At 38.2% G+C, this 109683-nt stretch overlaps 1 protein-coding gene and 1 long non-coding RNA gene across 4 annotated transcripts; one reads left to right on the plus strand and one right to left on the minus strand.

The window, feature by feature from the left end:
* Positions 1 to 29523: 29523 nt before the first annotated feature.
* On the minus strand, positions 29524 to 37193 carry LOC136566774 (uncharacterized). The gene is made up of 3 exons (XR_010785078.1): positions 37117 to 37193; positions 36399 to 36490; positions 29524 to 29863 (listed from the first exon to the last, which is right to left on the minus strand). It is a non-coding gene; the product is annotated as an uncharacterized lncRNA (long non-coding RNA).
* Positions 37194 to 45167: 7974 nt separating this feature from the next.
* On the plus strand, positions 45168 to 93604 carry ITGB8 (integrin subunit beta 8). Of its 3 annotated transcripts, none has more exons than XM_066554255.1 (15): positions 45168 to 45343; positions 60182 to 60267; positions 62840 to 63014; positions 65534 to 65780; positions 67553 to 67718; positions 70478 to 70636; positions 75417 to 75512; positions 75606 to 75695; positions 78278 to 78412; positions 81275 to 81680; positions 82756 to 82981; positions 84536 to 84639; positions 85722 to 85885; positions 93126 to 93251; positions 93490 to 93604. In XM_066554255.1, exons 1-15 carry the CDS (start codon positions 45214 to 45216, stop codon positions 93574 to 93576), a joined length of 2397 nt encoding a protein of 798 aa, XP_066410352.1. In that variant the 5' UTR covers positions 45168 to 45213; the 3' UTR covers positions 93577 to 93604. The 3 variants fall into 3 exon arrangements, with proteins under 3 accessions (XP_066410352.1, XP_066410362.1, XP_066410371.1); XM_066554274.1 differs by lacking the exon at positions 45168 to 45343 and adding an exon at positions 45778 to 45796; XM_066554265.1 differs by lacking the exons at positions 93126 to 93251; positions 93490 to 93604 and adding an exon at positions 85979 to 91601.
* Positions 93605 to 109683: the final 16079 nt, after the last annotated feature.

Raw genomic sequence — 109683 nt, forward strand, 5'->3', positions numbered from 1 at the left:
TCAGAGCAAAGTCTCTCAGAAAGAGATCTAGATTCCTAGGCCTTAGGAATGCTAAATAATATGCGGACAGTTAATAAGTGCTTTCATGGGTTTAATTAACTGCACTGGTTGTACGTGCATACTGTACGCGCAGCCAAAACCAAAAGCAGATGCTGACAGGCTCACCTGGGAATTTTATTTTTCCTTTTTTTGTTTGCTAAGTTTTACCCACTTCTCAGATACATTTATGTCATTGAAATCAGTAGAATTTAGGGAGAAATCTTCTGGAACAGAAGAGGGACGAATAAGGATAATTCCAAGACGGAAAGTCTGGAAGATGGGAGGACATGTATTAGGCAAGCCCTGGATGAAATCTTGATGTGGTGGGTCAGTCCATCTGAGCCCAGAAAAAGTACAGGAGTAGCAGTAGAGCTGGTCTCCAGCAGCTGCTAACTCCAGGGCAAAAGCAGCACCACAGGATACCTCGCTTTGGAAGTGGGTGAATGCCACCAAGCCACATCATTTAGCTTTTGCAATCTTACTGGTAATGGTGGCAGGATGCTGGAGTGTTTGGGAGCATTAAAAATCACATGATGGCTTGAAGTAGCACAACATGCATGGGAAGTGGCAGCCATGTCTTTGCTTCTTGTCTGATTACAGTATGTCCTTTCTCCTTCACTGATTTAGTATTTAAATTACTACATATTTTGATGGCTGAACCTAGCAATGACTGTAGGGTCAAAGGGCACACTTAAGTTCTGTGTGTAAACATATTTTATTTGCTTGCAGCAGATGGAACAGCTGGGGCAGAACTTAGCATATGCTCTTGGACCTGCAACTGTTTGCTGCAGCTCTCAGCCAAAGCATGGGAAACACCAAGGCCTCACTTTACCCTGTTTCATTCTGATCACATTCATTTCAGTTGTTCCTAAAGCTCATGAGAAAACAAATACAAACTCCATACAAACTCCTTGCCCATCGAGACATTAGAAGAGGGGCAACATTAACCATAGGCTACATGGCAGTAGCCTCTATAATTATTTCCAACACAAATTAGCTGTGGTCACTGCACTATGATTTATGGTTGCATCTGGGAGAGGAGAAAAAGGTTCAATGTCAGGACATTCTGGGTATAAAGAATCCACTCAGACACGGTCAAATATATCATTCTTCCCCTGTCCCTTCCCACAAATGGTAGAAAAACTTCCTTGGCAGAAAATATTCAGGCCAACGATATTTACACATCAAGATCAGCTTGGACATTCTTCCCAGTAAAATAACAATTAATAACCAAGAGAAGCATGGGGGTGAAAACTGGTCCTCTGACAGGACTATGCTAAAAAATGTTTAATAATATAGTAACGCTGGCGAAAGCAATTCAGGCTGTTTTTAGTGATTCCAGGGCTCTGAGTATATTCCATACCAGCAAAAGCACTCCTGCCAGTTCTGTATCACATTAGGCTCTTGCCAGTATCAAACACTGCCAAAACTCACATTCTTAAGAGATAAGACTTACACTAACACACGTATCTAAAACAAAGCAAGCTTTACAAAATCTATTGAATACTCCACCCAGGCAGGCAAACCCACTTTTCCTGATAAATAGTGAACCAAAGGAATCAGAGAGATTTTACCTGGTTTCTGAAGGGTGGGATACAGTTCTGGACAATATTGAAGATCAGAAAAACAGCTCTCAAAGTATGTTGTATCCCCAGCAGGCTGTATCTCAGACTTTAGTCAAGGTGAATATTTGCTTTATAAAAATCTGTGGCATCACACTTTAATGAATACACAGAACTTCTGGTAAGAATACCATAGTATGGGAAGCTACAGCCAAAGCACAAGTGTGTACTGAAACTGCTGAAGGAAGCAGCAGGCCAAACTGAAACAACACTGTCCAACAACAAAATTTGTAATAAAGTTGCTATATTGAGCAGCAAAAGCTATATCTGTGCTTACTATATCTTCTTGCAGTCTGGAAAAAAAAAAAAGTTTAATCATTTGTCCACAGAAATCTGGACCAAGAACTGAAATGTGGGTTTGTTTTTTGTGGGGGATTTGGGTTTTGTTTGTTGGTGTTGGGTTTGGTGGGGTTTTTTTGGAGGGGGGACTTTGTTTGTTAAATTTAGTTGGTTTTTTTTTCTAAAAAAGAGCTCTCAGCTCTACAGAAAACAGAATTGGTCTGGTTTTCAACGTATCAAGGAAACTACTTATATCAACTTATACCAATAGCTCGAGGAAAACCATTGTTTTCCTCTAGTATTTATCTCAATGAAGGAATGAGTATACCATGTCTTAATGCTGATGGAACATGAAATTTTATTAAAAGGAGAATATATTTTTTTATAACAAAAACTTCAGAGAGGATCATTCAATCAACGATAAATTAGCTGGCAAACAAGACTGAAGAATATCACAGCAGGAACATTCCTGAATGGTGAGCATATGGTTGCCAAAAGGGACTTGGAGGAAGAGCTCTGAGAGTGGTAGAGAAAGATTTCTTTCTCTCTTGAAATAACAAGTGGGTTGGAACTTGTGCCCCAGGGAAAGATTCACAAGATATCTTTTGTACCATGAAAACATTTGTTTCCTCTCTGTAACTAAAGCTGTTTAGTTTGGCTGGTTGCTAGATTACTTTATGCAAAGTGTGTTCATTAAACAAAGTATTTTTTTTGTTTATACCATTTTCATTCTGTCACTAGCAAACCTCTCTCCCACAGCGAAATCTGCAGCACTTTACAGAGAAGGTTCACTTAATCCATTTTTACAGAGAAAAGGTACAAAGAGACCTCAAAAGAAGGCAAACAAGTTTGGCTTGAGCTTACAATCCTCCCACTTCAGTCAGTAAAACAAAGGTGAAGACCCTCATGGCCCAAGCAGTGCTTTGTGGAGACCAGTCCTGAAATTCTTGAAGTGATGCCTCCAGATCCAAAGCAGAAGCAGCAGCAGAGAGCAGGGCCACAGGGCACTTCCTCCTGTAGCATCAGACTGGGCAGAACAATAACATCTTTCAGGTTGGGAAAACCGTCTTTCAGTCCTAGTTCATCATTAAATCCCACTTCACTTATATTACACGTCACCAAGGAAAATATTCCATGTGAGAGGAAATAAAAATCTGCAGGCAAAAGAAAGGGTCAGGGCCAAAAATGTAATGTCTTAAACATCAATGAACAGTGAGGAATTAAAATAGTGTTCTATCTCAGATTTTCTTGTATTATATTTCTAGAAAATATGACCACACTGTACTGAGCTACACTTGGGTAGAATATAACTGATTACTAGAGAAGGAGAAAATAAGACTTTTCTTGTTAGTTTTAGCCTGATTTTCTCAGGAAACAGGGTCTACATGATCATGCCATTTCTATATAAGGCTCTAATTCATCCTCACCAGTAGTTTGTGAATTCATGAGCCAGTTCAGCCTAATGCAGGCACAGAAATCTCAGACTGGATAGAACACTAGGTTCCATGAAAAAGAAAGCTGAGGATATCTGTGGAGGAAAGGTTTTTCTATTATTAGACCTCAGAGACTCACAGAAAATTACAAATGAAAGAGGGACTCAAATCAAATCACAAAATCCAGAGAAGGTTTCCTTTTTTAACAGGAAAAAATCCAGTTCAAAACAGAAATTCAAAAGAAATTTGAATCCTAAAGCTGCTCTTCCTCATAGGAACACAGAGACATACAGAGCCAGAATCTGATCTCATTGCAGATCCCTAGCAGCTCTGCTGAATTAAGTAGTAGGTGGCTCTCTTTGACCGTGTGCATTGTCAACATGGACCTGTTTTTCAGCAATGACTGTGTTAAGAACTTGAAAATCTGGCCATGGGTGCCTCACTCCGGGAGTCAGGAGATACCAGACTCCCTTGAAAGACAAGGCTTTGTTTAGGTGCCTGTATGGAAAGCAGCCGCTTCTAAAGATCAGATTTAAGACGTCAGGGTAAGACCTGAAATATGCATTGTAGCACCATTAAAAGCTTAAAACTGATTTTCTTCATGTTAGATAGGGGTTGAAAACGGATGTAAATATTAAGAGTTTCATATTCTTTATGCCATTTAAAGCTGAATTAAGTACTTACTAGCTTGGGTTTCTCCTTTTTGCTTCAGCTTAATAAAAATACAGTTTTGGAAAGGCTCAAAGGCATTAAATTTTTTGGGTTATACCTTCTTATAAACTTATTGGTCTTGCCAATTATTTGCTAAATATCTATCAATTGCATCATAATTATAATTGTACATGAAAATCAACTATTCATCTATTTAAAACAGATTTTTATCTCCACAGATATAGGAGCTAATAAGCCTTGAAACAAATTCATGTTTTCTTCATTGTAAAGTGAGTTTGGTTTTGGGTTTTATTTCTCCATCTGAGAACCTTTAATCAGTTCAGTAGAAAACATTTCTCCTAAGTTTAAGGATGCTTTAGCCTGTATTAATAATAAACCCAAATGCAATGGTTTCTATGAAATGTGGTTTAAAGAGCAGAATAGGAAGCCAGCGGAGAAGTTGTGAGTGAAGCTAAAAGCTGATTTCTCGTCCCTTCTCACAATTACCTGGCCTCCTTAATTCAACAGCATGGTGCTGCTCACTGTGACATATCCTTGAAATGTGATCTGTTGGAATAAGCCAGATGACTGCCTATATCTGCAATGACTGAAACAATACTCGCAGATTACAACATTTTTGACCTCTCATATCCGGTACTTTTGTGTCTAATACCTTAAGTATTCATTAGTCATATTTACTGTGTGGTATGGTAGATAAGGTAGTGCAAAGGTTACCTTTCCAATGTTGTGTACAACTAGAAATAGGAGTGAAGCTTTCAATAATGTTCGTAGTATAAAAAAATTTTATCTTTACAACTCTCATAGAATTGTATGAGATACCAGACTGATCACGTTTTATTCATCAATTACTTACACGTCATTTTTGAAGATTAAAAAGGTACTGGGTTTGGTTGTATTCTCCTTAGATAATGTGATTCTATTTATTTTTATAGTGTCTCTAATCAGTGAAGTTCTACTAGGCCTTTGTCACATATTTTTGATACAGGATTGTGCATCTGAGCTCTTATGTTTTGTGCATTCACTTCCTGGAAAAAAGCACTCTGTTTCTCACCATCAGGTACATTAAGCAAAACAAAACTTTTTATAACAATGCCAAGGAAAAAAACCCCACTGCAGATAAAGAAACTGTTGAGCTATGTATTCACTCGGGTGCTCAGTCAGGTTTTTGAGTCAGCAAAACATCTAATCTTGTTGTTGTTGATGATGCATAGTTAACCATGTATTTTGGTGTTTTGTTCTTTAGGAACAGTATTATCATACTTACATTGCATATGTATGTTTTTTTATGAGCCAGAATCTAACCTCTGGAGTATGAGTCTCTCAGCTTCACAAAGCAACCAGTGCTACACCATCCTGATGATTCTGTCACCTTTTAATAACTGAAATGCCATTTTCAAAAAGCTCTAAAAACACCCACCTGACCTGAAAAGACTTCTCGCGCAACTGGAACTTTTCTCCTTTAATAAGGAATTTCTCATGCACTATGAGTATATCACAGTTACTCCTAACTCAGTGACCCAACTCCTCTCAGAAAAGGCCTGGCTTTGTCATCCTTGTGACTTAAAAGCAGGACTGGCTTTAATTCCCAAATTACCTCATAAGGCTAATCTGAAGCTCATGTAAAGGCCCAGAGATGGTCTTTAATGTTGCCTACCAAAAGGGAAGATCATTTCTGGCTTCCTTAGGAGTAATAGGGCAGGAACCCAAGAGTATTTCAGCTGAAAAATATCTCTGAGACCTGGCCAGCTCTGGGAAGAGCTGCTGCTACCTGTGTGCCCATGGTACTTAAAAGAGATCCTCTTATTCAGTAATAACTCCAGTTGCCTCTGATTACCATAATGACTGTAATTAGTGCCTACACCACCAGAGCAGTGTGTGCTGGTCCAGCAGCCCTCCACCCACAGCTGGCAGCCCCAGCCATTTCCTGCAGCCCACGAGGCGATGGCTGCTGAGCACTCCCTACCTGTACTGACACTTTTTGCACGGAGGCTGCTAATATGGCAGTAATGGCAATGCAAGAAGACAATATTCTGACTTCATCTTCCAGTAACATCGTATTTCTCCTTGTTTCTCTTCTCAGGCTCTCAAAGGTTCTGACTAAAAATTATTTTCCAGCTTAGAGAAAGCCTACAAGGTGCAATAAACAGTAGGATTTAAGTACAGCATATGCTGAAAATTAAAAAAAAATGTAATAATGCCAGATCTGCTGGCAATCAAGGCAACTGCTGAAGTGAAGGGAATAATTCCAGTTTGCTTTTTCTGAGGATCTGATCCCTACTGAAGCTGATAAACAAAGAACATCACTTCAGTACACTGGGTGCCTATTAACTGAAAAATGTGGAAAGAGAAGCATGTTTGATTTAGAGATCTTTATGGGACCTGTTCTGGAAGGCAGGTCTCTGCAAATCACTGAATATTTTGAGCACTGACTAGCTCAAGGGAGTGCTCACTCAAAAATCTTGCAAGGTTCGTTCCTCATGCCTTCATTTTGAATGCAATGATTTATCTTTGTTGACACCTACAGGAGCAGATAAGATCAAATAATCAACTGCTTTAAACTTCTTTAAATGACAGGGGTGGTTTCAGTAAACATTTTCCATCAAAATAATAAAACCAATGCTTAACCTGGCATCTTCCAGGGTCACACACCGTTCTTTTTGCTTTTTAAATGAAATACAGTGAGGAAGCCATGATTATGCAGAGGAAATGCATAATCATTAGACAACCTTTGAGTTTCGATCAGCAGCAGTGCCGCTTTGTGGCTGGAAGCTCAGGTAGGAACAGGGAATAAAAAGGGCTGTAAAACTACCTCAAAATGGTAAGAAAAAATAACAGTTGCATTTCAGTAAATGCATGCACCAAAGTTAATCAGTCTAAGATCGTTTGGAGTCACTGGATCACAGAGGATCTATGATGATTCCCTTTGCATGCATTTTTTGCTGAAGGTGAACTTCAAAGACATACATAAATTGGACAGTGATGCTGCCATGCTTCAGCAAAACTTACATACTATAGTAAAGCAGATGCAAAAACATGTAAGAAATGCTCATAAATACTTGCACATGTAAAACCAAACAGTTTGGCTTTTATATTACTAACTACTCATTTTACTTGGTTAGTTTACTGGCATTTTGGACTTAATTTCTAAATATAAAAATTTTTTTTTGGAATAGGGGATTATTATCTCACTTTATTAATAGTGGACAAGTTTAATCATAGCAAAATACTGTTCACATATTAATCTTTTAAATATGAGGGAAAAGAACAAATAACAAAACTGAAAAAAGGTTCAGAGACTAGTCTTCCTGATGAGTGTCTTGAAATGGATTCTTCAACAACATCTGCAAGCTGTAAGTGATAATTTTTTTCCTCTCATAAACATGTAAAATCACATGCAAGTTCAGTCATGACTGTTAAATTGTGGATCAAAGACACAGTTCGTTATGATGAAGAGAGTATTTAAATACGCCCACAAAGAGCGTTCATTACCAGTGCCACCAGGCCCGTTGTTACTGCCTTTGCTGCTTTTGAATACAGACACTGTAGCTGTTTGGTTGAAGAAATATACATATTTCTGATCTGACATTAACAATCTTGCTGTGAGCTCACACTGTCTTGCAACAGGTACAGCCTGTCAAGCCTCACACATGGAGAGGTCAAGGCTTGTGGGTGAATCCAGGCTCCTGTTCCTTGGTAGCCTGGGCACATCTCCTGCACTGGCCATGCATTACCTTCACTCTGGTTCCTTTACCAATGTTTATTTGCTGACCAGCTGCACATAGAGCATTTAATTGCAGAATAGCAGAGCATGCTGGACTGCCTCTTGTGACATGACTTCATCCAGGACTCATGTCTCTGGTCAAAAGAATGCTGCATGATACCAGCCCCTTCAACTCAGGCCTCAATCTCACTTCCCCCTTTCCATGATCCAGAACCTTCTTCACTCACTGAATCAGACAAATCGTGACAGGAAAAATGCTAAGAAAGTTATAAAATCTGACAATCAAAGCTACATTTAAAGCCATTCATCCAAAGCACATCTGCATGCATGTTTCTATTAAGTTCATATGAATGACCAGATCTTCTGTAATTGGTGCCTCTTTTATTCAAAGTTTGACTGACTGCTGGACATTGGGAAATGCAGTTATGAGCCAAGGAAAAATGTCATGAAGTACTTTGATGAATTTGAGTGTCTAGTTTTGTCAGACACACTTTCCTTGGAACTTTCTTCTTCCTTGGCATCTCAGGCACTTCCAAAAATTCCTAACTTGACAACTTTTTAGTGGATTTGCCCTTGACAAATCATTCCTGCCAAAATGTCTGTGGCAGTTCAGAAATTACACCCTTCACAGATTTTTATCCTTGCTTCTTTGCCAAAGATCCTGTGGCTGGAGCTCTTGTAGTATAATGTATCAAGTGAGTGCTCCTCATTGCATACATAATCTGAAATTGTACTTTGAAAAACCTCTTACTGCAGGCTCATTCAGCCATTTGAATTACAAGGTGCTAAGCTTTGCTTGATATCTTACTTTTAGATTTCAGGAGTGGAGACAAAAGAGATTTTTCTTCTTTTGCTGCCACTTGCATTGGAAAGATCTACCATCTTAGGAATTTTTCCATATATCTAACTATGAAAGAAGGTGATTTTTAAAGCTCACAACACTTTGCAATCAGTTCAAACAATCATTTTAAATTCTTTCTTTGCATGAGTTCAAGTTTTCCTTTTGCAACTTGTTCTAGTCAGCTCAGAAATTAAAACCATTTCTTCTTCACACATATGCTATCCTTTTGGTCAAATTCCTTATATCATCATCATGACTTTTTTTTTTTGCCTGCAAAATAACATCTTCTTTGTGTAATTTGAATTAAACTTTATAGTTTTCTAAACCTCCACAGGGTTGTCACATAAAATAATGGTATTATTACTCTCTGAAGCTATGCCAAATTCCAAGCATGGGCATTACAAGGAGCAAACAGTCTTTGCTGTCTCCATTTTGCTTCCTATGCCACCAAGGCCTCAGTAGTACTGGAATCTTTACAGAAGTTTCCATGACAAGCGATGAGTCTCAGGGCTGGATAAAGTACTGGAATTTTATCACTACAACTTCTCTACACTGAGTAATCTTGAAGACTCCATATGAACTTGTCATTATCCATTTGTGCTCCAATAAAGTCAGTTGCTTTTTCTTGGGAAAGTTTGCTCTGTCATCTACCATAACTGGATATCATTTACAAGAAACCATTGCAAGATCTTAAGATCCATGATTTCTGTTGTCTAATTTTGAGTAACTGGAACTGTACATTTGTTTCTACCTTCTTCCAGTTGTTGTAGAGTACCAAGATCACATCTGCTTGCAAAAAGCAGTTGAAACAAGTTTACTCAGCCTCTGAGAGACAGGCATGTCTTCAGGTTATTCAATACACTGACCTTGCGATGAAAATCTTTGTCTTACAAGATTATTACCACTTAGAATTTTGCTACAATTTGCCCTTTTCATTCTTTCTTCACTGAATACTGAAAACTTATCAAGTCTCTAGTATTCCTAGTGGTTGTTTGAAAATTAAGAGCTTTGGTGCCTCAAACTTTTTTTCTGGTTAGGGAACCCTTGTCAAGTAAGTGTATTTAATCAGAAGCTATTTTCAACTAAAAGCTGCATGACCACAGAGATGGCACACATGGTCACAGACTTTGAAATAAAAACCCTGAAGATATTGAAATTACAGTGAGCAGAGCAAGGGTTTCATTTCTCTGAGCTGCATGGAAGAAAAGGCTTTAGTGATCTCTGATTAAATGTTTCAACTCTCTTCCTGGGATCAAGTACTATTTTTATTTGTTTCAGGTGCTGATAAGTACAGGCCATTACTGCACCAAGAAAAAAAGGTTTACATTTGGTTAGAAATAGAATTCCTTTTTTTAATTAAAGCACTTAAAATACATTCTATTTTAAATATATTTCATTTTATCTTCAGGAAAACATATTTTCTCATTATTTCGTTCCATCTCTACTTATTACACTTCTAAAAATATACAGACCTCCTGATAAATGAAACTGTCTAGCTGAACTTGGATTTTTTTTGTTGGCTGTTGTTTACAGAGTAATCTGAAATTCAGCAGAATGTAGAAGGAAAAGTCAGAAAGTTAGGCTTGTACTTGAGGGGGAAAAAAACCCAAAACAGTTAAATACATTTACAGTAAACCTTTTTTGTTTAAAAAAAAAGTTCCTTGAACTTCATAAAAAATTCCTCTATTTAAAAATATTTCCAAGACAAATAAGGTAATTAAGCAGACATTTTGACTAAAAATTTTGATCCCTTCTTCTATTTAGGACTCATACTAAAATCACAACAGTTTAGGAAAGTGGTGCAGATTTTTCATAGCCTAACCTCACCACAAGATCAACTCTTGAAAAATGCCTCATACAAAGTTTCCAAATGACATCAGCCAAACTTTCAATAAGTACCAGCCTGGCTGTAAATGCCACTTTACTTTATGATGGATTTTTGAAAAGTAAAAAACCATGAAAAGAGCTATGTCCAATTAAAAAAAAAAAAACCCCAAAAACCCACACACCAAAAAAAAAAACAAACCAAGGCCCCTTTACTGTTTATTTACTTTTGGACATATCCTGCCGTATGTTTCGGCTTCATTTTTATGACAAGCAGCAATATTACCATAAGTGAAATATCTTTGTAGCTCTAAACATCAGTGAAACATTAATGAATCAGAGATAGAAGTGACATAAAAATATGCTGTCAAATCATAATTTCAAAAGATTTTTTGTTTAAAACTTTGCTAGACATAAACACTAGTTAATGTATTAGAGGACTAAGAAAAATATTTCCATTAAATAAACAGAAATTAACTATCCTTACTGATAGTCTTATTAATTTACCCTTTGAGCATAAAGATTTGAAGTTATATATATAACTTGTAAAGTTTTCATTTATTGATATGTGCACTTACATGCTTTTCTGCTGTCATATTTAAGAAAAAAATGTTTTAAATTCAACTTCTACAGTAACACATTATTTTGAAAAATGGACTCTCTTCTATAACAGATATCACATGGAAAAGTGAAGAAAAAATGTGATGAAGTGCTTTTTATCTGCACCATATTATGTTCAGATGATTTGAATCAAGAGATTTCTGAATGTGATTTGTATATAAACATTTGAAACCAGAGTGAACAGACAATTTGAAAACAAATAATACTCTAACATCTTTTGCAAACATTTCCACTGACAAAACACCCATGAGTCATTTTTAAAGCTTTGCAAAAAAAAAAAAGGTGCTGTAGCAGGGCTCTATTCCACACGCACATACAGAAATGCTTGGAAACTCACATTAATTTGATAGTGGAATAATTCTATTCCAGAACATGCTCTTTTGCCAACTTCCCCCTTTTTTTTTCCTATGGAAACAGCACAGCTTTCCCCATGAAATACAAGGCTGGAAACACAGTGTACTCAATCACCAGAAAAGCATGTACATTTTCACAGAGCCTCCTTGTAACACGATAATGCAATTAGAAATAACAGTATATTTTTCTTATATTGATATTTCAGTCAGTGAGTTTATATTTTAAATGAAAATTTTATGCTTGTTATTATATGCAAAACACATACTCTTAAAGAAGAAAACAGAAGTAAAAAAGAAGTTTATAAAGAATATTCTAACAAATTTGGAATTTCCAAAACCTCATAAAGCTTTGATTTTGTTTTATTTTGGTTTTTTGTAAAGTAAAAACCTAATCAATCTATCTCTGGCTCACATATTCCAAGGTATTTCTAGACACAAGATTAAGCAGGCAGATGTAAATCAGGCATGTTTGTGCCTTCCAGAGTTTGCTCCAGGATCTTTTTAGGAGTGCAGCAGAGAGATGCTGCATGCTACAATTGCTTGCAGGTGATGACCTCCAGAGCACCCAGCAGTCCTGGCACCCTGCCACCTGTGATAAATCCTAAAATTTGCTACACAGGTCTGTACTACTGAGATTCTATCAGAAATAGCACCAACAGACAAGAAAGAGTCCAGAGAAGTGAGGAAAGTATTCTATCAAAATATTTGCCTGGCATTTCTGCAGGACCCTCCACAGAGCTGTAAGATAGGCCTGGGGCAGGTCCATCCAACTGTAATCTGTTTCAGAGAAATTACGTGGAATGCTTTATCTAGGAGGGCAAAACAGATACCTCAACAGTTCATTCTGACTTTATGATCCATGAAAAATTAAGGATCCCATAAACTTCAGAAAAGTATTTGAGACAAAAATATGGCCAAGCCTATGAAGAAAATTTATAGAGCCAAGACCAGTTTAATATACTACAGCAACAGAGAGCAGGCCAGGGATGGTTTGTAGCACTGTGCTAACACAGCTGAAATGTTTGAGAGAAAGGGATGAAAGAATTTTTAATGGAAAGAAAGATGTAAAAAGGCTTCTTAGGGGCATGTGATAACTGAGTGAGATGCATCAAGAAAAGACTTGTTACAGAGACTACTCTTGATAACACAATTTTAATTTTTCATGCAATGATTATTAATAATGCAGCCTTTTTTTTTTTCTCCTATTTAAAAAAGACCTGAAAACCCATTTTAAATCCCATTGGGCTTCAGACAACAGTACACAGCCCTAACAAATACTTGAAGGCTGATTTTTTTGCACCAGTATTGTGCTGAACATAATTTACCACTACATCCCATACATATCATTCCTTACCAAACAGGGTGAACACATAGCAGGCACATAGGAAGGTTTTTCATGGAAGTCATGATATTGCCATGGACAATGAAGTGTGGTCCAGAGGCTTGTGACTGAAGTAACCTCACCAGCTTCAGGAGACAAGGATGACAAGGGCTGAGGCTACATTGCCATGATACCCTCTTCCCGAGAAATGAAGATGATCCGTGGGTTTTGCTAATGATGTCACCCAATTATCCAAGGGAGATGTTGTAGGATGTCTTTAAGTTAGCAGAGTTTATGCATCCTTTTGCTTCTTTTCCACTCATTGTCTTTGATGTTCAGACTGCACATGTTGTCTTAATGGAAAAAGAAAACCTTTTTTCTTGTTCCAGGGCAGCTCTTCTGTGTTTCCTTTTCTTAATACTGACTGAAGATAAAACTCAAGGGTTCACACTTGATCACTGCCAGATACCCTACAAAAAGCTGCAAGTGTCATTTCAGAAATCCCACAAATACTTGAGGGTTGGTTACCTGTTCTGCATCTGCTGTCTTGTGTAATAATAATTATACTACAGAAGAAAACACAGAGAAGAGGAAGGGCATAAGGACACTTTTGGGGTTTCCTGAAATGTTCCTCACTGGAGGACGTGTAACAGGGCCTTAAGGGAATTTGAGACCTATTAATCCCAAGGGTCATTAAGATTGGAAAAGAAAGTGCCTCCTGGAACAGAGGCAAAAATTCTTTGGAATCACATAACTGTAAACCAAAACCAACTTAGCCACAGTGTCTCCTAAATTCTGAGCCCTTGATTTTGGAACACAAATTTTGAATGAAGCAGAGAATGGCACAGCAGTGAGCACAAAAACCACCTCTCCGTGGTCATAATTAGGTAGAGGCAAGAGAATTTTACTATGTTATGGTCCAAGCCTCTGTGGGATGTGAATTGTAGCACCATTTCCTTGTACTAAAGACCCTTGAGAAGAAATTATCAATTTCAGGGTACAAGTAAATGCTCAGGAAAATAGTTAAGGTGGCTTTAATGCATGTTTAGTTCATGGATATTTCGTCTATCTCCGCCAATCTGGGTTGAATAGAGCTTTCTAGAGCAGCACAGGACAAGTGACAGTTATCAATCCTCAAGGCACCCATGGAAACTCAGCAGGGGTCCATTTTCCTAGAGTCACTGAAATTTTCAATTTTCTTTATTTTCTCTTCAATTGCATATCATTTCATTGTAGCCCCATACCAGAGTGTTTGAAAGTCCTCCTTTCCGTTTCCAAAATTTCAATGGGAGAAATTTAGACAAGCTTTGGTCCATGCCCCTGCACTTCATGATATCCCATTCCTTTTGATGGATTTCACATTGGTGAAGATTTTTTTTTTCAGTATCAATGCCATGTCGCTTCACCCCAAAGTTCTGGTTTCCGCATTGATGTTTTCCCCTGCTTTGGCAACAACATTGCACAATCATGCGAAACAGAAGCGAAGGACATGCAACCATCAGGAATGGAGATACCATCAAAGGAAATGCAATTACAGGAAAAAAAAAGGAAGTTTGGGAAATTTAGTGACTACAAGCAAATGGACAGGGATTACATCAGGTGCAGTGCAAAGGACCAAAAGAGGCCAAAACTAACTTCACAGATGTTGCAAAAGCAGGGGAAAAATCAAGGAGGAAGACACAATTTGGAGGGGAAGATATGAGGGACATGGCATGGATACTTCAAAAAAAAAAAAAACCAAAAGAAAAATCTTAGATGATATGAAAGCCATGAAAAAGCATGGCATACCATCAAGTGCAGGGACATACACCAAAGCTTGCCCAATTGACCCCCATTGAAATCACAAGATTTCATTTCCCTTCCCAAAAGGAAGTTTGTTGCCATTTGTATGGGGATCACTTTGGTAAGCTTTGGTGTATGTCCCTGCACTTGATGGCATGCCATGCTTTTTGATGGCTTTCACTTTGGTCAAGTTTTTTTTGGTTGGCTGTTTGTTTCAGTATCCATAGCATATCTCTCATATCTTCCCAAAGTTGTGTCTTCCTCGATTTTTTATCCTGCTTTCGTAGCATCTCTGAGGTTAGTTTTGACTTGTATTTCAGCAGTCAGTAGGGATGGATATTGGTCATTGGTGGCTACAGCTACTTTTCTGAGATCTGTGTGTTTAAATACTTGTGAAATTATACAGAACAGCAATGCTTAGCAGTGTCTCTCATCATTAATTGCATTTAAACAAAAAAAGAAAGTTTTTTAAATTTAAAAATAAATGTTCCATTGTGGTTTGTGGGGTCAATTTTTAATTCCGAAATAGGAATTATTGGTCTTGGGAGCTGATAGTAGCAAGTTAGATATAGAATTAAAATTTTCTGGTTTTAGTATGAATAACCCTTGGAAATTTTTCCACTTACAGAAAAATTTTTCCACTTTTGGTCTTCTGCAATTTTTCATCCTGCTATCTCCTTTTTTTCCAGAGGTCTCAGTGCCAAAATAGCTTCAGTTGCTAGCTGGATCTGCTAAAGATTTTGAAGTCACATCGCTCACTGAAGTATATTACTGTTTTGCTTCTGCATTGCTCTCTTTGCAGTGGATAAAAGTAGACCATGGATAAAAGTAGTGTTGCCTTAAACCCACTTTGATTAAAATTCATACTTTTTTTCTAGTCCTCACCTAATGAAGTAAAACACAAGAGGGTTTTCAAAAAGAAATTAAATTCCAGGTTACTTTTGCCATTGGAGTGCAAAACAATGCAGAGTGGCTTTACCTTGGAGAGAAGTTTTTGCTTCTCAGGCTCACCAGCATACAAAGAAAGAGCAGCTGTTCCCAGTCACGTGTCTGGCTACTCAGACTGCAACACTGGGCAAGAAAAGTGCATTACAGTCAAGAGAATACATATTAGTGCTAGCTTGCAGTCATGGTGTCTGTCAATGCAGTGTACAATTCACAGTCTGTCCCTCCAAAAGAGAGGCCAGATACAAAATGAAAGTGAAAGTGATCCCAGTCATTTTTACACTGCAGTGCACATTGTTTCTTGTGCAATTTTTAACCCTAGAAACAGTAAAACCCAAGAGGCTACAGATTCTCTGCATAGTAAACTTCTTGCTTTGGCATGTGATCAGTATATCAGCACCTCATACACAAAATGGACTGACCTTCTGAAGAGTTCATAAGATTATTGTAAAAATTCTCCTAGTTTTGTGTCTAGACTTTTGCATCTGCAAAACCTTGAATTCAGCATTTCTGTTTACTGTTTCCTATGCTTAATTTGAATTTAAGAAAGAAAAAATGCAGTCAGTTTTTCTTTGTCGGTAATAGAGTCAAACCCATACAATGAAAAACAGTGTGTATAGACCCCAGGAAGCTTTGGGATGGGGATGTTTTGAAAAATTGATCCTTTATCAAGTGACATCTCCAATTCTCATAAAGGGGTAGAAAAAAACTGGGTAAAGATTTCTCAGTTCATTTGAAGAAAAATGTGCAATTCAAATACATGAGTGACAACCTACAATAAAGAATGCTTGAACAGTGATTGTGCCCTACAGCATGCATTTATTTCGCAGAATAAAAAGCACTCGTACATTTCTAAGTACCAGTATGTAGGTGAACAGTCCTGCAACATACTATGTACTTTCAATTCTCAACAGAAGTAGTGAAAAATGAATGAAGGTTCAAACCTTTATACATCCAACATCTTTCTTTCAAAAGGATATGAATCCTTTTCCTTTTTTTCTTTTCCCTAAAGGTATTTCAGCAAGTTCTTCTAGCAGTACATTACTTAGCCTATTATTCATTGTGTGGAGCCCACTAGCCTGGAACCTGAAATCTTATTTTGCTCCAGATTTCCAGTATGACCTTGAAGTCAGATTCTTTTTAATTTTTTTTTCTTTTTTAAAAAACTAAAACTTTTTGAATGCCAGGCCCTATTCTTGCTTCTCTATCTTCAGTACTGTTTTTTGGCACATAAAGTAGAGATAAAAAAGGCTATTCCACCTTAAAAAATCATAACAAAAAAATTTTAATAATTAGTGTAGTCAGATATTGAAGAGCTTTTTAAATAAGGCTGTTAATGAAGCATTATAGATGTTGTCTGCATATTTGTTCTTGCTGGGAAAAATGGTGAAATTATACAAACTATAATTACAGACTTGTCAGTCTCTGTCTTTGAAAGCAAGACACTGCCAGTAAATTAAGATACTTATAATTTAATATATGATAACCACTAAAAAACTACTTTTAATTGTCATGACAAGCCTCTTTAATCAGAAAATTTTGAGATATTTTAAATACAATATAGGTCATTGTAAATGGAAGATTGAAACTATGTGTGCAGACATAAAAGAGATCATATAGCTCCCTGTTATCATCATCCCAACAGAACAAAGTATTTTCTACCAGACAGGCTATGAAAAACAGACATTTCACATGTATGCAACTGGAATTGATTTTCCTCTGGAAACACTACATATATGGAAAAGTAAAAACTATGCACAGACTTTCACATACTTACACGTGAAGATAGAAAAGTACACATAGGTATGTGTATCCACTTTAAACAGATTAAGAATAGCTAAGAAAAAAAAACCCCAAAAACAAGATTTAAAAATGACAGGAGAATTAAAATGATGTAATTTCAAAGTTCGGGAAAAATGAGGTATGGCTTATTAGTTTGAGGGTTTGCATTTGACATTAATGACTCTGTAATAGAGATAACATCAGTAGTTCTCTGTGCCTTGGAGAAGATTGCCTAGGATAAAATAATTATGGAATTCACAGTTTGTGGCAGCCTTTTCTCATTTTTGTATAGCAAAAAATTTAGAATGCGTTTAGAGCCTACATAGTGAAAGAACAGGGCCATACACATGCACAAACATATGACATATGTATGTATGTAATATTTAGCAAGTGGAAGATGTGGTGCAATTGATCCCCAATTTCATAGATGCGATCCATAATGCAGATAATTGACTGCCCTAAAACCCCACACCAAATGATAAAATAAGGAATCCCTGAAGGGTAAAAATCAGGATTTCTGATTCTTGAACAACATGCATTCTCTTACATATTAACAAAGCACTTCAGCATCTCACCAGCATCATACAAGAAAACAAAATTCTGCTGTACCTCTCAGATTGTCAACCCTTTAATTGGGGATAGTGGTTTTAAGTCTCTGATACAGCAAACTCTGATTTTTTAACAAACAGGATTTATATATTTCATAAGTCTGGTTTCATAAACTGCAACCTGTAATAACAGACATGGATTTTTTGAACAGCCACAGGTGAGAAATAAGAACATCCAGAACAATCAACAGAATAAAACTAGTAGTATAATGACCTATTAAGATATGAAAATTCAGATGATATCAGCTTCATGATTAATCGTTAGAGTTTAAAATACATACTCATTTATGAAGAGTAATATCCCTTTATTCTGAACTATATCTCCAATAAAGAAAACAAAACAGTATTTATATTTAGACTGTAAGGAGTATTTCTTCCAATGTAGCAAATGAACTTCCTTTAATGTGTTTGGATATAGAAAATAGATATCAAAAAATCTTGCTTAAATTTAGCACTCCTGAAAGATTTTTCCAGGGATGCAAACTACTATGGAAGGGTACAAAGCAGAAGGAAGTAGGGCAGCAAAATTAATCAAGAAAAGACACCATGACGATTTCTTTGGGAACATGGGAATACTAAAGCTATAGAAGATGCAGAGAAAACAGAACCTGTAGTGGGAGGAAGAATGTAAAAGACATTTCAGTTGTTTCTCAATGGGAAAAATAAGAGGAAGGATGAAAGCCATCAAAATGAAGATAAATTCAGGGGCTAGGGAGAAGCCACCTCAGACTCAACTTTTCTAGATACTTGACATCTTGTTTCGTATTTGATGCTTTCTTACTGTCTCATATTTTCCATTAATTAAAATTTTAGTTCATGTCAGACTACACCTTTTTCATCTGTTGACTCAAAGGAGACATCCGTTTATTTCTGATTTCAACCTTTCTAACCTTTCAGCCTCTCTAACCAGAAGAAATATGTTAATTATGTGAAACTCAAAATATTGAAAAGGTCAAGAAACCTACAGAAGAGGGAGATGTAAGTTATATGTCTTGAGACAAATGCGTACACATGTCAATCTTTTGGCATTCACTCCAATGCCAAGCTTACTTTAGCTTCTTCAGGCATGCACTTCACAGATTTCCATGTCATCCTTCACCTCAGTTCTACAGCTCTTTTCTGGTCATTGCTACTTGCAGCTTCCTTTGCACCAGCTGGACTTTTCAGCCTCTTTTTAGGCTATGCAGCAGGCTGTGCAATAAGGAAGGAATCACAACATGAAGATGCTGGAGACAATGTGAAACCTAGAAATGTTCCTCTGCCAGTGGGTCAGCAGAAAAGATGTCCCCAGTGTAGGAAAGTAGAGATGGAGATGAAGGCACCCATCTATCACCCAGGATGTGGCTTGGCAGGTCTGCCCCACTGTGTAAGTGCCAAGAGCTTCTCTTCTGGATCAGTTTTAAGTCAGATGGGGAGTGCCACCTGCTGGGAGACCTTCTAAAACTGAGTCATGGGTTTAAGATCAAGATAATTGTAACAGGAATTTATATGAGCAAAAACTCAGCAAGGCCTAAAATTAAAGAATTGACTAACCAGAGTCAGTGAGAAGGACAAAATGGTCTTAAGTAGCTCCCCCCCTACAGTTTCATGGCCAGCTTGCTGTCGCTTTTAGTAATCCTCTTCTTGCACGCTGGTCAAAAATCTGTAGGGCTTGCCCTCCTTTAGGTGCAATGAAGCCTTTCAAAAAGACAGCATACAGACCCTACCTGCCTGCTTACTCTCTCATAGATCTTAGGGTTTGGCTCCAAGGTGTGATACCATTGTCTTTTTAAATAAAGAAAAAAGAAATGTTCATCAGCTCTTGATGAGGTGTTATACTTATGTATGCCAAAGTCAATAACAAAATGTTCTGTGCCCTCCTAGAGATCTTGAGGGAATTTTCCACAGTTCACTCAGTATAACAGTGAACAATCAATGCATGAGATGGATCAAAATCTTCTGAGCAGTGTGTTTTGTGTACACAAACCACTCGCTCATCCTGACTTCAAGATTCTTAAAGTGGGGAGACTTACAGCACAGGCCAAGAAAGGCAGAATTCTGTCTTGGCCGGGCACATCAGAAAAGACTAATTTTATAAATTGCTATAAGTTTTTCTTTCTATTTAGTCTCTTAAATATACCTCAGAAAGCTGGCCTAAGGAAGTTTTAGAAATAATTCAATGTCTAGAAAGTGTTGCAAGTGGCGTACAGAAGATGAATTTCTGTTATTTGCCCTGTTATGGGAGGTACTCTGAACTAAGGTGAAGGTATAAAATGTGGCAGTCTATAACCAGATGCAGGCAGCTGTGAGACATCAGGTACAGCATAACCTCTACCTAAGAATAACTACGATTTCCAAACAAAAACATTATGCTTGATTATTTGATGACGTTCACGTTACACATGAAACCTCAATTGTTATCTGCTCATATTTGGGGGTAAAAGTCAAACCAAAATGTCAAAAAATACTAATACTGAAAAGAAAAATGGAAAACTGCAGATGGATCAGAATTAAAAGTGTGGTAAAATCCCAGAAGGTTCATGCCTGATGATAGATTTCAATAGGCTAGTGAAGCACAGCAAGGTCTGCAGTGAGTGCCCTGGCTGGCTTCAGAATCAGAAAGGAGGCTGCCCAGAAAAAGTCAGTCAGGGACTGACTAGCCAAAAAATCCATGTTGGAAATGGGGAGGTTATCACTTAATTAAATTAACAGTGCCACCATTTCACAATCTGATTGCCTCCTGACAAGAAAAAATGGTCTAAAACATGGCAAAGTACTCCTTGGAGAGCTGAGTGGAGTTAATTAATCAACTTCTGTCTGAAGCACAGGATTCAGCAGCAAATGTGACTGCAGCATAGGGTCAAGCAACAGCAAAATCACACATGCTAGCATTAGTTTAGGTTTTTAAGATGATGGTCAATGATCATACATCAGAAAGATTTTGGTTCTGTGGCCAAATAAAAAGGAGACTATCCTGCTGAGAGGATTTCAAAGGAACTACCTACAAAATGATGGAGTGTAATGGGGGAACCAGGCTGTTCATAACAATATGGTGTGTTGGGATGAGAGACAATGGGCATAAAATGAAAAAGTCCAGACTAGATAGAAGGAAAAGCTTTCAGCAGCTGAAACAGGTTGCCTGATTGTGAGGAGGGTGTGCTGCATCCATCCTTTGTTTTCACAGTAAAGCCCAGAAAAGCCTGGTCTGCCCTTATAGCTAATGCGAGCAGGAAGTTGAACTAGATGCTTCCAAAAGTTTCTTTCCATCAGAATTTTGTGTGAGTCTAACATCATATTGTACAGTGAAAGCAAATATGTGAAAAAAATACTTAGACTCTAAGTAATCTACATGAGAAGACAAATGCTTTAAAAATTGATTGGCAGAAGAAGAATTAGATGTTATGATGAGAAAAACAAAAAGAACACAGTAAAATTTCATTATATAAGGATTATACAAGCATCCAAATACCTCCGCTCATGTGTCAAGATCACACAAGAATTGAAATGCTTCAGCTGACAAGCAATGATTGTGAATTGCATTATTAGTTTAAGTGTTAGTGGTCAGGATAAATAGAACAATAAATTGCAAAATTGCCACAATAGGAATATGCTAAATAATCTGCAATGTCAAGTTAATCATTGAACTAGATGATGATTAAGCAAGTCACAAAGTACATGTCAGATTGGTGGCTAGCAAGGAGGGCAAAAGAATTAGTATTGCACAGAATGAAAATGAGATTTCTTAGGAGACTTCTGCATAAAAGGGCAGATATGCAGAGAAATTCTAATCATGGTCTAGGGAACTCCTTTCACAGAACAGCTATGTGAAATGAAAGTTTGCATAATGGCCAAAAAAACCCCAAATTAAAAAAGGTTAAAGAAATCACAGGAAAGAACTGAAATTATAGTCAACTTGAAAGTGATGAACGAGATCTGCTGGCTGCAACACTAGAATTATACACTTAATTATATACTTAAGTTAATGTACCTGTATAGCACCTGAGAAAAGAAAATAAGATGCAATAAAAGTCTCATTAAAAATAATAGTCAGGGACATAAATTAAGCCAGAATTTCACCTCAGGTTTTGTTCAAAAATGTTGATAATCTTGAGATGCAGTCTAGGACATCAATTTTTATTTTTTTTTTGAGTATTCCTGCTCTTGCTGTTGTGCTAATAAATGCTACGGGGATATGTAGCTCTAGTCTGAATACAACAGATGATGATGCAAAGGAAAAAGACCAAAGAAAACACAGATATGAAGATGCTCGTTTTACCTGCAAATATGAATATTCTAAAAGAGTCCCATTGACATGGTACAGTGACACATTTTCTTGCATTTAACCTCCAGCTCATGAATTTTAATAATAATAATAATTAATTTTCAGCTTGTCCATCTCCACTGAACTTTCCTTTTTTTCTTTCATTTTGTTTTCCTATCATTATTTTCTAGTAATTTTTAAGGTAACATTTATTATGCTTTAAGTGTCACAAATCAAAATGAAATTTTGAAAGTTGCTTTCTGCTTGAAATGGGAGTCTAGGAACTATAATTTCTTAAAATGCAAAACATTTCAAGGGCTGAGCTCATGGTTTTGAAGACAGCTAGGTTGTCTGGTGGATATTTGGGCAGAGTTCCCAGGGACTCTAAGCTTTCACATGCTGAATTGCACTGTCCTGGAAGGATAGAGATCTTGGTAGTCAGGAAGCAGCAAGTATCTAAAGGGCCAGTTGATGAAAACTCTGGGATCCTGATGCCTAGATCAGCAGCCAAAGTCTAAAACCTGCTTTCTGAAAAAGCCAAACAAGTGTCTACAAAGATCAACATTCCCCAGGATATTTCCATTTTCAGCAGGTTAGTTTTCTTTGACAGAAAAACTGCACACCAGAAAATATCCAGCTGTCATTCTCACCTTATTTTCATTTCTGCACAGTGGGCCTGTACACAGAAAATACATCATTTTACCATGTCTTCTGCTTCCAGCTTCACAGATTGTACATCAGCCTCTGCTCAATGCCAAATCTGCATTTACCTAGGCAGTCTGGAAGCCTATTTTACTGAAGCATACATGAACCCTTCTGAATTCTGCAATAGATGCTCTGGGTTTTGTGCTAATACAAATTTTTCCTTGTCATAACATTGGGAAGCAGGCATTCTGTTACCACACCGACATCTTGCTCTTCCCAAGACATTCTTTGGGCAGGACATCAACAGTTCATGCTGTATATCACAGCAAAGGATGTCATACCCAGTGGTGCTTGAGGGCAGCTTTGCACGGTTTGAAATGAAAGACAAATAAAGGCCAACAATACCCTCCTCCCCCCTGCCAAATAAAACAGCAGCTTAAGAACTAGAGAAGAGCTGTTCAATTTTCTTGTGTGGTTACAGTATGTTTGTTCCTTAACGGTAATGAGCTTGCTCTTGGAACAGAGAGGTTATGGTCTCATATTAAAGAACTGTGGTTTTCCCCTTAATTCAGGAAAAAAAATAAAAATAAATAAATAAATAAAAATTATTGATGTCAAAGTTTTGGGATGGTACTGAACCTGGTTGATAAAGAAACCATAATATTTCAAACTTAAAACCTAAGAGATACAAGATGGAAAGGTTATAAATGAGGTAGATACAGAACAGAAAAGCTGAGTGCAAAAATGGGAGAGACTTCTGGGGAAATACAAGAATTCTAACACTAGGCCGCTGCCTTAAAATAATTGTATGGCCTCAAATATTTTACAGTGGGGCTTTTTTTTTTTAATTAATGTTCCCATGCAAGTCAAAGTGCAGAAAATAATCTGTGATTTGTTTTTATTTGGTTAAAGGATCCTGTGTTGTTTTTATCACTCCAACAAAAGCTCAGCCTTAAAGAAAAGTCATATCACATAACTTTTTCAGTTTTTTCATTATAAGCTCAACTCCTTGGGGCTCTGCAGACAGAGAATAAAAATACATTGATTTCATGATTCCTTAGGTAACAAAAATGTGCCATAGTCATTTCAGAGCTTCAGCACTTGCATCTAGACAATAGAGAGCATCTGTATTTGCCTTTTTATAATATTTGAACATCTAAACTAATCAAATTTCAACAACTTGAAGAGTAGAAGGTCCCCTATGGGATTTATTTTTATGGTAAAAGCATGGTCCAGTTACATTTTTCACTTTTTTTATTTGCCTACATTTTTCTTTGCCTACATTTTTCTTTGCTGATTTTTATCCAATTCCATTATTCCAAGATGAACCAAATTTGCTTGTAGTTCACCTTTAAGTGACTTTTAAACTATTAAACCCCAAAATTATATACATCATTTGGATTTTCCCAGCAAAAAACTGAACATCTGCACAAACCATATTTTCCTTTAGAGTACTATATGGATTACCCTAAACCAATATTTGATGTCCTATTTTGATGGAAATATCTAGACAAGCATTAACATCACTAGATGTCACTAAACCGTCATTTCCTTTGCAAAGATTCCACATAATTATTTTCCATTTGGTAAGACATTCATATTTCAGTAGTTTAGCTTTTATCTCCAGATCTGACTTTGTCTCCTATCACGGCTTTGCTTGTCACCTACGTCATGTGTAAACCTTTGTGCCCTACGCTTCAGTTTTGGGGAGCTTTTCTGGTCATTGTGCATAACTGTGTGTGGGGGCAGGTAAAGCCTTCTTGTGGGTTTGGTTTTATTAAGTGCTCGGTTTTCACATACTCCAAGTAACACCAGAACTTTCATTTGTGCTACATTAATGTACTTCTTTTTAAACTAAAATACTAAAAATTTTCTCCCTGTTGAGAATATGTAAAGAGACTATTCACATCTAGATTTCTGGGAAACTTGTTTTATGTTTCATATGTACCAAACTACATATTCTGCTGAAGCTTTTTAGAGCAAGCAGAAAATGAATTTGCAAGAGCAGAAGGGCAGCCATCCCTACGGTTCTTATGTCCTACTTTTCACCAGTTGAACAGCATTGCCTCTTACCTGCCCATAACTGGAATTCCAGGAATCAGCAATCTTGTTCCACGTTGTCAATACCCAAATAACTCAGTCTCATGCCATGCACAACCACTACCAAAAAATTGGCATGTGCCAGAACACACAGTGGTGCCACAGCTTATTTAGAAACAATCATCTGGGTTTGTGTCTTGCTAGCTGACACTGGAAGTGCATTTGCTCAGAATGCAGACGCTCAGCTTGTCCAAGTATAGTCATTTTAACGCACTGCCTCTGCCTGAAGAATACATTGCTTCTAAGCCTCACCACCAGCCTCTGATTTGTTGCCAGTGTGGAGCACACTTTCTTCACTTGATGGGGTTTTAATATATCTGTGACTCTTATTAGTTCCCAGAGGTTATATTTTGCCACGTATCTTTTTGATCCATGTTTTTCCTGCCTGTTGGTGGCACATAATGCCTCTTTCAATAAAAACCAAAACTTTCAAACTAATCCTTTTTTATTTGATTAAAGGATCCTGTGTTGTTGTTATCACTCCAACAAAAGCTCAGTCTTAAAGAAAAATCATATCACTTAACTTTTTCAGTATTTTCATTATAAGCTCGACTCATTAGCATTTTGCTTTCCTGTTTAAGCTTTTAGTTTCACCTTAGTTACAGATACTTGGATACCCTTGAGACTTCACCAGAACTTCTGACAATTCCTCCTCCATTTTCAAGATCCAGACTATTTCTGTCCCACACATAAATTAGCCTGGTTCAGACAGCACTGGGAACACTTGCATATCTTGGAAATTAGGTTTCCCCTCTAAAGAACTTCCATGGGCACCCATAAATTCCCTTTAAATTTGACATTAGTGAGAGAATTATTCAGAGTAAGCCCCTAAGAGCCCAGCTAAGGTTAGGTAAAGGATAGGTACAAACAATATTTCTGAACTTCTAAGGACATTACTTTAACAATCTACTTCCAGAACTGAATGAGGAGGTGACAGTACCTCTTAACCAAATATTACTGACCATCTTTTGGGCGGGGGGGGGTGGAAATCAACATGTATTGTCACTATATTGCAAAGGTTCCATACTGGTGTCGCCTTATTGCAAGCATTTCATACCTCCTTGATATTTTCCATGGGCAGCTCCTCTAAGCACTGACTCTTCTTCCTTTGTCTCACAGTAACCAACAGACCCCAGCTCCCCTCTCAGGCAACCAATCCATTCTTTTATAGCACTCTTCTGCTTATTGGTTACAGCTGTGGCCTGTTAAAGTCAGGCCTGTTCCCAATCTCAGCTGCAACTCCTTAGGGGTAAGATTACTTTCTATACTACCTTTATTTTCTTATGTTCTATCCCCTTACAAATGTGCTCCAAAAATATTTTTTAGAAATGAAAACACAAGAGAAACAGAGAACTCACATTCAAGCATGAAGTTTTCAAGGAACTTAAACTCATTAAAGAAGAGGCATTCATCCATATATAGAAGCACTCTGAAGGAGGCAATCTGGTGCCTACTTCCCATTTGATTGAGCACTTATTTGGAAGAGTTTCTGAGTATTTTTGTTCTTTAACAAGATTAATCCTGAGCACAAATACACATTTATATTTTAAAAGCCCAGTTATTTTCACACAAAAGCTTGGCTGGTGCTAACAGCTGTAGAGAAATATTTTTAAATCTGTGCAAATCATTGTCAATAAAACATCCCTGAAGAGAAATCCATTTTCCTTAATAGCTTCCAGATGTAATATTAAGAACAGGCTATCCATGAAGCTGATCTATGTAATTTATATTTGGAATATTTTCTTCTTTGTGTTCACAGAGTCACAGAATGGATGAGGTTGGAAGAGACCACAGTGGGTCATCTGGTCCAACCTCCCTGATCAAGCAGGGCCTTCCTGGAGCACATGGCACAGGACTGAGTCCAGATGGTTCTTGAATATCTCCAGTGAGGGAAACTCCACAACTTCTCTGGTTTATCTGATCCAGTCCTTGATCACCTGCACAGTAAAGAAGTTCTTTCTCATGTTCAGGTGGAATTTCCTGTGCAGCAGTTTCTGCCCAGGACCTCCTGTCCAATTGCTGGGCACCCCTGAGAACAGCCTGGCTCCATCCTCTTGGCACCCTCCCTATGGATGCTTGTAGAGATCCCCTCTCAGTGGTCTCTTGTAGTGGTACTACATGGCAATGCAGTGATGTAAAAGGCCATGTATGTTGAATTCCACAAGCTACTTTCTCAAAATGAGAGACCTATGAAACTGATGCTTATAAGAAAAAATTACAGGAGCTGTTGCACTTTTAAAAATGCCGTACTGACCTGGGCAGGAAATTTCCATTCGGTGAATTACTGTGAAGAGGTCCTTTGATCCAGAAACTTAACAAAGATTTTTGCTTATGCCAAGTGGGAGATGCATGGGTTTCAGAGCAGAAGCACTCATCTTTTCCTTCAGAAGTTCTACATGGGCTCAGCATATTTTACACCAATGAAGAAAAAGGAAGACATTTTTACACATTTATTAGGAATATTAAACTCACAGCAAGCAAGATCTCTTTGCATCAGCAAAGCTTTCGCCACTGTTTTTTCTGTGAAGTTGTGTCCAATATATTGCTGATTTACCCTTTTCTTTTAAGAGCATTTAAGCAATATCAATTATTGTCTTTTATTAAAAAAATAAGTGAGCAAATTGTTAGAAATATGACTAATCTTTTAAAAGTTAAATGTTTAAAAGTTGTCCAAAAACAACAGATTCATTTAGGATTAGGAATATTTTATTGTACTTTTGATGAAGAAAACAAGGCATACCAGGACACTGTTTATAGTGTTTAAGCATTGTACTAATGCCTCAAATTACATTCCTCTGTGGAATTTTTGTGCATCTATATTTTGTCTTTGCTCTGGTCCATTTCCATAGCAACATGTTTGTTCCTATGGAGAATCTGGGTGAATACTTTGAAATTGAACCGGAAAGTTTTGAAACAAGGTTACAGTTGTCTACAAAATAATTATGAACAAAAATAATTTAAAAAACCTAAAAATTAAACATAATTTTGCCATTGTTTCTTTTACCATACTCTAGGCATGATTAGCTCTGAACAATCCTTTGATCTCTTTCCCATGATGTCCAGACTGGGAGCAGGCTTATCCACATGACTTCAGCAGCTGTTATAAAATCTGGTGGGGAATTTTTCATTCCAATTTCAATGGCTCACTGTATTCACTAATTATGTTGTTATATACACACACATTCCAAATTTTTACTCAGAAGCTGGGATCTGCACTTACAGAAACCCCTAATAAGGAAAAATCCCATGAGGAGACAGGGGAAAAGAACAGGGCAAGATGACTTTAAAATTACTTTCAAAATAATAAAGTTCATTTTAGAGGATCTCTTTAAACTCTAGCCAGTACCACTTCCTGTTCATATTTGTCGCTGTCCACTCTTTCCACTCAGAAAAGATTTTATAGCTGAAAACCATTTATTGCTACAAGATAATAGTGCTAAAATAAGTTTTTTTAAAATAGTTAACTGTTCTTTAGCAATGTTTCTTCATTTATTCAAATGCATGCACTCAGAGAAATAAATAAAATTGAAAAGTTTGGGTTTGTTTTTTTTTTTTTAAAGAGGATATTTTCATCAGAACCTGCTGGAAAACAAAATTAATTTTAAAAAAATCAAAGGAAAGAAAACTAAAAAGAAATATCCCTAATTACATATTATGGGTTTTTATCATGACTTTTCATAGAGCAGTAGGTCTCTTAAGTCTAGTTGTAAAATGATCCAGCTTGTTTTTCAGTCAAATGATTTCAGGAATTCTCTTGGAAGTGCCAAATTTGTCTGACCAGTTACCTTTCCTGCAATGCACAAAATAACAAGACAGAAAATCCTGTGTGTAAACTGGCATAAAAGAAAGGACCCCTATTTTGCTTGATTGGGCAGGTGGTGTCAGCCTATTGAATCCAACTCAGATTATGCCATTCATACAACTTGGAAAATTACTGCTGCACAGATTGAACAATTTTGCAATATTTCGAAGCAGACCCAACATCTGCATCATCTGGAGATAATGATGCTTTCATTCTCTATGCCAGCAATTCAAGACTTACATGTGATAGTCAGAAAGTTTTCACAGATGGTCCATTCCAACCTGCTCTTTTTCTGCTTTCCCTGGGTTTGTGCTTTTTTTAGGCATTTCCCATCTGCCTGCTTTAAAATCTTTAAATAGGTGGAATTTCTCGTGAAAGGAATGAATACTTTTATTCTGCCTCCAAATTCTTTCCCAATGATGCCACGTGCACATTAGAGCTGGCACGCCCGTACTTTGAAAAGAAGGATAAAGTTAAAAAGAAAAATATGGACCTGTTTTATATACTAGTGAGTCACTGCTGCATTTTAGTCACAGGCCACAGACAATAAAAGAGAAAGGAAGTGTCAGTGATTGAATTGGGAGTAATAGATAGAAGCTCTGTAGAGACAGCATCATCTTTTCTCAACTGGAAAAAACCATGCTCATTTACAGGATAGGTGCCCTGCCATCAGCCAATGAAGACAGCTCTAAAAACCTGTGTGGCCTAAGTGAACAGGACAGGCAATCATGGAAGTGGCTCCTGAATATCACTCAGAACAATAAGCTTGAATCATACAAAAATAACCGAGAAATAGCTACAGAGCAAAGAAAGATGGTATCAATAGTTTTTAATAAAAATGTTGAAAGAAATAAATTCTTATTCCCCAGTGGGGGAAAAAAAAGTTGCAGTATCTGTAACAATTGGTTGTTAATAATACAAGCCTACTTTTCCTAGTTCAGCTAGGTAAAAAAAGGAACACAGAAAAGGGTGGCAGCTTTGTTTGGAACTAGGTCTCGCTTTCTGTAAGAAAAATTGTGTGTCCAACCATCTTCAGATTCCAGATGGAAATCCAATTGGTTTCAGTAGGAATTAGAAGGAAAATTAGCTCTCGTGTAAGCTGGATATCCAAAATTATGTTGGTCAGTTCCAGGGTGCTTCGAATCCTGGCCATTTTTGAAAATCTGGGTTCAATATACCACAGTCCACTCATATTTGTAATTCAGTACTTCTGTTGGAAAATTATATGAACACCTGCAGAAAGAAAGATGAGCATATTCACCAGAATTGAAGGTACTGAGAACAAATTATTAATCAGGTTTGGGCAGTATTAGTGTTTTCTGTCCTAAATCCAAGGTGATAAGTATATCCTGAGGTGTAACATTTGTGTACCATGCCACAGTGAAAACCATGGGCATTCCTCCACTCAGTGAAATATAAATTTAAAAACAAGACTGTGAAGTATTGAAAGGTGCTTTTATGCCACATGAAGACAGGAGAATTAATAACCAAGCCAGGAATAAAACAGTGAAATGTGAGAAAAAACATCAGATTCATTTCAATAAATTATAGTAAAAGCTGGAGGAGGATAGATACTTCAATGACATGTTATTAAAAGACTAAAGGCCTTTTCCCAACAAAGTAATATTTGGAGACTCCCCACCTAATAGCAAACAGTCATGGATAAATAAGTTCTTCTCTCCAAATCCACAAACTGTTTCTAAATGTGTGGAGCTATCATAGGAAGCCCCTGGGAATACTGTACATGCTTTTGATCACAAAATAGCAATGTGACTTATAAGTGTATTATTCTGGCATCTGTGTCATACTTGAGGATGTATGAGGCTACATAGGATAAGAGCTAAACAGCTGGAGAATTGAGCAAAATAAACCAGATTACTATTTATGTCTTTGGTACTGCATATATTTTGTATAGCTCGCTCTAAACACTACGCTGTCCTCGTGAAGGACACAGTGAAAGGTCATGTTAGAACAGGTCCTTTCCAAAAACATCTTCCTATATATCTGTTAAAGAAAGACAAACTAGAGAAATGTGCTTTGCACTTGGAAGATAATGGAAAATTAACTAAAGTGTTTTAAAAACTGTAGAAGTCAATTCCACTTATCTTTTGCATACATAAATTTTACCTTACAAGTGTAAAAAAAATTTTATGAAACCAGAATAAGGGCACAACATACTATACCATTTGTGTAAGAGACAGGCTGACATTTCCACTTATCAAAATCGTAAGCTAGAAGTTAGGGCAATGTTCCAGAATTTGAAACGTATTAATCCACAATACACCTTAATTACTACATTAGCTTTTCCACCTTGGGCTGGAGAACTTTTATCCAGAATGAACTATCCAAGCCTGTGTATTACCAGAAAATATTCTGGCTTCAAAAGAGGAAAAAAATTACAGTTAACTTCTTGATGGCTCTATGGAATTAAGAGCATGTTACTGACTGCTAGGATAGGACCTAGCTAACTGGGGATAATATTAACAATCAGAAAAATCTCCTTGTGGAGCATCCATAAGGAATTGAAAACAACTGAGATGCTAGAATATGAATCAGACAAATGTATTTTTGGGTCAATTAGCCAAAAGGATGAACCCTTTAGGCTCCTTAACACTCCAACTCTTCCTAGTTGGCTTTATCACAGATTTCTTCCAGGAAATGTTCATATTCAACATTAAGTTGACAGCATAGTTCAAAGTGATGAACATTAGTGATAACATTGACATTTCACACTAAACAGAGATGTACTCATTAACATAAAATCCTTTATGTGCACCCTTATATACAAATAGATTTTACTTGACAGATATATAAGAAGAAAGACCAAAGTGTGCCAACATAATAACAAAGTTACCCACTTACAAATTATCTCTCTGTCAACATTCCCTAAGGCCTACCCATTTGATTTAGCATGTCATGGATTGTGCCTTTCTCCACAAATACTCTCCCTCAGCAGTTGTTCCTGAAAAGGCTTATCTAGAAATGTAGATGCAATTTCTGCTTTTTCTATTCCATCACCTCCTCTGCAGTTCTGGCCTTCTGTTGTGTTTTGTTTACAGAGTAGAAACTCTTGTGCTTTAGTGTTTCCCTCCATTTAATACTGCTGTATAGCAGGCTGAGGGTGTTGCCTAATTTGAAAGCCTTGGCCACTTAAAACGTGGCTGTCAGCAGCAGTTGCTAAGAAACTACAACTTAACTGCTTTCAAACACCGTATTGCTAAAGTGCAATTACCCACACCTGCTATTATTATTTATATGAGCTAATGTGTAATTCCTTCGTCACCATACTGGACACGTCCTCTCTTACCTCCCATTTCAATAAGCCCCTTCTTTCTGGTAACTTCTGAGATCATTCCTCATCTCATCCAAACAAACATTTCAAACTACCCCCATATCCCAAATATTCCCTGAGCAGGGAAATGAGCCACAAAATATCTTTGTGTAGCTCAGAATGAGAGCTCATAAAGGCCCAGCCAGTCACTGTCACTTAGAAAACCATGATTATGAGACAGAGCCTCTGAATAAATTTTCCCCTAAGAGAGATTGTATGTTTGAATAGGAGTGGATGGGCATTTTTCACTTGAAGAAAATGTTTATGAAGTAATAAAATATTTAGCTAAAAAAAAAAAACTAAAAAAAACCTAAAAACTAAGTGTATAATTTAGTCACTCTGTCTCTATTAGGTTCAACCTTCAGTGTTTTGATATATGAACAAAAAAAATGCCAGTAATAAGGAATATACATGCAAGTGGAGTGTGACTGTGTTCACAGGGGTTCTATGAGGGAAGAGATGAGAATGTTGACTCCATGTTCAGAAGGCTTGATTTATTATTTTATGATATATATATACTACATTATAACCATACTAAAAAGAAAAAGAAGGACAGGTTTTCTCAGAAGCTAGCTAAGCTAAGAATAGAAAAGAAAAAAATGGTAACAAAGGCAGGTCTCTCAGACTCTGTCCGAGATAGCTCAGTCCTTGATTGGCCATCAATTATAAACATCCAAGATGGGCCAATCACAGGTGGACCTGTTGCATTCCACAGCAGCAGATAACCACTGTTTACATTCTGTCTCTGAGGCCTCTTAGCTTCTCAGAAGGAAAAATCCTAAAGAAAGGATTTTTAATGAAAAGATGTCTGCGACAGTAGAGTGGGTGTCTTATGGGTGTAATACTTTTGCCCTTACCTTTTTTATCTTGTAAACATCTATTGGTGCCTCCTGAATAAAAATGGCATCTTCTACAGTATTTTGGCTGTATTCCAAATCAGCTCAGCCCATTCTGTTTACTAAGTAATTTCAACCATGTGAATTAGATGTCGCCTTCTTTGCTTTCTGGAGGTGAATGCAAACCTCTTGGAACCAGTCAAGCAGAGATGTGAATGAGTGGAAGTCTGGGCCAGATAATAGGAGCAAACAATTAAAATGCAAAGAATTTGTAAAGCTTGATGCTTGCCCTTTTTGTGCAGCCTGAAGCATGCAGAAATGCATGAGAGTAAGGAGGAACAGCCTTAGGAAAAGCAGGTCACCTCTCCAAAGGTGGGAACAGACAGCCTTGCTCTCCTCTTTCCTTCCACTCAGTTCCCACTCAGAGCTAAGCAGACACAAACCAGAGAACAGACTATGCAGGGAGGCAGCTGTTAGCCCCAGTCCAGCTATGCTTTATTGCAGCTGTATATCTTCTGAAGAGACCCTTGCTGGCACCTGAAGATTCAGAAATACTGGGAAAAGGGCTTATGTATGTCTCCAGTCACCCACATGGGCTCACACAAAATAGAGGATATGAAAAGAAAAAAAAAAAAAAAAGACAGTAGGGAAAAGGAAGAAAAAATAATCTTCTTAGCTAATACATACTCACACTCAGGCAGACCTTATACCTTCACAAACTCCTTCAAAGGAAGTAATATATTCAAATGTAAATCTTGTTAGTTGCTGGACCACTAGTCATTTAAGTTAAACTAATTGATTTTCAACATCTGGTTCACACTCAGGGTACAATTCCTTTTCTTAATGCTGTATTAGGGTATTTATTCTAACATACGTAGTTTTCTGGCGCTGCAATTTTGAACATTTGAGCTTCTCTGTAGGGTGGTGAGGCAATGTATCCTGCATTAGACTGCAGAGGTAAACAACGTGATTTGTAGCTGCATGTGATTGTTAATTATGCAAAGAAAAACTTTGGGAACAATACAGTAAACAAATGAGGTTATTTGTAAATCTCTAATTCTCTAGTTTTAATTTCTAAACTACATAATACAAATGCAGTCATATTTTCCTGTATGAAAATAGCATTAATTTTTTTAAAAAAGGCAATTTCTGCATCAAAAGATATCATTGTTCAGTTATTTAGAAAAACAAAGATGCATTCTTTCCCTAAGGGAGACCCTTGAGCTGACAGCTTCTTCAGAGAGCTTTATTTTCACTAAAAAATATTCTGATACCTCTAGATAACTTAAGAACACATTGTTAGAATATATTTCAACACCTCTACTGCATAACTGCAGCAGGGTAGGCTCGGTATAGTTCATTTTATGAAAAAAACAACAATCTGCCATTTTCACAAAACTCCAGTTTAGAGTGGAATGGGTATAATAAGTTGGAACAATAATTCCTGAAGACATCATTTGAATGGCCACCTTTGGAGATGCTCTGGAGGTGTTAATTTGTGGGAGAGGAAGGGGATCAGCAGTCCCCACTACCCTGCTGTGATGGCCTTGGGGCAGAGGATGTACTGTACGTGTTAAGGGATCACCAAGGGTTTCCAACCTCCACCCAGATCTGCAAATTATCATTCATGTCCGGAGCATAATATGAAGGCACTAGATTGAATCAAATTTATTGATAGGAGTAAGGCATTGGGGTTTAGGGTGTGCTTTTAAGAGTTCTTTGAAGGGAACAGTTTGGTGGAAGAACAGCAGACTGCAGAGAGACCCAGGTGTACTACTGCATATTCAGATATGTCCAGTTTTTAAAGATTGTTTCACCTGTATTTTTATTTTTTTTACTTTTGGATGGATTAGAAATTCATTCTTCATCATATTTTGCTTGCTAACTGAGGCAGAGACAATAAAACACACTACTAATAAATCTAGGGATTCAAACTGCAGCCCTTGGCTGCCACCTAAAGGTTTGCTGTACTTCTTTAGAGAAATACCACCAGACTCCATTTCCGTGTTTGGAATGTAAAAATGCTTGTCTACTACCATTACAGGCAACCTCCAGGGTCACTATTGCTAAAAGAGAGGGGGTAAAATATTTATGGGGCAAAAATATTTTTTCTAAAAGGACCAAAAAGCCCCACCAAAACAAAATGAAGGAAAAAACCCCCACAGTGGTTCAACAGCACTACGAAAAGAATGATTTCTTGTTTTTGCATGCACTTTCAATTTGAAATAACACCTAAAATCTTAAAAAAATATATAAAAACAAAGCATGCTATTTGGTTTTGATAAAAGAAGACAGCCAGAACAAAGAAACAATACAAACTACTGAGCAATGAATGGCTCAAGAACAAAAAAAGGAGTGGTGTGCTCAGCCACCATTTGGGCAACACAATGCGGGCAGCAGGCAGTTTGAGTAGGTCTTAATGCTCTCCACCGAGGAGAAATTGATCTCTGCAGACTCTGGAAATTCATGCTCTTTGAAAATAGGAGGAGCTGAGATGGAAAATAAAATCCTGGCCAGGGGTCCTTTTAGCGCCAACAAGCAGAATTATGCCTCAATTCTTTAGCTAAGTACAACTATCTGATTGTCATCAATTAACTCAAAATCACTGCTCCTTATTCACAGTGTCTGTAGTAGCTGGGCAGTACTGACTTCCTTCAGAGGTTTTTTAAAACTATTATAAAGTTTAAATTTTCAATTAACTATCAGTTTGACACTGATTAAATCATTAAATCATTTGTTGGGAAACTTTTTTTTAATGTATCTAGAACCTGTAACTTGCATGGTAAATGTTACACTTTGGTCCTTATATGAAGGGACCTTCACTTTTTTTCTTTCTTTTTTTGTTTTCGTCTTTTTTTTTTTTGGTTAGACTTTAGAATATTGGGTGCGGATCTGAATGAAAATGAGTGCTCTGAAGTGATGTGGCCAGCAAGAAAAAATGTAAAACTAGCACAGAAACTGCCTACACTTTTTTTGAAGTTTAATCCTTATTTACACATCCAACTCTTTCCACAGAATCTGATGTTTTATTTTTGGTTCATCCACCCCCCTTACAGGAATGACACCTCTCACCTCTCCTCCTCATACAGGAACGAGGACTGACAAAGGGACAATGATGCTCTGAAAAATAAACCAAGAATCTACAGAGAACTAGTGGTTTCCACCCACACATGGGAAGAAGCTTAGTGACAGCATTATCTTGGCCTCCATTGTAAAAATGAAAACCCGCAAGGAATCAGTAAACTCATAACTGTGCATTTCCAAGCTGTGATCATTGTGTATTTGCAGTATTCCATGGAGGACAGTTAATAGCTAAGGTTAAAGATCTAGTCAACCTCTTATGTCCTTTTGAGTGGTCCATGTGTATATGTCATCTGTGGTGGGCACAGTTATATTTGAGGTTATTACCTGGATCACACCTTTTGCAATCATAACCTCCCATGGTAGTTAGGATAGTTTGTAAGGTAAGGAGCATGTCACTGGTATCCCCTCAAGCTGCCTAAGGTGCTGGCTGTTCTGTCCTTTATTTTGGTTTGGTACCTGTATTTTTCTGTTCAGCAAGGTGAAGTTTTAGTTTAATTGTATGTAATGTAATCTTTACCGATTTCAGAGTCAGCCAGGAGACATCTGCAGATTAATTTCATGTGTTCTGTTTTCTCTTCCAAAGCCAAGTCATATAGTTCTGTTAATCATCTGCAGAAATGTGGACACTTAGAAGATTGATAGGATTTAAATCAAGAAGGAATTGTAATGGCAATCTTTTCTGACCTCCTGTGTTGTACCGGCTATTAGACTTCACCCAGAAATTTAATATTAATGCTTCTGTTTCATCTATAGTCTATCTCTCATACAACCATTGAGCCTTGAATTCAAGACCAGCCGTGATGGAAAATGGTGCCAAAGAAGAAGTTTTATCAGAAACATTTTTCTTCAAACACAGTTAGAATCACTAAATTACTCTGCAATCTGTATTTCCCCTCATCTTCCAGTGATCATCAGCATGTCATGTCAAATGAGGATTATTTGCTGGTACAATATCACATTAACTAAATTTTATTGAAAAAAAAAAATTATTCTGGCTGTAACTTAATTTTGTAAAATATTTTCCATGCTCTGGCAAATCCTAAGGTAGCTGTGTATTCTATTCAAGTACATGCTAACAGTGTGGCCTTAATTTTCATCCTCAGTTCATACTGACTTTATATACTGAACAACTCAATTATTCCTAACTGCCCCCACTCAGGTTAGAACTGTCTGTCCCCAAAAAATTCTCTGTTCCTTAGCAATACATTAATCCCATAGTCCCTCTCATGCCTTACCCTGACTTCAGTCACAGCTGGTACCAGATGCTTCAGCAAAGGTGGAAGTCATCTTTAAAGGAACATGTCATGGTGTGGCTGCAGGGGAAATTTCTGTGCAGCCTTAGAAAGTGACCAGTTCTTGTTCTGAGGTACAAAAGGTTACTTTTGTTATGAACTTTTATCCTGGTTAATGTAAAAGCACATACAATTCATATAAATATCTCATTTATTTTTAAATCCTACAAATTTCTACAGCCAACGAATTCCAAGAGTTACTTATGTTATTTTAAAAAGAATCTTAGCTTTATTTTAGCTTAAAGTATGAGCAGTAAAACCAATAACTACAGTTCCACTGCATCCTGGAATTAGACAAGAGAAGACTTACTGATATGAATAAAAAAAATTTCAGAAGTAGAGAAATCTTTCAGAAGAAGGGATGAATTTGTGTGAGATGCTGCCCAAATATACATGCTCTTATGCCAAAATGAAAACATTGCCAAAATGAATCATTTGAGGATAAGCAGGATGTAAGAGGTGAGAAGATATATACACAGACACATATTTGAAACAATTACAAACATCAATATGCAATGTTTTCTTACTATTTCTAAATGTCCCCATCTGCCTCCATTCTTTCCTGATTTTGCACCTAAATATTTCTCAATTTATTTAAGTTGTCATTTTAGCAGTAAGTCTAAAGCAGCAATCTGGTGAGAGAGGAGAGAAGATATGCAGGTAAACACCACGCAGAGAGCAACCAGGCTGTAAATGTGCACCCCATGTTTCAAGATTGAGGACACGATCAGATGAAATTCTACCAGAGATGTTCGGAACCTTTGATAATTCTGGAAAACCACCCACCTCCTGTCTATGTTCTCCATGTCTTCCACTTCCTCCCTCTGCTACACACACACAGAGTTTGCCTGTGGGATTTTTCCACTCATTGGCCACTGCTCAATGCAGCAGCTTAGCTATGGGCAGGAGAAACAATTTGCACCCATCAATTACCCAGTTGCAAACTTTTGCTTTTGAACTGTAGGACACTTTTGAGCTTGATCCATACAGGTTACTCTGAGCTAGAAATGAGCTTTAATTTCTGTTAAACAGCACCAGTGCTGTTTATGAACCATATCTTAACTTTCCCTTTCAACTTCTAACACCTAATTTCCTCCAAAGTTTCTCAGGAGGAACTTAAATCTTTCAGAGGTCCCAAGAAATATTTCTTACTTACGATCTACTGTATTCTATCTGCTTTCTACCAGTTCCTTGTAATATGTAACATAGGAAATCTCTGGGAAATAACAAGTGAGCTAATGGCTGTCACGGGCAAATGTGGGAATTTTCTCTGAAAACTTCCAAAAATTTTAGGCCTACTGAACTATTACAAAATATTTCATCTGGACATTTGGTAACCCAAGGTCTTAAATCCAGGGGACAGAAAAGGGTAAAATTGTTGTGGAAGGAGTATGAGGAAGATGAAAAGCTGCTTGAGATAGCTGCAGCAGCAGCAATCATGACCTTGGGACTCTGTTAGGGAAGTGAGACACAGAGGAGTAGGTGGGGAAAGCAAGAGGCCTGTAAGTATCTGAGGATCCATTCAAAGTGACTGGTTGGAGGGAGGGTGAGAAGAAATAAAAACTTTTTCATGCAGATGAGGAAGAAGGCAGAATGGGAGTAGTAGTCTTCAATGGGAAAAAAAATTCAAAAGAGGAAAAAAAAAATTTGAGGAAGAAGAAAATTAAAACACTTGAAGTGTAATACAGTGACTTCATGGGCACCTACGTTGGCTCTCAGCACCACTAACAGGAGATTATATACCTTTTTCAAGTACCAGAGGGAAAAGTAGGAGACAGGTAACAAGAACAGAAGGAAATGGGTGGAGGTAAAATAAACACATGGAGTGCCAATGTTTTGTGGACAGTTTGAGCTTGCAATAACAACAACAAAAAAAAGTGTGTGACTTGCTAAACTTCACAGTGGCTGTTGTTCCTCTGTAGAAATAAAAGTGCTGTTTGTGCATGTCACAAAGTATTCTGTGAAAAGTGTGTTTTCAGAGTTCAGTTGACTCTGTCTGTGGATCTATACCTACTTCTATCAATATGAAACCTGGTCTTCACCCATCCTCCATGGAGCTAGAAAACAACATAGCTTTAAAGATGCTATGACTGGTTTTGGGTGGGCTGCAGTCCTTTGTGAATATAAAGCTAATTAAAACAATATGCTCTTTTTTCTCTGTTAGTCACTGAAGGCAAACAGGAAAATGGCACACAGATTAGTAACACAGGGCCAGGTCTTCAGTCCTTCAGGCCAAAATCTCACTGAAATAAGGCTAATGAAATAACTCATCTGGCCTACTGTTCTTCTGTCTGTTCCTTTCAGAAATCAAGCCACGGTGCCTGTAAGTCCATGAAGTAATATCTGGAAAGCATTAATGACAGCATATAGAAGAATCCCAGGTAAATTTTATACTCCGAAGACAGACCACAGGTGACCTCACCTCTCTGAAGTCAGAAAGAGTCTCAAAACAGTGTATTTGTCAAAAGAAACACTTCTATCTAAAATATCAGTTCAGTCACATAAAAATGCATAGTAGAAATACCAAAAAATCTTAGTGAAACACTATTCTTTAAAACTCTTCATGTGACAACATCTGAAATGTTCTTCTTTCAGAATACATCTGTTCAACCAAATATACTACTGGGGTTTTTAGTAATTACTTCCAGAAAGAGATTTCTAGACCATTTCAATAAACAACTTCAGTTTTGACCACTTGTTACAATACATATTTTTATGGTTTTGAGCATCCTAGGGGGACTACATAGATAATTTATTATGCTCTCTTGTGTCTAGAAAAATCATCCTATTCTTTCTTAAACAGAGGACAGGGACACCTTCATTGAGCCCCCCCACCCTGAGCCAATATAGAGATCAGCTGCCTGCGCTACAGATCTCTTTGGAAATTAATGTGTAGAACTTAAAGCATTGGGTTTAACCTAGTTAACCCTAAACAGAATGATACCTTCTCACCTGTGAAACAACTGCTGTTTCTGTCTCAACTGCTTGCTGACCATTTCTGTTGAGAACCCATCTGCACTGGCTTTTTTTTTTTCTTGAATAGTCTGAAATATCTCAGGTTTATTGTCTTATAACACAGTCTTCTTCAGTGGACTTGTCAGAAGCACTGAAGTACACAAGATCATGCTCTGGGATTTCAGGAGGATTATATACTCTATTTTTAATATTAAAAAATTACAATTCAGTTGGTTATATAAACAAGGAAGAAAAGTGTACCAGTATGGTATTGCAAGTAATTTTTTCAGAAAAGCAGAAAGGAGAAATTTCTGCCACATAGGCCAGAAAAGAAAATAATTGTATAGTTAAAGTTTTCCAAATATATTATGAATAACAACAACATTTAGATGCAGTATACATAAGTCACCAGGCTGAGTATATGGAAAATAAAAAGTGGGATTCCACCTGTCTCTGCATGACATTGACCAAACTGTTAACACTGAGAGAGGGTAAATGCAAAAAGGTTTTGGTTCAGATGTTGCCAGATAATTTCATGCAGGCCTACTGAAGTTGCAAACCTAAGTAAGGTTTGTAAATTCACGTAAAATTTCCACCTGAAATCAAAGTAAGCCTTAACAAAAAATTAAATAGATTATTGGACAATGTGGATTACTGCTTTACAGTAAAATAGACCATTTTCTCTTTGTGCCATATACATCAGGAAGTTCAGTAGCATGGGCTAGTAACTAAGGTAGGTATTAATGAAAAAAATAATGAAAAATACTATTTTGGGGAGTAAAGATTTTTCTAGTTTGGAAACTGACATCGCCAGTTCTTACAAGAACTGAGGCTAGAAACTAAAAACAATGTGCACAGTTTTGATATCTTATAAGGAAATGCATCACATTTTTCAGCACATTTGCTTTTTCAGAATTAGAAAATAAAAGCACATTTTGTTAAAAAAATTGTGTACTGCATTAGGCAGCTGGAATTAAATGTAGAATTTTTCTGTATATAATAGACAGCATAGGTGGATTGTTCATAGTCTGCACTTCTGAGGAAAAGGCCTTCTTGGCAACTGTTTTTTTGGGAATAGTCATTGATTTTGAATTATTCCATCATTTTTAATTGATGGAATATAATGGATTTGCACAATACACTGACCTTTTTATATGAAAGAGATGCAGTTTTAGATTCAAATATTGTATAAAGAAATGAACACAAGTGATAGCAAATGCAATTGTATCTGACAGACAAGCATATGATTCTTTTTGTTAGTTATACTGCAAAAAAAATCAAATTTGCATGTCAGTGGGATCGAGCGAAACCAAAACAATTACTATACTCTTACAGGATTTTATACTATTAAAATAGGGAAGTTGGAGGAAAGTAGAATTAATTTAACAATACCAAAATGCTTTCTACGGGGATTTTAATTGTGTCTAAGATTCCATAATAATGTAAGAAATCACAAGATTGGATAAATAATACTTTTCATTTTAAAAAAGCTTTGATATTAGTTGCAAAATACCATCAATCTTCCCTTTGCAGTCCTGGTTTGGACTCTCCCCCAAGAAATGGCACATTAAAGATGGTTGGAATCATTCAACCAAAAAAGGAACATGGTTTTTGTAAGAAAAGTTTTGGGGTTTTTGACCAGCTCTAGTTAACATTCATTGCAGATGCAATATTTTCAAAGCTGTTTCCTGAAAAGAGAGACTATTCACCAACAATGTAATAGACAATTGCATTTTGTTTCAATAAAGCAAATGTAAATACTGGAAAGAAGCCACAGTTATAACACTTCAAGAAATTTGGGATACATGTAATATAATAACACAGTTTCCACCACAAAAATTTGTAGAATAACTTAGATTGGAAAAAGCCCCTTGAGGCCCAACCATCCCTCTGCTCAAAACAGGTTCAATTAGTTCAGTCTGCTTGGGAACATGTTCAGCTAAGTTTCAACTCTCTCCAAGGACAGAGATTCCACAAACACATTGCTTCAAGATTTCACAGCCCTGTGGATAGGACAGTGGATTGAGACTTTAAATCCATTTCCAGTTGGGTTAAATTCTTGTTACAGGAGTTTAAGAGTTACATACTCTCATATGTGACCTTGGATGATTCAGTTTTTCCACTTGCAAGCCTAGAATTATTATTCAAAACTCCTGCCTAATTATATTATTACATTATAAACACTGTCTAAATAACAATATATTCAAAGATGCTATCACTGCAAAATAAATGTTTTTAAGTCCTTGGATTTCACCATGAGAAGAATGAAGCTAAAGAAATAGGGCGTTTTACATAAAGCAGCAGACTATACTTTAAACTCTTACAGCAGCCTCTATACATTGAGGCCTAAACTATTTGTATCTTCAGCTCTTGGCTTTTTTACTTGTGATTTTATTCAAAGTGTATAGTTCTCACCCAACATTGGCATCCTTTTCGTTATGTTCTCAGGGTTTAAGTTAATGACCAGAGTAGTTTCATTTTGGTAACCTTATTATCAGATTTTTATGAAAATGATCCATCTTTATTCTTCCACATTAAACTGCAGGTATTGTCTTTCTGCCCAGAATACCAAATCTTTGCATGATGTTCTCATCAGGAGTAGTGCATGTAATGACTGATTCCTACGTGTGTGATGAACAGCTTTTGCTTAGAAACTCAGAAGATAATTCATGCTGTTGAGGACATAGCCATTTTTTATGCTGCTTATGATAATTTACATTCTGTCTAATAAATAGTTTCATACACAATGTATCTGTATGGGATATCAACTGTATCATTCCTCCCATCAGCACCACTTAGAACTATGCAGGTGAAAAATGCAATATAGAGAGATCCCAGTTTCAGTCATTTTTGCTTCTGATGGCATTTTGTTTAAAGATATTTCCTTGAATTTCTTGATGTATCATCTGAATCCTTTTTTTCCAGATACATTTGAATCACCATAAATTTGCAACATCATGATCTATAAACTAGACATTACAGTACCCAACAGGAGTAAATTGAGTTTAGTTCACCCATCACCAGTGTATCTCATTTCAAATAGCACCCAACTGAGTTCTCAAGGGACATGTAGCTCTCCACCTACAGCATTTGAGACTGTGACCTCTGACATCATAGAGCTTTTAGGTTAAGAATGTCACAATCTTTGAAGTCCTGTAGATGCTGCATTTCTTTCTGAATGTCATTGCATACAGCTTTCTCACATCCCATATCCCCATTTGGGCTGTGACCACTCAAGGAATGATAGTCAGATGTCTGAAATGGGGGTTTTTTCCAAAATTAAGCAAAAAACATGATACATCATTTTAAAACTCCCAAGAGTGGGACCACAAGATTGCTACATTGCCAGCTCTTCCTCAGCACTCTTGAACAAACCTACCGTGCTCAGTTTCTGACCTCTGACATTCAGATGCTAAACCATCCATAGCTTCCCAAGGCTTAGCACAGGATCTGTAAAGGCTTCCGCATCCCTTCATTCATAAAGACAGTGAAACAGCACATTATTTACACTGGTTGCATTTGCAGGATTTAGTAACGTTGTACCCCGCATAGGCAGATTTGGATGCAGCACAGAGATCCTTTTAGGATCCTGCGTGCACTGTCATCTGTTGCCGGTATCAGAAATGAAGGATGCCACAGGTCTGGCCATCAGAGACCCGAGGTCGGCACACCTACCCCATAACGCAGCCGGGCGGGGGCCCGGCCGCCGGTGTGTGACAGGGCGAGGTGCCCAGGTGGGTTTTACCTGCCGGGAAAACGCCTCCACCCACAGCCTCCGCGGGGAGCGGAGCCCTGCAGAGGAGCACAGGGGCAGAAGATGCAGGGAGCTCCTCCGGGGAGCGGAGCCGGGCCGGGCGGGGCGGCGGCCGAGGTCGCACCTTGGCCCGGTGGGGCTTTCCTGGCCCGCACGGCGCGGTACTTTCCGCACACGGTTAACCTTTGCGTTACTCCCACTGCGGCGCCCGGAGGGGTGGAAACTCCGGGCAGAAATCATTCGGGGAGGGCGGTAAAGCCGGGGAGGTGGTTTTAGGTAGTGAAGTTTTGCCGGCCGCACCAGGGGTCGGCGTGCTGCTGCCAGCGGGACGGCCCGGGGAAAACGGCGGCGTTCCTGGGGCCGGTGGGCAGCGCCGCGGCTTACGGAGGTGCTGACGGCGAGGGTCGCACAAGCAAGGGGCGGTGGGGCCACATGGAACGAAGGCCGGCCCAGCCGGCGGAGCGGGGTGGAGCGGCTACTACAGGGCCACGGCGGCGGGCGAGGTGCGGCGGGGGCCGGCGGCGCAGCGCTCTGCCCGCGGCCTTCGCCCGCCTCCCCGCCCGGGGGCAGCGGCCGTGCCGAGCTCGGAGAGCCGCGACCGAAGCCGCCGCCAAACAAAGGCGCGGGCGGGCGCAGTGACTTCACCGCCGGGCCCGCCCCCGCATTCCCGCCCGCGGAACCTGCCCCGCTGCCGTCTCCTGGCAACCTGCGGGGAGCTGCGGGCCCGGCGCGCACCCTCCGCGCTGGGGTCGGACAGCGCCGCGCAGCGCCGCCGGCCGCGGTCTCCGGGCCTCCCCTTCCCGTCCTCAGCAGACCCCGTCCCCCCGGCGCGGAGAGGCGGCCCCGGCGGCGCCTCGGGACGGCGGCGGGCAGCGCCCACCTGGCCCCGGCGGGGGCGGGCAGGGGGCGGCCGTCTCCGCCCCCCCCGGCAGCCGCCCTCTTCGCCCGAGGGAGGTGCGGAGCGGCCGCCGCCGCCGGTCCCCGCGCGGTGCCAGGAGCCTCCCCGCGCCCCCCAGGCAGTGCGGGCGGCGAGGCGCCCCTGGCCCGCCGGGCTGGAGGCGGATGGAGGGAGCCAAGCTCCGCGCTCGGCCGGGGCCCTTCTGCCGCCAGGGGAGGGCCGGTCCTGGCGGGGCGCGGGGGCGCGGCAGGCGCTGCCCCCGAGATGCGGCGGCCCCCGCCCGCCCCTGCGAGCGCCCTACCTGTGCCGGGCCCGCCGCCGCCCCTCCCCCGGCCCCGCCGCCGCCGCCCCCGCGGGGGCCGGGACTGAGCGCGCCGCGGCGCCGAGACACGGCCCCGAGAAGAGCGAGCGGGAGCAGTGCCGGCCGCGGCGCATGATGTGGGTGCCGCTGCTGGCGTGCCTCACCGCGGGGATCGTCTCCGTGCCCAGGTGCCAGCGCGGCCCCGGAGCCTTTCTTGGGGCGGCCCGGCTGCTGGCGGCCGTGCCGGGACTCTGCCAGCGCTGTAAGTGTCCGAGCGCCTGGGGCTGCTCGCCGTGCCCCGGCTGTTTGGGGCTGTGGCCGGGTTTGGTTCTGGCGCGGGGTCGTGCGGGGGCGGGGGGCTTGCTCGGGCCCGGCGGCTGCCTTGGGGCACAGCGCTGACAGCTGGGACCGCCCGGCGCCACCGGCACTGGCCGGCCGGCCGGGCCGAGCTGGCGGGCGGACGGTACCTGCAGGGAGAGCCGGGCTGGAGGGGCTCCTGACCAAGGCTCACACGGCCAGGGCCAGCCCGTGATTTAACTGCCCACGCCGGGGGCGTCCCGCCTTTAGGGAGCCGTGGTAGCTCCCGGGGAGCCGGCGGGACTATCGCACTCCAGGGTGCTGCGGGTCCTGAAGTGCACCCTCCGCAACACTCCGTGAAGCGGCACCCGGACCCGCCCGGGGGACCCGAGCTAGGAATGGACAGTTCTTGCGGATGGTAACACCTTGTTTTTACGTCCTTTGTATGACATGCAATGGCAGGGTTAAATAGGGATAGAGCTACGAGAAGATTGTCTTCTGTTTACCTTGGGATAATTGTGCATGTTGACAGTTCTCCGGGAGCTATGGTTCTCGGGTGAAAAAGGCTCTGATAAATGTGGGTAACCCCTCGCGTTGTGGAATTGCTTCTCAAAGCCCCCAGCATCAGTTTTAATGTGTGCAGGCTGAGGGGGGTTTGTGCAAATGCACCTTAGATAGTGCAGCAGTTGACAGAGCAAACAGGTTAGCCTAGTATTTCATAAAGGATCTTATTTAGCTAGCAGTGATCATAAAAGCAGATCTGGTTGTCAATCATCTTTCTGTATTTTTTTTCTGCTTGTGGAATAATTGGCATTTCCCAGCTTAAGCCTGGAGCTGATTTAAAATGTTAACATGTAACCTCTGAAACAAAGATTTACAAAGGGAACAATGTATTAGTCTTAAGTTCTTTATTGCATATGTGGCAAATTCATGCCTAATTCAGTAGGACTTGCCCAGTGCTATTAAAAACAATGGAATAATTTGTTAACTTTCATAGGATAATTTATTTTACTTTTTTGGCTTCGTACTTTGAATTCAGAACCAAACTAAATGTCAATAGGAAAAATAAAATATATTATTAAATTTCTTATGAAACATGACATCTCGTATGTAGTATCCCAGTTGTTTTTTTTTATACAGTGCAATTGAGTTGAAAGGCTAATTGAAACTTTATGAAAAGGATGGTTCTGTGCCTGAACGCAGTGTTGCTTGCTCATGAGTGTAGTTCCTGGGTACACACTAGTGCAAATAATGCATCAGAATAGAATGCCACAGCGGGGAGGTTATGCATGGGGCTTTTGTGCCAAAAGATGCTTGCTGTCTTTGTTGTGCTTCATAGTGAAAATATATATGGGCAATGCGTCATGGGTTATGTGTTTATTGTGACAACAGCTCTCAGATTGGGCAGGCTGTAACTCACATAGACCTTGTTTTTTCCTTTTCATTTGAAACCTCTGCTAATTCATGAAAGCTGAAAGGCACACTGAATTCTTTCCTTCATACATAATCACTTTACAGGCTACAGCCGCAGTTGAAGCAAGAAGAGTGTTTTGTTTTGTTTTTCTGTGAATGAACAAGTGAAATTTTTTGTTATTATTAATGTTATTTGTGATTTTTTACATTTGGCTGTGGTAGCCAGTGCAGCACCACCTGGATTCTTTGAATGTCTGCAGGCTGCTTTGAGAGAGACTGGGCAGCAGCTCCATGTACAGATATTTGGCAGCATGGCTTTGTTCAAGCAGCCACTCCTCTCTGCTTCTGCATCAACAGTGCTGGGCATGGAGAAAAGCATCGTGCTGTTCCTGTGCCATCAGCAAGTCCAGTTTATTTATGTGCAGAGTTGGCAGAACCTGCATATCTGTCGCACTGAATCTCCAGTTCTAAAAGAGACTGAATTAATATGAAATGTACATGGAACTCAAATTTATTTAATTTTTTTTGGAGCATTTGTGGCTCTTCTAATTGAAAAATTGAGAGCTTGACACTACCTGAGGTATTTGTTCTGCAAACTGCAGTTTGAGATGAGAGTCATTGCTTGGGGATAAGTAAAGGTAGAATTTGGCACAGAGTTTGAAGTTACAAGGAGTGCAAAAGGAAATCTCACAATGCTGTAAATTTGCAATTCCCAAATTACAGGTCCTCTAAGCTCAGATAAAAAGAGGAGTGTTGCTGCCTTCTACAAAGAGCCCTTTGTTAATAAGTCTCACCAAAAGGAAATTTGCAGTTCAGTAAGCCAATTATAACAAATACCTGACATAAGAATCAAGCTAGTTCTGTAGGGATTTCTACAGATCCGTGCATTTATGTTGGAGCATTAAACCTGACAAACTCCTAAAGGTGTAAACCAGTGAACTGAATAAAAGCTGGATTCTACAGCAAAAGCATGTGTATGCATTGTGCTAACCAGTTGAGTAAGTGCTTACTTCAGTGAAGACAGCCCCCTTGCCTTGTTCAGAAACCAACTGCTGAAACTCTTATTTTTACCTGCTGCATAAGCACAGGGGTTATGTAGGGTTCAAGTACTGAAGAATGACTGATTGGTCAGGGTTAATAGATGACATTAGTTCAAATCTCCACAGTGTCCCAAAACTAGTTATAATTAATATTAAAATATGAAAATGAAGGTATTTGGTGCTTTCCAAAATACCGAGGGAGTTATTCCTCTATGAAGCTCAAATATACAGAGTGTACTTGTGATGTGCAAAGACGAATGGGATGGAATGAAAATCTTTATCTCTGAACTAAAAGTTGGAGAACAGTCACGCAGCAATTCTCTTAGATAGTTGTGATTGGCAGGTCTCTTTAAATATCAACTTTAAAAGTTTGTATTTTCAGTCTTCTTGAGAGTGTGATTTGGAAGGACCACTGGGGAAAGTGGGGGATCTGTGATCATGAAGGGGTCAGTTGTTAATTGATTTATGCCAATAGCATGACTTCTGATTCATTAATTTTCTCCCATCAAGGTATTTGGTGCTTCGCCAGTCTGGTCACATCAGATTTCCGTGTGATCCCTCTAGTAAAAAAGTTTTATAAACCATTACTCGTGTTACTTCTCAAAGGAATAAGAAAAGCTATTCAAGCCACCCATGGAAGTTTTTGAAGAGAGGTGATCGAGAAATGTCCCATGACACACACACAAGCACACAATAAAGTCTGAAATAAAAGATATATCATGATAGCTTGAATTGGCGTTTGTCTGTTAATTCTCTTGTGTACCCATGCGGCCCATTTTTTCTATTGAGACTCAGTGGAAGAAGCTGTGTTATATGGAATACCCAACACTGAGCCAGTTCGGCCTTTCCTGAGGCTTAAAACAAGCCAAGAAGAAGAGAAGACCCATTTTCCATTTCCTGAGTCTGCCTGGGTGATCTGCTCCCGAGGGCTAATGGACCATCTTTGAGAAAGCCAACCTTTTGGGCACCAACCTTTGGGGAAAAACAGCCTGGCAGTTTGAGCAGGCTGTAAGTTGCAGTTCTGAGGAATAGTGAGGGAGAGGTTTGTTTATGTGTGCATTGCTCAAGGAGCATATTTTGCCAATGACATGAATACATTTGCTTTGCAAATTGTACACTTTTCATAATCTGTTGCAATTTCATGTCTCTAGGGGCCTATGTGGCAAGGTGGTTTTTTATTTTATGGTTTTTACAAGTTGAATGAAACTAGTAGTTGTATGTGTAGTGTTTACAATGTTTTCATGCTACAGGTGTTTGAGATGAGGCTGGGAAAGTGAGGAGAGGGGCAGTTTATGAACTAGAAGAGCAATAACCATTCTCTTGGTGCTATGGAAAGGTTGCCTCTGTTATTTTGGATATGCTGTTGCTGAGGAAAGTTGTCAAGGCAGTCTGAAGAGTGTATGCATCAGAAATACTCTCTACAGTTTGAAGGGGCAGTTGCTTCTTTTTGGGCCTTTAAACTTTCAAGGACTGGAACTGCAACAACTGAGAAAGCAAAAATTAGACCCCATTAGTCAAGAGGCCTAAATAAATAAATTTGATTTTCCATACAATCTAAGTTTAATTTACTTCACTTCCCCAGACCATCGGAAAGATGTCAGAATGTGAACTTCATGGAAGCTAAAGAAAATCTTCATTAAATGACCCCCATTCCACAAGCAGACATTAAAATGTCAGATTATAACCTCCCTTATACTTTATAGAGCATTTAAATACCAGTAATATTTTTCAAATCCCTCTGAAGAATTTGTGATGACTTATCCATGTTGTGTCTTGAGTTAGGGACAATTAGAACTAATTACCATAGGAGAAGAAAAATGGAAGATATTTTATTTAGAAATTGTGTAAGTTGACATGGACTGCTGATATTTATCAAGACTTTTCAATAACAGTTAACAGTTGGACCAGAGGATTTAAAGGATCTTTTCCAGCCTAAATGATGCTATGATTCAAGGAGGTACTCCTGTGCCTACATGTGCTTTTCTTATCCTCATCTCTGAAAAGTTCCCCCACTTATATGAAGGTGGAATCATTCAGGACAAAAACTCAAAGAAGAGAAGCCTCAGAGAGGTGCATATAAACTCAAGTTTTTCATGTAAATATATATCAATGTAGAGGATTAGTGGTGGACTTGGCAGTATTGGGTTGATCTTAGCGGTCCTTTCCAACCTAAATTACTCTGATTCTATGCTATGATTCTGTGAATAGATCTGATATAAGGAACATTAACCTTAATGTATAAATTACATCTGCATTACCTACATGATTTTTTTTTCAACAATGTATATTTTAAAAACTTTTTATAGAAAAAGTGTACTTTCTTAGTTCAGGATAGGTGTATCTAAGGCAGTGGTTGGGATTTAATGAGTTCTGTCAGGGTAAGAAGAACAAGTGGAATAGCTTGGTGTTCTGACCTTTAAAGTTTGTTTAGTGTTCTTAAAATATATAAATGGCACTAAAGTCATATGTTATATTTTCAAAATTTATATATGTGAACTATTTAGAGCTTTTACTGTAACTGGTAATCTAGACATCTTGGTATAAATTTGACTTCTCATGATGAATTTACTGAAAACAGAAGAGTGGAGAAGGATATAGTTTCCATTTTGTTAATAAACTTTCTGTGTTTTGGGGTTTTTTTAAATAAACTTCTTAAGACCTCAGTGCTTCTCATTCTACTTGCAACCTCCTTTTCAGTGAAATCATGTTTTCAAAGTTCCTGTATCTTCTCTACTAATTGCTGACTTCTGTCTAACCAGTGGAAAGATGTAATAATTCTTTCTCATCTGCTTAAGCGAACATAATTTTTGATGGACAAAGTAGGATATGGTCTGTTATTCTTTTCTAAGTACTTGAACTTCATTAATTTTTTTCCTTTTAGCAGTTTACATAAATAGACTTGGGCTATTTAGTTTAACTTTTTGGAAGGAAGTGGGGCTTTAATGAATTATTTCACTGTACACTGTAATGGAACCTTTCTCCAAGAAGAAAAGTAAGCTTCATGCCAGCCATTCAGGATTCCCCCTTGCTCTGGTGGCAGAACAAGAATAACCCCTTGAGCAAAATGTAAGTGTTTCAGGATGATCAGAATTTACAGCATTAGAAAGCTGGCAAAAAAGCAACTTCTAGCTGAGGCTAAATTGGCCTAAATTGAAAACTTTGCAAAGCTCATAATTGACTTTTTTCTTTATATGTTTCTCTGCTTCCCATGACTTCATTGTCATATGCCTGTGCTAACTTCTTGGTATTTACCCATGGTGACAATAATAATGAGTCTGAAGTATTTATGGTCATCAAAAGATGCTGAGACAAATATTTTAACTATGATTATTGGAGAAAGAAATTTCTGTAGCTTTAGGTGGGTCAAATGATGTTCCTGGATGTTTGATTTTCATTTTACTTCAGGCCTCTTCTCTGCCCACTGATTTGGGAGTTAGGTTGTTAGCAGCAGTAGTTCATTGGGTTCAAATATTGAAGACTGGTATTTTTGGTGTTTTGCTGTTGTAGCAGTGTTATGAATACAGCGCTGCATGGTGTATGGTGACATCACAAAAGTAGTCCAAGTCTGATTAAACCAGTAGCTGCCCTTTCTAAAATAAATTCTGTTCCTTCTCTATGTTCAAGGGAATTAGACTAAGTGAATTCTGTTTGTTCTATACTTGAGAGTACAATTTATTTCCACCTTATCTCTGCAGGGTGGAAAGGGTTAGTACTGTGCTGAGGACAACTTGCTTCTCTCAGATGGGAGCTTCTTCCCAGAAACAACCAAGTTCCCATCTTTTTGTTCAAACAAGACTACCAGGAAATAAGAAAACTTGTAATAGCAACTTACACAATGGCACGAATGGCACAAAGTAACTAAATAAAACTAATGACATCAGCAAGCAGGCTCTTCCAAGCTAAGCAAAGTTGTTGGAGTGCATTTTGCTGTTAGAAATGTTGTGGCATTACTTCAGAACATTAAATAAACCACTACCTGTGTAAAGCCTAGAATTTGCATGTTTGAAGTCTGTCCCTTAAGAGAGCATTTAAGCTGCACCTGCAGACCCTACACAAATGTGAATACTTCCTTGAAAGAGCAGAAGGAGAAGCTTGCATTCAAGCAGTCTGTGCACCTGTAGTTTACTTATAATGTGTATAACTTAGTATGTGAGTCTGTATATTTTATAGCCCAATGCCATGTTTTGTGGAATCTTTGCCCCCAAATTATAAAATTTAACAGGCTAAACCTAAAATAGAGGTTGTACAGTGTCTGTTCCTAGACAGGTGGGTTGGGTTTTGAGGTTTTTAATTATGAAAAAAATCCCAGAAAGTTTTTTACCAATTTGTCTCAGGGACAATAACCATCTTTGGAGATTGAAAATCCTATTGAAAAGCAAATTACTGAAATAACAAATACCATAGACTTGGTATTCTAGAAAGCAGTAACATTTTTTAAATAGCCCTCTTGAATAAATGCTCCTCCCAATCTTGTGGACTACATACAAATCCTTATGGAATGGTGGTTATCCTCTTTGATACCAGCCTTAGCTTTTATTTCATATTCTTGAGGTTTTCTCATTGCAAGTGTAAACTATGTATGTTCAATGATCTGTCTCCCTAATCTACACATGCACAGCTTTTGGTTTGTTTCAGGAAAATCTTGTGTAAAAGCACAATTCAGTTTATCATTTTGTGTTCAGAACTGAGGGGACTTGTTCCCCTAGGTTGTCAGCTTTGGGAATTTTGAACTAGAATAGATTTGTTCCAAACCACCATGTATGCAGATAAAAGAAATTGAAGTAAGCTATTTGCATTGCTATGGACTAAGAATCTATCAGGTTGTCTTTGGTGACACTGTGTAGGAAGAAATAACCCTGAGCTATTAAGATCCTCTGCACTGCTGCTGGGTATGTGAATGAAAAGACAGTGCCAGGATGAGGTCATGCTCCTATAGGGCAGAAAGCAGCAATTTGGTGATGATTAGACATGCAATAAAAGGGTACTTTAGATAAACAATTAGGGGTTGAAGGCCTGGTTTAAGGAGGTACAGTTATACAAGATGGTGGGAGATAAAGCTTGGGCTGGTCTTTTATTCAAGGTTGATCTTCTTAAGCAGGCAGAAAATAGTCTTTTTTTTTTTTCTACCTTTATAACCATTATGACCTCCTGATTAGGTAAGACTTTATAGAACACACAGGAAAATACCAACCATTCTGGGCTGTTGATAGGCTACCTGCTAGCAGTGCTTACTAATACAAAAGAAATTAAATTAGCAGTGATATATGGCAGTAGCCATTCCAGGCTTTGCTGAAGCAGCATGACTGTATTCAAGCTGGTCAACTCTGAGGGGGCTTCTAGCAGCTGTAGATGACTGGAGTACAGTGATTCCTATGCCCATGTTCCATCCTAGGAAACAGAATGAACACAACTCCACATATCTTGAAGTTTCCTTGAAATCAAGGGATTTAAAAAAAAAAAAAAACCTTTTAAGCTCTCTGGTTCCATATGCTTTGCATTTTTATTGGTGTAAAGCTATAGAAACAGGACCATCAAACCTGTGCCATAGAAGCATTAGCTTTTATGACTGTGGGAAATTAGTCTGTTCTAATGATATAATCCTAGTAAATTTTCCTGTATGTTTTATTTGCAAGAGACAGGATAGATTAGTTTCTGAAGCCAAGTAGTCTTTGACTCATTGTTTGCTGGCATGAATTGCATCAACAAAATGTAACCATCTCCCAGAGAAGCAGGAAGTTTCATAGAAAGGAGAGGCTACAAGTAAAGTTGGCCAAGAAACAAAAATTGTGTTGTGAAAAATTTCAAGGTTGCATTGCTTGTTTTCATTCTGTGTTGTGGCTTGGGAACAAAGTCAGACTGGAGTAGTCAATAGCTCTGTCTCTCACAGTCAAGGCCATGTCTGAGGCTGTGGTTTGAATATTGTGTTTTTTGAGTCCTAACTGCAATACCAGTAGCTACTATGGGTAGTACCTTTTCAAAAATGCTGTTATATGAATCTTTCTGAAAAAAAAAAAATCTTCAAAATTGCTATATGCAGATGAAAAACTTGGGTTGCTATGCATCTGTCTGAGGCTCATGTTCCCCGAGTCTTCATCTTAATGTGCAACTTTCATGTAAGTGCTGGAACTTTTCAGAGAGATGAGGATAAGAAAGACACAGATAGGCTCAGAGAATGTCAGGAGTATCTCCTTGAATCATAGCATCCTTTAGTCTGGAAAAGACCCTTAAGATTCTCAACCTAACCCAGCACAAGCTCACCATTAAACCATGTTCCTAAGCATCACATCCCCATTTCTTTTAAATACCTCCAGCGGATGGTGGCTCTACCACTTCCCTGGGCAGCCTGTTCCAAGGCTCGACAGCCCTTTCAGTGAAGATATTTTTCCTGATATCCAATCTAAACCTTCCCCAGCACAACTTGAGGCCATTTTGTCTTATTGCTCATTAGCTAGGAGAAGAGGCCAACCCCCACCTTGCTGCAGTATCCTTTTTGGGTAATTGTAGAAGATTATAAGCCCCCCCACCCCTGAGCCTCCATTTCTCTAGATTAAACTTCCATTTCTCTAGCTCCCTCAGCTGCTCCTCATAAGACTTGTGCCAGACCCTTCCCCAGCTCCCTTGCCCTTCTCTGGGCATGCTCCAGAACCTCAATGTCTTTTTCATTAGCAGCTCTTCAGCCCCTTTTCCCCCCCAGCCTGTAGTGCCACGAGGTTGCTCTGACTGAAATGCTGAACCTGACATTTCCCCTTATTGAGCTTTATATAATTGCCTCAAAGCTTAATATGAATATCCTCTCTAATTACAGAAGTGTCCATTCACTTTTTGGGAACTCCATGTCAATGTGCCTTCATAGAGCAGACTTAAAAAGCATTTTCTATCCTCCAGCATCAGCTATGACTCTTGTTTCTGCCAGGGCTTTCCCAATGCTGTGTTGACAGAGGTGTTCTCCCCTTTTGTCTGCGCTGTTCAGCTGAAATCCAGTGTCAGCTCTCTGCAGTGACGTCACTCAGACCTTGCACAATGTGCAAAAAAGGAAGATCTTGGTGGTTTTTCCTGCGTGCTTTGCAAAGGCACAAACTCATGCAGGGCAGACTTCTGCATTGCTTTGCATTTTAATGGCTTTGTAAATCACCTGTGTAGCTGTAACTAATGACCCTCATGTTTAAAAGGTACTTTCTTCATAAGGTAATGCAGATTAATTTGGGAACCCCAAAACTCTCAGGCGGGAAGAGGCGGGGGGCAGGGGGTACATTGGCAGAGTTAGGAATGGGAAGTCCCTATCAGTTATCAGGACTTGTTCACTAGTGATTCTTTTCACTGCATTTATTTAGATGTGCAAAGACTTCTTATTAGATTCTCACCTCTGCCTCTTGCCATTTCTGTAACCCACATTATGGTTTATCTCTTACAGTTCCATTTTTCCTATTAGGAACACTGTAAAAGTTGATTAGTTTGGTTTGGAGGGGTTTTTATCTTGTTTGTTTGTTTGTTTGTTTGTTTGGAAAGGTGTTTTTACTCATGTGCCAGGTTTACAGAAGTATTTTTTGAGAGCTCAGAAATTAATAGGGTTTTACGCCTTTCTTTTACACATCTTTATTTTCTTAGCAAAAACATGTCTCTGCCATGCAGAGTTGTAGTTTACTGTTTGTTTTGTTGCTGGCAAAAAACATTTTAAAATCAGTGTGCTTAGCTTAGCTTCTTTCTGTCTCAATAGTGAAACTAAAGTGCCCAAAAGTTAATGACAAAATGAAACAAATTAACAAATCCCATATGTAATAGAAAAAATGGGAGAGGAAAGAAAAGTTGTTTGGTATTCTTCTCAAGTAATCTCAGAATTTTATTATAAAGCTTTTTTAGATAAATTATAATACTTTTATATAAAATTTATAATACTTTTTATATAAAAAGTGTACAGTATTCAAGTTGGAATCTCCTTTTCTGGGCAAGGTTGAATACCTCTTAAAGCTGATTTTGAGGTATATACCTTGTAATCTTATTGGAAAATCTGATGATGACATAGTGTGTTTTTAAGGTATGGCACAAAAGGCAGAGAGAATTATTTCCTGTTTGGAAAAAAAAAGGGGGGGGGGGAAAATCCCTAATTCCAGGTCTGGGTTTTAGGATTGGCAGTTAAAGCACAGACACTCATTTTTTTCCTGTAATCTGAGCAAGTAACTGTCCAACATAATAATAATGGAAAAGTAATCCCTCCTCTGTAGCATTTTTATAATGCTTTTCATTGTACCTGCATGCTCAGCCAGAGCAAGTGTGGAAGCCATGTGTTAGGTGGGACAGCCACTGTCTGTCCCCTCTACAGGGTCATGTTGCTCTGCTCTGAAGACAGAAAAGTGGAAGTAACTGCAGTATACTACATAAAAGCTGCAGCTTTCCTCATAAATTAGGCTATACAGGAGTTAGTGAAGGCCTCATTCATTATCTGTGCACGGGGATAGCCTGGCTGATGGCTGCCCTAGAACAAGATTAGATGCACAATTGAAGGAAAACCAACTCTGTGGAAGCTGGATATTTTCCTATCTGCTTGCTTTAATGAGTGTTCACCAGTGTGAGGGCCATGATCAGGGAGGAAAACTGCAAGCTATATTTTGGCTTTCTCTTTTAAGAAAGCAAGTGGTACAGCCTCCAAAACCAGCACAAGCATGTACCAACTGTGAAGCTGATACAAATCCAAATTCTTGGCTGTACTTGAACAAAGTGCTGTCTGTTTGAAAACCTGTTTAACATCCCCTCTGAGACGCCAGAGTGCTTTATTGCTATTTCATCTCTGAGATAAATACCCTGATTGTGATAAGGTTACTTTCATAATAAGGAGGCAGGATATAATTATAACATATAGGATGTTTGTCTTGCCTTGATCCCTCTTGTTGCAGAGAGTCTAGGCTTGCCACACCTGTGATCACTGTAAATAGCTGCAGTTGTTGGAGCATGGTTGTAATTTTGTGGAGTAGGCTGGAAAAGTGTAGTTTAACCTGATGCACTTTTTATTATATGCATATGCCTGTGCAGTTCCCAGCACAGAATTTGGCCCTTGTCGAAAATACCTTTTGGCATACATCAGTTCAAACTAAGCCAGTAGAAACTAGCCCTTAGCTTTGGCTGAACAGTAACTCAGTCTTGTCTGGACTCTGTTTTTGGTGAAGTGGCAGGAAAAATCTCCGTTCTTTTTTAAGTCAACTCATAAAAAAAAAATTTCTTGCTTTACCATGATTTTTAAAGCAACTGAAAAGTTTATACTTCAACAGTTATGGTTTTAGAGTAGGTTTACAACTAAATAATAAATATTTGATGAATGAAAGCATGTCCATAAATGTTACTGTCATTATGGACTATGTACTTGGGAACCAGAGTAGTGATGTAGACAGAATAATAAATAAAGAAATTAATTCAACTTTTTCAAGTTTCTCTTTATTAAAAACACAAAATTTCAACCTTTTGTTCCAATGGTACCAATCTTCTCTATTGCCAGTCCGTGACTTAATATTGTGAAAATTGAGCTCTTGAGACTGGAGAGTTATCAGCAAAGAGTTTTGCATCCAGGAGTACTGTATATCTCATTTGTTAATGTGATCACACTGAAACTAGATTTTAAGATATTTTTTCTGACTTAGCAGTCTGCAAAGTCAGAAAGACACAGACCCCCCTATGTTTTACTGGACAGGCTGTATTAATAAACTAAATCAAGTTTCAATAGATTCAATAAACTAACCATACAGAAAAAAAAAATTGGGACAGTTATTTTTCAGTCAGCTTTCCAATGCATCTGGAAAATGGCACAATATTGTTGGGTTTTCTTAGCAAGTGCATATTAAAAATGTGTTAATATTTTGCTGTGTGGTCAATGACATTTAAATTAAAGTATGTGTTTTGCAGATAGGATTATATGTTTTAAGAAAGGAGTCTCAGATATTATTGCAGGAAATTAACTAGGACGTACTTATTATTTGGCTTACTTGGTTTACTGATTGCAATGACTAGGAATAAATCTTCCTTATTCCTTATCGGAATAGCTAGAAACACAGGTTTCTCATTTTTTCATGTCAGCTATTTATTCTTATCAGACCAGCTCTGTCTCTTGAAAGGAATTTTAACTTGAATGGGTAACCTCAAAATTAATGTAATTTTCTCCCTATTTTGCTCCATGGTGGTCTTAAAACCACTATTAGGCTGCAGATCAGCAACTTATATTTTTCCTTGTCCTTTGACACTTTACTGAATTTATCACTCTCTTTTTCTTGTAACGCCTTTCATCTCTGCTATCTTTGATATCCAGTTGAAGATGGGAGGGATGTTTGTGTGCCAAGAACAATTACATTCCTTTTATTTTTATTCTTTCAACAACTTTTCATTCTGAGTCTTTGCGCTTTATGAATACTGTCTAGAAAAGGATCTGTGGCAAGGTCTACAACCCTGTGCATGTCAGTACCTACCCAAAATCTTCATACTTTTTTTCCTCTCCTGCAGTATGTATTAACATTTTCAATGGCCTCTAGGACTGCTCTTTCAGAGTTCAGAACTAGGGCTGCATAAAGTGCAGTTGCTATCTTCTTATAATTACAAAAAAAATTTCATTGTGTTAGTGCTGAATGAGCTTGCTCTCATTTCATATCCAAGTAAAACTTGCTATGCTTGTTTTTATAACAAAAGGAAACAAAAAAAACCCTTCAGATTTTGTCTTGTTCTTTTCTTTCTCCTTAGTAACTCCTTCTTTATTTATCCCTACCAACCTCTCCCACCCTTTAATCAGTTTTCCCTGCGTTCCAGCACCTTCCTGGGCTGCTTTTCAACTTACTGTTTATATCATACCTGTAGCTCTCCTTTTCATTTATGCTTTTTTTCCTCACATTGCCTTCATGGCAAAAATTGTCAGCAGCAGTTGATATGAAATAGAAATGTTGGTTTGACCTTTGAAATTAATTAAATTGCCACTAATCTACACATTATCAGTATAATGCTGCAGCTTTGCTGCACTAGGCTTGTTAATACTGGTATATGTGTTGTTGGTAATAATAACAATGTGCAAACTGTGATTAGTGCCTTGCATCAGCCATCATTCTAAGTGACCTCTTGAATACTAGCTGTTTATATGATACAGGATCTCATCTTAGAATCCACAAATGAAATCAGCAAAATAAATTTTAAAAAAAGGTATTTTAGTACATATTTTCCTAATGCAACTGTTCACTATGAGAAGTTTGTCTCATTACCTACAAAGAAAGATGGTTTGCTTTATTATTTCAGGTTGGAAGGAAATAATCTCAGACAGTCCATGTTGCTAAAACTTTGGATAAAAACCAAACCTTTCATCAAACTGTTTTGATATGATGATGCACACTGTCACAATGGACCAATTAACATATGTAGCCTTTTGTTGTATGCAGAAATTAAATTTATTTTGTTCCCTTTATATTTTCTAATATGGCATGCTGAACATGCCAGAAAGCAATGTTTAACACAGTACTACTGAGCTGTGCATCTTGTGCCCTCCATATAACTCCTAGCAGATGACCTCTGTGTTGTTTAGAGGCGCACTGGTCTGCAAGAGGCTTGTGCTCAACGTGCTGAAAGGATACACTAATGCTGACATTCTAGCTGAGCTGACCCAGTCCCTTGAAAAGACTCTTCTTCTCCATACCAACTGCCAAAGTTTCATAGGAAAGAGTAGTAACTTAAGCAATGATGTATAAAACAAAGATGTGGAAAGGATATAAAGGACTTTGCTGGTAGACATGTAAGTAGGCACAATTTTTGCAATTGTTGGTACGGAATGATGTGTCTTCAATCTGTGACACATGTAGTGTTGGATTCATTTCTATTTGCTTCTGGAAAAGAAAATCTTCCTCTTCTGGGAAACTATTCATTGCAAAAATGAATATGCAGAGGGGGAATATTTATAGAAGGTGAGAAAATACTTTGGGTTTCACGAGGAGTGAATAATGAATAATTCAGTCAAGTGTAAATGACTTAAAGGGAAAATGTCTGTGAAATGATAAGCTACCTAGTAAATTCTTTTCTCTTAGGCAGTAAATCAGCGAGATACATGCCAAAGATAAACTTACACTTCAAAATTATTCTAAATCAGGATCTTAAAAATTTGGCCTTGTTAATTGTGAATGGAGTTTATTCAATTTGTGCAAATATTTCTAGACTGTAGAGAAAAGAAAATTCTGTTCCATTGCCACAGTGCCTTTGTTATGTTCTACTTCTGTTTTAATATATTGTCATCACTCTTAATCTGGAGAAGTAATTTTTAAAATCTTGGTTTAAAATTAGATATTTTACAATTTCATGTATCATCATAAATCATGAATGTTTGGGTTTGTATTTCATTGCAGCGGAAAACAGATGTGCCACTTCAAATGCAGTAACATGCACAAAGTGTCTTGCTTTGGGTCCAGAGTGTGGATGGTGTGCTCAAGAGGTATGGCATTTTGCTTAATTACATTTGACTTTAGATTATAGATGCTTCTGATCTTTATAAAGATAAAGACCTTTAAACTGAGAAAATTATAGTGAGAAATAGCAAGAAAATCTTTAAATGACCCCTAGAGACACAACCTGAGAAATCATGTGAAATACATTTTGTTTCCAAAGGAGAAAATGCAATCTTTTATTTGGAAAATTGCAGTAATTTTAAATAAAGTGAGACCTTCCTAATGCATTCCATCTGCTTTGTAGACAGCTTTGGCAGACTTACAGTAGCCTTGAGATTTTAACAGTTTTTGGCTTCCAAAGCAAAATTACTTATCAGTACTTTGTATTAAGTCCTTATCATATATGAAAACAAGTCTATACATATATGTCTACTGCATTTAGCAAAAGGTTCTACTAACAGTGGAGTTGACTTCAACTTCACCCTATATTATGATCCTATCACAAATGGAAAAAATTATGCTTTTCTCATTTTGACACTGGAAACTATCAGTTCTGAGACTTGGCACAGAAGATAGATCTTAGGTAGCAAGAATTATTCTGAAATTATTGTTACTGTGCAAGCTGTAAGAATATGAGAATTTTTGGTTTTGTTTGACAGAAAACACATAACCCTGTTGATAGCATGATTCTGAATAATCACTTCAGAGGAGCAAGCTTTTGAAGAATATCACTGGCAATCGCAAGCTCATATGCTCTTTAAGCTCACGTGGAAATTACCAGTGGTAGTTTTCCAGTTAGCAGCAGAGAAGGTAGATAAGTTTCTGGGGTGTATCTGTCAGAGATAAGAAGAGTAATGCACTGGTAATATCTATGTCTTGGAATTATTAACTTAGTCTGCCAAAGGTACAAGGCTGAGTAATGCAAGGATGGGTAGAGGCATGCAGGGCTTGTTTTCCCAGGGGAAGCTTAGCACGTGTAGATGGCACAATGGATTACAGTGTTTATTATTCTGGCCCCATGTCGTGTCCTACAAAGGGCAAAGCTTTATCCTCCTCCATCTGCATTTATTACAGAACAGCATTTTCTAACTCTCCTGTGCTTTGGAGCTGCAGTATGTCCCCTTCTAAGTAGGCACATGGACTTGGCCAGTTTCACTTCTGCTCTGCTTGTCCTGCTTCACTTTTCAAGTCCATCCTGAGAGCTGTTCATGGACACCAGGGCTTTCTCAAACCCTCTTAAATAGCTGGCTCACCTACACACCATCCCATGGTTATGGAATGGCATAACTAGTATTATTGCAGTGCAGCTTAGCCTGCTTGCTTCATGAGAAAAATCTTTTTAATAAGATAATCAGGCCTGAGGAACTCTTGAAATGCTTTGAATTTATACCCACAGACAGTGGACCTCAGAAAACACTACAAATCTATTATTCATTACTGGTAACAAGAGTAGCTAAATTCTTTATGCATTTAAAAATCTAGCTTTTTGAAAAGTATCCACTAAAGAATATGTAAATAGCAGTAACTACAAAAGCAGTCTCTGCTGGTTTTAATAAGGAAGGTTATAGAAAAAAATATATCAGGAATAGACTACAAAAAGAAGCTTCAAAGATTGGAAAACAAGATATAGGACTGTCATATTTCATTGTTCAGGGGCTATCTTAGTCTTTACAGGGTCTGGATGACTATTTATTGTCTAATACACAGTTGAATGTAGTTTAGATTGCTTATTTTGCCCATTTGCATCTGAAAGATCAGAGGTTGTCCTTTGTTTGGTTGGTCTCCAGCTTTGACTCAGATGGACCAATACTTTGAAAGACTACAAGAGATCTTGTCTTCCCCCCCCCCCCCAGCATGTTCAGAATCGTATTAATCATCAGATTAGTGGTCAGGAAGGAATTTTGCATTGGATCATTTTGGCACAATTTTGGACAACTTTTCTCTTTCAATGCAGAAAAGGATGGGCTGCTTCTGACATCATCCTTTTACTAATCACTCTTCTGTTGCTACAAGGGCTTTTTTATTTCGGTGACATTCTAAACTGTCCACTCCTGTAATTATACATGGTTTCCTCTTTCCGGGAATTGAAATGATGTAGTTCAGCAGGTCTTTGGATTTTGTGTAGTGGGATAGATAAATTCAAGCTGGCTAAATCTAGAGCTGACTTCTGGTGTTCCTACTAAATATCAGCCTGAGTAACGTTACCAGTGGATTCTTCTGAAAACTAACCTCTTTTGATGTTGTGGGAATGATGCTTTCTTGCTAAAATGAGCTCATAGCATGGCACAGAACTTTTTAAAGTGACATAATAACAGTGTGTAATTTCCTTTTTCTCCAAAGTCAGATTGTTCTTATTGTGCAAGATCCTATTTCTCATTTAAAATTTTTTTTGTGTAGAAACGGGTCAATGTGAAATTAAGTTTAACTTCTAATTTAAATATTGCATCATTGCCATTATTAAAAACATATGGCTTCATGAACTTTTCCTATAATTTATGCAATTATAGTAGCATATTTTATTGTTCAAAGACCAATATTTTGGTTTTCTTCATCCTTTGAAGTTAATACAGCTTTTTTTCAGCTCAGATTGTTTTGTACTTTTTCTTTCTTATTAAACAGGATTTCATGGCTGGCACAACACAGAAGGGACGCTGTGACACTGTTTTCAACTTAATGAAAAGAGGCTGCCAATCAGATTTGGTTGAAAACCCCACGGTTCATGTCACAATACCTAGTGACCATGAAACAAATACACAAGTGACACCAGGAAAAGTTTCAGTCCAACTGCGTCCAGGTTGGATCATCTCTAACACATTGATATTATAATAAATTTAAAATAAAAACAATACTTGGAAATACAGATATTTTGTGAAGAGGCATCTGGAATAATTATTTGGAAGAATGATGCTATAGCATTGTGTTGTAGAACTGTGATGGTGTTGCTTCCATATTCAAGTATCATCTTCACCAAGAATTGTTTCTGTCAAACACAGCTCAGAATAATGCCAGTAATAAGTGGAAAGGGAATTTTAGGTATTCTTTCCTGTTTTCTTATGTGGTTTCTTGATTCTTTAGCCACTTACACTAACAGTTTTGCCTTACATGAGTATATATATTCCTTCTGAAAGAAAATAGAGTTATAATCCCTCATTTCATAATTTGATAAACTTCTTAATTATTTCTCTACTTTCAAGTGCATTGACTAGACAAGTAGAAAAATACCAAAACCATAATATAAGAAAAGACTACATCCTAAAGAAGACTTAGCTGTTCACTGCCTGAATTTTTTTATAACTAGTATATCTCCATTTGCCCTCAGCACAAGTCTAGTTAAATCAGTGTTCATTCTCTGTCTCTAAAAAAGCTGTGGGCAACGGCAGAAGTGAAGGTGATATAAAGGGATGCAGGGTTATCTTTCACTCAATAAAATTTAATTTATTTCTTTTTCAAAGAGAAAGAAATATGTGAGAGGGATCAATCTTTGTCTGGAAAACATTAAATGTTTAGGAGAAGTATTTTGCTGATCTTCACTGTAGAAATGATAATTTTCTGTCAATTACAAGGGAAAAAGGAAGGATTTGCGTGAGTGTAAAAGGATCTCTGTTTTTCACACTTTATAATAATAAAACAGTCAAGGTAACATCAGCACTTCTCCTTTCTTCACTACCCTTCTAAAGAAGTGACTGATCTCTGCTTTAAGAAATGGTTCAAGGAACTGAGCTACCTCTAAGCACTGTCTATGATCACATTTATTTCCGAAGGCATACTGGATTCATAGGAAAAAAAGTTAGCTTTCTCAAATTTGGTTTCATTAACCTTTTTTTCAGTAAATAATGAAATTAGGTTTGGAGTTCCTTATGCTTTGTAGAAGTTTTTGCATCAGGGAGGCAAAAGAATGAAATTTCAAGGACTCCAGAAGAAAAACTTTTTATATATAGATATCTTGCCCATATTTTCCACCTCAGGGAAACACACAGATATACCACTATAGTTTTTCTTTAAAACAGACATTTGCTACACTATAATCATGCAGACAAAGATGGTTTTGTTTTGATACTGGGGGGGGGGTGGTCACTGTTTACATATACTCATCATTTAGGATTTATGTGGGAAAAAAAATAAAAGCTTCACTCAGTGTCTCACTATATGCAAACTGGAGACCTGCAAGGGTCATTTACAAAAAGTAATTCAATTTACATTGGCAAAGAGGAACCATAAATTACAACACACTGAAACTGTTTTCCTCATGCAAGACCTAATACAGACAAATCCTGACATTTTCAGATGGATTATGTTCAAAGACCATTGGAAGAAAGTACTTTAAATATTTAAATTTTATGAGTCAGATCTCTATACTGGATGTACCTTTTGATAGTTTTAATTGAAAACCTGCATAGTTCTTCTGTAACATCTTCCTTCCTCCTGTCCTTTGCTGTATCTTCATTGCACAATGCTGGATTAGATTCTCCACTCATCACATGAAGATCCTGAACTCATTTTTGCTGTGAGCTCCCACTTTGGATGACGTAAAATGATGGCTAATTTGAAACTGTGAATTACTTACCCACTCTACCCATACAAATCACTTCAGTCATTTTCCTGACATTACAGAATATTAGACAAACAAAAATGTGAGGACTGGTTTAGCAGCTTCCAAAGCATTAACATCTATCATCTTGAAATGAGAGTTCTATTTTGTATATACCAAAAGATTGACTTTTTTTATATTAAAACATTTTAATAAAATATATATATATATTGATCCCACAGAGTTTTCTCATCAAATCTTTGGGATTTGATGAGCAGTTTGGGATAAACTTGTATCATTGTTTATGTCAGTTTTTGAGGCTGTGCTGTTCTTGTGGTGTGTATGTAGTTTTAGATTCTGTCATATGACAAACTATTTGCAGGATACATTTACATACTTTGAAGTGACAACCTTGAAGTGACTGACCCCAATTTGTATGCAGATCTGTGTCCTTTGTGAGCCACAACTGCTTTTTGTTATAATGCCAAAGGGATTGCGTAACCATGAATTTAAAACAAAATGGAGAGAAGTCAGATTTTTACAATAAATTGCACTGTGCTCCTGCAAGAAAAAGCCCAAGATGTTCTCCAAAACAGTCCTTTATGGCTTATTTTTGAATGCTTCTTCAAGGTTTAATTTACTCTTGGGAGATTTTCTTGTTTGTTTGTTTTTCTCTTTGCTGACACAAACAACTTTGTGCTGAGGTTGCTACAAAAATAAATGTATTTTTAAGCATGTCCATTCAAAAATAGTAAACAAACGTATTTGTTTCTTTATTTAATCAGGAAGTGAAGCAAACTTTATGTTAAAAGTTCGTCCTTTAGAGAAATACCCTGTGGATCTTTACTATTTAGTTGATGTCTCAGCCTCTATGCACAACAATATAGAAAAGTTAAATTCCGTTGGATTTGCTTTATCTAAAAAGATGGAGAATATTTCTCTTGATTTTCGACTTGGATTTGGATCCTATGTGGATAAAACTGTGTCACCCTATATTAGCATTCATCCAGGTAGAATCCATAACCAGTGCAGGTATGTTGTCTTTTTACATTTACTGTAACACGTGTATTTAATGACAGAAATATGCATTATACATATTTATTCTTAAAATTCTTCAGAATTTATCTTTGTTTCCTTTTACCGTGGTTCTTTGACAAAGTTCCTAAGAAAATGATGACTTTTTTTTTACAGTGATTACTTCTGAAATACCTGGTGAATGATTTCAGAAAAACTGTTTCTGTATCAGAAAAAATATGCTGTATTTTCTGTAACAAAACAAGCCAAAACCCATGCTGCTTTGGTGATGTTTTGTATTTAGTTTTAAATTCAACTGTTGTGGTTTTCATTATTTTGGATATGATACCTAGATTCATCACAAAGTTTTTACTTTCTGTTCTAGGTACTTTCTAGTGTATGGTCATGTATTCATTAACTCTTTTGTGACAATTCTACTTTTGTCAACATCATGTGGTTTCTTTCAGCACATTTAATGAACATAAGTGATTCTCTGATCTACTTCCACAGTTCTAATGTGAAGGAGCTCCTCTTTTAAATACAAAAGATGTTCTGGCCTGCATTTCTTGGTTCATGCCATGCCTTATATACCTTGGGTTCAACACTTATATAAAGTGAAGGATCACTTCCAAAACCCCTGGAGAACAAGATTATGCACAACAAATTCAGAGCTGCATAAATGTAGCTGGAAAAGTAGATAGTAGCTGGAAAAGTGAATATTAATTCTTCATACTTTCTTGCTTGCCTTTCCCGGGAGACATGACCCAAAGTTCTGTGAAGTCCCTAAGTACTCTTTGTGATTTCAGTGGGTTTTGAATTGGCTCCTAGTAGTGGAATTCATTCTAGAGATGTGACTACCTTTGGATAAAGCAGTCATCTAGACCATCTATATATAGTGAGTGGATATTGATTAGCATTTCTAGGTCACAATGTATTTTGCCTAAGAGGAGACATCTGCAGAGGTATTAATCCTTTCAATGCGAGTTTCTCTTCTTTGACTGTACCTTGATTTGGAGGAGAGCAGGTTACAGTCTGGATGCAGTAGAAATTAAGAGTTGAAAGCTGCTCAGCACCTCTGAAATGGATGAGCACTTCAACTTGTGCCATAAATCATGGCTGTGAATAGGTCCCAGGTCAATGACCTGTATAAGTGCTGCTTCACTAGCTTACCTATGATAAAAATCAGACTTTCTCCCTTATGCATAATTTGAGAAAGTAGCATTTGCTATGATGTTACTGAAAATGAATTTTCTCATCTATTTGATGAGGTAATTATTATTAATATCAGTATTAATTTTGGGTACAGTTATGTAACCCTAGTGGATATAGGAACTTTGATTTTGTTACAGTTCAGTAGCCTGTGTAGCAACTATTAAAAGATCTTATTGTTACGGTATGATAGTCCTTTCTCAGGATAATGAAAAGCAAAGTTGTATCACACTGTAGATATTTCAAAAGGTTTTATATATTTCCTGAGATCATACCATCCCTCTTGTTGCATTTTTTGTTCTGTATGAAACACTACATATATACTGTTAACATATTAACTAAGTTATTATATACACAATTCCATAAAATACAAGATAATATATATTCTTTGTAGTTAATTATAGCTACTTCCCACTGAACTTAATTGCACATGGACTTGCTCTTTTTTTCTGTAAGTGTTTCTTATTCTGTGCTACCTACATCTTCATTAATATCAGGATTTTAAGGGTTAATGGGGATTCAATATTTTCATCTCCTTCAAAGGAAAAATAAGGCTTTTTATTTGTTTTGTTTTTGTACAGTGATTACAATTTAGATTGTATGCCTCCTCATGGTTATATTCATGTGCTATCCCTGACTGACAACATAGCAGAATTCAGAAATGCAGTGAATAAACAAAAAATATCTGGGAATATTGATACACCCGAAGGAGGTTTCGATGCGATGCTCCAAGCAGCTGTGTGCCAGGTAAGGAAGAAGCTTATTTACAAAAGAGATAGTAATTCAGGCACTATATATATATATATATATATATATGTATATATATGTATATACAGAGAGAGAGAGAGAGAGATAAACTGGTGTTCAGTGTTCCTGAATTCAAAATGCCAGTGCTATGCCTGATAATGCTAAAAGTTTTTCTTCCTTTTCCATTATTTCCCTCTTAAGTAAAAATTTCCAATTGAAACTGAAAAAAGAGAGCATGAGGGAACATGTTCCAGTATTGGTTATGGATGTTCAATTTCTGGCTTTAACCAGCCTAACCAAAATAGGATGGATGATGAAAGCAACTGCTTCTTGTTTGAACAGACACATGCATGAATTTCAGTCAATTACATAATTAGTTTCAAAAGTCATTAAAGCACTGCTTGTGTTCCTCAATGAAGACATACCATTTGACGTTTCTTTTCCTTAAGAACTTGAAAATTGAAGATGTTTTACTTAACTGCTTGTGTAGATAAGGAAAACAGAAGAACTTCTATGTTCTCAGCTTTTAAAAATTTCAAATTTTAAAACAGTACAAATCAACTAAAAATTAACTTTTGTATATTGATAAAATGTCATCACAGTCTCTCCCATGCAGAAACGGATAGAAAAGATCTGCGTGGATAAGTCTCAACCTATAAGCATATTAGATAAAGAGAGTTAGTTTTGCTCTAGAGAGCTATTTTTGGTTGTTTTTCTTCTTATGCATATTAATGCAGTGCAAATTTTGAAATTTGGCTGATTCATGGGTTTGGTAATGCTCTATAAAATATTCAACTTCTATTCAAATCATGGGCTTGGCATGTTTCTCATCTGTTAGAATGATGTCAGGACAATTGTTTTATCTTGTCCATCTTCACACTATTTTTCTGCTCAGTACAATATCTCAAGAACAAAAAGTAATCCAAACTATGCTAAAAATGGATGGTTTGGTCCAATTTTATTTTCAAATTTTAATGAACAGGTAAGTAAAAACCACGCTTCATAAACACTGGGATTGAAGCTGTTACAAAGAATTTTTCTGGAACTTTGGAAAAATTCCTAAAAATTCAGTGTTTCTCACTGGACACATTCCACACTTATGACATGTGAGTTCTAGAATAATATATGCTTCCAAGAACAATAGAATGGAAACATTAATGAGAATGTGGAGTCTTTCCTGGTAAGTGAATTGTGAACTAAAATGGATGGGAAGAATGTGCAATTCATACTGACCATCATGAACTATAAATTATATTAATGTGCACTCATTTTGCCTACAATAGACCTTTATAACTTGCTCCATCTTGCTTTAACCAATACATCATATTTGCAAGAGGTAGCAGGTTAGGACATGGAGCTACTTTAAAATTTAGATTGCTGTGACGTATATAGGCAGGAATCATATAATCACAGAACATCTCAAGTCAGAAGGGACCCATAAGGATCATTGAGTCCAACTCCCTGCTCCTCACAGCATTACCTAAAGCTAAACAAGTCTCAAGGTGACAAAGTCAAATGATGGAGTCTTAGGAGAAGAGGTTTTTACAGTGCTGGCTGGAGGAGAATTTGGAATGATTTAAGACAAATCCTGTTTACAAATAAAACTTAAAATACTCCTTCTTTAGAGGGATGCTGTCTAGGGGTGTCCAAGAGAGACTGATGCCTAAAGTATGAGTTGGAAAAGACATGACACCCCTCTACTTGTAATAACAAGTAGTACCCCTGTACTTGTTATTCTTGCTGGCTTGAGATATTTAATCTCCATTCAGAGATAGTAGAGAGTGAGCCTGAGAAGGGAGCTAAACTCCTCTCCATGAAGAAAGGAAGGCAGAGAGTAAGTCACAAAGCCTGACTGAGTACATGGACTGTATTGCAGGTTCATGTTTCACAGAGATTCTGTGTCATAAGAAGGAGATAAAATGGAAGCAGTGAAAAAGTAGATGAAATAAGCAAAAGAGGGAATAATAAAAAGCATACGATGTGTTTCCTGTGTGCCTCAGAAATTTGATTATAATCAGGGCAATAAATGTTTTTAAAATACAATTTGGCATCTAAATCAATTTAGGTATAAGCTTACTCTGCTGCATCCTTCACATCACCAAATTCCTGAAAGGCATTCAATTCACCCTTGAGGCTGCCACTTTGCTATCAATCCCCTAAGATGGTGAGTAAATGTAGCATTTTGCTGCTTAATAAGGAATTTCTCAATTTATAATTGCATTAAGGCCTTCAAACCTTAGTTTATTGATTTGTGATTGCATACTACTGCACTTTCCAGGAAATTGTGTAGGAAAAGAAAATTATAGAGTGATGAGAATATAAATCAAAGTAAAAATAAAACAGTGCCAAGTATCAATATGGACGAATGCATATTTACTCGTCATAATGCTTCCTAGGACCCCAGAGGATTTTACAAACTATGGGCTTTGCATTTGTACTTCATAGTAACATACACAATGTGGCAGCTGTTATCAAGCCCACTGTATAAAGCATAACTGACATGTATAGTGGGACATGGCTCTTTAAAAAGCAAAGAAAATGGTAATTGGAAAAAAGCAAAGAAATTGGTAGTTTTCAGTTATAGTAAATTATGTCTATTTTGACACAAAAAGCTTTAAATAGCCTGGTCTAAATGCAATGCTGCCAGGCAGTGTAACATCTGAAAGTGGTCATTCATGTTAATTTTTCATTTTGTTGTTTATTACTTTAGAAAATGGGTAGCTACTGCTTTCTTACGCCTAATTTTGTTTCCTTTGCAGAGCCATATTGGATGGCGTAAAGAAGCAAAGCGATTGCTTCTTGTGATGACAGATCAAACTTCCCATCTGGCCCTTGATAGTAAATTAGCAGGAATTGTAATTCCCCATGATGGAAACTGTCACTTGAAAGATAATGTGTACATCAAAGCTACGAGTATGGTAAGGTATATGTCATGGATTTTGCCTTCAGAGAGGCAGTGCAAAACTGTTTAAAGGAGGTTTTTAGACTGCTCTCAAAGTACTGCTTTTATTTCAGTTATTATAATAATATTTTTCCAGGTAGGGAAATTGTGAAATGAAGAATTGGTCACCTGTCATATTGACATTCTTTCTGTGTGGACTAAAGTATTTTGGAGTCTGAAAAAAACAGTACACAGCAAGGAAGGATATGTTGTGGTTTTGGTGTGGGTTTTTATTAGCATCTCATAAAAATCACACACATATTGTATAAAATATAAGTAAGAAGTGTGTGGTGTGATATTTTGCACAAGTAGAAGCTGATAATATGTGGGAGTTGTACAATCATGCTCACAAGACAAAGGTAGTGGCTATGGTTTATGGTCAGAGGATGCACAGGAGTGTTGGTTGAAAGGCTTGGTAAGAGTAAACCAGAGGGCATACAACAGAAATGCACTATCTCAAATGCATGGACTAGCATTAAATGCATTCAGATTTCACAGTAGAAAGCCAATATGTGGTAATACAAACCTCTGCAAAAAGTTGCATCAAATCTGCTGTAGCAAAGTAAGATGCCTTCAACAGATTTTTTTAACTTTCAAAATATTTTCTTCAGTAATATATGAAGTGGTTATAAGTGACTGAAGAAAGGAATTTTTTCCTAAGAATTATAGGTTTCAACTGCTTTGGGTATTTTCTTAAATAAATATGAATTGTTTATTTAAGAAACATGAATCACTGCTTAATTGGAATGTAATCCTCAGAAAGCAGAAGTATGAGCTGTGGTCCAGTTAGAACACATTGAAGTTTTCTTCTCAGTGCTGGCTGCCCTTAGTTAAAGTGTGCAGCCTGTGTTCAGCCAGAGCCAGCAATGTGAAAGTGAAGTCAGTGCGGGCTTGTGTAAGTGGGGTTAGACCTGAATGTAATCCTGGCAACTGTTATTTACAAGGATGGTGGAGCAGCAGGAAGAGGCTGCTGGTTGTTGTGTTATCATGAAATACAGGAGGTTTCTGGGAAGCAGTGAGTGTTTGGGACCTTGCTGAGCGGAGGAGGGAGATCAGTGTGTGCTAACAGGAAGGTTATTTAGATTTCCGTTTATCTGACGTTCTTGCATTCATATACTCCCTCTGTCACCTCTTGGATATTTCCTCACAGATGTCAGATTTTTTTTTCCATTCTAATCAGTCTATTCAGTTTATTTTACTTAGAGCAAATAATCCTGAAACTTTTCTTTCACAATACAGAACATTCTCTGTTCTTCTTTCTTTTTAGTTTTCTTAGTTGCAGTGCTATAAATCAGAGAATGTTTGCTCTGCTTATTAAATAATTGCTAAAGGTACAAATCTTTTTTGGTGTTCAGGATTCTTTTGATAATAAAGATATTGTCTGTTTCAGGAAAAAAAACCCCAAAAAAAACAAACTGTATTTATTTTCTGTCCAACTTTGGGAATTAATTTCTGTTGCAAATGAAAAACTCGCCCATGGAAAATATTGACAAAATTAATGAATATATTTCTATGCAGCTATGATAGATTGATGCTCACTGAAAAAAATATTTTTTTACTGATATCCTGCATATGGTTTTTTACTGATATTCTGGTTTGATAGTTCAGAATAGAAATTTCCCATATGGAAAATGAATTCTCCATGATGACTGCTACTGATGCATTTTATGAAATTGGTTTTTTTATCCACCCAAATGAATTGACCTTGAAAGATGCTTAGATCTGTGGTGGAACATTTAGAACCACGTGTTTTCTGGCTGCTAACCCCTTTTTTTAAAAATATGTGCCAATTTTTGCATGCCCACATGTTAACAGTAGGCATCAGCTTAGTACTAGGAATTGCATTTTCTGGAGCAGATTTGATGACAACACAATAGTGTCTATAAGGGAAGGTGTGCTAGTTTCTTGCTTTTTTCCTCTCATCCATGGTACATGTGATTATTTTATTTATAGATATCCAACTTCAAATATGTGAGTTAAATCAGAGGGCTGGAATAACTATTTGATACTTAAATGAAATATCATGAAAGTCTGTCAGTCTTTTAGAAAACATAATATGAAACATATTTTTGGATTTTTTTTGGTATCAATATAATTTTGTTTGGCTGGGCTAAATTAAAGACTCCTGCAATTACATTATTTTCCTGCTTTGATTCTTAGCTTTGGGTAGTCATGAGAAGATTGTATTTTGGCATATTTTTATTTCTTATTTGTGCCAGTTTAGAGGACTTTGCTTTATTTATTTGAACAAGCCTAGACTTTATATCAGAAATGTTTCCACTTAGACAATTTTTCTGCATGTTTCTTTCTAACTTCTGCTAAGCAGTCACAGAAGGGTCAGCAAAAAAATGCATGACAAGAAAGAAATCTAGTCTCTTTTATTTAGACCCGTGCTTGATCAACTCCCTTTCTGAAATACTTAACATTTGTATTAGTTATCTTCTCTGCTTAACCAAGTAAGGTAAATTAATAAAATGAATGATGCTATTGAAACAAGAGAGATGATCTAAAATTAAAGTACGTTTACCTGAGCAGTAGTGGGAAGAGATAAGATGAAAACACAAAGTACAGCAAGGTTTTCACAGCAAGCAAAGTGAGGCTGCATGAGTGACCTTATGTCATCTCTTTAGATGCTTAAAATTAAAAAGCTAGTGTGAGTCTGTTGATGCTTTGGGCTTTGTTTGGTTTTGGTTTTTGCTTTTTTAAACTCAATTCTAATAAAAATAAACAAGAAGCTGGACACTCTAGAGAGCTATTGATGACAAGTACATGGAAGTTCAGCCTTCCTTGTGAGCAGAGGTAGTCTGGGGATCCTGTCCCTGCATTCCTTAAGTGTCTGTGTGTGTCATAGGCTCCATCTGAGTAAGTTTTTGTTTTGTGAAGGCTTGGAAAGCTATTTCTGATACTCCTGATTCCAGAGTTCAGCTAGTAGCTGCAGAGTTGCTGAGGAACCATTCTGCTAGAATTCAGACAGATCTAGTATCATGTGCTAAGCAAGAGGACTGACTTATTTTGCCAGCATCTCAAGATCTCTTGGTACTGCCCCTGTCATTCCCACATTTATGGTGCAGGAGGAGTTTGCAGAACGTCTGGCTTCACTCACGTCCTGGGACCACTTGGTGTGTCTGTGATCTGCCAGCCAACTGCACATGGCCTGTAGGGTTGTGCAGCACAGTGGGGGCCCCACCACTGTGCTCTGTGCCATGGAGAAGGAAGGAGGGCTTAACACTGTTGTAGGCTACTCTCTCTAGCTGGAGCTGTAAGAAGGCCTGTGTGATACTGTGTTATCTACCTTTCATCAGTTATCTTAAGGAACATAATCTTTTACCAAAGCATTGAAACATTGAGAGAGGAATGTACCCTGGCCAATGTCAAACTGGACCAAGAAACTCTTTTGTTCTCTCTGTGCATTATACAGGCTCTTTATAATCGTGCAATATAATGGAAAATGGATTTTGCTCTCTTGCATAAGATTCTCTTGGTCTCAGTTGTCTTGCTATTCAGATTATTGCTAGCAGGGCTGTTGACTTGGAAGGTCACTTAAGTAATAAGGGACAATCTGAGAAGAAAGAAATTGTTCAGGGTAACAGACTGTGTTTGTGCAAGAGAGAGACAATAGGGGGCAGATGGTGAAAAATACCAGGAAAAGAAAGACAACAAAAGTATGTGGGGGATAAAGGTTGAAGTACCTGACATAAGTGGAGGTGTCCAGATGAAATCTCTTTAAGTGGAATCACAGGCCAAGACCCCCGTCACTTCTTTCTTTTTAGTAATGAATTTTAACTGTTGAATTTACTTATTGAGAAGTATTCACTTATAAGGCTGGTTAATAAGTGGTGATTTTCAGATACAGTTTGGTTTGGAGTACTGGAGCTGAAGGGATCTCACATAACCCAGGTGTACAAAGCCCATTGGGACCACACAGAGACCCTTGAACTTCCCCGGATCTTGGAGGAAGAGATAGCAACACAGCTCTTGTTCTCAAATCCATGTCAGCTCTCTCAATGAGAAGCATAGAAGAGCAGGTCATTGGCACGGGACATGCTGTCATAGGTACTCCACCAAATAAAACAATGCATTACTGAGGAGAGCTGTGAAACTCATGCCATCTTCTTCAAGCATAGGTGTGGTTAAGAAAATGTACCAGGTCATCATGGTGAGGACTAGAGTTGCCAGTCCTTAGGTAGGTCCTGAACACACCAAGGAGAAAGCTGTCAGTAGTAACTGAGATAAACATAGAATACTGACATTGCCAGAACCTGATCCAGTGGCTGCATTTGATGCCAAAACACACATCTGAGAATCACACATTTTTAATTACCCTCCTTGCTCTTCCCAAAAACACACCTCATCTCAGTGCTTCATGTTTTACTTTCTCCCTGGCTTTTGCACAAGAACCCACCTATCATTCCCTGTTCTAGATGGACCATGGACCACATCCTATCCATATTTCTTAAGCATGAGACTCAAACCAACAAAATAGTAGTGGGCAGTTAGTCCTCCTGCTGTGCAGCAAATCAACATAGCTGGCAACAGATAAGCCTGGCTGATGCTCTGATGATTTTTTTTTATTGTTTATTAGGATGACCCCATCCTGGTTTTGATGTCAGCCTACTATTCTCTGTACATTTAGGAGTTATAATTGGAGTGGAATCAATCCAATTTGATTGATTTGAAAATCTGTAATGTGTCATATATAAATATAAGATTTTTTTCCTACTAATCTGCAATCTTCTCTTTCGTGTTGTATTTTGCAGGAGCATCCATCTCTTGGGCAGCTCTCTGAAAAATTGATTGACAATAACATCAATGTTATTTTTGCTGTTCAAGGAAGCCAGTTTCATTGGTATAAAGTAGGTTAGAAACCTGATTTCTTTTTTCAATTCTAAAGGCACAATATTTATACTTAAAATTAAAACTGTGCATAAATTATTTCTTTTTCATAGGATCTGTTACCTCTCTTGCCTGGTACTGTTGCAAGACAAATAGAATCCCAAGCAGCAAATCTCAATGATTTGGTGGTAGAAGCCTATCAGGTATGAGGAGAGTGACATGTTCTCTGTAATATTTGTACATTTTTCATCTTTTATAGCCTGAAGTTGGAATTTCCAGGATCTCGTCTCCCATCTGAATGCTGCAAGGATACATTCCGTACTTTTCCTAATGTCCAGGTGGATAGGTGATACTATCTTTTGATAGCTCTCAAAGTCCCAGGCTGTCAGGGTCTCAAAGCCAAGAACTACTGCTTTTTAATTTCTAAGGATCCTTCTAAATATTATATTTGGTTCTCTGTATCTGTTGCTATGTCACTTCAAAAGATGGTTTATTTATTTGAATTTTGGCGCCTCAGATCTTTAATTACAGACCAGACACCACTGTCTAGGCACCATATAAATTCAGAGCAAAAGCCTAATGCAATATCTGGAGAGTTGTGCAGCATAATTTTTAGAAAACAAACAAGAAATGGGAATTTACTAGGAGGTAGTTTTGAGAATGGTGGATATCGTGAAAGGCAGTATCTATACTGTAAAAAGCAGAGTAATGACTTGGGGGTTTTAGGCATGGAAGTGAAGAGTTTTGATAGGGATTTGGGAGAGAAAAATGGAAATGGCTTTGGGAACTCTTGCTTGGAGCCATCAATTGAACATAATAGTTTGAGAAAGAAAAAGTAATAGTATGGGAAATACCATAAAGTCATTTTCCACACATGATTGACACAGAATGGCAGTTTGAAAGTGAAACAGGCATATTGTTAGCTCAGGATAGAGGGTGTAAACAGCTTTGATAATGAAGCCAAGAAATAGACATTTGAGGTACCAGAGCATGGAGAGCCCATAGAGCAGCATCTGAATGAATGCGATGGGTTGCATGGTTGAATGCTGTTAAGTTGTGCAGTTACGCACAAACATTCCGTTTCAGAAAGTTGAAATCTCAGCTACAAAAGTATATGCAAGGTATCCACATGTATCACTTTTTTTTTAAATTAGTTAGATTTGGGAGGCTGAAATTATCCATTTAACCACAGAATCAAGCAATTTGCTTACAGCAAATTTGCTGTAATGAAGAGCAAGCCCCCATGTCTGTTCCTAATTCATAGAGTGCTTTTGCATACACTTTTCTCACTGTCACATTGGAGACACTGGGAGAAAGGTAAACACATTCAAAACCAGAGGAGTTTAGGGGTAGTCAAATTGCAGAGAAGTTCTCACTGTTATTTTACTTCCTCTTATAAAGTCAAGAGATCTCATTTTAAATATGGAGGTTTGCAGGAAGTTGCTGGCATAGAATTTTGAAAATTGTAGTCCTTTTGTATGACAGTTTTACACTGTCCTTCCTAAATTGAAACACAGTTCTTACCCAGTGCAGGGCAAACATTCAAGGGGAGGAAATGAAATTTTATGAAGCAATTACTTTGTTCAATACAAGATTCAGTGGGACTTTCCTGGTCCAGCCGCCCCCAGTTTGCTTTAACTTTATTTTCATTTTTTAGACACTGTCTTTCTTCCCATCCTAATCTTCATTGGATTTCACAATTTGAGTTTTTCATCATAGTTTTAGGGCCTTTTTACTATATAAACACATGGTGAATAGGTCTTGAATGTGTTGCATTCTAGGAAAAAAAGGACTTAGATAAGAAAATAAATTTAGTGTTGATATTCAGTGACAGTGGGCCTCTTTCACTCTTGTTCCAGGCAGGGAAACCTTAGCCTTAGCTATGGAAAACCCTGGCTGAAAATCCCTGGCTAAAAAGCCAAGGATGAGTCACTAATTTTCAAAAAGTTACTACTAAGATAAACATGTGTTAAGATTCATATAATTGCATTTCCATTTGTAGCAGTAAAAATATCCCACTAAACTCATTTTTAATAGTAATATGACAGGAATTTTAAAAATCCCTCTGTGCAATTTTCAGCTCATAAATTTGTACAGAGCTTTAATAAATTTTTAAATGGTCAAAAAGTATTTCTTCTTTAAAGGAAGCAGGATTTTAGGTCATGTAGTAAATACAAGTTACAAAGTAGTTGCTTTTTCATTATTTTTTATTGCAAAATTGGCCAATTGCTGGCTTTTATAGTCTTAGTTTACCCAGAAAAATCAGTAAGAATAATCCCAATAGCCTTTAGGTCACCCTAAGGTTTGTTCAGAGAAAAATTTTCTACGACAAATGCAAAACATTAGAAGTTTTTAAAGTGTTAAGTCAATTAGAAAACTTTTCTGCTGGATAACAGTGGTTGTATGTATGTTTACTGTTGTATTTTAGGTTTGCGGCTAAAAGTCAGTGTAGACTCAAACAATGAGCAGTTTTTGTTGCACATGGTTGTTGGAATAGATTTTCAAATTGTGAAAAATGCAGTCTCAAAACCATGTTAGCAAAGCTGAAAACATTTTTATCTGGAAAACCTAATCCTCTTTATCAGAATTACCAGTTCACTGGTTATGTATATTTGGAATGTAATTGGGTCTCTACATAGGAAACAAAGCTTTAATTCATTCCTTTATTCACACAGACAAGCATTCTTCATTTTTAGTCAGACATAGGAGCCATACTTGGTGTTAGTCACTAATGTACATTATATTTTGAGATGCAGTGCAATTAAAACTTGTTTTCTGGTTACAGAAACTAATCTCTGAAGTGAAAATTCAAGTGGATAACCAGATCCAAGGTCTACATTTCAATATCACTGCGATCTGTCCTGATGGAAGTAAAAAAACTGGCATGGAAGGATGTAAAAATGTTGGATATAATAAAGAAGTATGTTGATAGTTCTCATTCTTCAAGGAACTGGAATACTTATTTTTCTGTTTGGTTGGGTTTCAATGGTGTGAAATCTTCTAGGGATTTACTTAAACTGAAAATGGATTTATGTGATTAATGATCACAGGCTCTCTATTATTCTCTGGGTTTATTTTTCCTGAATCTTATTTTAATTCTCACTAATCCCGTGGAACTAAGGCTCAAAGCTTTTCCTGAAAGCTAACGTCCATTAAAACTTTCCTTCTTTGTCCTCCACTGGGCACAACCACCACATCCATTGTGATGAAATCTGTACGTAAAGAGGTTGAAAGATAATCACTCAGTGGAAAAAAATCACTGGAATTTGTGTTCCCTGGGACTCGATGTCACCTTTCTCTCTTCTTGCTTTAGTAATCTTCCTGCACAATCAGGGTTGTGGATAATTAGTTTATTTTATAAACCAAATTAATAAAATAATTTATTCCCATTTGAATTGGTGGCACCTACTGAATGAAACAGAGCATCATGCACCATGAAAATGCAGGGGAAGATGTCTGGCCGAGGTAAAGAACATGGTTTTCTTCCCAGAAAAACTTCTCTGTGCCTTGATATATTTATTTAATTGCTTGGACTACTGGAGTAATTCTTTTTGCTTGCCAGGAAGAAGTCTGTGTTTCTAGAGAGCAGGGTCAAGGAGTTCTTTCCTGCTTGACATGTACATATGTCTCAGCTAGTGTGAGAAATAGCTTGTGTCTGTGTGTAGAAATAGGAAAACAAATTAAATGTGTTAATTGTAATGTAAATTTGAATGTATTTTATGTTCTTCTGATTTTTGTCTGCATGCTGCTGATTGTAGCTTCCACAGTTTACAGGAGATTTGCTGTTTTTATTCTTAAAGCATCTTTTCCCCACTGTTGGTCCCTGGGCATGTCATAAGAAACAGGACTGGAATTTGTTCTGTTTAATGAAAAGAAAAATATTTATATCTGTTTCTTTTTAATAAAAGCCAAGCCAGTTGATTGTAAAAGATTGCATGTGGTCCTAAACCTCTATGGCTGTTGAAAATGAGCCATCCTTAAGAGATTAATTTATTTTAACTGTAAATCCTTCTTTCAGTATTTGTTTACAGACAAAATGCTTTTCCTTAATTCTCACATTCCTTTCATTGTCTAATCCGTCTTCCTTCCTTTTCTTACCAAAACACAAAGTGGATTAAATTCTGGAAGAATCCTGTGGCCTCTTCAGGGTGCAAAACTAACTTTGGCTATTAGCAAGTGTCATGGTGTTGTAATTATTTAGTCACCACAGGCTCAATCTATCTGCTGCTGTGTTCAGAATCAAATTTCACGACTCATATGCACAACATGATTTTCCCTTCCCTCCCATTTCCCTGCTATTCTTCCAGTACTGTTTTGTACATGAAGATGATGTTTTCTGGCAGGGCTCTGTGTTGAATAAAAGCACATTCCATAGCTGCAGCCTGTCCTCCCCACATGATATGCACCTCCTGTATGAATCAATTTCTCTATAGCCACACTTTTGCCCTGCAACCCAAGGGAAGAAATCTCAATGCATGGAGAGTGCGGGCTGCTGAGGGGTTATGTGTGTAGTGGCACATTTGAGAAATGAGAAGAAGAAAAGCAAAGGGTGAGACAAAGCCTGTGTGCCCCCTCAATATGACATGAAGTGCATGTTTCTGCACAGCATTCTTCTCCTGTTGTCCGTGTAGGCAGCCGCAGCCCCACTTGCCACAAAGCCACCATTGTCCCCAAGGGCTGGGTTGTTCTCGTGTGGGGGCGCAGTGGGAGGGAGAGACAGTGATGAGAGATGAATGGCCTCAGTATTTGAGGGTAGTTTCAGCCTCATATGTAATCGGTTTCTGGGGGTTTCTCCTTTTTTATTTGGAAATCTTTATTTTTTGGTAGTAAAGATTAAAGGTACTTGCTTCTCTTGTGTTCCTCTCTCACTTTTTCCTCTTGGTTACATTTTCTTTGTGAGGAGATGAGAAAGAGCTGCTTTGCATCAGGAAGCTAAAAAAATTCAAAACGTTAGAGGGAATACTCTGTCAGAAGTGTATGGACAAAAAAACCCAAAAAATAATTGTAAAATACAAGATTGATATCTAGTGTGTCAGACATGTCAGAGCTGTCAAAAACTTTTAGGGGTGATTGATGGAAAGTCTATGGGAAACACCTAACTGCAAAAAGGATCCTTAGTCCTGTGCTAGAACTGCAAAAAGCCATGGGAGCTGCTGCTGTAGTGGGCACTGCTGGGATGAGAACTTGTAAAATGATGGTGATGGCCATGACATGGCCTGGAGCTAGGCACTGGGTCCATGGAATTGAGAAAAGTGGCTGCTAACATGTGAGCTGTTTCTGTGTTTCAGTAGGGGTAGCCAGGGCCATCCAAAAATCTATGTGGTTTATGTGTGCATGACCAATTCTGCAGCAGGACGTTCATTTTAGATTCTTTTTGTGAAGAGTATCTCTGTTTCTGTTTGTGTATTGTCTTGCTCAATCTAGTCCCAATTCTTACCTAAATATTCCTGTGATATGACAGAATATACATGTTAAATAATAGCAGGAGGATGGTGATAATATTTCTATTTCCATTAATTTGTATTAAACTTGTCTTTTGCAACTATGCTTTCTTAACTTGAAAAGTGGACTTCCTCTATTGTTAGGATTTTACCTGTATTTGTGATGCCTATCATTACTAATATATAATGTTTAAAAAGTGACTACTGTGTATTTTGCTATTATCAGCTAGTGCACATTCATAGACAATATAAGATTCTGCTTTATTTATGTGTTAAAAATTTTAAGCAAGTGTAAGCAGGAAAATAATAATATTGTTAAATCCATCTTTATTTCTTCTTAGGTACTTTTCAATGTCTCAGTTACAATGAAAGGATGTCATACAAGTGGAGGAAGAAAATATGTCATACTTAAGCCTATTGGTTTCAATGAAACTGCCATTGTCAATGTGCAGCAAAGCTGTGCCTGCCAGTATGGAGACAGCACAGGGCACAAAGGAGTGTGGGCTGATGAAACTTCTCCTGACAGCAAACAGTCCCCGTGCAGTGACAGTGACTGTAGCTCTAGCAGAGACACACTTCCCTCAGAGAAGTGCAGGCAACACCAGGACCAGCCCATCTGCAGTGGTCAAGGAAATTGCATAGATGGAAAATGTTTCTGCTACAAAAACAAGCTAGGCAAGGTGTATGGCAAGTACTGTGAAATGGATGATTTTTCCTGCCCGTATCACCAGGGAAACTTATGTTCTGGTAAGTTGCAGTGTTTCTGTCTGTATTTTCTTGGTTTGTTTTGTTTTCTGAGGCTACTTTACATGATGCAGCTGAAAACAATGATATAAGGCTGTCAAGAACTAGAATTGTTTGTGCAGAATTAGTGTGGGAAATGTCCTGAACATCCTGTTAGGAATTCACACTCCTGGACTCTCTTCACCACAGGCATACTGTCTTCTAAATTTCACCACCATTTTCTAGGGGACACATTGATTTTTTTTTTTCAAAGTTTAGCTATTTTAATATTTAAATCTCAAATTCTTAAGTAATGATACTGATTTCTCAAACAAAAAATAACATTATTCCAGGAAGCTAGTTGATACATTTCAGTATAATGGAAATATGAGATACTGAGAGATTAGGAAGGGATCATAGCTTCCAGGTGAGGTTCTGATTTTCTACCACCCTAAATCAGTCCTGTGAGACATACAGTGGCAATTGATTTCAAATACTGGTATAAACATGAACACTGTAGGGAATGCCTGCTTCAGAAAGGAGTCTCTAAGTGAAACAGAGTTGTTAGAAATTTTCATTCTTTTTGTAGTCCACTATATGGTAGGGAAGAGGAAAAAAGAGAAAAAAAGGAAATGGAAATTGAAATGGAAATGGAAGTGGAAAATGAAAAGGAAGGAAAGAACCTGGCCTGTGCACATGAACTTTATACTCTTCCACTGAATCTTGCTGTTTATTTGAATGGAATGTTTTCTTGCTAACGAGAAGTTTGTTTAGTTTGCCTGAAGGCTATTTTCCTGGTCATTGTGTAATTCCTAATCTCCACTGTTTTGATCCAAAGCAAAACAGCAGAATTTTAGTAAAAGGTTATAGGGTAACATCATAGTAGCAACTTATGCTCAAATTAACAATGAACAGCAGCCTTCAATATTGATCATGCCAGTAACTTCAGTCCAAGTTGTTAACTTAAAAACTAATTAGAAAGTCCAGGTCTAAATTTGCTCCGTTCAAGGTAAAGCACAAGCAATACAAATGTATCTATCTAAAATTTGTTTTCTGTGTTTTCATGGAAGCATATGACTCCAGACTCTCTGTGTTGTAGGTAATGGTGAATGTGAAGGTGGTAAATGCAAATGCTTTGCTGGCTGGGAAGGTGATCGATGTGAGTGCTCATCACAATCAGCAAAGCACTGCCTGAATTCAAAGGGCCAAATTTGCAGTGGAAGAGGAAAATGTGTATGTGGAAAGTGTGAGTGCACAGACCCAAGAAGCTTTGGCCGTTTCTGTGAATATTGCCCTACTTGTAACAAAGCCTGTGAAGAAAACTGGTATGTTTCTTGCGCTAGACCTGACTTTTTCACTCCCTAGTATTGAAACATGAAAATATGTTTCTGCTTCTATTTCTTAGTTATTTAGATTGTAGGAAATTGGTACGATTTACACCAATATACTTGATTGATACTTCTCTGTGTAGTTGGATTCACACTGGTAATTAAGAGAATTGCATGTCAGCATCTATTTTAACCATTCTTCATTTGAGATTTCCTGGGTAGGAAATAAAACTATAAGTTTGTGTTTTTAAAAATGGAAAATAGATCCTACTTTTGAATGCCACCAAGTCCAATAATCTTCTTCACATTTGTTTTTGCACACTCCTTGTGCTTCTCAGCAGAAAGAAAGCGGTGTGGAGCTAGACCAGTACTTGTGGATTGTCACTGCCATTGATCAGCAGACCAGAGCTGGTCTTACCCAAAGAACAACACTCTTCATTGTTCAGTTTCAAAACACTTAGTCTTTGCCATGCTGGTTTCAAAGCATGTCATTTTTCGCTACTCATGTACAGGAAGGGACAGTGTGGAGGTCAAAACTGAGCAAGCCCAGGAGGGGACAAGCTAGACCAGGCTCTCAGTGGTGCCCTCTGTGGTCCTGGCACAGAGAGCAAATGAAGCCCTTTCCTTGGGCACAGCTCTTCTGTGCCCTCTCATCACACACGTGATGTTGTGCATCTCACTGTGGTGCAGAGGGTGAAAGATCAGCCTTTCATTGGAAAGGTCATTGTGCTCAAAACAGAATCATTGTTTATCTCATTTGGTGAAAATGCTGGAGAACCAAGCTTGGCCACATCTGGAAATGTTTCTGCTAAGATTTCACTAGATAAAATGCAGTTAACCTTTCTGGTTTTTACTTGTTCAAAGTCACTGTGAAATGTGTGCCTTTAATAAATTCAGAAGATGGCATATCTTAATTAAAAATTCAGTTAGGGCTTTTTTGGGGATCTCTTGTGACATCTGTCTCCTTCCGGGCTATACAGTGAAGACAGTGAGAGCATTGCCTCCTTGTTGTGCTCTCTCTCTAAACTGCCCAGCAGTGCAGACTTACTTGGCTTTGTCTTAACATAGCACCTAAAAATTATTGGCAAAGCTGTGTTTCCTCTGCTTACCTCTACCTTTCAATTCCAGCGTGCATCTGAATGAGATTGATAGGTAAGGAAAGACGAGAAAGTGGAGGCTGAAAGCTGAAGAAAGCTGGACCTTAGCTACACCCTTGCATCACAAAAGGCAGAGCAAGGATTGGGTGGAGGTGGCTCAAAGCCAAAGATATGTTTTAGTTTGCAACTTCTGACTAGTTGGTTCTGAGAAGCATCAGAGGGATAAAATGCTGAGAGAGGCATCACATTTCAGAAAAAAATAAATAAATGTCGCAATGTTTTTACTAACAGGAAAGCATTATGTGCAAGCAATATGTCAGCCTGTTGATACAATCTCTTAAAGGAGAATGCAGAGAAAGACATAGGTTTTCAATTATAATTTACAGGAATTATTATTAAAATAGAAAAAATTATTAAATATGAAATTATTAAAATTTCAATTATTATTTTACAGGAACTGTGTTCAGTGCTATCATTCTAATAATGCATCTCAAGTCATACTTGACCAGTGTACAACCTCATGCACTTACCTACTGCATTATATTGATAATACTTCAGGTAAGTGGCATTTTCTAGGTAATTTAATAAGAGATTAAAATCTTCTGTGATTAGTAATTGAATTAGTCAGTGTTAGAATGTCTTTCAGAAGTATATCACATTATTGCAATAACAAAGAAAGAAAGCAGGAAAAAGAGAAAAATTATTCATAGCTTTAGGGAAAGTAAAAGATAAATAATAACAGGAAATAAGATTGTCAAGCATTGCTAAGTTCAGTTTTCCCAGGTCCTCGAGAAGTCATGTCTAATAATGATGAGTCCTGCCTGAGCAATGCTTAAAGAAATATTTATAAAAATTTGTTATGGCATCTGTATGTTTTATTACATTGACCATGCTTATAGTATTTGACATTACCAGAAACAGGAAAGAAAGAAGTAGAATGCTTACCTCAAGTTCAGTAATGTTTAAAAGTTCCTTTCAAGTATAAAAAACTGCAGTTATGAGGTCTGTGGAAGAACAAAATCTTTTAAAATAAAATCTCACCGAGTTTAATCACTCCATGCAGCAATTAAAATGCAGGTAGATGGTTACCTTTTGTTATACCTTAACATATATATAAATCTTTTTATATTACAGTTCATCAATGTGAAAACTTATTGTGAATACTTTTTTCATAACTTTAGTATTAAGGAAAGCTTACGGTATTAGTCTACCAGTGACGAGAGCACTGGACAAGGATTCAATAAAACACATTTTCTTTCAAATTTTACCCGTGATCTTCACTGTTGTCTTGTGAAGATTAAATTCTCTCAGCCCCAAACATCTCTAATATTTCATCCTCTCTACTTCAGCTATAAACTCACTGGTCTACAGAGGATTTATGGTGGGCAATACAATGAAGCCTAAATTCTGTTTCTACCATGGATCTTGATCTGAATTGCCTTTCTTGATATGCCCAACTTTAAAAGCTTGCATATGACAACTTTTCCTCTTAATTTCACTTAGTTTATTTTCCCTTGATTTCTATCAGGCTTGTATTACATTTGTGCAGCATTACTTAGCAGTGGTGGATATGCCTGTGTTAGAGGGATGTGCCTTTTCCATACATTAGGCTTTACCCTTGTGTTTTCCTTTCATTGCAGATTGTTTCTCTGGACAAAACTACTTTAGAGTCTTTTCCATAATCTTTATAGTTACCTTTCTGATCGGGTTGCTTGTTGTCCTTATCATCAGGCAGATAATTCTGCAGGGGAGTAGCAATAAAGTTAAATCTTCATCTGATTACAGAGTATCTACGGCAAAGAAGGTAATTGATTTCAGAGCCATCATCTTCAGTAATCTTTTTCTTGCATATAAAAGTTAGCTAATTGCTGATAAAAATTGTATCTTCTCCTTCAAGGATAAGATGTTTTTGCCTACAGTTTGTACAAGAACAGTAACATACAGACGTGACAAACCAGAGGAAATAAATATCGACATCAGCAAGTTGCAATTAAACGAAACTTTCAAGTGTGAATTCTGAAGACTGCAAATGTCTATTTCCATCATGCTCGACTTTTAAGAAATTACCTTTTGTACTCTGTGGGAGTCTTGACTGTTGCCATATGGTTTTGTGTTGTGCATTTTGTTGAATACTGTAACAAAGTGACATGTGAACATATTCACATTACGTGATTATGTTTGGAACTATAGCTGCTGTATTTTTTTAAATTTTTTTGAAAGAGAAATGTGCGTTACTACTGTTCAGAAACATTAGTGTTGATGTAGCACTTTAGCATATTCTAATTTATTTAGTTATGGCCTAGAATGTAGATACAAACTGGTCTGACAAAGCACTGATCTCACTCTACATGTAGCTAGTACTGATGTGCTCTGTGGGAATGGACAAAAGCTGTGACTGGAGTATTAACATTGCTGTATATTATAGCAATAGATGAAACTATTAAAATGCTCTTTAATAGAGTAAATGGTACTTTTATAGTTGTCTCAGTTGACAGATTCCACTAATTTGTCTGCTTATTCCTCTTATCTTTTCCTCATAAAAATGATGGGATTGAGTGTTTAGTTCCTGATATAGGTGTATGTTGTGTGTGTATACATACATATATGCATGCACACACAGATAAATTATATATTTATAGGGTTTTTTGTATGGATGATGTCATTTAAGGATAATTTATATCTGATAAAGAGTAATTTTAAGCTTTTTTACTTGTTTAAATATAATGCCCCAATTTTCTACAAAACTTAAGGTGTTTGGAAGCTGAGTGGCTACAGAAAATGAGACTTCCTTTACCCAACAGCATAGTCTACATGATGATCACTGCCAGCAGACTACGCCTTTAGAGTCAACAGCATCAAATCCATTGCAAATAGATAAATTACACCAGAGCTGTGTTTGGTTTGCTAGCTACATGTCAGTGTTTTGCCAAATAAGGACTTGGATCTTTTTATATGATGTCAGGCATAAGTCTGATTTTACATGTGCTCTTTTTCTCTATGTAAATTAGTTGATGAGATTAGGTTTTCTAAGATTTTTGTAACTACTTCAGTTTTTTGCGCATTGAGAAGTATGTCCAGTGTCTGATGGAGAAAAGAACCTGCAAACTAGAAGAAAGTGAGGAAAATAAGAGTCTTTTTCTCAAAACACATTAATTGACTTCATAAATATGGATTAGATTCTGCCTTCAGAAATGTGAAAAACTCTTCCAAACATGGCAGGACCAATTAAGCTTATCTGAGAGCAGAATGGGAGCTAAAAAGTCAAGCAGAAGCATTTTTTTACCCCTGAAACCAGCTAGAGTGGTAGAACACATGTTATTGTTATATGCTTGTTGGAAGTGTCAGTCTGATTTACTAACTCTATGCTGCTGAAACCCTATGAAAATCTGATCAACCTCTAATGCACTAAAACCTTGCTGGCAAAAAGAAAAATCATCTCAGAAGACAGTGTATAATTTCACTAACATGTATTACTAATACTAAATACCGTCACTATTTGTCATAGAAAAGAGTTACAGAAACAAAGCAGGACTTCCTTATGTGCAGTCTTTAGAAATTACTTGTATTTCCTATTCTGTATTTCTTCTGTAAATTCCCACTGAAACCTGAGCACTGTGAGGATTGAAAGGAAGGCAGGGTGTAGAAAAATGATGAGTGTTTTATGAGTGTTAAGTTTCTTGGGTAATAGATCAAGTGGGATTGAGAAAAATAATACACAGACAATGGGCCTTTCATTAGTCATAAAAGCTTAGGGATTTTTTTTTAATGTGTAAATTGGACTATTAAATGTTTTTAAAGCAGTCTCCAAAGTAGGTCCTGAGCTTTCTACCACACAGGTAAAATTATCTCATTTAACAAAAAGAGTGTTTCTTTACACTGACCCTGTCTTTAGTGTTAGCTTAATTGTAGAACCTTAGTTATAGATTAATTCTGTAGTCTAAGAACTACACCTTAAACTCTCATTTTCTTTTAAAGTGTATAGGACCATTCTCCTCCTGTATAAATTAAAAGATTTCAAACATTTTTGGTGGGATAAAGATAAAAGATTGATAAAGGTTGACCTGCTGTTACCCTTGTCAGAATTCATGGCAATTTATGAGTGAGGAACAATCTCTGGTTGCTATTTAACTTAAATTTTAAAAATGCTTAGTGGAATATATCTAAGTATATAAAAAAGAGGTTAATTAAGTTCTTTAAACAGTATAATAAACCCTTTAAAAGAAAGATTCCTCAGAATCTATTTTCACCCCATAATGGCCTTTAAAGCATGTACTAAACAATTTATTGAACTGATAAATATATTTTTTTTCATTAGAAATTACTTTTCACTGTTAGAGGGAGTTCAGTTTTGTGGGTAAGGGATAATGGAAGTGGGTTCTTGGTGGAAGAAAGACTTGAGCTGTAATACCCATCTTCCAGACATATCACATCACACTGCTACCGCTTTTCTTCTGTAGCACTTGGCATTGGACTGCTGCCTGTGAAGGGGCATGGCCAGTATTTCCTTATCAGACACCTGCCTGAATGTTTAAAATGCTCTGATCAAAAAGAGCAGGCTCACAGGACAAATTGCACTGTAAGCTGCTTGCTGTCCTGAGATTAAAAAAATGTATATAAATAAAACAAAATAAATATAAACACAAAAAAAAAAAAAAAAGAAAAAAAAAAAGAAAAAAAGAAAAAAAGCTTTCTTGCATCTCCCTCATGGTTTTTCTGTATTGTGGAAGAGGCTGAAAGAGAATAAGCTGCTGCTAATGTGACAGGTCAAGGCTTTTAGAAGGCCCATGGGGAGCTTATACAGAGCAGGATTCTTGGGAGGAGGCTTTGTTTCTAGGGATGGAATCTATCCATGAGAAACTCTGGCTTTGCTTGGTACTTGTTTCCCTCTGCCTTTGACCATGTTTTTCAGAAGAGCTGCTGCAGGAGATGAATAGCTCAACAAAAGCCTCACTATTTAGGGAGCTGTGTTCCCTCAGCACATGACCTTAAATGAGAAAGCAGCCTTTAATTCACAAGGAATTTCTTCAGTGATTGCAGGAGGACTGTGCTTCCTATAGTGCTTAATATGGGAGATATTAAAGACAAATTAGTTCATATTAGTTTTCAATGTACTGTGCGTCAAAGATGTTCATAAAAATAGGGGAAAAAATAACTAACCTCAGAATAGAGTGTTCCAAAGTTCTCAAATAACACTTTTTATACTTGGGCTTCTTCAAAAAAATTTAGAAAGAAGTCAAATAATTCTACTGCATGCTTATATCCAAAAATATACCAGCAGATACTGCTGCATCTCATCATTAGTTTGGGGAATTGTTTTTAGATTTGGTCCCACAAATGAAGAATGTGCATGACTTTTCACAGCATATTTGTTACTGTTAAAATCCATATGTATACTTTTCAAATTCTAGTCTCATTTTTTAACCTTTGACCTGTTATTTGCCTGACACTTCAGAAATTGCATGTTTATGTAATTAAAAAGTATGTATTTTACTTCAGATTTTTTTGAGTACTATAAAATGAAAAAATGCTATGAAATAGTTCTTTCCAAGAATCATGACTACACTAATAAGATTGCTGCAGAAGTGTGTGGGAAAATAGCTGTTTCATCCAGAAAACGTGCACATGGTATGCAAGGAATTTTCATTGTGCCCAGCTGAAATTCCCTTACATTTGCAAGGTTAAAAATGAACCTTAAAAAGGAAGGATGTTCGTATGGGCATAGTTTACATTTTAGCTATTATTTACAACTGGATTTATTTTTTCCTCTCTATGATGTCATGAAAACCTGCTATGTAAAGCATTCTTCTGACTGCAATGGAAAAATATTATTTTCCCAATATGATCATATATAATATTTATTTCCTGCTTAGTGTGCATGTTTTGCAAACCATGGGAGTGAATGTGTGAAACAGCTTCAAGCAACTCTCTGTCCTAAACTAGGCATAGAGTCTGGTGATGCCCAGGGCAGAAACATGCAAGGGCATGGCTGCCCGTGTGGAGACTTCAAGAGGGACAGTGCTGGGGCTCCCCACAGCATCCCTGCAGAAATGGTGCTCTGAGATCTCACTTTGCCTTTTGTCAGGGAAGGAAGCCTCTTCAGAGTGGGCTGGCTTGGCAGTGGTGGTGCCCTAGGTTCACATCGCAGGCACTTGGCCCCAGACTGGGGCTGCATTGTGTGCAGTCTGAACCCTAAGACTGCAGGCTTTTTGCATCTTTACTCATCAAAAATGCCTGCACACAACCCAGCAAGGGACAGCCTGTACACGTGGATGCTGCAGACCTCCATTAAAGCTCCTGGGGAGCGTTTGGGCACCTGCCCGCTGACTTCCCACCAGCCCCTGGATCTCCACCAGCCAGCCTTAAGGAATGTGAGCAGTGGCTGTAAAGGGCACTTCTCACAGAGGCATTTGTGCTGAGTCAGTGCTGGGTGACTCCTACTCTGTCCCAACTGGACTGCGAGTGACGCCTGGTGACAATGTCCTGGCTACCATTTTGCAACAGAGGGGAAAGCAGAAATGAAGCAATACCTAAGAAAAACACTAATTTTTAGTTCTGATCTCGAGACTGCTCTGATGCACAGGTATCTGTTGGCTCTTACAGAGGATTGAAATTCTTGGAGAGGGGGGAAAAAGGTTAAAGTTAACCAACGGGAATGAATCTTTATAGCATGCCAGATCAGTGGGGTTTCACTGAGAGCAAGGCAGCTCAGAATGGTTGGCATGTCTGGGGGGGGTTGGTGGGGGGAAAAAACCCCTTATATTTCTAGATTCTTAAGCTTTCTGCTGGTCTGAATTTCATGTTCTCTTTGTTTCCTTTTCTGAACATGCTTAAAAAAAAGGTACCTATTAAAAAAAAAATTAAAGTATGTGGCATTTGTTAAAATAATTGCTTCTGTCCAAATTCTAACATTTCATCCTGATACCTATGTTGTATTTGGGCTGTTTCAGTTATATTTTGAAGGGAGATGTTGAAAAATGAGTCTTTTGCAGATGCATTAGTGTTGGATGAATTCACTGTGCTGACATCTTCACTCTTACCTACTACTGCTTCAAAAATAATGCTACTTTAAAGTGTCTTACTTAGCAATTGTGTGACAGCTATTAATAATACTACAGTTTTAAACTTTCTATTTAACATATACTACCTTTTGTAAAAAATAAATATAGAGAAATAAATGTGTGTCTAGATTTTATGCCTAGAGAATGCTAGTAAGGGAAGAGGTTTTAAATTTGATAACTTTTTACTGCTCATTTTACATTTTGAATGATACTTTTAAATCACTACTTTTGTTCATCTGGAAATATATTGAATATTTTATTATTTAAAATAGTATACTTTTATAGCTGTTTTATTAATTTCAGTTGACTACTAACTTTTATTGTAATATTTATTAATGAGTTACACTGTAGCATATTGAGATGTTTATTTTTCTATCAGAGCTGTAACAAGTATGACATAGCATTATTTTAATGCAACATCATTGTACTTGCTCTCTAAAAATAAAATCAATATTTAATCCATATGGATTTTTCATATTTTTGATATTAAATATATCTGTGACAAGAAAGAGATGTTCACCTGCTTTTAAAAGTATAAAGCACATTTACTGAAGTGTACTGATATCTGCAAAGGGAAGATATGATTGTGGTTATTTTAAAATTGAACAATACCATGTCCAAGGAGATAAAATACAAAGAATACTTTTTTTATCATATGTAGGCAAATGAGTAGATGCACATTCAGGATGAATTTTGAGAAGATGAGGAGGAGCAAAAAACTATTTATCAGTTTGGAGGTGCAGCTGCCCACCACCAAGGGTTTACCTTGCCCAACCCATCTAAATCTGAAAGCACCAGGAGGTGCTAGTATTTTGTAGAAGACAAGAAGATACTTGCTGTGTAAATACAATCTCTAGATTGATACATGCTTGTGATAGCCTCTCTTTTCCCTTGCTCTGTTGGGTGGTAGAGGAGCTAGATTTCTGGAAATGGGTAAATCTCTGCAGATGCCTTATCTATGCCACTCACTGCACACTTGGGTCACTTCATGAGTACTGGTAAAAACATGTCAGTGGTGGGGAAGGTTCTGTCATTCTCTCCTTGTGCAGAATCAGTCACAGCATTTGCCTTGCACAGCGGCATGAAATTGTTCTTGAAAAGGATTTAGATATGTCTTGAATAAGGACATTTAAAAATTGCCATGATGCCTCAGTAAGAGATGTCTGTGGCACTAAAACACTTGCCAGACATCACTAATAAAACTGCCCATCCATGCTGCTAACATGATCCAGTTTTTGCTTTAGGAGTGAGAGGGAATCAAGTGACAACTGATGTGTTCTCAATCATCATGTAGCTTAGTGTCCAATAAAAGAGAAACACTAAGAAAAAGTCAAAACTGTAAGAAAAAAAAATTATCACAGGGAAAATCTGTAAATCTTTTTTGCTTCTTTTATCAAAGCAAGGAACGTCATCTTAATATATGCATGGTGAGTATATCTGAGAAATTTCCTTTCACAGATGCCGTAATCAACCTTCACTGACACCCAGAGCAAGCAGGAGCAGCGAGTCCTATAAACAGAAATACATATTTTCCTTGAAAGCTCTTTATTGGGAAAACATTCATGTTATCATTACTCTGAATAAACATAAACCTAGATCTGAATTTCAGATGTAGAATTCAAGTGTATAACTTGAGCTGTAGGCCTCCATTTTGCCATTTGGGAGTAGCTTGAAGCTGAGGTTTTGTCAACACTTAAGTCTCCCATAGCCAGTGATCCTGGCACCAAGCAGTGTTGGCATATCCTGTATGTTATGAAATGATGGTAAGTGCTCTGTATAAAATCTTTCTTCCTCTCTTCTTTCCTATGTTCTGTAATCCAGTAACTAATTCATACCTATATACCTTTAAATATCCAGGTCATGACAGGGTTTGTGACACTGGCATTGTATTTAGCCAGCTTTTACCCACATATACACCGTTGTCAGCAAGAGTACAACAGGACCTAAATGTGTCTCTAACCTAACGCAAGTGCTATTTTCTTGCAGATGCCATTGCCAAGGAAAAGGCTTGCTGCCCAGACTCTCCAAAGAGAAAAGAAACCTAAATTGCAGCCTCTAAAGCTGGAGGAGGAAAGAGATCCTGATTACAGCCACTTTTCTGACACCAGTCATGTAGGTGTATTCTATTACAGAATTTCTCTGCCTGCATGATTCCTTTTGTGGTAGCTGCAGAATTGATCCAATATTCAGAGAAAATGGCATTAGGAGAGTTGGTTTGAGTGAGTATCTGAATATGCCTGATGACAATCAAAAGATGATGATTAGAATTAAGAATAAAAACTTTGTTAACAGACTGATTTTGACTAGTAAGGAGTTAATCTGACAAGTGGGTGATTTCTTTTGCTTTCAGGTTCTGCAACAAAGACAAGAACCTTGGAAATGCATTCCTGCTACCCTGGGCTTAAAAGCAAGCAGTTTAATGTATCGTATAAAGTAAATAAAAATCTAGTTTTACAGAAACTCAAGTGGTCTGAAGCTGTGATTAGAACACAAGTGCTGTCAGTTCTTCTGGCTGCTCATATTCTGCTTGGGAGTCTTGGAGTGGTCCAAGTTGTGTTGGACTGTACAGAATTCATATAAAATGGGCTACCAGTCTGATTTATTTGTACTCAAGAGGCCCCAACATTATCATCTGGTTCCTCATTCCAGGGACTGTGGTGGGTGGCAGAAAGCAGAATTTTCCTTATTTTTTTGTAAACCATTCTATCTCCTCAGCACAGAGCATAGCATGGTCTCTGATATTTTCTTGGCCTTGAACTTCATGATTCATGAAGGACAGTTACTGTTTAATAAAGATGATGTGTATGCAAGCAGATAAAACTACATTATTAGCCACAAAAGCATAACAATGCCAAGTTATGTCACATATGCTTATTCAAATCAGTACTTGTGATGTATTTCTTTCAGCTCTGCAGCTTGCCAAGCCCCCCTTTTGGGGCTCTAAGCCTCTTGTTTATGTCTGAGCAATCTGGAGAGTCCAGGACCTGTCTCTGAGTGGTGTTCCTCTGCTCTCAAAACTGCTCACAAGAGAAGCCTTTCTCACAAACCCCTTTCTGAGTTTTTGGGCTTTGACCATAGCCTTACCACAAGCATTCTGAAAGCATCACTGAGGCTGTAAGATGTGTGGCCTGCTGAGGAGACTGGGGACACGACACTGGATGGGTTTTTCATAAAATTTTCGGACACACTTTTGCTTTACTCTGCTCTAGACAAAGCAGGAATTTCAAAGACTTACACAACTTAATCATGGTGTTCTTTAGATTGTCCTTGTCTTCAGGAGTGTTTATGGTTGGCTTCTTTCCTTGAATCATTCTGCAGCTGCACCCAGGTTCTTGTGGGGGAAAAAACACAACAGCTAAAATAAATGCTTCCTGTCTTTTCCAGCTTCTTTTCTCCTCTTCTTGTGTATCTCTCTACATCTAAAAGGAGCTCTACCTGTGTCTTATTTGAAAATTGCAGACCCAGGGTCAGAGGACTTCATCAGGAAACAGCTGATGAGGAAAGCTTTTACTTTTGGGCAGAAAAGAACAAGTTAAAGTCTGTGGTGCAAAGCTAAAGAGAGAGCATCTCTCAACTTGGTCAGGGGCAGTACCATTCCCCTGCTCCTTTCCAGAATTAAGAAGCTGGGACTATTTCTTGCTGTACTAGCCAGCCCACAGATACCCACAGGAATTCTCCTGCTGTAAGCTTTAAATCACAGCTTCTGCAAGGTGTTTGCACCGTACAAAGCCCAGAGACGTATTTCTCCTCTAATATCCCCATTCTGATAACAAATTTTTTTTCATTTGTAAGTATTTCTTTCTGTATAACTTTGTGTGTGTGTGTTTATGGATGTTTATGTGTGTGTCTGTCTGCATATTCCATCCAAATTAACTTTTCCTCAGCATCAAGAAGTCCATCTCTGGTTGCTAACCAGCCTGTCAGTCTATATGCAGGCACAGTCTCACTCACCTTTTTTGTATATGCTTAAAATGGGATTCCTCCCCTAATTTCATATGCATAGCAGGATCTTCCTTTTAAAATTCCTGTTTCTGTTAATGGCTAGCTGCTATCGTGTGGAAACTGTGACTTGAAGTATTCCCTGCTGTCTCTATTTCTTCTTTTTGCTTTTATCCTTTTTGGCTGCTGCCTAGCACATTAAACCTAAAACCTGGAAGACAGACACAGCACCTGACCCTGGGATTTTTGGTTCACAAATAGGTCCTAATCACGATGTCAAAAATAATAAATTAATGATTCTTTAGCCAGTTTTTATCTCATGCCTTTGATTTTTTTAAAAAAGAAAGAATCATTTCGCCCAAAGAAAGAAAAGATAATGTGTCAGATCATTTTGCAAATCCAAAAAGTGTCATTCTCAGAAGGAAGATTTATTATTTTGTGACAGACTAGAAGTGTTTCATGGGGTCTAAAATGAAAACCAAGTAGATTAATTTCCAGACCCAAAACCAAACAAACTCTGGTTTCAACAGTTTTGTCCAAGGTTCACTTCTGTGAAATTGCTGGGCCCTTGTGGTTCAGTTGAAGACTCTGTTAGAAGTGAACATGCTGAGCAGCTTTAAATATCAAATCCATAAGATCACCTTTGATATCAGATATGCAGCAGTTTAGGAATGTTAATGTAATATGTTATATTCTTTCTTTTTAAAAAACACCATCTTTCACAGAACTTGTTTGGTGATCCAAAACATAAAAGGCTTTATTTATTGTCTTAGATGATGTTCCCTCTTGGGTCACCAAGAATTTCTGCTAGCAAATATTGTGGAATATTCTAACATTTTCTATTTTTCCCCTTTTTATCCACCAAAAAAAAGGTAGTTTGGACTTAAACTATCTGAAAATAATGTAATGCATAATTTACTGTTATTTCCTGTACTAACCAAGAACTTTGCTTGTCTAATTAGCTGACTTCTTGTCAAGTGTGGTATTGTACTTAATTACTTTTTTTTTCCCTTTTTTCATTTTTTTTTTATTTATGTGGAGCAGGAAAATTAACAAATATCTGTCAGCATCACTTGAAATATCTCAAAGTAGACTGTATTACCCAGTCTAAATGCCATTATTTAAGTGATTTGATACATTTGGTGCCCTTATTCCTATGGAATTCAAGTGTTTTTACCTTGCCAAATTTTACTCCCTCACTTGGTCAGTGCTTGGTTCCTCCTTCTTCCTTGGGTCAATGCAAGTGCTTGCCAGCAAAGTCTGCAATTGTCCTTTGAACTAATGAAATAAGGGATTTGCTATTCTTCAGCAAGCTTTGGCAAAGAGGACAGTACTGTAAGTTTTATATGATTACAGCACCTGGGCTATTGGAGTTTTATTGGATATAAAATGTGTAGTCAATTTATACACAGCTGCCCTGAAGTCAGCAGTATAACATACCTGAAATTTTGCTAATTCTAAGGGTTATGATGTGAGGGACTTTTTTGAAGAACTCTCTTTTGTTTGTGTATTTTTGAGATCCCCCTTGGAATGATATTTTTAGATACTTTATTTCCCCCAGGTGCCTCCCTAGAGGTCATCGAAACAAGATTAATTTACAGTGTTCACAAGGAAGAGGAATGATGCTGTGCCCTCCTTACCTTAGCAATATGGAAGTGACAAGTGCTCCCACAGCACCAGAACTGTGTTCCAACAAGAGTCCTTACTTTTTATATCAGTTCTCCATGAGAATAGCCAGGTTTTTTCAAACCTGGAGTCCCTCTAGCATGGTGTATCTGTCTCCAGCAGTGGAGGCAAGCTGCCATGGGAAGCATAAGCACACTCCAACTGTGTATTACTTTCCTGAGGTCCCCTAGCCTCAAGTAATTTTTCAGCATTTCCTACTTCTAATTCCTTTGGTAAATCAGTAACCCTCACTTTCAAGTATGTGCCATTGAGCTTACTTAAAAAAAAATAAATAAAAGAAAAAAGAGTCAGCCACCAAGTCTGGAACTGCTGCATGAAGAAGAGCTTCCTCTGGTTTTGAATGCAGCATTTGGAACGCAGGAACTATGCCCCCAAGCAAATAGAGGGGACATTGAACCCCAGCCTCTCTTCTCTGGAAAACTTGTCATGTGTTGCCAGGTCACCTTTCTCAGACTGTGAAGTCCAAACAGACAGAGTCATTTATACCAAAGCCTGTCCTTATCCTTGATCATCTTTGCAGCACTTTTCAGATCCTCTCCTATCACTGACATTCTCATCTCCTTCTTTATGAATGAAGGAGTAGAGTTGTTTTCAAAATTCAGAATGTACACAACCCATCTCTTTACCAGGGACATACTGATGTTTCTTCCCCTTTTATAATGCTTTCTAACATTTTCATGTCTTTCTCCTTAACAGAGGTGTTATACTGAATTATAGCATACTTTCCTGTTTAGCTCTGAAACCATGGAATGAAAGAAAGATGATTCCTCACATCTCTCTTGCATACAGGTGCTAGAAGTTCAGCTCCCTTTTGGCTCAAGAAGGATCTCTGTCTCTCTCCCCCCCTCTCTCTTTTTGTTTCTCATTCATAATTCTGTTTTTTCAGTGCATAGCATCATTCCTCATGAAGCAGAAATCTTGCCAGATACCCCCTCCAGTACTACAGCTCTGCCTTTCTACTTCTGTCTCCAGTTCTGCACAGGCTGTAGTAAAGGCTTCACAGAAAGTTCTTACTAAAGTCCTGGTCTCCAGATTTTTTTTTCCACGAAAATCATGAAAATCTTTTCCTCCAGAATTTCCTACCTTCTCTCTTCTATACGTGATTGATGGTTACCTAAATTCTACCCACTGCAACCCACTACTTCTAAGGTTAACCAGCCTTGCACTTTGTAGGCAAATTGTTTGTTTGCCTATGTGTCTGAACCATGTGCTGTATCAGAGCATTTTGCTCCTCTTCCCTTCCTGCTGGACATCCTAGTTCCAGAAGGGCATTTGCATTAAGAGCCCATACAATCCAGTTAAGAGAAACCTATTACTGGAGTCATACTTCCTTTCACTTGCCAATATGACATTCCTGATCTCACATGCCAGCCTACTTCTGCCAGCAGAAGTAAACAGGTTTTCTTAAGACAAAATATTCATCAACTGCAGCGTGTCCTCAATGAATGTCTCCATTAGCCCACTTCTCTCTGGGCCAGCTATCTGACTCTGAAATCCATACATACCTATGCTGTTTTTTCCACAGAGGCAATACTTACATGACTTTCCCTCTCTCCTTGCAGGAAAGGTGCTTCTAGTGTTCTTCCTTCTTTTTGCCTTTTTGGACAGCTTCAACATCTGTTCCTGAAGAAGTATCTGTTGCCAACTGCTCCTTTTTCATTAACCTCCCGTAGTGCCCTGGCTGCCAGGAGGGCCACACATGTCCTGGAATACATCAGGCACAACATCACCAGCTGGGCAAGGGAGGGGATTGTCCTGCTCTGCTCTGAGCTGGGGACACCTCACCTCGAGTCCTGTGTGTAGTTTTGGGCACCACAATCTAATAAGGGCATGAAGCTGTTAGAGTGCCCAAAGGAGGGCCACTAGGATGATGAAGGTTCTGGAGGAGAAGCCATATGAGGAGCAGTTGAGGTCATTTGGTCTTTTCAGCCTGGAGGACGTTGAGGGGAAACCTCTTTGCAGCTACAGCTTCATGAGGGGAAGAGGGGCAGGCACTGATCTCTTCTCTGTGGTGATTGAGGAAATGTCCTGAAGTTGTGTCAGGGAGGTTTAGGTTGGATATCAGGAAAAGGTTCTTCACCCAGAGGGTGGCTGGGCACTGGAACAGGCTCCCGAGGGAAGTGGTCACAGCACCAAGGCTGTCTGATTTCAAGAAGAGTTTGGAAAATGCTCTCAGGCACATGGTGTGATTCTTAGAGTCCTGTGCAAGACACATAGAAAATGAAAAGGTTATATATGGGCCCTAAAAAGTCCTGCTATAAATGATAGCATCTGAAAACCAGATCAATTGGTAAGCAAATCTCCCTGAATTATAAGCTGAATTTTTAATTAGATAAAACTATGAATTGTAAGCTGAATTCTTCATTAGATACCACTATGGCAATGGAAAGTATTGCTTCTTAGACAACAGTGAAAATGAGAGAGAAACAAGAAGGTATATGAAAAAAGTTAAAACAAGGATTATCATGTCCTCTACTGTGGTGACTGTCATCTTAAAAATTGTCTCTTGAGGGGATGGTAAATCACTATTTCACTCCTACGTTTTGTTCAAAGACAAAAGTTTTGAACTTCGAAATTTTGGCAGAGATTCCTCCAATTTTTGGCACAGCACAGTCCCAAATGCACTCCTACATTTGTTGAATCACAAGAAGTGGAAAATTAAAAATAAGAAAAGACTTCTGGGATAAATCTGAAAGTGAGAGTCATCATGACTGAAATCTGTTAAGATATTTTCCACAGTATGAATCTCTACTGCTTTTCCACGTGGGGTGTGTATTTAGATAAGGCTAGACATCTTGACAGGCTGAAAGAAGGGTCTGACAGGAGCCTTGTGACATTCAGCAAGAGCAAATGCCAAATCCCGCACCCTGTATTAACCCATTGTAGACTAACCCATTGCATCAATCTAGACAAGGGTTTGCCTTTTGGGGGGACAGCTCTGCTGGGAAGGATCTGTGAAGCCTGGTAGTTGCAAGCTGAATGTGTGACAGCAGAGAGTCCTGGCACCAAAACACACCAACAGCACCATCTTGGCTTGTATTTATGAAAGCATAGCAAGGGAAATGATGGAAGTGATTGTCCCCATTTTACTTAGCACTCAGTAGTACCACACCTAGATATTGCATCCACTTTTGGGTCTCAGTACAAGAAAGCCATTGAGGACCTTGAGCAAATGCAGCAAAGAGGTTCTGAGATGGTCAGGGTTGCAGCACTTGCGCAGTGAGAAGAGAGCAAGGGATATGGGCTTGTTCACCCTCAGTAAGAGGTGGCTCCAGGGCACCAAGGAGCAGCCTGCCAGTGCCGATGGGCAGCTGTTAGGTGATCAAGACAATGGAATCAGTCTCTTCACCAAGATTCGTAGTAAGATAATGGACATAGACTGGAACTGGAGTTTGAGACTGGGTTTTCAGAAGAATGTTCATTCTGAGAGTAATTAAGCATTCTAAGAGGTTGCTCAGAGAAGCTATGAGGTCTCTGTTCTTCAGTGTTTTTTAAATCCAGCCGGACAATGTCTTGAGCAAACTTTTCCAACGCAGCATTGCTCTCCTTTGGACAAGAGGTTGGACTAGAGACCTCTCAAGGTTCATTCCAATCTGGATAGGTCTGTGAGTCTGTGAGATATGTGGAGCCTGGTTAGCTCCTAAGCACACATCATTGTTCCCCTCTGTGTTACCTACATTTGCTTCAAGAGGCTTGCTGTATGCAGGTGGTCATTGGTACAGCTCGCAACAGTTTGCTAGGGATCTGCTAGGAAGGAAAAGCTGCAATCATCACACTCCTTTACAAAGCAGACCGATTCTCTTCATTGAAGAAATACCTATATAAATAAACTCAATTCAGTGACATTTATAGCACACATTGACTTTGAATGTGTATTCCTTATCTGGCCATGGAAGGTTTTTGCCATCTGAAGCATAGAACCATATTCTGCTCCAAGGCATATACAAATCCCTTTAGCTTCAGTGGGAATAGCATGCACATAGCTGAGGGTATGGCTTGGCCCATGATCAGTAGCCTTCTAAAAGCATTTTTTCCTACATTTTTTTTCTTGCAATATTCATCTTTTTCCTTTCCAAAGGTTCTGATGTCATTCCTGTTGCTGAAGTTATAGGGCTCAATTTAGTGGGAACATCTTTGAAGTTTAATTAGATTTCTTGAGAAAGACCATGGGTAATCTGAAATACAAATTCACAAGACTGCTTCAGGCTAAAGTGTCATATTAGACCAAATATTATGCAATTGTTCTGCAATTCATGCTCCCTTCCCACTCATGAGTTGAGTTTGAAAAGCTTGTGGAATATATATGACATATTAGAGAAGTGCCAAATGTTCCTTGTATAGTCCATTCTCATATTTCCTATGGAAAATGTTCCTTCTCACAATCTTCCCTATCCCACATTAAGATGAAGTTTGTCCATTACACCAGGGTAACATCATCCATGTCCACAAAATTTCAAGGAAAGCCTCACATGTCCACAATATCTGTTCCAATGGCAGCATCCAAGGTCAGGTACAGACTGCATCCATAGAGCTAGCAAGGTGAAATATTATATAATAGACACAGCTGCCATCTATGTCCTTTTTCTAGAAATGCATAAGTGATTTTGCAGAATTATCCACATATGACTATAAAAACTTGAACCTTATAGCTGCTCTGAACTAGTCCTGGCCTTGTCCCTCTGCTACAGTGTTTGCAGTGGGTGTGAAATCAGCAAACTTGCCTTTGGGGGCAGGGGCAGAGACCCAAGAGAGGAGGACATGAGATTACCTGTGTGCTTTACTCAGATGGTCCCTCACAAGGCACACTGGCAAGTGTGGAGGAGTGGGGAGAGATGCTGCATCCCACTGTCTGGCATCTCAGCACTTCCCTCATGCCCAACAAGCAACGGCATCTGCTTGGCAGTGCAGAAGTTGGGCTACAGTAGAACATCTTGTTCACAACTGCAACATTTTCAGCACAGAAGATCCTGAGATGTGTTTACAAACCCTAAGTTAAAATTTACTCTCAGTAACTTACTGTCCAACCATTTCTGTCTTCAGTGGAATAGTGACAGCAAAGCTGGTGTCAACTTGTCCAGACGTGACTGTCTCCAAGAGCTGACACGAAACAACACAGTCACCAAGCTCAACCCAAAACTGCTGCTTGTTTGGCCTCTTTGCAAGTACTCTAGGTAACGGGTCAAGATATGATTCCTTGGGCAGAGTCTGCAAGGGCAAGACTAAGAGGTGACCAATGGCGCACATCTTTGTCAGCAGGTCATGGTGATGACAAACCACATTGTTGCAGTCCTTCTTTTAATGCATATGGGGAAATTTAAGATCCCAGAAGATCTCCCACATGGAGGTGGGATGATATTGCCTTAAGCCCACTTTGTACAGACTTAATACATGGAGTTCTTTGGACCTACTGAATCCTTAGGCAAAATCAGCATTTTTTTTGGTATCACTGAAATAAGAGTTTTGTGGATAAAAATCTTCCATTCTGTACATTCCGTGCTTATTTCTTATAAAAGAAATTAAAGCAATCATCAAGGGGACATAGAACTTTACTGATGTTGCAACCTGCAAACAGCAAGAGATCCCTTTGTGTGAAATAAAACTTATATTTGGTTGCAACCATCATTTTACAGCACATAGCATTGAGATCTGATTCATTATGGCACAACTCCAGTTTTATAAATGGCATTTAGAGTAACGTTAGACTGATTCTGAGATGACTCTGTTTTTAATATTTGAGTAGTTTGTTGTTCTTTAACTGTCAGAGTTATGCATTGGAAAAGCAATTTATGTGTTGAAAAAGCAACAGTTGAATGTAATTTTCACAGCCGTGAGTCCACTAAAAGGAGTGCCCCCACAGGTCTTGTACTGCTGCCTAAGAAGTGGGACTATGGACTGAGAATAGAATATGTTACAAAACAGAAGTTCTGGACAATATATTTGGGATAATTAATATTTTTCATGGTGTGTAAATCTGTCATGTGAAGGCTTGAACACATGATAGCTTTGTGGGATATAAGTATGGCATCCATAGAAGGTTCATGAGTACTGGTACGTTTGTGTCTCTAATGTCAGATTTTGCTCCGAAGCTGTGTTCTCCAGGTCACCCAAACGGAACATGGCCACCTGAAAGAAGCCCCTCAGGCCCACCCAGCCCAAAGCACCCCAACTGGACCTCCCTGACCTGTCATGCTTTCCTCAACACTTTTTCCAGCATCTGATTTATAAAACAGGAGAGGGATGAGAGCAGTACAACAGAGCTGGGGGGCTGTAGCCAGCAGGGGCCAGCTCAGGAGGAGCCCCATGGGGAAATCCCACCTCAGTTCATGATTTGGGCCCTGTAAACAGGGCCCTTATTCTCACAGGCCCTCTCCCCAGTGCAGCAGCCTCTGTTAATGTAACACACTCTTTGTTGCCCCTTCTTTTCCTCATTTTAAACAGTTTGAAGCAAAAGAATTAGGATCCCTAAGTCATATGCCTTCTGTAGGAGAGCTGCCTTTTGTGCTACAGACTGGTGGTGTGCCAGGACTTCTCCTTACAGAAAAATGAGTTCTTCCTCTATGATCATGCTTTGGGTTTGTGTAGGAGTGTTTGGTAATATTAAGTACATGCTTTTTTCAGTTTCATCCAGTGGTTTTAGGTCTCAGGAGTACTACTCCTTTCCCCCTTCAAGGGGATCCCTCCTCCATAGATGAACTGGTCAGCTATTCATATAAATACTGTTTATTCTTCTGGTTTTGAATTATGCCTATTAAAGAATTTGCTTTGCTGCAAGAGAGGCATCCCTGGGATTTGGGACTGGCCACATGCCATGGTTTCCACATGCAAACCCTTGGAGCTAGTCTCAGCTTTTCCACTGTGGCTTTGTGCTTTGACAGCCTTCAAGAGTAACATTACTTATTTATTTTCTCTTTTTTTGATGTGTGTCTGAAACTAGGTATCTGACTGTGCTTTTCAGACTTTAAAACAAGTTTAAAAAGCATGAGTTGTACATATAATGAAATCTGGTTGCTCTCCATCTACTAGAAATCTCTGCATCTCTCCCTGATAACCCCAGCACACTCCTTCATGTCCCCATTTATTTGGTTGGCAGACAAAGGGTGGAAATAATGCATATGCCCATTGGCAGGTTGGTGTGCCAACAGGCCAGCAACAGCCAAGCTTTGGAAAGGGTAGAGGAACACAGTTGTTCCCCTGTCTTGTGTCCCCAGGTGTCATTTTATCCAAACACCAACATGGGAGAAATTTCTATATTTAAGAATTGTAGGCTGATTTCCTCTTTCATAAGTTATGCATGGCAAGTGGCCAATTGAAAATTAAGTGATGGTGCAAATCTTTCTTTCTCCTGCTTTTATTTTTTATTATTGTTTTTTAGGAAACCACAAGAGTTAAATCAGCAGTTCTTAAGCCTTTTTCCTGTGGTTGATTTGGGCAAACAATGGTGCCCACCCACTTTGCAGTTCTGTCTTGCTGTGTTTATATTTCCTCATGAGAAACCAGCCAAAATCGCTGCTGAAGATGGAGTTGGGAAGGAGAGGTCCCATAAGAGCAATAGGCTGCCAGTAATGTCTATCAAAAGGACACTGCTGCTGCTGCTGCTGTTGCTGTGTATTATTACTGTACTTCTAAGGTTGAATATCAGTCTTACATGATTGGTTTTTTCTTGAAATACTATTTGGGTAAACAGGAACATATCCCACAGGAGGTAAAATTCATATGTCATAGACTTCCATGTTATGAACTATTGACATCTTCTCACTTTTCCTCCAGGGAGAAAAAAAGGTGTGGATCCAAAGAATGTCAGCAAGAAAAAGCATCAAGCAATTTCAGTACACTTGATGCCATGAAACAGGCCTTGAAATAGAATAACCTCTTTTTGAGGGTCCAAAAAGATCAATGGGGAAATTAGGGACACTTCCAAAACTTCAGTATTTATGCCTATTAATTATAGTTTATTTTTAAATCAATAAGTTTTTGATCAGGAAGCCAAATTTTATTTGATAAACCTTTATACTTAACATTTTCAGCCAATTTACTTTTTTTTTTCTTTTATCCACAAATTGGATGACACTGGAGCTGCATAAACAGCACACAATGCAAAGCCCAGTATTGGGAAAATTGCTCATATAGTTGTTTTGGTTGATCTATTAAAGTAGTGGTGTTAACAGAACATCTTAAATTGCACAGTAATAATTTGTACTTCCTACTTAGGGTATGATGGTTTTCCAGTTTGGTTTATTACACTGTAAATAACTCCCTTGCATCTGGGTTGATTTGTTTATTCAATTAAATCTGAAGGAAAAACAACCCAGATTTGCAACAGTTAAATAAAGCAATTGTGCCATCCAGTGGCTAGCTAGGTTAACTCATGTCTTCTCCTTCCACATGATCATTTGGTCTTTCTTTTTTCTTACTCAAAATAATATATGTCATAATAATATGCAATGTTCCATTGCTGTATCCCATTTATATATGCAATAAAAATTTAATCCTTTTAAAACTTCTTTTTTCTACACTATTTAAACTGAAGGCCCAAAAGAGGATTAAGATGTGCCATATATTCTTCTGGATCAGTTAAAGTTACAGGTTATTACACACGCTATCTCAAATATCATGGACTATTGGCAAAAATGAGCAAATAAAAACATAGCATTTATCTCCCTTGACCATGGAGCATGGCAGAACCTTTAATTAGGTGTTTCCAACATAACTTTTTATAATAACAGCTGTGACTGAGTTTATAAATTGGTTCATGAAACATCTCTGTGACTGTTTGAAAGAAAAATTCAGAGAGGGCAAACAATATGACAAAATAATCCTACGGTATGATTAAATTCTTCAATGTCACACTCATCTCTTGAGGATAAATTCTAAGGCAGCTCTCTGGAGCCTCATGTGAGATCTGGGGTTTGTTGCTTGACTACTGAGTAGATTAGGAAGTGTGGTCACAAGTCACAACTTGAAAATAGGTCATCATTTCCAAACCAAAATCCACTGTGATCACTTCAGAGGAAGAAGAATGTCCCTAATTACAACATTTTGTTGGTGCTCCACAAGCCTGTTTTGGGGAAAGTTTCATTGTGCAAATTAACTTATGGCATCCACATGAAGCCTGCAGTTTGGACAAACACAACACTGCGTGCGTGGGTGTGAAGGACCAGGCATAGGCATGTAGGATGTAGGTGTGTTTTGTCTCAAATATTCTGGCGGTTGTGACAGGAAAGTTGTGGTCAGAACAGAGGGTCCCACAGAGGTGGGGCAGCACATTGCTGAGCCAACTTCTTTTTCCATCTTGGGACTCACTCTTACCGTCCCCTGACTTCCTTCCTGGAGAGCTCAGAAGGGCTGACTGCTCAGATGCAAACAATATGGCTGAGTGTGTGCGATGGAATGGGAGGAAAAATCAGTTTTACATGAGAGACTTGCACCAGAAAAGCTGTGAAAGGAAGTGCATCAGTCCCTCTCACTCTTTCTCTTTTTCCTCTCTCTTAGTCTCACTACTCCAGATCCAGACTATCCACACAGCAGGACCATCGCAGGATCTAAGGACTGATGATCTTCTTGCTTCTCTTTCTCTTTTCCACCTTTATTTCTCTCCACTCTTGCTTTGTCTAGACAAGGTTCAATTGTCATATTATACCCTGTACATTGCACTCAAGTTTTTTTTGAAGTCGGGAGCTTTTTGAAGTGTGTTGTAAAAGTTTAGGGCTTGATAGAACACACTTTTGAGACTAAAGACTGGGCTGGTTGCCCGAGCTAAGACAATTATACAATGAAGTCAAAGAGAGTTCCCTGACAAGTGGCCTGGTGCCTTTGTTCAGCCTAATGGGAATTTATAATAAACATAGCTCTCCCTACCAAGTTGGTTGTGATGGTGGGAAAGAAAAAAATAAGCAGCTCCTCCGTGAAGGCAAAATGCAAGCAAAATACATTTCAAACATGTATGGTGCTACACATTGTGCTACGTTGTGGGAGAGAAAGATTCTAATGGACTATTCTGGTTCCTTTTCTTACTCAAGTTGTTTGCCATCCCCTTAAAACATTAACCTTGTGCACAGGAGTTGCACATCCCGGAAGCTGTTACCAGGAGAAAAAGTGCATCATTAAAATAGCGTGGGGGCCTCACACTGTGGGTACAACTCATGAAGGGACATGTTCCAGTCCCAGAACACAGTGACAGCTTGCTTCTTGTACAAGTGCCCTGTGTTCTCCTGACCATGGCAACATACTCTTCTAGCAGATGGACTGGCCTTTTATTTTCACTTGGGTTTAATTGCAGGTTTTTAGCTCTTGGGCTCTTCATGTAGTCCAGCTGTGTAGTCCTTCCAGGAGCAGCACAAACACGTGTTGTGATCCCATGCAAAGCTCTCTCTGTCAGGTACAGCTGCCAAACCATCCTCCATTCTGGCATGTCCTCCCCACTTTCCTTCTCCACATTGCTACCACAGGAGTGACTCATTAAATCTCAAACTTTTCTGTCAAGTGTTAAGCCATTCCAAACATATTTCTTGAATGCAAGCAGCAATTCCTCTATGCCAGGACTTCCAAGGAAATCTGTCTGTAATGCTGCCCTGATTCTCATGGATGTGAATTACTACCCACCAGTGCCATATGCACTTCACCATGATGAGATATGAGAGAATAGTTAACACAGTGACATCCTTTTGCTACAGAGACACAGGAAGGTTCTCCCACAAGGAAAACCTTAGATCTAAGCAAAACTGTATCTTGCCCTGTAATTTAGAAAGTATCTACAAATTTAGGCTGTCTTTTGAGAGGGCCAATCCAAGAGGAACTTAAAACAACTGGCAAGAATCCAGCATTTTTGAGGCTTCTTAGAAATGAGGCAGCAAAATCACTGGTCACTTTTGAAAATGTTGCTGGAGATGCTTTGTTCCTTATGCACACATGTTCATATTTACAAAACAATGTTTATTCATACTGTGCCACACCTGGAAATGAGATTCATACATTTCTTTTACATATTGTAAAATGTAATAAATACATAGAGTTCATAATACATGCAATATAAACTATAATAAATATATAGATGACTCATGCTTTGTTATATAGTATACAGTCTATTATATTGTATCATATAATTTCTAGTATATACAGATCTATTCTCAGAACACAGATGAATAACAGCTAAATGCAGATGTTCTCTGCTGGTTGTTTGTTGGTTTTGTCTTTTCTAAATTGTAACAAAAAGTTAATGTTTAAAAAATGAAACAAATAATCAAAAACTACAAAGCCCAGCATCAAATGTCAGGAGGGATGAAGAACCAAGACCTTCTCAGCTTCAAAATTTTTCTCAGCTTCTCAGCTGCAAAAGTCTAAAGAGACTAAATGACAATTTTGAATGTTTGTGTTGGAGAAAAAAAAATCTTCCTCAAGAACAAGACCCAGCCTTCCCAGTCAGATAAAAATTCACTGCTCTGCAGCCCCTTGAAGAAGGAAAGTGTTGACAGTTGTCACTATTTCACTCTGACTGAGTGTGTGTCTGCTGGACAGACCTCTGCCACCCTTCCTGTATGAATCCCACTTACCAAATCCAGGTGAAGTTGGGACCAGGTGCAGATACAGAATTGTGGATGAGATCAGCATTGCTGTGATAACCATCATCGAAGAAGAAAAAAAAAAAAGATTTTGAGCTGTCTTGAAGAAACATTAACGGATTTCTAGTGAAAAAATTTTACTGGACAGAGAACCTAAGGTAGTGTGTAAACAACAATCTGTATATTTAACACATTAAGAGAAAATATTGTTTAACTGGCCATGTAGTTAATAATAAGCCAAATGAAAGGAAGTTATGGTAGAGATATTTTTCCACTTTCACCCTCTTGCAAAAAGTGTTGACACAGTTCTTTGAGTCAAATCTCAGTAGGGAGGAGATAAGGCTGTGATTATTAGCCCTCTGACTCCTAACCCTGCCCTGTTTAAGTAAAGTTAGGCTGGACCTGCAAACAAGGAGGCATTCACTGAGTTGAGCTTTCATTCCACTGGAGTATGTGTAGCTTGAGATACCTCACTGCATTCAGATTCCTGTGTGCTTGATTTTCATGGTTACGTATTAAGTCACTCCACTCCTTTCCCATTTATTTTTGGCTCCTTAAGCTTGGCTGCCTATGTGACTTGTCCTTGGGGAGCTCTTGGCCCAACAGGCATGAACTCCTGTCACAATTAAAGCTAACCTCTGATAGTTTTGATATGCCTGGGCCACCTTCCAGAGTCTGCTATGATAATGCACAAAAGCAGCGACGAGGCAGGCAGGCTCATCTTTTTGAGCACATTATATTTGTCCCATCTATGGCTTACCTATCATGGGATATAATGTAACAGCCATGCCTGACCTCTTCTGAGGACACTTTATTGGCAGTGGTCATTTCTACTTATCATGAAGAGCAATTGCCATGCTATCAAGTTTGTAAGGAAACTTAATCAAGGCAATCATCTCAAGACAGAGATGATTCTCTGTCTTTTTACAGCTATGAATTCTTCTGCAGCAGTAGTATTTGTGAGCTACTCTGACACAAATAATTCTCAATAATTAATTTCTCTCACAGCAGTCACCGCCCAGGGGAAGATGCCAAATCTCTTTTTGTTCTGTCTCATTAGTCCCAAGTAATGAGCATGTGTGCAAATTACAACTCTGATTCCTAAAACTTCAGGCAAGGAGGCAGCATCAGAAATGATCTACCAGAACTCAGCAACAGTGTACTTTTGGCCATGCTGCTTCATGCTCATATCCAGATCTACAGCTACTTGATAATCTGTGCTCATTATCTTTTCTCACCATCTACAGTTAAGGTAAACAGACTTTTTCCCCATTAGTAGTATTGTCATCCCATGTATCATTTTCCTCCTGTGTTTTCCAGTTGACTTTTGTAAGATTCATTTTCACTTTTAGAAAAATTAATAT

Source organism: Molothrus aeneus, chromosome 1 (genome assembly GCF_037042795.1).
Source record: "Molothrus aeneus isolate 106 chromosome 1, BPBGC_Maene_1.0, whole genome shotgun sequence".
Lineage (NCBI taxonomy): Eukaryota > Metazoa > Chordata > Aves > Passeriformes > Icteridae > Molothrus > Molothrus aeneus.

Bases quoted from the DNA above. Each gene is read 5' to 3' on its own strand.
- ITGB8 (XM_066554255.1), top strand. From the start codon at position 45,214: ATGATGTGGGTGCCGCTGCTGGCGTGCCTCACCGCGGGGATCGTCTCC. The intron at 60,268-62,839 runs GTATGGCATTTT...CTTATTAAACAG, and splicing joins GTGGATGGTGTGCTCAAGAG to GATTTCATGGCTGGCACAAC. The intron at 93,252-93,489 runs GTAGGTGTATTC...TTTTGCTTTCAG, and splicing joins ACTTTTCTGACACCAGTCAT to GTTCTGCAACAAAGACAAGA.